The sequence below is a fragment of the Protopterus annectens genome, chromosome 6.part0 (assembly GCF_019279795.1).
Source record: "Protopterus annectens isolate FY-2018-M chromosome 6.part0, PAN1.0, whole genome shotgun sequence".
NCBI lineage: Eukaryota > Metazoa > Chordata > Ceratodontiformes > Protopteridae > Protopterus > Protopterus annectens.
In genome coordinates, this window is record NC_056737.1 from 554,336,810 (window position 1) to 554,480,988 (window position 144,179).

Genomic DNA, 144,179 nt, shown 5'->3' on the forward strand with positions numbered 1-144,179 from the left:
TAAGCATATTGCATATGAAGATCATTACTTTATCTGCAATGTTCAAAATAAACATAAGGAACAAGCAAACATAACCGTTCAAACAAATATAAGAAAAATTATTAGTTGCAATGCTGAAATATTAATACCTTGTATCACTAAGGATTCAGTCATTAGCCCAAATATGGCCTTCAATCCAGGGGATAGTCACTAAGTAGATGCATATATTCATGCATAGATACTAAGCAACTGGTCCAAAGAACCATGGCAGCTTAAGATACGCAGTTTTGAATGTGAGAGAGTGGCAGGGATGAATTTCAAAACTCAGATTTATTCATTATTGTTATTTTTGCACATAGTTATTGAGTTACTTTGTTTGACATGGAGGAATAGCTTATGCCTTAGGTAGAAGACTGCCTAGGAGAGATACTGATTCTGCCTATAACTTCTGTTTATGTTTCAGTGTAGATATAGGACCTGAGAACAGGTATTTGTGGCACTATCAACACTTTAGTATAAGAGATGAAGAAGGGTAGGTTTATTTTCTGAATTGTAAGTCAGGCAGAGGTAACAACACAGAATTTTGTAAATCAGAGTAGAGGGAAAGGGAACGAGTTGCTCTATGTAGCTTAGGAAGCTTATACTCACAGTGTACGTTATAAGAAAATATTAAGTTTTTGTCTAATAGATTAATATGTTTTGATTCATACATTCAAAAGAGAGAAGTATATTAAGATATGGGTTTGACATGCAGGTAGTAAAGACAGACAACTACTTTGTTTGACCTAGTGGATATTTCTCTATTAGCTGGGCAAGATAGAAGGATTTCCTCATGATAGTTGTTACATGGTGATCAAAGGGAGCACACTCTCTATATCTGTTTTCAGGTTTTGAGTGACAGTACCTAGTTTGAGTGGGGTCTCACTTATGTAATAGGTGCAGAGTTGCTCCTGTTTCCTGGAAGATACAATACTGCATTACTTTCTGGCTCCATGCAATAATGAGGAATTGACATTTTTTTAAGGTACGGGTGTCACTGAGTGAATTGCTGATAGCTCTGAGTTTGCAGTCATCAGCAAATGTTTTCAACAATGCATTTACGGTGACAGCTCTGACATCTGTGAATTTAACACAAAGGGGTAGTGACACCAGAAACACAACCCTGAAAGATGCCCTTGGTGCTGAGTCTTGTAGAGGCCTTTGACTGCATGGGGTCTTTCTGCAAGTCAATTAACTATTCTATGAGCTAACTAGGGGTTTATAGTCAACTGAGACAGTTTTTTTGTCATAATTAAGTGTAAGGGACAGAATTGAAGGCATTGATCAGATACAGATTTGCTAGTACGTCTGTAACTTTCACAGACAAATCCACCAGGGTAAGTAGGTAGCATTTACACAACACTAAAGGGTTTTGGATCCAAGGTTTGTAAGTACTAATATCCTTATTTAGACATTCAAAAAGTACATGTTCCATTATTTTATAAATGATACTGGTTAGGCTAATTGGTCATTAGTTCCTAGAGTCATTAGCAATGCATGCAGTATGGAAAGGAACCAGAGCAGAAATTCTACAGGCATCTGGTACATACTCTGGGTAGAGAATAAAGTCAAACATGTCCATGAGGAGGTCTGTGTGGCAGTATTTCATACAAACAATCAAACAACATAGTACTTTGTCCAGAATGATAGAGTTAGAATTATTTCTGTTAGGGCTTCTAAATCTTATGCAGAGGTACTCAAAGGTGGTGGTGCTAAGTGGATGGTGTCATCATGTGGAAACTGAAGGTGAAGGTGAAGGTGAAGTACCCAACGCACTATACCAGCATGTAACCCATAAGAACGAGTGCAAAGCAAACTCCAGAAGCAAACCCACATGGTGGAACCATAATATCAGCAAGCTTTATAATAAAAGGAAGAGAATTTTCATAAAAATTAGGAAGAATAATTCTCAGAATGTTAAGAGTCCTTGTCACTGAAATAAACAAACAACTCAGAAGCTTAATGAAATCCACCAAAGCCACATTTGAGGCTAAAATAGCTACCCATGCCAAAGGCAATCACAAGGCATTATGATGTTTGACAGGATTGTAATTTCAAATGCACAACATAGCAATGCGAGGAGCTAATTGTGAATGACGTTACCTATATTGATGATGAAGATATAGTGAACCTACTGGCCGATAAATTTAGCTCTAATTTTAGCCCTGTCTCTCCTCTATCTGTCCCTCAAGATGCACCTGAAACTGGCTCACCTCTAGCTATCACACAAGGTCAGGACCAGAAATGGCTATCAAAAACTAAAATGACTGTATCAATGGGTCCTGACAATATATATATATATATATATATATATATATATATATATATATATATATATATATGCATCTTAAATAGTATGATGGATTATTTAGTCACATCGCTAACAACATGGTTCATTCTCAGTCCCCATACAAGTTTTGTACCAAGTGAATGGAAACAGCTGCAGTCATTCCCTTACTTTAGGGTGGACCTTCTACAGACCCATAAGTCTGACCAGCCTCATATGCAAAGCAATAGAAAGATTTATCATGGAACTAATAAATCAGGACATAGGGAACCTCCCTAAACTGGGCCCATCTCAAGTTTGAATTCATCAATGGCAGGTAATGCTTACTCAGCCTGGTGGATTTTTTGAAAAGGTCACAAGAGCAATGGATCAATACAAAATGGTGCACACCACATACCTTGACCTGGCCAAAGCTTTTGGTACAATTTTCCAATCGGGCATAGTTGAAAAGCTAAATAAACCAAGATGAAACCCCTATGACACCTGCTGGATTGACAACTGGCTCACAGATAGGATGCAGGAAATCAGAATAGGGGACATTACCTCTACAAATAGACCAGTCAACAGTGGAGTCCACAACGTTCACTACTGTTTGGCATATTTTTTTCTGAAGTAAAAGCCAATATCAAAAGCCTCTGGCTGATGAAATCTGCAGATGATTGCAAGCTAGGAGCAGTCATTGAATTTCCAGATGACTTAGTAATGATGCAGGAAGGTTTGCCCTAAATAAATAACTTATGCCAAAATCATGGACTAAAACTAAATGCCAAAAAATCCATTATTATATCCTTTGGGAAGACATCTACCCCAGGGAACTACCACAATGACAGTATACCTTTAAGAGGTGATTCAGTTTAGGTATTTGAGAACTTATGTGGACAGTGACCAATCTTTTTGCTAACATATGTCTATTGTTGTAAGAAAGGACTTCAATATTGTGTAGCTTATATGCAAAGGGATTGTGCCTAGCTCTAGGGATGTCATTGCCCTCCATTACTCAGTACTCATTAGGCCATTCATTGAATTTTATGCCCCCACTGGCATGTATCTATCCAAATACATGCAATAACTAGAACACCAATAGAGATACCTTACTAAAAAGGATACAAGGCCTAAGCATCATGCCTTATATGGACTGACTCAAAGCCCTGTCATGATACTCAGTATCCTATGAGAACTATGACGTGGCCTGTGTCTAGCATACAAGGCATCTTTTGATCCATTACTGATGGTTTTACTGTACATCAGCAAGTGCAAGCCAAATGGCATCAGAAATACTCAGTCTAGGGATCTACAGGTATATTTTACAGAGGATATGCTGTTCTGGAACAGACTCCCCATTCACATAGAAGAAAGTTCATCCCTGTCCATATTCAGGAGTAACTTGGATCTATGGATGGGAAACAAAAAATGTACCCAGGACTGCTCCTATACTAAGAATGGACATAGACAGCTTCTAAATGCTCTATCCCATGCATAGGTCCCTTAAAAGTATCTATGATCCTGGTTATTCTCATTAGGGTTGATATAATCATTGCTCATATCATAGGCAAGAGCAATACCTAATCAAGTGGGATAGGTTAATTTGAGCACTAAAAGGGAAACTGACTAAGCTTAAAATGGCCAGCAATGGCAGCTAGCCTTGTACTTATCTATGAATCTATAAGAGTATTGAAGTTTAAGATAAATTTGTAAGCTAGCATAATTGTGATTTCTGCAGAGTCAGCATGAGAGGTGCATTGGAGGAACACTTGGTAGAATTCTCAATACTGCTCCTATGGTTCCTAAATTGGTTAATATGCATTAGAGTTGTCCTTGTTATATTTTGCATTGTATAACTGATCATTCTTTTTAAATTAATTTATTCTTTAGAGGTCACTTTTTATGCAGGGTGATTTAAGTTTACTTTATGGCCAACACATTTTTCTCTTATTGTTGAGTTTACCATACTAGCTTGTTATTAAAACTAGCATTGTATGATAGATAGGGATATATGACCTATAGAGGAATGCAGGTGGGAGTAGCATTTAGTAGCAAAAGTGACAGCTTTAGTCACAGGGATTCCCTTTTTTGTGTTATTTATTTATTTATTTATTTATTTATTTATTTATTTATTTTTTGCTGGTTTGCTAATCCACATGACTGGTCCAATGCCATATACACACACAACTGACACATTCATTCCTCCAGCATAGTGATAGCCCTCCAACTTATTTATTCCCTGAAGGAGGTGAGACCTGGAGTTAGGTAGCAGGTCAGTGTACAGATCCACCGGATTGTTTTATCTCAACACTTCAGCAGCTTGTGACCTCAACTACCACTGTCCTTGGGGGTACACAAGCACTTCCTAGCATTCTTACCTTTCTCACCATGACTCATACTAGCTGCAGTGCAAGAACACCAGACCATACTTGCTTTTGACAATAGATTCCTGCACAGTTTTCAGCACTGCAGCAAGAAAAGCTTCCTCCTTCTCCCCCAAAGGATAGGAGAGTCATCAGCCACTCACTCCATCCTCTCCTTGCCCAGTCCCTACAGTACCCATGGAGTTAGGCAAACCCAGGTCATCTAAGGTCAAAGCTTTGTCTCTCTCAGAAAAATTGTGGCAGATTAGCCATGAGGCTTTCATTGTGTGGAGAGCACTTGAAACACATTAATAAACCATATAGTTATAGAGATTGGCCTTAAAGAAATCCATGAGGACAGTCAAATTTAGACATGTCTGGGTCTTGTTTTTTTAACAACTTATGTAGTTACAGTAGGTATGGCTTATATTGGAGTTATATTATCATAAACCAGACTAAGTAGATGTTTTAGGAAAGGTTATTATCTGTTCAAAGTAGTATGCACTGATGTCCAGGAATCATTATGCATACTTACTATTTGTGGTGTATGTGCACCAGTTCATGGATGGATAATCAATATAACCCACAAGAACTATGTTACATTCAACATTTTGAAAGTCTAGCTTAGTGAGTTCAATGTCTTCCTCTGTAGGGGACATGGCTGGGCTTTTGTAGTTGGGTGGGTATACTTACAGATACCCAGATTATAGTTCAAGGTTATCAGGTACAATAAAGCACAAAGTGAGACTCTGCAGATAAACGTAGATACTTTTTCTCTAAGAACACAGTCACCCACAGCAGAGCATCCAAATGAGTGGCAGGTCTTTAACCCAGGTAGATAGGAAGACTTGACACTGGATTTGAACCATCTTTCAGTTACTATACAAGTGTGGATGCCTTCAAGGGTCATGAGAGATTCAAATGCAAATAGTCTTTTGTTCTAGCTCCTATCATTTAGCAGTGTCACAATGATATCAATTGGACTACAGTGTCATTAGTAGGTGTAAGGGACTGACAACACCTACAAACAGTCTCTTTGGGTCAAATAATGTCTTGAACAGTATGCATAAGAGGTGCAGGCCATCCTTAATGAAGATAATTTGACTGTCCTACATCTCCTTCCAAGCTGACCCTCATTAAGCCCAGGTGGCATCAATTATGAGGTAATTATTGAGTTCAATTATGTTATGCTTGTACTGTGACATCAATTGTTGTGATAAAAAAGATACTTCTGTGACTGGCTTCTTTTCAGCTTTTGACACAAGAAGACCTCAGCCATATCCCTCTTTATATTACTGATGCTGGTACAATGAAGACCATTCTTCCTCTGATGTATAATGATCAGTTTAGTGACATTATGAACCCTGGCACCTGACAGACAACTGACTGTTACTATGTCTTGGCATGGTGTGATGAATGGAGTTTCAATATATCTAACTAATGAGTAATTTGTGAAAAGGACATTATAATGTATATGAATTAATTTAGGCAGCTTTAGAGACTTCTGTGTATCATTTTGGTAACACATGGCTGTGATGCAACATTAGTGAGTGTGATAGACAGGTTGCAATTATGTTACTGAGGTCTACATTTTCTGGGGAGTCTATAAGGCTTTAGAAGGGATATGCAGAGTGCTTCAGCATAAGTGTGGTGTTGTGCTGTAATGTGGCAGAGAGGTTTTGCGCCATGTTGGTCAGGATGAGTAGTGAGCACTGGGAACATTTCTACATATGAGCCATGCAAGGTTTCCATCAAGTTCAAATATGCGACTACACCTGTTGCATGTGGTTTCAATGTCTTGTTGTAATAATGAGTTTTCAGTGTGCACAAGGCTGTTCATAAACTGTCTCAGAGCAGATAAAGTTTAGTGGATAGAAATAGAAGATGTACAGTCAGACTGTGGTCCCATGGTGTTTGTTATGATGCAGTATGAAGCTCTAAATGATTGAATGGTAGTCAGCTGATAAGGTAAGATGTAGCAGATGTGGTCTGGGTATGTGGAGAAACCAATCAGAAGAATAAATGGACAGAGTGTTTAATGTCTGGCATGATACATGTTGTGCAGTAATGATAAATGGTCAATCAGTTATAAAGATGTAAGCACTGTACATGCTTGTCCATTGAAGATATTGAAGATAAATAAACATTCAGTTACAAAGTACTCAGCATAGTCAAAGTAAATGGGTAAACAATTGTAATGTTAGCAGTAACATTATAATGTTATCAGCATGGTAAGGTGAGGAATGACAGGTTACAAATGTGGGCACCACACACTGGGCAAGCATTGCATAATCAAGATATAAAATAGACAATTTTAACTGCGGTGGTGGTGCTGCGGTAGCATTGTCGCCTCATAGTAAGACATTGTCCTGTTTGATTCTTAGCTAGAGCGTCTTCTGTGTGGAGACATGCGTGAATGGGCGTACCTTCGTTGAAGGCTGTGCGTCAGAGCTGGCAACTCGGTACGTAAAAATCTACTGCCAATCATTAGCGGACCGGAGTTCCGCTGTGGCGACCCCTAACCGGGAAAAGCCAAAAGACACAACATTGTTGTTAGTACAATACAATACAAGATATAGGCACATGTGTCTGCATAAACTATTAGTAAATTCTGATCTCCTCTTAAGTTGTTGCTGGTTGTGATCTATGAGGCTCTATTTAACTACTAATTCCAGAGCTGATACATTGCTGTTTTGCTGTAGCTGCCATATATTCAGATCTTCAAATTCCTTTTAGATATGATGAAAGCACTGAAGAACCTACCTTTTTCACCAAGTCCAAATTGAAGAGTTTGGCAGCACTGATGTATTCAAGCTCAGCAGTCCAGAGCTTTAAAATCCATTCATCAGTTTGACTAGGCAATTCTAAATATGTAAAGATAATGGATAGTATATTTAAAAATCTTCTTATTCAAAGCAAATACTAGCGGCCTAATTTTGTTTGTCTGTGCTATAACAATCTTTTAACTGTTATTGCCAAATGCAAACCCATGTTGTGATTGGGACCTGTTATCCATGCTGCCGCACATCAGTCTTTTTTTTTTTTAAGAAGAGGAATTTAACAACCACACGTCAAGGTTTCTGAAGAGGTTTTATAGGTTTTGAATTTAACAAGTGATGTCCCCCTTTCTCATTAACATCATATAGTACCCCTATGTAGTATCACTGGTAAATAGGTGAATAAGAACGGCATAGTGTCATTTATCCCTAAATTCTTCTTTAAACAAAGATTGATCTCTTTCTGTTTTCAAGATCACCAGCTTCAGAGTCTGAAACTGTTTACTTAAATATGAATTTTTCGTTTGTAATTTTTGAGTGTCAGTTCATTTTCTACTGTAGGCCATTACAGTAACTACAGTTTAGCATGTGGTATAGAAAACAAGATGTGGATGTCCTGTTATGTTGTAGAAAGGCAGCACTAAAATCCCCAAACCCTTTCAGTATTTCTGCATTACAAGGCTGTGAATTGATTGGTTCTGATTTCTGCAGAGAAACAAACTGAAGAACACTTGACTACCAGTTCTATTCATAGAGTATCATAAGTGGAATTCTGTTTTGTGGCTGTAATTTCAAGTACTGTTCAATGAATGAGGGAGGAGCTGCAGGTTTGTCAAAATTCTGCTACCAAGATTGATTCCTGGACCTTTACTAAGATAGCAAAAGTAAAAAAAAAACATATGTACACAGTGAGGAAGGGTTATTCCCAAAAGGTTTTTGGATTCTTATTTGAACTTTTGATTAAACTTTGGTTTTACTAACTCTGCATTTCTGAGGGTTCCTATTAGATGAACGAAGACGCATTCTATCGAATGCATCTTGGTCGAACTTAAAACAACGAAAAGGTGAAATAGCGAAGCAGCTTTTAAGCGAATTCTTTCCCAGGGAAAGAATTCACTTGGCCGCTTCCGTTACTTTGCCGTTTTCGGCACTGTAGTGCGATCTTGGAGTTGGTATAATTAATAGGGGAGGTGTGGGGGATTCTTTATGTATTCTTTCAATTTTCTTTTTTTCTTTTTTCTTTTTTCTTTTTTTTTTTGAACAGCGATTTTTTTCCCTTGGAAAAAAATCACTGCTCTGAGCTTTTGAGATTGTAAGCTTTTACTTACATGGGGTCGATTATTCATCGTTCGCTTTTTTAAGCATTCAATGATATAATATTGACCCATTTCTGATACCTGGAGGTTTTTTTTACTTTTGTTACTTTGAACATTGTTCTCCAAGTACGGCAAGTACAGTTAACCTCTGTGCTGGTCCACTTTGCTTGAGTTTTGCATTTACTAAGATAAATATTCGGGGAAAAGGCATGCGTCAATTTGTAAAAAAAAAATGAAAAATGGAGATTCTTGGAAACTCCAAATATTTAATAACTACAAAAACTTAACAGTGTCAGTACAGTACAGCAAAGAAGCCTGCACATATCCCTACATTCACTGTTTCAGTATTCTTAACAGATGGGATTCCTTGCCATGGAAGCCCAAATGTCTAGCCAGTCTACCAAAGACTACTTGTTGCCTTTAAAATGTGCTGAATGTCATCCAAATGCTCCTTGCATAGCATAGGGCATAAAGGTGATGTTTAGGCCTATCATAATGAGAACTTTTTTGCTGCCAGTCTGAACGTATCTTTTTTCCTTTGGTCTGTTTACCTGCATCCATTTTCCACCAGTTGAATGCATTTATTGTTCTCCAGTGCCTACCTATGTCTGTATGCTGCTTCTACTGCAGTTGCAGATAAGTGCCCAGTTGGGGATTTTGCTTTTTTCTTATTTTTTTGCGCTGCTTGGGCTTGGGGTTAATGTCATCCAGGAAGGGTAAATCCCAGTGTGGGGGACAGATTTCCCATAAAAACCACCACAATAGGTGTCTTTTTTGTCTATGGGCTTCTCATGACAATACATCTTGTTCTATTTGTTAGGCGTTCATTCTGAAAACCCTACTCAGTAGATTTTCTTCCCTTCCCTTTTATCTTGAGAACCAGCATCTTAAGCTTCTCACTAAAGATACAGTAGAAGGAATCTCCTGCTCTGATGCTCAGCCATTAGGGAAGAAGAAGGTAAAAAACTTATGACCGGAATCTTCTACTGTCCAGTTTCTGCCTGGTGTTCCTCCCAAGATCGTTATAAACCCAGAGGCTCAGCCAGCTGTGTTGTCATATTTCTCTACTGCAACCATGTCAGAGGCCACTGAGGGTCCTGCTGGCAGCACATCTGAAGAGGTTTTGCAGGCGTCCATCTTGGATGTTCAGGGAGAACCGCAGTTGATTTTTCTTTCTGAGGGGAGTTCCTCATCTCTTGTTTAGGGAAGAAGTTCCTACTACAGTTCTCAACTACTGTCCTAGGGCTGAGCCTTCTCAGTTTTTTTGGAGGGGACTTTCCCTTAAAAAAGGAACAAAAAATTAAACATGTTTCTTTTGCTCCTAGGGATCCACAAAGTGAGTGACAAGCCTTCACTCAGGGGTTATTTACTGCTTTAATGTCCTTAAAGCCTCCTCAAAGGGTTTCAGTTCCTACTCCTCCATTGTCCTCTACTACCCTTAAAAGAAATAGAGAACAGGATTCCTCTGAAGATGAGTTGGATTTGGATAATGAATCCCTGACTTGTTCTACTCAGTTTCCTTCTCCTTTAGACTATGGGTCAAGAGGAGGAATAATCTAATAGTCCAGATGTTCCTTTTGAGGAAATTTCCTTTGGGGACACACTCTCCAGGATGATGTATTTTTTAAGTGGGATTGTGCTTGGGTCTCTGATATCCATAAGAGATACTATGAGTTGCTGCAGTTGGAATCCTCTAAACCTGTGGCTATTCCTCCTGTCTTGGCTTCTTTGCTGGATGCTTTTTCCAATGTCTCTCATGTGCCTGATTCTTCACCTCCTGCTCCCAAAAAGCCTGATGAGTTTTAAAGGGTAACTGAGGATTGTTCTTTCCTATATAAATGTCCAGCTTCTGACCCCTCTGTCATGTCTGCAGCTTCTGATAAACCATCTCAATTGCTTCCTTCACCCAAGTTATTGCCTTCTGACAAGGATAGCAGAACTATGGAAAGATTGGCTAAGAAGATTTACACTTTTTATGACCCTAGCATTTAGGGCTATTAATTATCAGACCCATATGTCTAGGTATGTGTTGGTTCTTCTTTCTCAAGGTTGTCAACTTATTTCTCATTTTCCAGACTCCGAGGGTAAAACTTCTGTTTTTCCTTATTAGAGACTTCATGTCCAGTTATACATCATTCTATTAAATGTAATCATCATGCAGCAGATCTTCTAGGGCTGCTGTTTTTGGTTCAGGGATGAGGAGGTATTTTTGGTTTAGGCTTCAACCTCTGCCTGGTGATATTATAGCTAAGTTGATAAATGGTCTTCTAGATTCTAAATATTTGTTTGGGGAAGCTGCTGCTGGTTTGTTTAAGTCCCTTCAGGATAAGGGTAAAATCTTACAGGAGCTTAAGCATGTGTTTGTTTCTCCTGTGTCTAAATTTCAGAGAAACTACTCCACTAAGCCTGCTTTTGTTCACAGGCATTCCCACCCTTCTACTAAAGGTAGGAAGAGGAGAGTAGCAAACGGGCTTCTCCTGCCAAGTCTACTCAGTTTTCAGGGAGTCTGAAGCTTTCCTTTCTGGATAAATTAGGTGCTATATGCATGTCCATTTCTTCCCAGCCACATCTCTCTTTCTCTTTGCCTTTCTCTTTCTCTTTCTGTTTGGCTTCAGATCACTTAGGATTCCTGGCTTCTGTCGATTAGTCATCACGGGTACTTCATGGTGTAGAAATCCCATCCTCCTTTTATGGGCATTCCTCAGCCTCCTTGAGAACAACTTCCATTTTTCTCAGAGGTTCTTCAAAATATCTTGACTCAGGGTACTACTGAAGAGGTGCCTGTGTCCCAAAGGGGGAAGGTGTTCTACTCAAGACTGTTTCGAGTGCCCAGAAAAGAGGGCACTTGGAGACCTATTCCAGACATCTCTTATCTAAACACTCTTCTAGTGCCTTGCTTTCAGATGTTCTTTCAGATTATGTTTCCTGTCTTGCTCCCTCAGGCCTATATGTTGTCTCTGGATCTCAAGGATGCTTATCTCCATATTCCAGTCCATCCTCTTTTCTGGAAGTTTTTTTTCATTTTTCTGTTGCTTCCTGGCATTTTCGGTTCTCTGCTTTGACCTTTGGCCTTTCTACTGCCAAAAGGTGTTCAGCAAATGACTTGTTCCTGTGATTGATTTTTGCAGGCTTTGTGGGATCCAAATATTTCCTTACTTAGATGACCTGTTGATTTGGGCATCCTCTCGACAGACCCTTTTACAAAATCTTCATTTTGCCATTTCCCTTCTTCAGAACCTGGGGTACACTGTAAATTTCAAAAAGTCTTCTCTGTCTCCTTTTCAGGATCATGTTTTTCTGGGTTGTAGAATTCAGACAGTGTCAATGCTTGTATCCCTGCCCCCTCCACAGGCCTTCACTCTCATATTTTGCTTTCAAAATTTTCTTCCTCTGGTCTCCATTACAACCAGGGAGTTTCTGAGAGCTCTGGATTTCATGGCATTCACCATTCCGATGCTCCCTCTGGCCAAACTTCACATGAGAAAGTGTCAGCGGTTTCTGAAGTCAGTGCGGCTCAAACATACGCATGATCTAGACTTTGTAGTTCTTCTTTCTTGTCTCAGACATGAACTTCCCTGATGGATTCAGCAGTTGTCTCTGAATCCAGGGATCCCTTTACATCCCCCTCTTCCCTATCAGGAATTGTTCACAAATGATTCAGACAAGGGATGGGGGGGGGGTGACATTTGACTCCCTAAAAGTACAGGGGTGTGGTCATCTCATCAGCAGAAGGAGCACATCAATGTCAAAAAGATGAGAATTGTTCTTCTGGGGTTTCAAGTCTTTCATCCACTTTTCTCTCCAGAGCCTCTCAAGGTGTTCACAGACAATACCAGGGTGATGTGATCTATCAACAGCTAGGGAGGAATGAGACCTTAACTTCTTTGCCATTTGGCATTTCTGGCATAGGATCTTGCTGTCAAGTATCAAGTGACTTTTTAAGCAGCTTATATCCCTTCTGGTCAGAAAATTGTGACAGACGTTCTTAGCAGGTCCTTGACTCAGTCCCATGAATGGATGTTTCACAGGGATGTGTTTCTGCACATTGTCCACAAGCATTGTACTCCTCAAGTGGATCTTTTTGTCTCCCCTCAGAACAGATAACTTCTTCTGCTATGTGCCACAGTCCCAGTCCTCTGGTGTAGAAGGTGGATGCCATTTCATTTTTTTGGAAGAGAATGTTTCTTTATGTGTTCATTCCTCTTCCTCTCATTCTGAAAGTCCTGTGCAAAATTCAACAGAATGCTCTCAAAATCTTGTTGGTGACTCCTTTTGGGCCATAACAGCACTGATTCCCTTTAATTCTGCATATAGCCAGTGGTAATCATCACAAGTTACCTCACAGGGTGGATCTGATGACACAAGAGAGGGAATCTCTCATCCATCCTACCTGTCCACGCTTCAGCTCACACTGTGGGTGTTAGGATTTTGATTCCTCACAGACACCTTTTTTCATGAGGGCGTGCAAAAAGTCCTGCAGGAGACCAGAAAACTTACTGCTAGGAAATCCTGCTTATCCAAATGGAAGAGGTTTTCTATTTGGTGTCTTTTGCAACCTGGACCCACTTACTGTGGATGTTTGTTTAGTTCTTTCTTATTTATGTTAGTTGCAACAATGCTGGTTTGGGCAAGTCCTACTTATTAGCTTTCTCTGCTTGTATGTCTTTTTCACCTCCTTTAGCTTCTAGATTTGAAGTTAAGCAATTTCTTAAAGGTGTCTAATATTAGACCTCCCAAGAAGTCTGTTCCACCTCCCTGGGATCTTAATTTTGTTTTGGAAAAGTTGATTCAGTCTCCTTTTGAAGGTGCCACTTCAGTTTCCTTGCTACATTGTTCCTGGAAGACTGTTCTTTTATTAGCTCTTACTTCTGCCAGATGAGTGTCTGAGTTGCAGACCCTTATGGCTTGTCCTCCTTTTTTGGTATTTTATGAGGACAGGGTGTCCTTGCACACTAACCCTTCTTTTATGAGCAAGGTGGTTAATGAGCTATTAATTAATCAATCTATTAATCTGCCTACTTTTTTCCCGTTTGCAATCTGACCATGAGAGGATGCTAGATACTTTGGACTTCCATAGGCAACTCAGGGTTCATTCAGATAATTAATTAATTAATTAATTAATTAATTAATTAATTACGTTTACATTTGTTGACCGGGATAGTTCGACAGGATATATGTCCATTTTCAGTGGAGGCCTGGGGAGAAAAGTTCCATAGATAAGACTAAGGTTATTAGAAAATCTGGTCAGTTATTTGTTTCTTTTCATCCTAGATATTTGGGACTTGCTATATCCAAGCAAACTATTTATTTTTGGATTTCTAAGGCTATTTCCTTTTGTTATACTTTTCATGGCAAGAACTTTCCTTCTTCAGTTCTACTAGAACTGTGGCTAATTTGGGTGCTGTTTTCAAGGGGTTTAATACTAATTATATTCTTGAAGCAGCTACCTGGGCTTCTGTGCATACCTTTACCAAACAATACAAGTTGGATGGTATCTATAGAACTAGGGCTGATTTTGCTAGTGCTGTTCTTCATGGCTTTTTAGGTGGCTTTTCTGTGCCTTCCCCCTCCCAAGTTTCATCTTGAGCTTTGGCACGCTCCCATCTGTTAAGAAAGATTCCTGCAGCAGTGAATCTAAGGAGATAGAGCAGTTGTATAAAATCTTACCATAATGGTAGGTGTCCTGTTGCAGTATTTACTCACTCCCTCTATCCCCCTAGTCTTTTGCCTTCCTGTATGTGCAGGTTATCTCTTGTGTTTCTTGGACCATGTTCCTACTGGGGCACTCAGTTCTGATTATGGTAGGCCTACATTATGCAAGGAGAATTTGGGTGATGTTCTGTGCACTGTTTAAAAGCGACAAGTAGTCTTTGGTAGATTGGATGGACATTCAGGCTTCCATTGCAGGGAATCCAATCTGTTAGGAATACTGCAGCAGTGATGCCAAGGACATATACTGTTATGATAAGATTTTACACAACTGTACTTTACCTTTAAAAGGCATTATACCTAACAGGCTTCAAAACTCTGAAACTTATTAATAAACGTACTTTAATATAAAACTGTGTTATGCCTTTCCAATTCTAGTCCAGCTAATGAGATTGTAGATGAAAGCAACCATGAGTAAGAAAAGAAGCAATTTAAGGTATTGTATGGGGAAAAAATCGGAAGAATGACTTAGCCAAAAATTGCCTTAAAGAAGCTTTCTAGGAATTATAGCTTTGTCCATGAAAGTCAGAATAGAAATGCATGAATTGTGAGTAAAGTAAAATGAATGATATTTTCAAGAACCCATAAAAATGTCAAGTAATAAAGTGCTATTGTGAAGTTACAGAGGTATGAATCCTATCTATTTTATGAGAAACAATAACACCACTGCTTCACAAAGTTAATAATCCAGTCATGCCACAGACTGCACTATTGTCACCACAGTGGGATTTGGAATCTTTGCCAGACATCTACTATCAAATTTGTGACTACAGCAGTGGGAGCTATTAATTTCCAAGTACTGCTAGAATACAGATATTACGATTTAGCACATACTGTCTGTGTAATATATATTTCAGTATCAGTGCATCAAACAAAGGAGAGAAATATGGCATGTTTAAATCTGAAACCAGTGTTCAGATCTGCAAATATCACAATCAGCAATCCAGTAATTCTAAATATTTAAATTTATGGCTTAAGTAAGATATACTATACAATGATTTAGGAAGTCTAAAGTGTCATGGCTGACCTTGAACATTTTAAACTACTCTGATTAAGAAAAGTAATTAAATGCATCTTTATAGCTCAGTAATGACTCATAAAAATGTTTTTATAGCAATGTTTATTACTTTTAAGAGCATTCCAGTGTTTTACTATTAAAGCCATCCCATGTAATTAACCCCATCTACACCTCGTAATGCAGATCGCCAAAAAATAATGAATGCAAAGGTATCCAAGAGGAGAATTATTTATATTTGCTGCAGGAGTTTATCAAGTCAGATACACAAATTTGTTTACAGTCTATTTTGATGATATTTAACATGATGTTGGAAGGCAAATTTAGAGTGCACATCATACATAAAAATTTTAGCCAAGTTTACCAGGCTTTATAAGTTCAAAGAATTAATTTGAATGTTTATGAGAACAAATCACACAGACAAAAAATAATTTGATCCCTTTAGCTCCTGAATATATTAAAAGTAATTACTTAAGATTTGTCTTTTTAAACAGAGGATTATAAAAAAACTATTTATTCCATATAACCTGGGGGAAAGAAAGCTAATAAACACTTGTTATAGTTCCTGAGAAAAAATATACTACAGCGCTTTAAATGCTACAGCAGGTAAAAAGCATATCTCTAACCCAATGTAATGCTCTGTTTACAAATATTATAAAGCAGGTAAAACTGACTATATTGAATTAATTAAAATACACTTCATTTTCCTTATATTTTTTGGAAATAAAAGGTAAGACAATTGCTAAGAAATGTGAGCAAATTAGAGAAAATTTGAAAGTCGAGTGTTGTCTGACATAATGTGACCTACTAGAAGATATGGAAAGATGTGAGGTTCCTTGTCATAAGTGCAAATGATAATCTTCTGAATTCTTCAGAAGTTGACATGAATTTCAATGAAGGCAAAGCCCCTCACAGCTCATTAATTTGACTTTGCTCCCTACATCCCTTTTGGCTAATACATTGAAATCAGCGGCCACAGCACTACATAGAAAATGGGGACTTCCTTTATAGCAAACACCTGCAAGAGATGTACAGATGAACTACTACAAAAGCACCCATACAAGTACATAGACCCAGTATGGAAAATAGCAGCATTAATGGCATTACAGAATCTATACCAGCATTAAATTATTACACAGTACGCAGTTCATCCATACAGCTTTGTTATATATCTTTAAGAGTTATCATTTCTGAAAAACAGTGCTAGAAATCACGTATATAAAGCATGATTATTTCAAGAAAACATACGTTTTTGCCTTTCTAGACCAAATTGCTTTAACAGATGCTTGGAAATGTTGCCATTCGTAAATGAAATGCCTGTGCAGTGCTTTTTGATTTAACATCGCATATCTGATATGACCCACTCTTGGCCATCCTTCTTCCTTGATATCTCTGTTCTGTGGAAAGGTAGCAACCCTATGTTTAACCTCCCCTCCTGCAATTTGTTTCTAAACTCGCCTTATACCAGTACTATCCTGAATGAATCTCTTGCCAATGGGTATGTGCATATATACGTGTGTGTGTGTGTCTGTGTGTATGCACACATGTGTGTCTGTGAGGGTGAGATAGGATGCAGTGCTGTCATATTACCGCACATGTTGCTCTATCTAAAATCTTCTGCACTGAATAAAACCATCTGTACTTTGTGCTATCAGAATTCGTGAAGAATATATAGCAACATTTATTTACTATATAACAATGACAGCAATCAAAATCTCTTTAGGTCTTTGTTGAATATGCTTGCTTTCATCCTAGCCACCATTTTATATGCTTGGTTAAGGCTTCTTAGAAAGGCATTACAGCTAGGGTTAACACCTTTTCAAATGCCCAAAGTGGGACATTTTTGGTACAAATGTCAGATTTTGCAGGCCAAAACATACCCCCGGCCACTACAAAGAACAGAACTTCACTTTTTTGCCTAGATAAAAGCTTATTCTTGTAATGTTTTCATTGCTTATTCTGTTTCTTATAACATTTAGGTGGTTCAGATACAGAATAACTGTTTTATGCAACTATTACATAAAATATAGGAAATAATTTTGTCCTAAAATCTCAGGACATTTGCCATTTTTACAATTTTTTGGCAGGACACAACTGCCCAAAGAGGGACTGTCCCTTGCAAAGTGGGACAGGTGGTAACCCTAATTATAGCTGTTGTAGCAAACATAACAAGTCCTAGATATCATCCTAGCATCACTGTGATTTGGAAACAGCAAGGAGTTACATCCAGCTGCCAAAGCTTATTAAATGGCTATAACCTGTCAGAGACAGCACCTGCACATATGTCTACAGAGCACAATAATAAAAGGAAATGGGTATTTGTCATCAGGAGTAAAAATAAGTAACTAAACTGTTGGGATTTCATTTAGAAGGCAAGTCCTCAGTTGTCACAGCTGTTGTTCATATAAAAGAATACATCTGCTAAGGAGTCAGATGATACATGATCTGAAAGATACAGAAATACCGAACTGATAAATTTTCATTTTTTTCCTAATAAAATTTACCAGCAGCTCCACATAAACATATCAACCATAATTAAATGAACAGGATGGGATTAGGAATAGTAGAAGGTAAACACGCAGAATGAAAATATTGCTATATTTGCCATATTCTACTATTATATATATTCCTTAGCTATTAGGTATGCATATGTGATGTATTGATCAAGATATGGTATTGAATATTCCAAAGATATGTACTGTAAATTTTTGATAACATTTTAGATGACTATTTAATGTGAATGTGAGCCCCACTGATTGTCTCTGTATAATTGATCAACACACACACAATGTTGGACCTGACCGAAAAGATTGCTAACATCCTGTCATGCCAGCTAGACTACAAGAAAACCAAGAAAATGAGCATTGTGTTTTTTTTCACTTTCTCCCTTGTCTATGTGTTTGAGCAACCCTGTACTTGTTATATGTATATTTTGGGGAGTGGAGGCATGCCTATTTATAGAGTCACACCTTCTGCAAAAAAATGTCTTTTATGTTTTGTATCCCGTTTTCACTAGTGACCTTGCTAGATAAATTTAGATATTTGGTGGTGGAAGAGTTTCATGTTAATTAAATGAGCTGTAATTATTCGAGCATTTAATATAGCTCATAACAGAAAACAAGTTTATGTAGTAGAACAATACTGTGAATACTTTTCAAACTTTAGTTTAATATCATGTGTATTCAACTGCTTTATGCATAAGGTATTGAGGAGCATATCTCTTTATTATCCATCATTTGGGGAAAGCCACAAATTTTCCCCAAACCTTTACTCTTCCCCTCCTAGAACGGAAATTATTTTGGGAACTTTTAAGTTACTAGTACCAGTGTTTAAAAAGTGCCTCTGAGGCCTTTTCACTTTTATTTTTTGAATTGTTTCTATCTCTGGAGGCAAAAAGTGATAGGTATGCTGAAGATTGTGTCGACATTAATCAGTGGTTAAGATTCTAACTCAAAGAGTCAGAGGTCAACCGTGAAAATGTATACTTCACTGAATATAAAATTTAAATCAGAGCGTTGAAAGGTTATTTGTAATGGATAACTCGTTTAATACTTTTCCTGAAAACTGCCTCTCAGCACAGATTTTCAGCATTTCTACCTGTGATGCCTGAGTGTTTGCACCCCATACCAACAAAACATCATGGTTTCCCCATGACAAACAGAATTGTAGTTAAGTCATCTGGTGGCCTGTGCCATTCCTGTAAACTGTACAAAAAAATAAATAAATAAAAATAAAATGGTAGCAAGCTGCCTGTTTCAAATATCAGAAGCAGGTTGCTACAGTTAAATCACCGCATCATAACACACTGATTACCTCATCCGTGACCACAAATGCAATGTCAACAATAGCTGCACTCATTTACCATCAGCACTTGCTGAATCTGTTCCTTAACACCTTGCACCTGGGGCAGCTACTCACTTTGTCTCACCCTAATTATGGTTCTATTACCAGGATATAAGAGTGTACATGTGGAGTTGCTGAATATGCAATAAATAAGAGAAAGACACTGCAGCTATGATACTGCCTCTCTGTGTTGGCATAGAATATTTATTTATTCTGTATTTGTTAACCAGGGTACAGTACTTCAATGTGGATCTTTTTCAGAGTCAGCTGAGCAGTATGGTTTGGATATGAATCACACATTATACAATTGGTGGCTATGGGAATCAAACTCTAAAACACTGGAAGTAGCTCATCAATAGTTAGTGGCCTTATTCCTCTGAGCTAACAGCAAGACCATCTGCACATTGGTCCCTTTAAAATTCACCTTAACCCTGAGCTAAACATAACACTGGAAATAACTTTAGAACAGTCCACATATATACATTATTTCTTTACTGGTATTCCATACCTGGAGTATTTTGTATGACTACAGTTTTACTTAAAGCAGAGGTGTAGCAAAGTGGGCAGGTGCTCCCGAATCTAGCTCTTGTGCAGATGTCTGTGTGTGGTACTGCAGTAGTGGGATTAAGAAACAAATGCTTATAATTTATTTGTGGTCATGGATGAAGCGCAGATGTGTCATGTTTTAAAGGTAGCAATTTGTTTACAGTAAGCAGCCTGCTACAGTTTCAAAGTTGTACAGGCTTTTTTTCATGCTCAACTTAGAGTGGGGGGGGGCAGGTTCATAGGTTAGTACTAGGCTAACTGCTCAAACCCTGCACCTTGTGTTTGTAAGGCAAACACCTTAACCATTAGGCCACCCTCCCAACCCTAAAACATAGTTATAGATTGTGAATGTATGGAATGTGATACTCTTAGATTAGTACTAAGCTAACTGTTCTTTATGAGTCATTTTAAGCCTAGCCAATTATCCCTTGTAAGAGTCAAGCTCTGCACCTTATGTTTATAAGGGAAACACCTAAACCATTAGGCCACCCTCCTAACATTGCAAGCTACAGAACTGCATGGGGTACCAGAAAACATACACAATGATTCAGACTTAGAAGCAGAAGTTCAGGTATGTCTCTTCACAGTGTGCATCCCAGTTCTCACAGTCTTTGTTTTCTTGTTATGGTACTGCTGGTTATGCAACTTCTGGTTGTTTTCTTCTGTGAGCTTTGACTTAATCAGATTTGTCTATAAAGATGTATAAAATTCCTTGCTATATATATTTGCAACTTTCCCATGAACATCACAGGATCTTGGCTTAGCCAATTACATCATCTTCAGGTTCCAGACGTTGCATGACTTTTCTTAATCTGTTTCCAGGAAATCTGCTAATTTTCTACAGATCAGGCTATACTTGTATTTCTAGCTGTACAGATTCTTTCCATTTTTGTCCATTAGTGATTCAGCTAGGGAAACATTGAGCTGAAGTCCCCCCATGTACCACCGTACTCATGTGCTAACCCTAATGAGTCTATATCACTTTGTCGAAGTTTCGTTTCCTTGAACTTTATTCATTGACCCTAATACAGTGAACATTCACTTTAACAAACAACTTAACCAGGAAACGGAACGAGTTGGCCATCATAAGAAATTTTCCCTTTACCACACTGCTGTGTGATGTCGGAGTAGGTATATATAGTTGGGGGGTGTTAACTAATCAGAAAATAAAATTGTATTCTTCTATTTGTTTTAACTGATCGAAGAAATTAGGGAAATTGCATTTTGACGAAGGTACATTCAGCTGCTATATTTTTTTTAGATTAAATGTGTCTCAGCAATTTGCTTTTCAAATCTTTATTAATGTACTCATGCATATAGATGGATAGTTAAATAGTAATCTCAAAAACAAAACAGTAGCGGCAGGACATATGTAAAACAAAGAGGTGTATTCAAATTTCACAAATAAAAATATTAGCCTACTTTACCTTTTCATAAAAGCGTTTAATCCACACACCCATTCTAGGAGACAGACTGCATGGCAACCAACAAGAAAAGTTACAGCTGGCAGATCTCACCTAACCTCAAGAGAAAAAGTCCAAGGCCACTTCCAGGCCCTACTTTCTCCTTTAAAAAGGTAAGTTCACATGATAAAATCCACAGGTTTCATTCCCCTCATTAACCCTGACTAGATTCTTTCTCATTTCAAAACTTCCAGGCCTTGTCTTGATATTATTCCTCAATGAGAAATTAATGTCCTGAATTTTGCTCCTGTAATTTTTCTAACTGGTATAATGTTGTTACTGAACTCCACACATTCTGAAAATAATTTTTTCATAATAAACATGCTACAACTCCCCCAGCACAAATTCTGGGCTTTGGAATAATAATTATGAGTTTCCCACAAAGATTTTTGCTGTGGAGACTGGTTCTGGATTTCACAGTAAACTGAAAGAGTTGAACAGATAGTACTTATCTGCATAACTTTGCATTACCATCACCACTTAAAAGGAACATGTTCCCTTAATCAGTGTAATGTATTTACCTAGCAAATAGTATTTATAGATGTAGAAAGCGTACTTTATTACCAGACTCTGCCTTTCAGTGGGTATCTTCTTTCTGCATTTCATCGAATCTACACATATAACACACAAGCTGATAAGCACATTAAATGCCTTACTATAGAACTGTCCCCAAAATTTGTATGTCTGGTAATCTTTTTCTCAAATTTAGAAGCCAAAAGCACAAGGTGACATCAAAGGATATTTTCTGAGGTCATAAATGCTCTGCCTTCCTCTAAAGACCACTGTTCTTTGGCAGGAGTTTTCCCTCTTCTTTTTTATGGTGAAGGACAAGCAATAGACAGAAACTTTCTGCAATAGCTAACTGGTCCAAGGAATGGCTTCACCTGTCTCATAGAAGAAATTATAGGCCAGTTTTGCATGGCCTCTGTCTTTTTAAGTTTTTTCACCACCTTCTTCCTATAGTAGAATCTTTGTAATTGGCTTTTACTGTGACCAGTATTTTTTTTCTTAGCATTCACATTCAAGTGTGCCTGCTGTGTGAATTCTGACATGGTATTCAGTTGAGTGAGATATCCAGTTGTCTGAATGAATGAGCATCTCATGCAGGTATACCAAATAACAACAAGGGTGAGGTTCCAGTGTTTAACCTCTGAAAGCAAGCAGGAGTCCCGTCATAATCAAATGTTAATTCTGTATACTGGAAAAGATCAAAACTGGAAATTTCATTGGCAGAGGTAAAGTGGTACTTGCCAGTTCCTTTCACCATGTGCAATGTTGTCAAGAATCTATCATTGGCCAAGCTTTCTATTAACCAATCAAATCTGGGCATGGTAACATTTTTATATTTTGAAATGCTTCCACTACTGAGGTGCTCCAGTCACTCTCTGATGCTTCAATCTTGTCTTGACAATCTGCTGAAGTCTGACTTTTATTCCAGGTATTGATTCCATGTCATGTTATGTTCTATCAGTTTAGTCCTCCCAGGTATGTCTGAAAATACTCCTTTATTTTTTTTTAATTTTTGTACTCTTTTCTATTCCCTTCTTCTCCACTCTTAATAGACTCTTGATACATTCCTACTTTACCTACTTTCTAGTCTCACCTGGTTTTAATTTCTTAACATTCTAATGTACTTTATTCATATTCTTACACTAACCTTTATCTATCTCAGAATTTATGACTGAAATTTACTATCTAGTTCTCCTGCCAGAAAAAGTATATGGCTTTTACAACCTATTAGTTATTCTGTCATATATTTTTCATGCATCATTATGTAACATGCATATTAGGAACTCTCTTCTATCTTGTATATAATGTAATGTCAACTTTGCTTACCTTATATTTTGCTTATTTTCTTTTAATGTTTTCACATGTTGTAGTACTTTGCTATTGTCTTAATATTTGTAACCATTGTTCAATTTTTTTAATTCTGTTTAATGTGTACTGTGGAGCTTTTCTCCCCAGGCCTCCGCTGAAAATGAACTCATAGCCAGTCAGACTATCCGGGTAAACATATGTCAAACAAATAAATAAATAAACTCCACTATTTATGCTTCGTTAGAGACTCCCTGGTATCTACTATAGGAATATCATCTTACAGACTCCACAAAATGCTTTCCTTGCTTCCATGATTTCAATACATTAGTTTTGAAAATGTTCTGTACTTTTGCCTGTCACAATTGTTTAATTCTACAATCTACTGAATTCCCTCTTCCCATAATCTCAAACAACCCTTGCCATTTGGCTACAGTTTTGCTAGCCACTAATAACTGGTCTGTCCTGTGTTAATTCTTTTCAACTTCAGGTTGGGGGTTGTCATAATGGTTAAGGTGTTTATATCACAATTACAAGGTACAAAGTCTGATTTTTAGTTTTGAATGAAATTGACTTGGCTTAAAATGGCCCACAAGGGCAGCTAGCCTTCTACTTAATTATAAACCTTATTAAAAATCTGCTGCTGCATTTCCTGAGATGTCCATGTACTCCTTTACCATTGGCCTAACAGCTTTAACTTGTCCTGTAAACTAATAAATTAATTTATCAAACATTTAAATGGATCTTTTCTATTTCTGTTTCCATTTCCCAAGTTTCAGCGACAGTGTCAAGCCCTCATTTCAAATGCTTGCTATACAATGCCAATAACTACAGCACAGTGAGCTTTGTGTATAGTGTTACTGGACATTTGGTAACACGGTCAGCTATGACTAAAATAATGCTCCTCTGTCAGAGTTTATCAGTGACCTCATAATATCCATTACACTGCATACAAATGGTACTTCCATGACAGATACTCAGTTCAAGGGAGTTCTATATTCTCAAGAGGGTTCAGTTTTCTGAGCAACCTAGATTAGAAACACAGAAGACTTCTATCTATTTCACTAAGCCTGGTCAGAAAAGTCTGGCTATTAGCCTTGCATTAATTATGTACAATTCTGGTGGCCTACAAACATGTGACTATGGGCTAATTTCAATACAAGTGTCCAATAATATTTTGACACAAGTAACTGATGCAGAATTTGTTTGTACTTTCCTCCACACCTATTTGTTCATATTCTCTACTTATCACCACTTCCTCATTTTCATCTGGCTATCCTACCCTTTCTACCACTTTACATAACCCCTTCCTATCACCTCCTCCCTATTTATACTAATCTATATTAATTTCTCTCCCACTTTATAGTTACAATTAAACTGAACATGTTACTTGTTACTACTGTGAACTGCCAAGAGGATGATCTCCAGAACTGGATATAGTGTTTTCCTTTGCTTTTTCTCATTTGTTCACTTTGTAACATATTTTTGGTATATCTCTATAACTTACAATATTTCTGATTATTTTTGAAATGTATAATTTTCATATGTTTATTGTGCAATTTCTTTGTTTGTTTTTTATTTTCTCTGTTAAATGAAGTTTTCTCTCCAGGCCTCTATTGAAAATGGGGTGTTGTGACCCAGTCGGACTTTCCAGGTAAACAAATGTCAATAAGTAAATAAAATACCCTTTCATTCAATACCCTACATGAGGTAACTTTTAACTGAAAATGCAGGTAAGAATTTATGGAGACATCTTATTCACTGTATTTCCTTACAACCTTAATTATGTTCTCTCTTGCCTAAGTGTCATCTTCCCACTATGGCTTTTTTAAAGATTACACGTTTTACTTTGACATTGAAGGTAAAACTTCCTTAAAAACACTGGCACTGCATTTTCTTCCTTGTCTTTTCCTGCAAAATTTATTTCTAAGCAAAAATCACCATGAGATTTATTTTCTTCTACTACTAACATGGGTCTATGTTAAATGTTCAAACATCCAAAATGTTGAACATTACATGGTCGAGACCAAATGTTCGACATTTGGATGTTTGAACATAAAAAAAAGAAAACACAGAAAAAAACACTTTAACAGTGTAGGCAGGGGGGCAAGCCCATCTGTACCCCCCACATCCCCCCCTACTTAAATATACCAACTCCAAGACCACACTTCAGTGCAGAAAAGGGAAATTCTCCCTATCTGCACCATACAGTGCCATTGAAAGTCTATCTTCGAGCACTCAAAATTTTGAACATTTGGTCTCGACCATGTAACATTCAAAATTTTGAGCGTTCACAGATTGGCAGGTACCCACTAACACAGGTGCCTTAGAGGAGGTAGATGCTATCATTCATTTTCTTTAACTTCCCTATGTTGACTTCCCCGTCAAAGGGTATCTCAGAATAAATCTTACCATCACCTTTACTGTTTTCTTGGTTCACAGATTGTTGCTTCATATAATCCTCTCGCACTTGCATATTCTGATTTATAGTAGCAGAAATAGGCTCTGAGTTCTTCATTTTCCTGTTTGTGTCACTTCCCTTACAATTTGTTCAGTGCCTCTCTCTCTCTTTTTTTTGGTTGCACCAGTTTCTATTCTAATCTTTTGTGTAAGTCTCTGTGTTAACTTCTGTAGTGTACTGATTTTTCTTCAGTTCATTCATAGATATTCCATACAATTTTTCATTTGGGTTCACAGATGTATACTAAGCTGTTGACAACAAGGACCTGGTCATTTAAGCCTAGCAATGCTTCCCAAATGAATCCAACCAGTTTTGGTGCCCAAGACATTATTTTATGGAGTATATTTTAAGAGGCATATAACAGCTAGGCCATGATTAAACATTTACAGGTCACCTCTGTTCATTAGAGTCATATGTGCCAGACTATGGTGAAATTCTAATTTCCCATCCACTGGTCCAGGTTACGCTTGAAGAGGGTAAGGAATGAACTCTACTTCAGAAAGAAAGAAATATTGTCACAGAGAAGGAGAGTTCTCTAATATACATACCTGTTCATCTAACATGCACTATTTATATCAAAAGCAATGTTTAAGTTGGTGGATTGAGTGATTCTGTTGCTATTTGTTTTGCAGATATGCAAAAGATCCATCAGAGTGGGATTTAAGCATGTCCTATATGCTAGGTATAGAGTGCCCCTCAGTTGTTTGTAGGAGACAGAATATAATAATAGGGCTTTGAGGCAGTCTGCATAAGACATGTTGTTTACACTTTGTATTCTTTTTGTGAGGAACCTCTGCAGAAATTTCACTTACTGTATGTTGCTGGTCAGGTACATATTTAAAAGGGCGCTGTACTCAATGATGGGTTTGATAAGGGACAACTAAAGTGAAACAATGGCTTCCTTGGACCTAGATGCCATACCCTTGCTTATCAGCAAGGCAACATAGAATGATTCCCTTACTACCTTAGACACATATTGCTTAAAAGCTAGGTTACTATCACATGCATCCCCAAATCCGTAACTACTGAGTAAACTCCTAAAGATATTTTATCAATGAGATAACTCCCTGAGTAGCCAACTTTCCAAAGGGTACTATTAACCATTTCTCAAATTGACATTTGAACTATGGCTCTGGCACCAATTATTAGTCTAGCTTATCTTCCAGGAGGATATCTGTGTCTTGGGGGATTCTGTGATTGTTCCTAGTTTGCAATCATCAGCAAATGTGGTCAGCCAGGGGTCATTGGTATTTGCCTTGCTTTTGAGAAATAGATGCCAAAAAAAAGGAATAGATGGAGCACAGAGCCGCAAGGGACTACGCTACTGGCAATCTTCTTTGTAGAGGTGAAACCCCCTATGCTAACTTACTGGGTCCTTTCTGAGTGCTTTCTGGCTTTATACCTAGTTTCATAAGTTTGACTACAATGCTGAAGTGGGGTACAGCATCAAATACCTCAACCAGGTCAAGAAAGACAGAATGCACTGTTTTTCCCTCATCCATTAACTTGTGACCTTGGTGGAGAAGTTCACCAGGCTGAGTAGGCATGATCGGCCATTGAAAAAAACATACCTAATTGGATCCAGTGTTTGAAGGTTTCTTGTGTCACTTTAATATGATAATTTTGCTTCCTCTGTCATTTGTGCATGCTTTGCATAACAATCAGAATCTCTTTCTTTGTTGAATTAAAACCTATTTCTGGCTGCTTTTGTGTTTTCTATACTAACTCTGTTCTCTTAGTTTTGATTGTGAATATCTGTGTAAGGTTCTCTCCCTTGTTCTTTCCTATCACCCCATTTTATACTGCCCTGGAATATCAGCGTGCCACATTTAGTACTTAGATATACTCTCCTCCCACATTTCCATAGTGTTTTAACATTGGGGAAAGTCTTTTCCTAATACTACAAATACGATAAGTCAGGAAATTCTGTTACTTGCACCACAGGGCTTATATCAGTGCTGACTAAAAGTTCTTTCCTAAATTTATCATAGCCAATAGAATCAGTCTCACTCATGTCCACATACATTTTCTTTGCCTTTTCTATCAGCTTGGATGGCAAAATTATTACTATTTATTTTTTGTGGTTCTTACTTGGGGAGTTATTTAACCAGTCTGGCACCCAAAGCCCCACCATCTTATCTCCTAACTCACCCCTTGAGTCACAGCAAACAAACAGACCATAAATTGTAGTAAACTAAGCCTCAAGTATAGTAACTCAGAAAACAAAAAATAAAACTCAGGCTTAGAAACACAGATAGTAATGTTTTAAATGTACAAGTCCACAGTCCGGTTCCAATAAAGGCTGTCCCTCCTATATAAACCCCCTGTTCAGAGAATAATCAATAGCAGAAAAACCTGTGCAGCAACCACAATTTATTGAAATAAAACAAAACCAAGAACAAAAAAATTACTGGGATTAAGCGCTTTCATCTCAGGAGACTTCACCAGATTCTGATTGTGTTTTTGGTGGAATTCTGCCTTTTTGTGAGGTTCATAGGTTCATAGATTAGTACTAAGCTAACTGCCCTTGTGAGCCATTTTAAGCCTAGCCAATTATCCCTTGTGAGACTCAAACCCTGAACCTTGTGTTTGTAAGGCAAACACCTTAACCATTAGGTCACCCTCCTAACCCATTAGGCCACCCTCCCAACCCTCAACGTTTTAAATGTGCAAATACAGAACATTTTATACATGTAGCCAGATAAACAATATTAGATGTATGGCACATAGCAAAGCAACTAAAAACATATTACCTATTAATTCTAGGGTATATAAACATGTTGTCTGTAACTATATATTTACAACATTCACAGCTGTGACAAGGAAATGTACCATGTCTACTGCTTATTAACCTTTTCTCTTTATTAAAAAAATCCATCCCCTTATAGCACAGTCTATTCTTCAAATTGGCACTACTTCTATATGCAAAACTAGGTTTCTCCCCAATTACCTGCTTTACCTCTGCCATAGCCTCTAATATATTTACGTTCTTAGAAATAATGCTCTTAACACCAGCTGTACTTCTATTAAAAGAAGTTACATATCTAAGATATCTACCATTTATTGGTCTGTTACAAGATTTAATGGAGGGTGAGATATTACTAAAAAATGGTCTTGCATATGTATCTCTATGGAGCATAATCTTATCCATAGTCTGTTTCAAATGATCCGTTTTATAACTCCTCTCCTTAAATTTTTGTGCCATCTCACTCATTTGTGCAATGCAGTTCTCCTCAGCTGTATTCAGTCTGCTAGCTTGTAGCAGCTGACTCTTAACTTACCCTGAAATACATTAGGTGCATGCATACTACGTCTATGTCTGTATCTATAACCCTGGGATTTTTTCTTGTGAATGCAGGTATCAATATTGTCTGCTGTTTTCATTAATTTTCCATGTAAAATATTAATTTCTTCATTTGTGAAGCTAAGATTGAAAATTAAAAAATCTGTGGTAGTCTCAAGGTATCTAAAAAAACTGATAAAGTTCTTGATCATCACCCACACAAATTAAAAAAATATGTCATCCACAAAGCACTTAAAAATAAAATGTTACTATTAAATTTTGGATGGTCTCAATAAATAATCTCATTCTCCCAATGACTCAAGACAATATTAGTGTAACTGTTCGATACCACTGTCCCCATAGGTGTACCAGTGCGCTGTAAGAATATCTGCTACTCGGATATGGCTGATGCCAATTATGCATCCTATGAGTATCCAAAGAGCTTGGATAATCTTTCCATCTTCCATTTTTTTTTTCATTAAGTGCCCTACCAACTCCTTGCCCCACTTTCCACTCTCCTCTTTGGACCATGCCTCCCCTATGGGAGCATCATCAATGAATGCCCTCCATCCCGTGATGGGCTCAGCCATCCATCCCTGCCACTCCATCAATTATCCAAGTTACTAATCCAACACCAAGGTATACTGGGCCATATTTAAGGCATTATCCCTCCATGCCACTGGAGTAGTCATAATCTGGATGATAAGATTCTTGAGTAGCTTGCTTGATTCCATTTATCCCTCCATGCCACTGGAGTAGTCACAATCCAGATGATAAGATTATTGAGTAGTTTGCTTGACTCCATTTTCCGTGTCAGCATTGTATTCAAATGTCTGTAAATATGATTCCATGTCTTTCTGCCTTTCAAGATTTAAAGAGATGACACAGAATTGGGGTTGGCAACTATTATAAATAGTATAATAAGCTCTTGATTTAGCTGTAGCAGTTTATGGTTAGTGTCCACCTTGGACTCCACAATTTTTCCTTCTAACACCTTCATGATTGAAAACACCAGTTAATAATGAAATGAATGTAACAGTCATAGTAAATCAGGGAATTTGTACCCCAAAATATGGTTGCACTTGGCAGCAGAGATACCTTGAGGAACTGTAGGTTGGCAAGTCCCTGGCCAAACAGCCAACCTTCTTTATCAGTATATGTTACAAAATGATGACAAAGGTTTATTCAGAATCCACAAACCCACTTCACTTTGCAGTTTCAAATATGTAACAAAGAGAACCCTCATAACAGTATTCAGATCATATAGCACTTGCAAGATACAGGCTACCTAGCAACCAAAAAGAAAGTTCATTTTGAGGCCACATGGATAATTCAAGGCTGCAGACAACTCCCAGGTACTAGTCTCAGTTGTAAAACAAGTATAATCCATGGGCTGCTCTCTCTGGGTTAGCTTTAAGTATGCCCTCTCACATTCCAGAATTCTAGCTTTTTCAGTTAGATTATCCTCTGAGGCTTCAGTGCAAAATTAACTTCCTAGATTCAACTAAAGTTTCTCTCTTTTATATCACAATAACTGGCTATAAAGACAGTAATTTAGATAATTGCTATAACAATGCTCCCATAATCCATACATTCTGCCAATATTTTTAAAGGCAAATATACTTTTTTTTTCAAAATCAACATGTTTTTTATATATAAATATATATATATATATATATATATATATATATATATATATATATATTTATATATATATCTTGCACTTTGTCAGAATACAATGAGCATATTTTTAGCAACAAAAACTTAATGTTGGTGCATCTCACTGGAAGATCCCTATATGAGGTAAGGAGACTGCAGGATTCATTAATTTCACTTACATTGCTAATAAAGATCAATGCAATCATCTTTCAAAGTGATTTTTAAAATGAGTTGAAAGCATTGTAAGGTAATTTGTCTATTTCCCTCATTGTTGTATAATCTGATAAGGAATACCCTTATACTTTCTGGGGTTTGGGGGAAATGCAATCATTCATTAAAGTTGCCCCCTAAATACTTTCTGTGATGTGTAATGTACTTTTACTGATGGGGGAAAAAGAGAGAGGTGGTTTGGAACACATATTTTGGAATGCAGTTAGTTGGAACATTTATAAAAAATTCAAACAAAATACAGATTTTATTCAGCAGTGGTTTATAAAGATTTTAAAAATACTGTACAGAATACTTTGTAAGAAATGTTTGGGGAGAAAATGGTTACAACCAAGGAAATGCTTCTTCTGAGCTACAAAATATGATCAGGATGGCTTTATTATGGTTACTGCTATTAGATGCAAAGAATAAGTTACTGCACAATAGATATCAAAATCTAATTGCAAATGAAGCACTGAATACTGCAAATGAGATTACAGAACTGTAACTTGGGATCTTCAGAAAGTGAAGAGAACAAATTACACTGAGATATTCGGAATCTGTGGGAGTAATACATGCAGAACTGTGTTGAGAAAGAGGGTAGAAAATGTAGCTACTGCAGGAATTCAACAATATTTGTAATGCTGTGTAAATGAAAAATGTTTAAAAGAATTACAGCAAGAAAATAAAAGAAATGCCAGAATGGGCTGTTTTCTTTTGTATTACTATATATGTACAAATATTACTTTTTATTTTTATATGAAATTTATAGTTTGCATCTTTATGCAAATAGCATTCATTTCATAACAACTAAGCAATGCTTCTCAACCCTTTCTAAGGTCAACAACTAAATTATCACGTCTAAGTTTTCTTGGAGCCACAACTGAGGTATCTTTATATGTAATGCATTAAATGGGTTCACGGGGCAAGAGAATGTGCTCTGGGCCATCAAAGAGCTGAAGCCTTTGTTAAAACTTCACATCATCAGCCTAATCCTTCTTGAAGGTATGAATTGATAAACTGAGTTTAACTGAGAGGTGGGCCTTCTCCTCAAGGTATGAGAGTCTTTGAGACATGAAATTGTCATGCTTTACAATATGGCTGATAATTTTTACAATGTTCAGGTTACATCTTTGCAAAGGCAATCAAATGGTAAGAGATCCTTAAATGTTTATGTATTAGCACAAGTCACATCTAAGAAAGAGATAAGAGAAAAAAAGTGAATTGCTCTTAGTCTTTCACAATAAAGCAAGCCTTGAAAAGCTCTGCTTCTGTTGGTGGATAATGTTCTTTATTTTTATCTTCACCAGCTGTGCCAGATTTGTCTAAGTACTTCACAGAACATGGCAAAGTATGCTATAACTGATATCATACGAGATATATAAAGGTATGTTGCTTCCATTGGATTGCTCTTAACCTTAAGCTGGACACAAGGGGGTCTATATTGTATCATCGAATGCTTAAAAAAGTGAACAATGAATAATCAACCCCATATAAATGAAAGCTTACAATCTCAAAAGCTCACAACACTGATTTTTTTTCCAAGGGGAAAAAATTGTTGTTCCAAAAAAAATTGAAATAATACGTAAAGTGGGGGGCTTCACCCCCGCACCCCCCTACTTAAATATACCAACTCCGAGATCACACTACAGTGCTGAAAATGGCAAAGTAACTGAAGCGGCTAAGCAAATTATTTCCCTGGAAAAGAATTTGCTTAAAAGCCACTTCACTATTTTGCCTTTTTGTGTTTTAAGTTCGACCAAGACGCATTCGATAGAATGTGTCTTCGGTCATCTAATAGGAACCGGATACAGGGCTAACCTTATGCATTTTGGACAATAGCAGATATAGGGATATCAAATAAAAGACACTATCTACAATGTCTCTGAGTATTTTTTTTAATATTAGAATTTTTTAGTTGCTACTCATCAATAGGGTACAACGCTGGTGTGAAGGTCACCAATTACATTAATGCTGTGTTTTTGACACTGAAAGCAAGGTTATCTTGACTACAAAATTCATGTGTAGTTTAAAATAGTGCTTTTAAGGGAAGATATGTCAAGAAGGTAAAATACAAAGCTCCCAAGTCTGCAGTTATTTACATATTTGGTGAAACAGACGTTGAAGACAGGGTTGATATATTTTCCTTGAATTTGGCAAGTACTTTGAAAACTTCTGGTTTGACTCAAACTATTTATAACCATTAAATAAGCTCAGTTGTGCCCACCTCATCATTCATCTCTTTCAACTTTCTGGTTTAAATGCCTGTGTTTGCGCTTTTCCCACCTTTTCTATAACTAGTCTAGTCCAGATACAGATTTGCTGTATCCAGGACTGGATGTAAGCTTCTGAGCCCCCAAGCCTTTCTCTAGTGGAAGGAAGTCTTCTAGCTTACCAGTGAGAGTGGTAAGCACTAGGTAGCCTATCTACTACAAGAGGAGTGGGTTCTGGCCCAGAAATTGTAGTGTATTGGCCATTTGGGCAGTTCTTCCATCTCTCACAACTTTCTGGTTTAAAAGCCCGCATTTGTGCTTGTTTCGTGCCTTTCCTGTAACTAGTCTGGCCCAGATACAGATTTGCTTTATCCAGGACTGTTTGTAAGCTTTTGAGCATTGCTAAAGTCTGCTCTTCAATTTTTTTCGCTTACATCTACTAGTTTTCTCCTCTCTTGCACGTTTACTAGCTTATTAGTCTAGCACTTTGCCAGACTTCTTATAGCAATTATTGTAGCACACAAAAGTGCTACCAGCACTAAACGTTCTACAAAGAAGGAGATGTAGTACTTATCATTAATGCCTACCTCTCCAGGCATGTCTAAAGGTCAGTTCCCTGTGCTTTCTCCTATTAACCTGGTGAACCTGGGCATCCTGAGGCAATGTAGCAACTGCCTCATGTACAACGATAACCCTCTCCTCTTACCTCCCAACACACAGACTTGCAAGAGATGCACTTATATATCCAAATTGGAAGCCACAGACTCTCCAGCCAAGACCAGAATAGCTGGTCAAGAGGAGAAGGTCAACACTTGCACCACACCACATGGAATACATAGCCCTCCTGAACACACACCAGCACTGCTTTCACATAAAAACACAAACCACACACCCACCTTCGTGGAGGCTCTGAATAAAAATCTACCAAACAGCAGAGAACTCCAAGGCAGAAATGCACTCGACCACAAAAACACAACACTAATCACGAGACACATAACTCTCCTAAACAGTGTGCCACTCAACCAAACCCCTAAGGCAAAACAGCATGCCCAACACACTAGTCATAGGTGACTAAATAGTGAGGCACACTGACATCCCACTCACTAGGTTCAATAAGGAATACGTAATAGCTGCCTGTCAGGTGCCAGTATCCACCACATAATGCATGTACTCGGGTCCCTCAATAACAGGTACAAATATGACTCAGTCATTGTACATGTGGGTTTGAATGACCTGAGACATACCTCCCTGGACTACATGAAAAGAGACATGGAGCAGCTCTCAGCTTATGTAGCCCAGGCAGGTATGATCCTAGCTCTGAGCTGCATCCTACCATCACCCCGAATGATACCAGAGTACAAGCAGAAAATTATTGATTTCAACAATTGGCTAAGTTTCTGGTGTCATTCTAAGGGGATCCAGTATCTGCCTGTCTGGAATGACATGATTGACAGACCTCAATGCTTTGCCAGAGATGGTCTGCATCTGTCAACCCTGGGCTTCTGGATACTGGCTAAGGCTCTTGCCACCCATATAGTGCCTTTTTTTAGGCGGTGTTACAAAGACCAAATTATCACTGTAACAGCTACAAACAAATGCTATCTGAGGGTTATGCTGCTCAATGCTAGAAGTATAAATCTGAAAATGCACTTGCTCGAAGCACTCCTTAAAATGGAGAACATTGACATTTGTACTGTAACAGAGACCTGGTTCAAAGCAGCAAAAGCACCCCTACATAAGCAGGCTATAACTCTTTCCACATCTTTCGGCCCCAGAACATAGACTGAAGCTCCAAAGGGGGTCGTGTTTCCATATTCATAAAGGATGCCCACACCTCCAGACTGGTAGCCCAACATAATGCATCAGAGATACTTCAGGTGCAGCTAACATTGGATAAGACAGCGAGTCAGGTCATAGCCTGCTATAGATCCCAAAATATGTCCCAGGACTCACACTCCACATTCCTAAGCACCCTGGAGAATAGTAGGGTCCAATCTAGCACTCTCATACAAGGCAACTTCAACTACCCCTACATTAACTGGGAAAACTACTCATGTACCAATACACTTGCCCAATGTTTCCTGGAGTTCATTAATTTCAATGCCCTGGACCAGCTCGTTCTTACTTCCACTAGAGGTAGCAACATCCTTGATCTGGTCATTACTAACATGGGCAACCGTTGCTCTACACCAATAGTCAGCTATTCCCTGGTTAGATCTGACCACAAACTAATCATCTTGGAAGTTCACATCCCTCCACCCTCCTGCAAAGGTAACCACCATGAAAAACTTCTCCAAAGCTAACTTTGGGCTCCTAAAAACAGACGTGGCTAACTTCACAGCACCCATGCAAATGAAGAATAGTTGCATGACTGCCGAATCATACACCAATGCACTGGATGAACATGTACACAAATGCATGGATCTCACCATACCCAACAGAACCAGGATGCCCTCCTCCAAAAAAAGGAAGCCAATCTGGCAGTCCCCTGCCATAAATAAACTCTACAACAGAAGGAGGAAACTGTTGCAGAATAAGGTAAAGTCCCAAAACTGGAAAAACTCCCTTATCAGTCTCAACAAAAAGTTGAGATCCCTCATCAAACCCTCTAAAGTTAGCTATGAAAACAGAACTGGAGTAGATAGTAAAGACAACTACAAGGCCTTTTATATTTATGTAAAGAATCTCCACGGCAATACCCAGATTTGCTCTGAGCTACTGCACAATGGTACCTCCTATACTGAGCCAACAGATATTGCCAATATACTGGGCTGACAGATTCAGTGCCAACTTTACCCCTCTACACCCCCCCCCAAGGACTAAAGAAATCCCGATCCCTCCACACCACACACTCCAGAGACCTCAACCTCATTAACACAATCAACAGAACATAGTGGAGGGACAGGTTCATAGGTTCATAGGTAGGTACTAGGCTATCAGCCCAAGGGCCTAAGTAAGCCTAGCAAACAAGGTTCCCTGGCTTATGCCACCCAAAAAAGTTAATTTCCTGTGCCCCTGTCAAGCAGAGCCACAGAAGTGATCCCCGGGGTGTATTTCCTATTTTCCATCCAATCATCAAGATTTTTCTTGAAGAGTGCTAATGAGGAACTTTGCTTGACATAGATGGGTAGCTTGTTCCAGAGTATAGGAAGACTCTGGGACAGGAATCTATCCCTCGAGCATGTCCTGTTTATTGTGCTGACAAGGTTTAAGTCCCTAGGGGGTGCAGCTCGGAGGGACTGGGATTTCTTTAGGTGTAGCATGTCCAACAGCTCTGGGTTTAACATAGCTTTATATGTTAGGCAGAGATCTCCTCAGAGTAGGCAATATGCTACAGAGTAAAGCTGGAGTTTTTTGAGATGGTCAATGTAGGGCATCTGTTTGAGGCCAGTAATCCTCTTTGTGAGGTACTTCTGTGGCCTTTCCAGCTGCTGCAGATGTCTTGTGAGATACATTCCAAAAGGGGGCATTGTACTCTATAATGGGTCTAATGAGTGCCGAGTAGAGGGGAACAATGACCTCTTTTTTCCTGGATGAGAGCCTTTTTGTGTGAAGTGTGCCACATAGAAGGATTTCCTGACTACTGTGGCGATGTGATTATTAAAGAAGAGACTAATGTCCACCTGGGTCCCAAGATCTCTTATCACACATTCAGCATTAAGAAGACTGTCGTTTATGTGGTAGTTCATGGGTGCAGAGTTTTTACCAAAGGGGATGACAATGCACTTTTTGGCATTGAGCTTGAGGCCATGCCTCTGACATCAGGCATCTGTCTCAGTGAGGTCCTACTATAGGATGTCCAGATCATTTGGGGAGTAGACTACGGCTCCTAATTTGCAGTCATCTGCAAACTTAGTTAGCCAGATGCCTACTGTGTTAGCTTGTACTTCAGAGAAATAGATACCAAACAGGAGAGGTCCCAGGACTGAACCCTGTGGTACTCCACTTGTCACTGGTTTGAAGTCAGATTTGGAGTATGCAACTTTTACAATGTGGGTTCTGTCAGTGAGCCAGTTGGCAGCCCATCTTGTTGTGTGGGGATTTATACCTAGTCTAGTGAGTTTAGCTATAATTCTAGAATTGGGGATGGTGTTGAAAGCCTTGGCAAGTTCAAGATAAGCTGTGTGAACCACCCTACCCTCATCTACAGCTTTGGTGACTTCCTCAAAGAAGTCAATCAGGTTCACAAGGCATGATCTGCCTTTCACAAATCTGAACTGGGTGGGGTCCAGAGTTTGGAGGTTACCAGTGTCTTTGTTTATGAGTTCCATGATGATAAATTCCACGGCCTTGCAGACCAGGCTTGTCAGGTTAATAGGGTGATAGTTCTCGGGATCAGTGGTGGCTCCCCCTTTGTGGAGTGGGATAACTGTTGCTGTGTGCCATTCAGTGGGCACAAAGCCTGATGTGAGATTATGATTGAACATGGTGGAGAGCCCGTTAGTTATGAAGTTCATGTAAAACACAGCCTGTGATGTTGTCCAGTCCCATGGATGATGTGTTTTTGGTTTTAGAAAGTGCAGCTTTTACCCGCATAGATGTAATTACAGGGACTCTGCATTCTTCCTGTATAGATATGGGTCCTTTAGGGGGTGAGAGGGGGGTAAAGTTAGCACTGAACCTATCTGCCTGGATGTTGGCAATATCATTGGGTTCTGTAATTTTCATGCTGTGGTGCTGGTACTCAGAGCAGGTCTGGGTGCTGCCATTGAGATTCTTGACATAGCCATAGAATGCTTTGTGGTTGCCCTTAGAATCAGTGACAAGTTTGTTTGCGTAGCTTGATTTGGAGGATCTTATAAGGGATCTCAGCTTCTTAATAAGGCTAACCAGAGACTGCCCATGCTATGGAACAGACTTCCCATACATGTCAAGTAGAGCACCTTGCTGACCCTCTTCAAGAGAAATCTTGATGAGTGGATGAGAAACAGAAAATTCATAAAACCAAGAACCAAAAACAGAGAAAGCTAATCCACAGAAACGAACCAAAACCAAGAATGAAGACTCACACTGTCACCACCACGAAAGTAGTACACAAATGTTTATTAAGTGCTTTTTCAGGTTGTATCTACTGACTTCATCAGAATACGTAGCAACCAGTGGAACCCATTTAAATACAAATTCATCATTAAACATTTATATTTTATTGAGTGTATTCTCATCATTCCACGTTATGCACCCCATACATATCCTTCATCTTCCCTGCATTACCATATTCTACCACACTTATCATTCCAACTACTTCAGCTAATTACTACTCATATAAATACATATATATATATATATATATATATATATATATATATATATATATATATATATATATATATATATATGGGTCCCCTTCAAAATTTTGAAGCTTAAAACTTCGAAATTCGTATGATTGAAACCATATGATCGAAGTTTTAAAACTTCCAAATTCTGAATGGAGATTGGCATACAGCGCGGAACGGGAGATTTTCCTTTTTCTCAGTGTAGTGCGATCTTGGAGTTGGTATATCTAAGTAGCGGGGGTGTGGCGAGTGCATGGGGGCTTACCCCCCTGAAAAAACATGTTTTGGGGGGGGTTCAGAATTTCAAGATTCCAAGATCTCAAGGTTCTGAGTTCGATATTCTGAATCTCGGGATTTTGGTATTTCGAAATTCTGAAGTGAACCCATATATATATATATATATATATATATATATATATATATATATATATATTTATATATACCTTACTTTCAAAATTTTGAATCCTGTTATGCAAACTTTGATTGTCAAAAGTCAGTTTATCAAAGTTTCATAACTGCAATGTGAAAATGTCTAACTCATAATAGTGAATGCTAGTGTGCATTCACTGTTGTGAGATCGACATACTGATTGGAGATCCCACTACGGTTGGGATAGGGAACTTTGTCCTTTTCCTTCCTGTACTGTGATCCTGGATTTGCAATATCTAAGTATAAGCGGGTGTGGGGGGGGTGCAGCCCCCATATGGGAGTGCAGGTAGACTTACCCCCCTGCAAATTGTGTGTTGAACATCACAGGATGTTAGATAAGTTCGAAAAATGTCTACAATTCGATTTTGACATTTTTTTTTTATTTCGTTGTTTTGATTAGTCACTATTGTTAATTTCAATAATGTTTTTTGAATAAGTAATTATTCCCAAAAATGTTTTGGAAATTCTGATAGTAAACCATATATAGAACTCCTGCACCTGTCTAAACTTTTACCATTCTTACTCTTTGAGGTGATATCAAGGCTAACCAAGGTACGGTTCGACTCTCCTTTTTCCTAATTAATGCACAAAGTATTAGAAAGATAACTGACCCATAGGCTAGATTTAGTTTCTGTCAGAGAATCATGGGTTAAGGCTTACAGTCCCTCATTACATCATTTTTTTCTGGCTACACTATTTTTTTTTATTCCAGATCAGGCACAAGACAGGAGGAGAAATCTCCTTCTGTTCATGTCACACTTAAATGTCCAGTTATTTTGTCAAGGAAATACTAAAAAAATTAATAAACTAACTGGCTATTTGAATCCATTCCCTGCCACAAGAATACCTTACTATATCACCACATCCCTCCCCACCTACCAACCTAAATAACATACTAAAAGAAATAACTTCTTTCACAAAAAAATATAAAAGGAATCTCATAATACTTGGAGACATTGATCTCAACACGTCAGTCCCATTTCCAATCATCTGAATACTCCTCTAATACAATTCAGCCTTACCCAGATCATATCTCAACCTACTAAACATAACCTCAGTTTGTCTCACCACTCTCGCCATGATCTCATATTAACTATCAAACCTTCTCTTATCTCAAACATCACCATCCATCTACCATCTTTTAGTGACCACTGCTCTATTAGTTTTCATATGAATCATTCATATGTAAACATTCCCCCAGAGCTCATATCTTTCTGTAATAAATCACATGATAACATTAACAAACTTAAATCCACCCGCTCCTTAATTTACTGGTCACCAGTTTTAGCTCATCTGACCATAACACTGCTGAAGAACTATACACCTCTATACTGACTTCCCTGAAAAACTCCTTGTTCCCAATAATCCAAAGACTATACAAACCTAATACTAATGACTGTAATTTACCTGTAAGATTAAATTTCTTCTAAAACATAGGGATAAAACATGACATTCTTGGAAAGCACTTCCTAGTACTATAAACAGAAGGCATCACATCCAGCTATGCAACCTTGACAAGTTTGTCATAAAAGTCACTTGATGAAATCATACCAAACCGCACTAATAAAATCATGCAAAAACTTCTGGAAAGCAGTCAGTCTTCTTACAGGATATAAGGGCCTTTTCCTCAATGAATTCTACATCCACTAAACTTTCTGCCTCTGATTTTCTTTATTATTTTACCAAACTTACCAGCCCTTTCTCTAGCCAGTCCCATACTGCATCTGACACTCCCACCTTCCTCTTCGTACAACCCTTCATTCGACTTTAGACCTATCATATGCAAGAACATCTATCCTCTGCTTCAACAGATTATAGGTTCATAGGTTCATAGGTTGATACTAGACTTTCTGCCCTAGGGCATTTATAAGCCTAGCCAGAATGTGTTTGGCTTTCTCCACCCTTTTAGATTAGTTGACTGTGCCTCTGTATAGTAGGTCACAGACGTTATCCCTTTTAAGGTTAGTTTACTGTGCCTCTGTCAAGCAGGGACAAAGAAGAGATCCCAGGGGTAAACTTACGATCTCCCATCCACTCGTCAAGATTTCTCTTGAAGAGGGTCAGTGAGAGGATCTGCCTAACATGGGTTGGGATTTTGTTCCAGAGTGAGGGGAGCCTCTGGGATATGAATCTGTCCCTCCAGCATGTCCTATTAATTTCTATGCTGAGGTTTAAGTCCCTGGAGCATGTAGCTCTAAGGGATTTGGATTTCCTGAGGTGGAGCATGTCCATTAATTCTGGGTTGGACATGGCTTTATACGTCAGGCATAGTTCGCCTCTGAGTAGGCGGTAAGCAACTGAGTAGAGCTGGAGTTTCTTTAGCTGAACTGCATGGGGCATCTGTTTGAGTCCCTTGATCCTCTTGGTGAGGTACTTCTGGGGTCTTTCCAGTTGCTGCAGGTGTTGGGTAAGGTACATCCCAAATGGGGCATTGTATTAAATTATGGGCCTGATGAGTGATGAGTTGAGAGGCACAATGACATCTCTTGATCTAGATGTGAACTCTTTCGTGATAAGGTGGGCTATATAGAAGGTCTTTCTAACCACTTTAGCAATGTGATTGTCAAAGGAGAGATTATTATCTACTTGGGTCCCCAAATCCCTAATTACTTCTTCCGTACTTAATGGATTACCACCTATGTGGTAATTTGTGGGCACATTGTTTTTCCCAAAGGGGATGACTATGCACTTTTTGGCATTTAGCTTCAGGCCATGGCTCTGGCACTAGTTATCTGTCTCTGTGAGACCCTTTTGGAGGATGCTTGTGTCAGCTGGAGAGTCGATTATGGCACCCAGTTTGCAGTCATCTGCGAACTTGGTCAGCCATAGTCCTCCCGTGTTAGCCTGTACCTTAGAGAAATATATACGGAACAAGAGAGGTCCCAGGACTGAGCCTTGTGGGACGCCACTTGTAACTGGTTTAGAGTCTGACATGGCACCTGCAAATTTGACCATGTGGGTTCTATCCCTGAGCCAGTTTGCAACCCATCTTGTGACATAGGGGTTGGTATTTAGGCTGGCGAGCTTATTTATGATGCCCGAGTGGGGTATTGTGTCAAAGGCTTTTGCGAGGTCCAGGTAGGCTGTGTGGACTACCTTCCCTTCATTTATGGCCTTGGTAACTGTTTCAAAGAAGTCAACCAGGTTTAAGAGGCAAGATCTGCCCTTAACAAAGACAAATTGGGTAGGATCCAGTGTCTGGACTTTCCCAATGTCTTTGTTTATGAGTTCCATGATGATGCACTCTATAGTTTTGCAGACCAGACTAGTCAGGCTTATAGGGCGATAGTTTCCAGGGTCCGTTGTGGCATGACCTTTGTGGAGCTGGACCACTTTTGCTGTATGCCATTCCTTGGGTACATATCCTGTAGTAAGGCTGAGATTAAACAGTGACTTTATGTGAGGGTTCAGTTCTTCTTGGAGCTTGTGTAGGACATAGCTCGGGACACTGTCCAGTCCCATTGATGCTGTGTTTTTTGCATTGGAGAGGGCAGCTCTCACCTGTGCATCTGTGACATCAGGGAGGCTACATTCTGTTGGGATAGACATTTGCTCTTTTGGGGGGAAGGGGGGAGACATTTGCACTGAACCTGTCTGCCAGGATGTTGGCAATGCCTGTGGGTTCAGTGTATTTATTGTCATTTTGCACTAACTCAGAGCAAATCTGGGAGTTTCCACCCAGAATCCTGACATAACTAAAGAAGGCCTTGTGATTATCTTTAGCGTCTTGTGCAATTTTTCTTTCGAAGCTGGCCTTAGATTATTTTATGAGTTATCGTAGTTTCTTGCTAGTACTGATCAGAGATGCCTTCCCTTTTTGGGATTTTGTTCTATCATGTAGTAGCTTCCTCCTTCTGTTGTATAACTTATTTATGGCCGGGGTCCACCAGACAGGTCTCCTGCCTTTGGAGGAGTAAGTCCTGGTTTTATTTAGGATAGCACAATCCATGCATTCCTGTAGGTGTCCATAGAATGCATTTGTAAAGGATTCTGCGGTTTGAGCAGTATTTTCCATTGGCCCGGGGGCTTTGAAGGATTCCACCTTGGTTTTGAGCAGTGTGAAGTTTGCTTTTGAGAAATTATTCACCGTGGTTTCCTTGGCTGGGGGTGGGGACAGGATATGGATGTCCAGTGAGATTAATTTATGGTCTGGTCTTACCAATGAGGGGTATACCTCTGGTGTGGAAAATAGAGTCCCCATGTTGGTGATGACCAGGTCCAATATGTTTTCCCCTCTTGTGGGAGTGGTGACCAGTTGTTCCATAGCATTTGAGTTTATAAATTCTAGGAACCATTGGGCGAGGGTGTTGGGCTTGAGTAGTTTTCCCAGTCAATGTTTGGGTAGTTGAAGTCACCCAATATTATGGTGTTTGGAGAGACCTTCATATTCTCCAGTGTTCTCAGGAAAGCTGTGTGGGGTTCCTGAGTTTGGGAGTGTGGTCTGTAGCAGGCCTCAAACTGAAAAGCAGTTTTGCCCACTATTAGTTGCACATGGATGGTCTCTGATTGTTCGTGCAGTGCCACTAACCTGGAGGTGTGGGTATCTTTGATGAATATGGATACTCCCCCTCCTTTTGTGGTATGGTCCAAGTTTTGCGGCCAAAAAACATGGTGTGAGGTATAACCTGGTAGTGCTGTGGTGGTCTCGGGAGCCTTAAACCAGGTTTCTGTTGCTTCACAGATATCAATATTCTCCATACTGAGGAGAGCCTTGAGTGCATGCATCTTGAGGTTTAGACTTCTGGCATTGAGCAGCATTACCCTTAGTTTTTTTTTCCTTGTGTTGTCTATGGAGGTGGGTTTGTCTTTTGAGCCTTGCCTAAAAAAGGCACTATGGGGGTGGCAAGAGCCTTAGCCAGTATTTGAAAGCCCAGGGGTGACAGGTGCAAGCCGTCCCAGGCTGACAGACACTGGATCCCCTTTGAATGACACCAATACTTTAGCCAATTGTTAAAATTGATCATTTTGTCTTTATACTGTGGCATCATTCTTGGTGAGGGCAAGATGCTACTCAAGGTCAGGGTCATACCGGCCTGGGCTACATGATCAGAGAGCTCCTCTATGTCTCTTTTCATGTAGTCCAGGGAGGTATATCTCAAGTCATTCACACCAGCATGGACAATGACGGAGTCGTATTTGTACTTGCTTTGGAGTGACCTGAGTGCTTGTGTTATGTGGCAGATCCTGGCACCCAACAGGCAGCTTACAGTGACCTTCTCCTTGTTCAGTCTGTTGAGTGGGACGTCAATGTGTCTGACAAAAGAGTCACCTATTACAAGTGTATTAGGTGTGTTGTTTAGCCTTAAGGGCTATGACTGTGTGGCACACTGACTTTGTGAACTATGTGATATGCGGGTATTGCTGTGGGTTATTGGTTGCTTGGATGTCTGCTCTGGAGGTCTCTGCTGCTTTGGCAGATTTTTATTTAGAGCCTCCGAGTATGTTTTTGTGTGTTTATGTGTTTGGTTTACTGATGTGATAAGTCTATGTGAGACAGGAATTGTGGTGTGTGTGGTTACCTTCTCCTCCTGACTGACTGTGCCAGTACTGGGTTGAGAAATCTCAGCCTCCAGTTTGGCTATACATTTCTCACATATATTTGAGCTTGTTGGGAGGAGGAGAGGGTGGTCTGTGTACATAAGGCAGTTGTAGCATTGCCTCAAGATTCCCAGATTCACCAGCTGGACTGGAGAGTAAACCCGAAACTGACTTTTGGACATGCCAGAATAGTATAAGGAACTGCTTTTGCTCAGAAAGGACCAATAGGAAGCCAAGTACTTATAAGGAGTATAAAAGGGTGTAGTGCTTTAGTTTATTAGTGTTTACTTATAAGATTAGTTATAAGAGCAAACGCAGGTCTTTAGAAGATAATAGAGTGCTTACATTGAGATTTAGAACATAGGAAAAAGTGAAGAGCAGACTTTGTGGAGTCGGAAATACTTTAAACCTGTTTAAGCGGCGCTGCCCGATGCTGCACTATGCGCAAAATCGCACAAAACCGCGCTAAAGCGGGTTTTAAAGCAGGGGACTTGAAAGAGCTAGGAATTATAGCAAAATGGCCAATAAACAACTAGTTTCTAGGCTGAGACCACTCCTCCAGGAACAAATAGGCTGCCCAAAGCTCCCCACTCTCACTGGTGAACAGAGAAGCTTCCTCCTATCCAAGTAAGGATATGGGCAACACAGGAACTTGTACTAAAGCCCAGAATACAGCAAAACCTAAATTCAGGACTTTTCTAGCTCAGAAAAGGTGGGAAACAAGTATATATATATATATATATATATATATATATATGTATATATGTTTTGGGTTTTTTTTTCTTTTTTTTAACATAGTAACAGATAGCCGGAAAACACAGTAAATGCTTTGCACAGGCTAGCGAACTTGAGTGGGTAGCCTCAACAGTTAAATTAAACAATAAAAGCAACTTTAAAGTGCAGGTAAGCAAAAATGCAATAACAAGCTTATTGAAGTAGTACAGCAGTTACAACTCACTTTTCGGTGAGAATATGCAGTCACTAATATAAAGGCAGTAAAGAATATTTAAGTCAGGTAGCAGTCACTTTTTTTTGTCACTCTGCTGCTAGCACCACTCTGCAGGACCACGAGGAGCTTTGCTGAGTCAGATAATCCCCTGGTACTGACAACAATCACACATGGTTTATTTATCGCTATAGTGACATCATAACCCCATTGAAACACATCTATAACCTGTGTAGTACTCTGGAATAATGCCACTGTAAAACTTCTCCCTAAGAAACCCTGTCCCTCCAATCTATCAGACTTCCACCCCATTCTATTCTCCCTACCTTATGAACGATTCTGGAAAAATACTGTGTTTGAAACTCACTTAATATATCAACAAATACCACCTTCTCTCTCAAAATCAGCACATCCAAAACTATGTGGGCACTCAGCAACAACAGCGGCAACAATCTTCTTGGAATTTACAAAGGTCTAATTACTGGACCATTTCTTATTGATCTCACCAGATTGCTTTAATCTCCATTAATTTTCTTGAAGTAGGTATTGATGGTGACACAGAGCCCTGGTTCAAAATCTCTCTCTCTCTCTCTAACTACCACTTCTTAGTTAATTTTGGCTCATCAAACTTTGCATCAGCCCCCCTGCAGAAAGGTGTTCCCAAAGGATCTATTCTGGCATTGCTCCTCTTTTTATCCACATTCACAAACTTTGTTTTCATTTTCCCCATCTTCCTTTCTCGCTTTATGCTGATGGTGTGTTCTTATTCCCCTGCAACCAATCTGTATCTTCTCTTGAAATTAAGCACCAGTCTGATTTTCATGCCCTTAGTCTATGGGCCAATGATAAACAATTACTGCTTAACTCCTCTAAAACAAAAGCAATTTTTTTTTGCACTACAGAAAAGCTCACTTTTATCCACAGGCCTCTAAAATGCATTGACCATCTTAATAACTACTGAGAATGCCACTTCATTCAAATACCTAGACTATGCACATAAGAAAATTACCTCTCTCCTATTCTGGGTTAATAGAATCTTCCCTTTTCTATCTAGACCCTGTAGAAATGCCATAGGTAAAGGTATCTTATACCTAGACTATGCGCACAAGAAAATTACCTCTCTCCTATTCTGGGTTAATAGAATCTTCCCTTTTCTATCCAGACCCTGAAGAAATGCCATAAGTAAAGGTATCTTATACCTAGACTATGCACACAAGAAAATTACTTCTCTCCTATTCTAGGCTAATAGAACCTTCCCTTTTCTATACAGACCCTGTAGAAATGCCATAGGTAAAGGTATCTTATACCTAGACTATGCACACAAGAAAACTACCTCTCTCCTATTCTGGGCTAATAGAATCTTCCCTTTTCTATCCAGACCCTGTAGAAATGCCATAGGTAAAGGTATCTTATACTTAGACTATGTGCACAAGAAAATTGCCTCTCTCCTATTCTGGGCTAATAGAATCTTCCCTTTTCTATCCAGACCCTGTAGAAATGCCATAGGTAAAAGTAATTTACTGGTTCAGCTAGAATATTGTCTCTTGCTAGTTGCTGCAACTTCTAAAATAAATACATCCACCATTCAGTCTATTTCAAATGTCATTTACATATTCATCACTCTCTCCCTAATAAATGAATGCCGTTGCAACGCCAATGAAAAAGCTAACTGCCTACCTGGGAAACAATGTGTTGACTTTCTACTTGCCTATTAACTATTTAATTTATTAAGAATGATACTTTACCTCCATTAGCTCACACACTATTCAGAGATGCAGAAATATTCATCCTTACACTCCCTAACCATTCATGCTCTGCAATCCCTCGCAAATTAGCTTTGCTGCACACACCATGCTATATCAGTCTTTTTTCCCAAACTAATGGAATCTCTCCCTTATTTTCTTAAAGAGCATCCCCCCCCCCACTTTCAATTAAAAAATAAATAAATAAATATATCAAGACTCTAGGAAAATGCAACTACTATATCTCTGGTCATATAGTTTAACCACTTAATGTTCCACTTCTGTCTACATACATTGCTCTGACTGTGTTTTGTATTGCGATTTTTTCAGTATATCAGATGATGCCACTCTATATTTAACAAAGTATATACTGTGTTTTTCAGTTATTGTGCATAGAGTGCTATTTATCTATTTCCTTTATACACTTAAGCCAACTATGATATTCACTTTGTATAGATTGCATTTTGGCATTCTGTCCGCATGTATTGTCAAGCATCTGTTGTGGTTTCCCCATTCTGAGACTGAAATAGGACAGATGGGATTAGTGTTCTACCCTGCTTAGCAAATTTAGAGCAAAATAAATGCAATTTGATATGTGAGAAAAAAAGATTCCAAAAAAAATGTGTAGTCTTAGGGCAGAGTCTTTTGGGGGCTACACTACAGACATAAGTTGGTGATGATAGGAGTCCTTCTATTCTTATGTGTGTTGTGTAGACCAGGTAATCAAAAGATGTTCACAATCTGGTCCTAAGCCTTTGTTATTTTTGAGTGCACTGCATAAATGCAACCTCTGCAGTATGTCAATCATACCTCCAACAGTATACATCACAATTACTCTTAAAATTCACGTTATTCATACTATAACTCATCATGTAGGAAATATCTTTTAGCCACCTTGGAGTATAGATTACTGCAGTATGAATATATATAACATTGGCCTTAGAATTATCCTGCTATTATCTAAACATATAGTTGTATCACATAGTAGGAAAAAGTAAACATATAACTTTATTTCAGCAAGTCAGACGTAAATACATATTTATAATTATGACACAGTAAAAAAAATCACTATAGGCTTCATATGTCACCTTGGTAACACAGTTGATTCTATAAGCAGAACAAAGATTTCATATATGCTTGCTTGAAAGTTATCACCTTGGTCCTGTGCAGCATAAAACTGGAGCCATGTAGATGCAAGCCCAGTAAATCAGAAGTAGCACAGCACTTTAAATAATACATGCCATTTCCTGGATGCAGATTGCTGCAGTCATAATTAGTACCTATCTGGAAATTATTCTTGTTTCATTTTGTTTCCTCGATTTGAGACATCAGCTCCTTAATAGATTTAGGGAACATGAATGGCCAAATTGAGATTTTTGACCTTCTTCATTACCCAAATTCACTGTAATTTTGGACTAGTTTTTAATGGTCTTCCTACTGAAAGTGTAAGATGCCTCTCTATGAAACCACCATTTCTAAAACATAAAGTGTAACTTCTGTGAAAATGCAGTGAATCTCAGAAAGTTTAATAACATTGTTTACATATTTTTGCAAGGCAGCAAAGCTATCCTGCAATGCAAAATGTGAGGGAGTTACACACCCCTTCTACCTACATACAGAAATTCTGAGATCAGTGTACCACAGAGCACAGAAATATTTTGACATACACAACCACTGACAGCGTATATTTTCCTACGTTGCCATTTACATTAGCACTCTTCTGTGGATTGCAGTTATGGTCAAGGAATTTAAACAGCCACTGTTCCTAATATCATCAACTTCTATTTTCCATTGCCATAAAAAATATTTTCTAGACATATCGGAGAACTGCATTCTGATATGCTAAATGAAGAGTAACTTTGAAAGTAATAATGATTTAATTCTTCTATGACTACAGAGCAGGTAACTTGTTTCTAGTACACCTACATCTATGTACTTGCTTAACTAATTGACTACTTTGAAATTTGTGATAGTCATCTGCTAATTGCATGATGCCCAGCAGATTAGTGAAATAGCTTAAATGCTGAAACACCCTGAGACAACTCTTGACAAAGCCCCCCCCCCTCCCCCCCATACTGGCAGCACTGATACAAAGCAAGCCTCATTAGTGGCGATGCTGGCAGACATGTTACAGAATTAACATCATACTTAAACAATTAACTTTGATTTTGCATTTTATAATGAAATTAATGAAAAAAAAACATAACAATAGTAGTACAGTAATCAGTCACCTCTAAACAAGTCAGCATTCATATCACTTCATCAGTTTTAAAAAATAGCATAACTTAATGTTAAAAAAGAGTACCTAAGAAGTGAGAATTGAGCCAGTGGACCCTGAGTAGAAATAAAACAACAACAAAAAATGGCCACATCTGAATCTCTCTTGCTTTTTGAGACCAATGCTTTGTAGCACAAGAAAAATGGCACAAAGTAGAATCAATGACAGGTGGAAAAAGCATTTATAAATATTTTCCCAACGTTTTAGTATACCATTCAAATCCTTTGTTTTCTCTTTGACAGGTTGCATTGTGGCTTCTTAAGCTATGTCAGAGTTGTTTTATATTATACTATGGGGACTTTGTTTTGAAAAATTATATTGGTATTTGTATTGGTATAAGGTGGTATTACTCAGATGGGGAATGAGTCATTACTCCCTCAAGATGAGAAGTAGAATATATGACTGCTCTAGTTTCTGTAGAATTATACATTTTCAGCAATAAACAGCTCTGCTTATGACTTAGTGAATCAGCAGGCAGAAAGCACTGAAGACATAATAGTGCTGGCTGAGATATTAAATTCTAGAAATGATTTATTTCAGCCTTGCTGGTAAGGTAAAGCCACATGACAACATCATTCCTCAAGGAGAAAATAGACTTCAAGTAAACATTCCTTCTGAAAAACTGGACAAATATTATCAAAAAATGTAGCTCACTCACTGCAAAAAATGCAAGTAATTTATTATGTCCTCATGGAGAGAGGAGTAATTCAAAAGTCCCAAAGGTGCAGTGATGTTTTATTACAGTTTAGCAAAGCACATGAAAATATAGAATTTTATCAGATATAAACAATGCAGACTAACCTTTTAAAATGGCAATTTAGCAAATGTCAAAACAGACATATTTTGGGAAAATAAAAGCTTATATTATGTGCATGTGTCTATAAATACGTTATGCTCCTTATAGCATTTTGTAAGTACATCTCAGCTATAGCAATATAGCTGTTTTCTTTAAATGCAAATAGAAGATTTAAAAGTGCCCATGCAGAATTAAATACTGCAGGTCAATCAGAAATACTTGAGGCATTTTATTTTCTTCTTCCAGACTATCATCTCACACAATCATATGTAGCTAACATGAGAAATGAAGAACATTTCTGCTGCTGACAGAGTAAAACAAGTTTTCAACACTAATACTGTTGACTTCCAAGCCACTTACAGACTGCACTTGAAGACAGCTACATGGTGTACTATGAAGAAATATTTTACTTAGGTATCTCTCAAAGAAACTTTAGCAGTAGAGCTCTCAAGAGTTTGTAGCATCAGAAAACAATTACCTGAAAAGGTAATATAAGAAATTTGCAAAATGTGTTTTATGCAGTGGACATTAAGAAACGTTGATGTCTGCAACTGGAGAAAAAATACAAAATAGGTTAAAAGTTTAGAAATAAATATTAGACAATAAGTTTGTATAACATTATAAGCACAGCAAATAAGCCATACTGAAAAAGTTCCATATGACCTATATGGCATATATCAGTATGAAAACACTTACTGATTGAAGTCTAGTATGACTTTTTTTTCACATAGGTTTCAAAGATGTATAGACATATACATATACACATATTTATACGTGTCTGCACGTGTGTGTATGTGCAATTGTGGATATATTTGCTTCTGCGTCTGTATGCTTCATGTACTATTAAACAATTACTAGTGGACATGCATATTAGTTCTTTCTGTTCTTCATTTAAATAATGTCTGATATGAGAATGCTGATATGAGAATGGTGGTCCATGCCAAAGCTAATCATTTTCAGTGGACCAACTGTGAAATCAAACATATAAAATACATATAAAAACAGTCTGCGGATTAAATTCCACACAGCTAGTTATAACAAGGTGGCCAAGCAAGAGAAACAGTCTCAAACAGATCAAAGACTTCAACACAAAGGAGACCAGAATGTATGGTGACTATTTTGAGTGATATAGTAGAGGCTCATGTCGGGTGGTTACGGTGGTGCAGCGGTTAGCGTTGCTGCCTCACAGCAATAGGTTCTCTGGTTTGATTCTCGGCTGGGGTACCTTTGGTGCAGAGTCTGCATGTCCTCCCTGTGGTTGTGTGGGTTTCCTCTGGGTGCTCCGGTTTCCTCCCAGAGACATGCAGTAGGTGGATTGGACACTTTAAATTAGCCCTAGGTATGAGTGTGTGCTTTCTGTGGAAGGTTGGGTGCCGGGCTGGCAACCCAACACTGTAAAACTCCATTGCCAATCATGAACCAACAAATAATCTGCTGTGGCAATCCCTAGCTGGAAGAAGTAGAGGTTCATGATCATGTCAACAGTGGATCACAAAGGATAATGCAACTAGCTTTTTGCTTTCTGTACCACAAGCAAATGTATGGAAGAACAGTGAGTGAAAATCTAAAGTTGCTTCCAAGACAGTAACGCTGTTTAATTGTAATATATTCTTGAACTTTTTTGAAAATATTTTTTTAAATAGATAATTATGCAAAGTACACTTTGAATGCAATATCTTCCTTTTCTGCTGGTGCAGACAAAGTGAAGTTGTTTAACACACAGGAAGCAAATGGCCAAGGGGCATAATAAGAAATGGGTGATTGCCTTCTACAAGTGCATGCAATCCTTGTATATATGAATGCAAGAAATTCATACGTTTTTTATGCAGCACATCATCAGCCTTGCATTGATAAGCACATGACCTCAGTGGTTAAGGCTTAGACTAGAAAAATCTTGTCCACTTGTTCTGACTTTATTCTATAATCATTTCTGATTCAAATTTGTACTTTAACAGTCAAACAGTCACGTAACTGAATAGAGTAATGATGGTCATTATTTTGAAAGTTATTTTGGCCAGCTTATGAATATAAGCAAGCCATTTAAGCAGACAGTACTCTCAGGTAACTCCTAAAAGAAGCGCATCTGCTTAGTGAGCTTGCATTGTTAATACATAATATAAATAATTAAGTAGTGTAACACAGCTCATGCTGAGTATAAAGGCTAAGGGTAGTTATTTTACTAACAAGTCTTTCTGAGCAGACTTGTAGCATAACAATGAATATTAGACAGCCTGGTTCTTCATTTCCTAGAGTTCAGTTCACATGCCACATCACTTGTTCGCCTTAACTCTATCCTCAGTTTCACTGTCTCTAATCCACTGTTAACCTTCAATTGCTGATACACTTTCAGTTTTGGAGGTCAAAACATACTTAAAACTGTATAATAAGTTTAACTTCCAATAAAGCATTCATGCTTCAGAAGTTGTGATTTGCACCTCACTTTTACCTTTATCATCTCTCCCATGCAGGAAACTCTTACCTTTCTGATTACCCTACACACCTTTCCAATACAGAATGCATCATGGACGGTTGTTTTCCCATTCTCCTACCAGGCCAGGCATTAGCTGATATCTGAACTATAGTCAATAATTGCATTCATCCTCACTCCCATTCATTTCTCAGTCAGCAAGAAAAAATAAAGTTGTTCCACATTTTACTATTATTGGTCTACCTGTATTTTTCCCTATTATCACTAGACATGGCCGCTAGTGGCTGTGTTATATTCTTTTGAACTATCTGTCATTGTTATTTCTTTTCCTCCTCCAAGCAGCTTTTTCCTTGCCTCTGCATTCACACATCACACTTTTCATAGCTAAACTGCTTCTGGTATTCAGTTCTTGGTCTATTCTCTGTCTCTTTTGACCTTGCCAACTCATTTCTCTCCCCTTAATATTTGCATTGGATTGCAACTTTTTGAGTTCCATCTGCTTTCTCTCCCGTTATTCCCTTTCAGCATTGCACCACAAATGTGCTTATTAGTCAGTGTTTGACCAGCTTTATGTTCCTCTGCTAATGTATGTCTCCTTCCTGGATAAACTTGTACCATTTCTTTGTGCAGGTTTCTTCACTGATGACTACAAGTCCTGTATCCGCACATTCTCTCTCCAGCCTCTGCTCCACATCATGTGTAAAACTTCCTTTCATCTGCTGACCATCACTTTTGCACCACTGTCCCTGCTCATTTTAATGTCAAATTTCTAAGCTTTACTACAGCTACTAACATTCCAGAAATTTTCTTGTAAGCACTCATATTGCATACTTAAATAATGGACAGTACAGTGGTGCGAGGGTTGCGTTGTTGCCTCACAGCAAGATGTTCTCCAGTTCAATTCATGGCTCAAGTGCCTTCTGTATAGAGTCTGCATGTCCTCCTTGCATTTGTGAGGGTTTGCTCTGGCTTTCTGCCACATTATCATAGGAAGTTACTAGGCTATTGGTCCTGATGTCCTTACAAGCCAACCAAGAATTTAGCCCATGTTCCAACAAGTCAGCACCCTATGCCACTGTCCAGCAGGGACATAGGTGGAACTCCAGGGATGTAAAACAAGTTTTATAGAGAATTGGAAAATAAGGTAAAAGAAATTGAATGTCCACCAAAAAAAGACGAAGTAGATACATTTTGGAGCACTATCTATGAAAATCCTGTGGAACATAACAAAGATGCTAAATGGATAGAAGAATTAAAGGAAAGAATACGAAGTTTAAATGTATAGGATATGAAATGGGATGAAGAAATAGCCAGACAGATTGAAACAAAGTTAAGAAAAACCTCTAACTGGAAAACTCCAGGCCCAGATGCAGTACCTAAATTTGGTTAAAAATATTAACATCTTTGCACGAGGATTTAACCATGAGTAAGAACTATTTATATGCGCACCCCGAACAGATGCCACACTGGCTAATAACAGGCAAAACAATGCTCTTACTTAAGAGTGAACCTGCAAGCTAACCTAAAAATTATAGATGAATAACTTGCTTTCCGATGACATGCAAACTATACATGGGAATTGACGCCGACAAAGTTTATAGTCATTTCAAAGAAATCTCAATTATGGCAGTAGAACAAAAGGGCAATAAAAGAAAGTCAAATGGAACAAAGGATCATTTGTTGCTAAATAAAGTTATAGTGAAGAACTGTAAAAAGGGGAAGAATCTAAGTATGGCATGCACTGATTACAAAAAAAAAAAAAAAATTGATGGTATCCCACAATCATGGATAAAAGAGTGCTTAAAATTGCATAAGATACACCTTACACTGATTGACTACATTACAGTAACCATGAAACAATGGCAGACCACTCTGCAATTAAGCCATGATAAAGGGCAGATTATTATCCCAGGGATAAAATTTCAAAGGGGATATTCACTGTTGCTATTCTGCTTTACCATTAATCCATTAAGCTGCTTACTTAACAGCTTTGGTCATGGCTATAATTTGGCTCCTAGAAAACAACAAAGTCTAATGATTTTTCATCTTCTCTTTGTTGATGATTTAAAACTGTATAGCTCATCAGATGAGAAACTTAAAACACAGCTGCAGGTTGTCAAAACTTATGATATTAGAATGTCATTTGTTCTTGATAAATGTACAAAACACCTTTAAAGCAGGAAAACTGCAGCAACAGGAAAACATCAGTTTGGGACAAGAATGTGATATAAAACAAGTTGAGCATTCTGGGAGTGTATAAATACTAGGGAACTGATGAAGCATCTGCAATAAAAATGAACAAATGTGAATAAAACTCAGTAAGGAATACTTTAGAAGACTTAAATTAATCCCAAGAACAGCACTTGACGTCTAGGAACAAGATCCAAGCTATAAATCAATTTGCTCTTCCTGTCCTAATGTACAGTTTTGGAGTGATTGACTGGCCCCAAAAAGTGTTAGATAGATTAGATATTAAAACAAGAAGGATGCTTTATGCTCACCAAATGATTTATAAAAATCAGTGTGTACCAAGATTATATATTCCCTGTTCCAAAGGAGGGATGGGCCTCCTTGAAACTGAGTACATGTATAGATCTGCAATTGTGGGACTCCACATATATCTACTGACCTCACAAGAGCCAACTGTAGTGAAAATTTTGAAACATGAGGAGAATAAATCAAAGATGACTTCTCTACTTAATTTAGCAGAAGCATATCGATGTTAAGCAGGAATGGAAATCAAACCAGAAGAAGATAAAAAAAACAGGCAGCAGCTGAATGTGTCAAAAAACAAATGAAAGAATATAAGGTGAAGGACCAGATGAGAAGGCAAAAAATGTGGAAAGAACATAAATATAGTTGCGAGTATAGAAAACCTCATAAAGATCCTCATGTTGATCAAGAACGAATGCAAGAATAGTTACAGATAGGAGAATTCAAACCAAGAAATGAAAGGTTAATATTGGCAGCCCAAGATAGTGGGTTACATACACACTGGTTTACAAAGTCAATTGAACATGTGGGAGAAACTGTCAAATATAGGTTTTGTAAAACTGAATTGGAAGCAGTCACACACCTTGTTGCTGGTTGAGACACACTGATGGCAGAAAGACTGTATACTGAAAATCATAATCATGTGGCAAGACTGTTGCACTGGGGATTGTGCAAACATTATGGTACTGAAACAGCTGAAAAACACTCAAATATGAGCCACAAACCATCATAGAAAACGATGAAGTTTATATCACATGGGATCACCCATTACCAACAGTTCAAAAGACAGATGCTAGAAAACCGGATATAGTGGTCCAAGAAAAGAAGACAAAAGTGGCATTGATCATTGAAATTGCCACACCCAGTGACTATAGTGTCTTGCATATAGAGAGACACAAAGTTAAAAACTACCAGGATCTGCAGGCAGAAACGAAAGCAATGTGGAAGAAAGATATCCAGATAATTCCAATAGTAGTAGAAGCAACAGGTCTTATAAAAAATAATTTAAAATCATATTTAGATATGTTACCAATCCATATAACCCCATACGAACTGCAGAAGGAGACATTACTGGGCACATTGTGGGTGCTGTGAAGAGCACTTTTGGCTGACATCAAAGATTGAAACAATACTAATTTCATGAACTTTAATCATACTTTGACTTAGGAATGGGGTCCATTCCCATCATGGTATTAGAAACCCAAAAGATTTGGAGAAATCAGAAAGAGTGTATTTTCTGTTCCTCATCCAGTTATCCACGTTGCATTTAAAAAGGTTTAATGAGGTACTCTGCTTTACATGGAGAGGGAGTCTATTCCACAAAAGGGGGAGTCTATGGGACACAAATCTGTCCTGCTAACAAATCCTATTGATGTTGCAGACCAGGTTGAGGTCTCACAGGCAGGTTACTTTAGTGGAGCTTGACTTGCAGATATGCAGCAGTCCCATCCGGACGGGGTCTGAGATTGCTTTGTATGCCAAACAGAGGTCACCTCTGAGGAGCCTGTAGGAGACTCAGTAGAGGGACAGGGCTTATAGCCTATCTGTGTAGGGTAGATGTTTGAGGCCCTGGATTCTCCAGGTGAGGAATCTCTGTGGTCTCTCCAGCTGCTGCATGTGATTTGTGAGGTACATAACAAAAGGGGCACTGTATTCAATAATTGGTCTTATAAGGGAAGAATACAGGGACATTATGGCCACCTTGTCCCTGGATGAGATACCCTTACTAATGAGGTAGGCCATGTAGAAAGATTTCCATACAACAGAGACAATATGGTGGTCAAAAGTCAGCTTGCTACCAACCTGGGTTCCCAATTCCCTCACAACTGATTGTGTGCTTAGTGCCTTATTATCAATGTGATCATTTGTGGGATGTCATTCTCCCCAAAAGGTATGACGACACATTTTTTAGCATTCAGTTTGATGTCATGTTTCTGGCACCAGTCATTTGTCTGGGTGAGACCCTCTTGGAGGATGTCCACGTCAACAGAATAATTGATGACAGCACCCAGCTTGCAATCATCTGCAAATGTGGTCAGCCATAGCCCACTAGATTTGGCCTGTACTTCTGAGGAAGTATATCCCAAACAGCAGGGCTCCAAGACTGACTCCTGTGGTACACCACTTGTTACGGGTCTACTACCTGAGGAGGCTTCCCTTATTTTGAAAGACACGTGTTTGGAGCATTTCTCCCTGGGCTTCCACTGAGAATTAAACTTTCCCAGGAAAGAAATGTTAAATAAAGAAAATAATATATTTTTTCTTGATATTTGCTCATGGAGACTCCAGTTTTATTCTAATAACTTCTAATTACATGTTTCATTTCTAAAATAGTATCTTAAATACTGAAAAAAGCAAGAGGAAAGCCTCCAAAGGAAACATGACATCCTAGTAATGTGTATTATAGCATAAATAAATTCAGATGCTTGCAATTTCTATTTTTTGCATTCAAAATTTTTCATATGTAGACATTTGGCGTACCCTATATACTTGGTCTTTTTTCTACACAAAAACATGCAGAAGCACTCGGATAAGAAATGTGCCCAAAAACAGGACCGATCCAGTAAAAACTTTCACTTTGGAGATTTTTGAATTTGCAAAGCCCACACTGGCTAAGGCCAGCCCAGATAACATATGTTCAATGAGGAAAAACTTTAAAAAATGCTGTAAAGGGAAAATACTATGAAATGCTCTTCTGATAGATGCAACTGGAGTCACTGAAGAAATCCAGTCTGGTTCCTAGCACATTTTGCAAGCATCAACTCAGTATGAAGAACAATAACCCCAGATCCTGAGAATGCAGAGGAAAGCCGTTCATTTTTTTCCTGGAAGAGCAGAATTACTAGACAAACAAATGGAAAAAAGTTATGAATAGTATTTCACCTTTCCTACTTGTTTGTCACAAAACTACTGGTAAGAGACAAGTAAATTGGAAGCTGTCCTAAAATTATAGGAATGTAGTAGGTAAGGACTCTACAAATGCTGCTAAAATGATGGGTCACAAAATGCTATACAATCACAAATTCCTATTTGGCCAGTCACTACATTGATAATGTTGCTTGTGCACATGCTATTAATGGTGTGTGAAGATAGAAGGTAAAGATAATATAAAATAACTGTGTGTATAAAATAATACACTGAAGCTGAAAGAAATTGACAAATATCAACAGACTGAGTTACATATTTTTTGATGTCAAAGGGAAAATGCAGATGTAAGACTGAAAAATAATAACTAGTGCTCAATAACTTAGTAGCAAAACTCTAAAATTGAAGTTAGAGCTGGATATTTCTAACTGAGACTTCTTAAGCTTCCAAAAGTTTTTTTTAGATCTTTCTAAGATTTCAAATATCTCTGAGGTGGCAACTATCACAGCAACTGCTGTGTATCACTTTGTCCCTTTTAGAGTTGGACAGAACCATCCTGTGATCATGCATACAGCATTCCAAGAATTTGGTTTTCTAAACTGTTCTAAAACTTTATGGCTTTCTATATCAACAATTTCCTATAACAATGTCACAAGATGTGCTGCTTCCTTTTCTCAAAACAAGGAAATATTTTGCATCCTTTCATAAAGTCTTGTGCAAACAGAGTTATAACTAAACTTAAATGTCTACCAACTCTCCTTGTGTTCTAGCAAAGTTTCACATTTTATTTGAAAACACAGAAGAGGCTGAAGAAAAACTGAGCCATGAACCTACTCTTCTATCCTCACATCACTATGAAAATTGGATTTGAAGTGCATGTTTGTTTTTTTAATTATGGGTATATCTTTTGTTTTAAAATGTTCTTTCGGAAAGCAGGATTATAGAAGGAACCCTTTTAGATGCAGAAATGCTTAGTAAATGATGATTTTTTATTTTTTTCTCTGACTCTTCAAGAAGACTAGATATTATAAAAATAACATCCATTACTGTGAGTTGGTTAAGCAACCTAATTGCAACAAAATAATATTTACATATCTAACAGCACAAGATCTTCATATAATCTGCTTTCAGGAAGTTCACTTGGAATGATGCAAACATTACTTTCTGTAAAATTGTAAAATTCCTGAAGAGGTTTATGTAAAGCATTTGTCCAAATGTCAAATGTTTCAATTATTTCTTATATGTTTGTTTTTTAAGTGCAGACTTAACAAAAGGATGGCAAAGATGGTCTTGCTGCTAAACAAATGTACATTTATTTCCTTTACAATAGGACATGTACATGCTCCATTTCAAAGCTATACTAATTTTCTAATTTGCTCACTGAATTTTAAGGGAGATAATGTTATTTTAGCTGGGGACTTTGATATCCATATGAATAAAGTCACAAATACAAGGAATCAGGAATTGAGGAAAAATACCAGATTATCTTATTCTTAATATCTGTTTGATCCATAGAAAACAAAATGTCAGTAGGAAAAGGGTACACTCATATGGACTTAGAAATAGATTTGATTTCTTTAATCAGTTCTCCTCTACTTTGCAAGATTGTTCTAGGTTAAAATTATACTCTAAGTCACCTTCAGATCATGTGTTCACCATTTTTCATCATGACTGAATTAGAGAAACACTAACAAAAAAAACAAATATTTTTTGAATTATATCATATTGAAATTGAGGAATACTATAATATGTTTTAGGATTTAAGTCACATCAGATTATATCATTATCGTGTCAACAGGATGCATTTAAATATTTTATTTTGGAATTATAGGTAGAAGATATAATAGATAAGTCAGAGAAGTTTGCTATAATAGCAACTTATGGTGACTGATAAATTGCTCACAGATTACAAATTTAGTAATATTCAGATATCAAAGAATTGCCAAAAGTATTTCAAATATATTGCCCGAATAATATATATATGTTGAAGACTACAAAAGGAAATATTTTAGTTTTGAATAATATGGGTACTTTTGAAATAGTATCTGGGAAAAATATTAGTTTACTAATAGTGGGGGGGTATTTGACAAAAACATTATTCAAGCTTTTGGTAATTATTATGATCATGTTTATGGCTACCCTTATGAAAATGTAAGTAAGAAAGAGCCATTCTTTCTATAGCTGCTTGACTTATAAGAGATATTTACCTAAGTTTACTACTCTGTAAAATTGAAATTATTTGAAATTTTATCATCTCATAATGGGAAGGCTCTTGGTAATGATACAATCCCATCTGAGATGTAGAGAAATGTTTAAGAACTCATTCAATCCAAAATTTCTGATCACTCCCTTCAATCACAAAAAGGTTTTCTCTGTTTAATCATATTCTAATACTGAAACCTAAGAATACTGCACATATGATAGTAATTGCCCTGTAGCTGTTTTAAGTATGCATTAGAAAATTTGCGCAAAGTGTGATATTCACTAAAAACTGCAACCATGATCAGACATAAGGATGAATCTAAACAGGTTAGGTTATGAGAAAAGTATATGCAGCAAATCATATTCTACAAATATATATTTTTTCTGTTCCGTAGACAGCTTCAAGCCATTTGATAGGGTGATTGAGGAATGTGTTAATCCAGAAAAGAGCATGTCTGCTGAATAAATTCCACAATGTAATTAACACTCTAGTTAAAAATACATATTTGTTCTTATGTATAGGCAGGGCTTCTTTGACTAAACAGAGTCAAAAAAGGATGTATGGTAGGGTCACTCCCTTTCTTCAACCCTGTGTTTTATATATCTTTCAGTCCTATTTTGTACGCAGTTTGGGAAACTGGAAGAATTACTGCACTGAAAATTAAAGATTTTACCATTATGTTTTATCTATCAAGATGGCCTGGTGTTTCTGTTTATAGTTCTGTTGTCAATTCTTACTTTTTATGTTTATTCATCAATTTAGTAGACTTATTGGCTATAGATGGAGCCCAGATAATTCAAAATCCATTGTTTTGAGGGCTACACATGCAAGCTCATATATGTGGGCAGTCTAATATTTCTGTGTGGGATTACATTACCATGATGGAAAAGTCTCAAGTGGATACTATGTGAAGTATTATGAAATCCAAGTCTGAAAGTGGTTTATAGCAAATGTTTCCATTACTTTGAGAGTACATTCTTGCAATTAAAGTGTTATCATTCTTGGACATTTTCTATAAAAAGTCCTGTATTGCCTCCTTTTTATACATGGTATAGTAGTGGTAGAAAGGTATGGTATAAATTTAAGGAGGGATAGAGATGTTATGGTTTTCTAGGAAATATCAAAGCTCCCGCACACTGGAGGGGGGTATGACTGATCCACTATGTCTTTATTGTGGTAGTTTGCATTTTGACTTATTCGTGGGGTTTTGTTTTATGTGTTGTGGTCAACTCCTTCTCAATATAATGAGTATCATAAAAATGTAAAATATTTTTCTTTTGAGATATTAATACATCAGAAAAAGAAAATACAAACACTAAAATGTGTGGAAAGTACACTTAGACAAACTCAAACCATATTCGACTTCAGCTGATGACATTTCAAACTAGTACCTTAAAACAGCAGTCAATAGCATTACCTATCCAATCTCAATCCTTATAAATAGGCCAGTCTAGGTATTCCACATTCCATCTTTCTGGAAACAATTACACATTATCCTTCTTCAAACAGGATGAAAATTACAGACATCACTAAGTTCAGACCTAGTGCAGTCTTATCCCCTCTCTAAAATTCTTGAAACATATATTCAAAAACAAATGCTAAACTATCTGCTGCAGGAAGAACACCTAACTCCCAGACAACATGGTTTCCGTCTTGCCCATACTACTAAGACTGCACTTCTAACCATTATAAATACCGCCAATAAAGACAGAAGTAATGGCAAAACTAGTCTTCTCTATTTCTAGACTTGTCTAAATCCTTTGACACAGTTTGTCACAGAGAACGTCTATTTGAAATTTCTTCACTAGGTTTATCTCAGCCCACTCTTATATGGTACAAAATCTATCTGTTCCAATATGCATCAATGAGTAAAATGGCACTCCACCCTTTCTCCATACCTCGCAGTCACCAAAGGTGTACAACAAGGCTGCATCCTTGGACCCTCTTCTTTAACATTTTCAGCAACATTCTCCATTTAGCCACACAACAGGCCTTGCTATTTAAATACACAGATAACTTCACAATCTTCTACACATCAGGCAAGGGGCACATCTCTAAAAAGTATGCAGGAAGCTTCAACAGCCACTGAAACATTGTTTTGTTACTAACAAAATGTTCAACCCAAAAAACAAAATACTCTTTTTCCCCAAATCCCACTCTCATGGAAAAACAAAATTTAAAATCTACTATCTTAATAAAGAGACCATTGAAGTCACTTCTCATAGCAAATTATTATGGATGATAGTAGATGAGAAACTCCTCCATATATAAAACTACATAAAAAGTAACCAAAAACTGGATGGGGATGCTTTACAGAGACAAAAACATGCAACTACAACTACACTTGCCACTATTTACCTTCTCTACTCACAATGATATGGAGCTCCCATCATTAATAACTGACTGTTATCGCAAAAAGCAAAGCTTGAACAATTCCATAAATAAGTGGGAAAATCTGTACTAAATACTCCTTTTGGAACGCACCTCTTCAAACAGTAAAAAGATTAAACAGATTTGAATTACCCCATCAACTAACATATACATAGTTTCTTACCACCTATAAAACTATCCAGCATCCATCTACTTGTCCATCCAAAAATATCATTTTATACAACTATGTTCTCACTCTGTCATTATGATCCAATGACTAAAACCACCTGTGTGTGTGTGTGTGTGTGCTTGTGTGTGTCTGTGTGTGTGCGTGTGTGTGTGTGTGTGTCTGTGTGTGTGTGTGTGTGTGTGTGTCTGTGTGTGTGTGTGTGTGTGTGTGTGTGTGTGCGTGTGTGTGTGTGTGTGTGTGTGTGTGTGTGTGTGTGTGTGTGTGTGTGTGTGTGTGTGTGTGTGTGTGTGTGTGTGTGTGTGTGTGTGTGTGTGTGTGTGTGTGTGTGTGTGTGTGTGTGTGTGTGTGTGTGTGTGTGTGTGTGTGTGTGTGTGTGTGTGTGTGTGTGTGTGTGTGTGTGTCTCTCTCTCTCTCGCTCTGTCTCTCTCTGCACATCTATCAGATCTGACGGGCATGGTCAAACTTTCCCAGTAATTAAATGTCAGTAAGTAAGTAAATAAATCAATACATTTCGACACTATTGTTGCAGGACCTCAGACATAACAGACACTTACAAAGGGCAGTGGTTATACATCTCAAAAGAGCAAAAAATGCATGAGGTTTGGTTTTACTTATACAATATTCACCCGTCCTTGTGTCTTCTAGCAATCCCAATATTTACTCTGCCATCTGCCTGCTTCATAAGTTGCTATAGTGAATCATATTCTCCATATATCTATACTATGATATTATACTCATTGTGTCATTTTTTGGGGAGGAATGTCATTGACATCCATGGCATATATAACAGCCCTTTAATGTTGCTGTGATGCCCCACCCTTAGTACATAGCCACATAATACTCCCTCCTGTCTCAAGAACTCACATTTAGTCTTAGCAAAATATTTAGACAGTGCTGTTATCCTTCTTTATCCTGTTTTGATTCTCTAGGTTCTACTACATACACCAGAGAGTACATTATATCCATAAACTGTCCACTGTCATCCAAATTCCTACACTACATTTTGTGTTCTGCTGACATCATCATATTGCCTTCCAATGCCTCCTCAGAATACTCACTTACTAGCTGTGTTACATTGTCTCACTCCATCAGAATTCCAGTATGCATCGTATACATGTGCATATGCCACAGTAGTTTTGTAACCATAAGAAAGGTGCATTGATATGTGCTGCTGTCGGTTATGCTTGCAGTCCTTTACAGTATGTACACATACACTCATAAAGGAGCCCCAAAGCTGGCATAAGTATAGTTGTTTTTGTCTGGGTGGCACAATATCTTCTTCATTGCACATTTTGAAGTAGCGCCCATGAAAATACATCAGGAAATCAATATCTTCTTCATTGCACATTTTGAAGTAGCGTCCATGAAAATACATCAGGAAATCTGCTGAACAAATAAAGATGGAAGCAGTTCTTATTTCTGCAAAGTAGGATATTCATCATAACCAGAAATACCTCATGGAAACTAGAGGAAATAGATACATTTTGTATCTATGAAGAGCATGTAGAACATAACAAAGATGCTAAATGAATAGAAGAAGTTAAAGAAAGACTAAGAAGTTTAAAGGTACAGGATATGAAATGGGATGAAGTAATGGTCAGAGAGATTGAAACAAAATTACAAAAAGCCTCTAATTGGAAAATCCCAGGCCCAGATGCAATACCTAACTTCTGGTTAAAAGTATTAACATCTTTACACAAAGATTTAGCCATGAGTAAGAACTATTTATATGTGCAGCCTGAACAGACACCAACCTTGCTAACAATTGGAAAAACAACACTACTAAACAGCGAACCTGCCAAGCTATCCTAAAAATTATAGACCGATAGCTTACCTTCTGACGAAGTATAAACTATACATGGGAATTGAGGCTGACAGGGTTTATATTCATTTAGAAGAAAACTCAGTTATGGCAGTAGAACAAAAGGGAAATAAAAGAAAGTCATATGGAACAAAGCATCATTTGTTGTTAAATAAAGTCATACTGGAAAACTGGAAAACTGGAAAAAGGGGAAGAATTTATGTAGGCATGGATTGACTATAAAAAGCATTTGATAGTATCCCATAGTCATGGATAAAAGACTGCTTAAAAATAAATAAGATACACCCTACACTGATCAACTACATTACAGTGACCATGAAACAGTGGTAGACCACTTTGCAATTAAGCCATGATAAAGAACAAATTATTATCCTAGGGATAAAAATTCAAAGGGGGATATTCCAGGGTGACTCTATGTCATGTTGCTGTTCTGCCTTGCAATTAACCCATTAAGCTCTCTACTAAAAAGCTTAGGCCATGGCTACAATTTGGCTCCTAGAAAACAAGGTGTAAAGACTTCTCATCTTCTCTTCGTTATGACTTAAAACTGTATAGCCCATCAGATGAGGGACTGAAAGCACAGCTGCAGGTTGTTAAAACGTTTTCATATGATATAAGAATGTCATTTGGTCTTGATGAGTGTACAAAGGCAACCTTTAAAGCAGGAAAACTACAGCACCAGGAAACATCAGTTTGGGACAAGAATGTGATATAAAAGAACTGTTGCAAGAGGGAGTGTATAAATATTTGGGAATTGATGAAGGATCAACAATAAAACATGAACAAATGCAAACAAAACTTAGTAAGAAATACTTTAGAAGACAAATCAATTCTGAAAAAGCGTTGACAACTAGTAATAAAATCCAAGCTATAAACCAATTTGATCTTCTTGTCCTAACATACAGTTTTGGAGTGATTGACTGGCCCCAAAATGTGTTGGATAGATTAGATAGGAACACAAGAAGGATGCTTCATGCTCATCAAATGATTTATAAAAATCTGTGTATACCAAGATTATATATTCCCCATAACAAAGGAGGGATGGGCCTCCTTGAAATTGATTACATGTATAAATCTTCAATTGTGGCACTCCGCACATACCTGCTGACTTCACAAGACCCAAATGTAGTGAAAGTTTTGAAACATGAAGAGAATAAATCTAAGATGACTTTTCTGCTTAATTTAGCAGAAGCATATCGGCATCAAGCAAGAATGGAAATCAAACCAGAAGTAGATAAAAATCAGTCAGCAACTGAATGTGCCAAAAAACAAAAGAAAGAGTATAAGGTGAAGGACCAGATGAGAAGGCAAGAAATGAGGAAAAAGCATAAATATAGTTGCAAGTATAGAAACCATCTGGAAAAACCTCATGTTGATCAGGAACAAATGCAGGAATGGTTAAGGAGAGGTGAATTCAAACCAAGAGATCATCATCATCATCTTCTTTCAGCTGTTCCTGTTAGGGGTTGCCACAGCAAATCACCTGTTTCCATTTCTTCCTGTCCTCTGCATCTTGCTCTGTCACACCAACCACCTGCATGTCCTCTCTCACCACATCCATAAACCTTATCTTAGGCCTTCCTCTTTTCCTGTTACCTGGTAGCTTCATCCTTAGCATCCTTTTCCCAATATACCCAGCATCACTCCTCAGCACATGTCCAAACCAGCATAATCTTGCCTCTCTGGCTTTGTCTCCGAACCTTCCAACCTGGGATGATCCTCTAATATAATTATTCCTAATCCTGTCCACCCTCATCACACTCAGTGCAAATCTTAACATATTTAACTCTGCCACATCCAGCTCAAACTCCTGCCTTTTTGTCAATGCCACTGTCTCCAGCCCAGATAACATAGCTGGTCTCACTACCCTCCTGTAGACCTTCCCATTCACTCTTACAGGTACTCGTCTGTCACAAATCACTCCTGACACTCTTCTCCACCCACTCCATCCTACCTGTACTCTCTTCTTCACCTTTCTTCCACACTCACTGTTACTCTGAACTATTGACCCCAAGTATTTAAATTCATTCACCTTCGCCACCTCTACTCCTTGCATCTTCACCATTCCTCTATCCTCCCTCTCATTCACACACATATATTCTGTCTTAGTCCTGCTAACCTTCATTCCTCTTCTCTCTAGAGCATATCTCCATCTTTCCATTGTCTCCTCCACCTGTTCCCTACTCTCACTAGAGATCACAATGTCATCTGCAAACATCATAGTCCACGAGGACTCCGGTCTGATCTCGTCTGTAAACCTGTCCATCACCATTGCAAATAAGAAAGGGCTCAGAGCTGATCCTTGATGTAACCCCACCGCCACCTTAAATGCATCCATCACTCCCACCGCAGACCTCACCACTGTCACACTACCCTTGTACATATCCTGTACCACTCTTACATACTTCCCTGACATCCTGACTTCCTCATAAAATACCACAACTCCTCTCTAGGCACCCTGTCATATGCTTTCTCTAAGTCTACAAAAACACAATGCAACTCCTTCTGACATTCTCTGTACTTCTCCATCAACACTCTCAGAGCAAACATCGCATCTGTAGTGCTCTTTCCCGGCATGAAACCATACTGCTGATCACTAATCATCACGTCCCTTCTTAACCTAGCTTCCACTACTCTTTCCCATAACTTCATGCTGTGACTGATCAGTTTAATCCCTCTGTAGTTACTACAGCTCTGCACATCACCCTTATTCTTAAAATTCGGTACTAAAACACTTTTTCCTCCATTCCACAGGCATCCTCTCACTTTCCAAGATTTCATTAAACAATCTGGTTAAAAACTACATTGCCATTTCACCTAAACACTTCCATGCTTCCACAGGTATGTCATCTGGGCCAACAGCCTTTCCATTCTTCATTCTCTTCATAGCTATCCTTACTTCCTCCTTGCTAATCCATTGTACTTCATGATTCACTATCCCTACATCATCCAACCTTCTCTCCCTCTCATTCTCTTCATTCATCAACCCCTCAAAGTACTCTTTCCATCTCTTCAACACACTCTCCTCGCTTGTGAGCATGTTTCCATCATTATCCTTTATCATCTTTACCTGCTGCACATCTTTCCTAGCTCGGTCCCTCTGTCTAGCCAATTGGTACAGGTCCTTTTCTCCCTCCTTAGTGTCCAACCTTTCAAACAACTCTTCATATGCCTTATCCTTAGCCTTCGCCACCTCTCACTTTGCCATGCACCTCATCTCCTTATACTCCTGTCTACTTTTTCTTCATCTCTCTGACAATCCCACTTCTTCTTTGCCAACCTCTTTGTCTGTATAATTCAAATCAAGAGATGAAAGGTTAATATTGGCAGCCCAAGATAGTGGGCTACTAACAGGGTCTATATTAGATAACTGAAAGAGCAAGTCAGTGAACGCTCACATGAGCAAAAACGCTGTGAATCAAAAGGGTGATTGTGGGGTTGGGGTACAGTGAAGAGTGGGATATTTGCCCTTTCCTAAACACCTCTTCTCCACGTCAAGAAAAACACCAACAACATAAACACCTCCGCTAGCATGTACCATAAAGGGTCTCCTCCTTTGTATGTATCGTGACACAACAAAACGAATATTCCTCAGATAAAAAACAAATTTATTTGACAAACAGCAACCAAGCACAGTAGGATTCCTCACTGTAGTGCAACCTCGGAGTTGGAATATATAGTTAGCAGGGGGTGTGGGGGGTGCAGCCCCCACAATAAGGAGCTTGATTCCTGGCGTTTTCACTCATGTGAGTATACTCTGACTTGCTCTTTCGGTTACTAATTTAGACCCTACAAACATGCTGGTTTACAAAGTCTATTGAACATGTGGGAGAAACAGACAAATGTAAGTTTTGTAAAACCAAATTGGAAACAGTCACACACATTGTTGCTGGTTGTGACATACTAATGGCAGAAGGACTGTGTAATGAAAGGCATAATAATGTGGCAAGACTGTTGCACTGGGGACTGCGCAAACATTATGGTATTGAAGTGGCTAAAAAATACTGGAAATTTGAGCCACAAAGCATCATAGAAAATGATGAGGTTTACATCACATGGGACCCTCCATTACCAACAGTTCAAAAGATAGATACTAGAAAACTAAATATAGCGGTCCATGAAAAGAAGACAAAAGTAGCATTGATCATTGGAATCATCACACCCAGTGACTGCAGTATCTTGCATACAGAGAGATACAAAGATATAAAATATCCAGTCGACTGGAAACAGACTGCCTGCCTTGCTTGGATTACTTTTGAATACTTAGTAATGCTGTACAATTATATATTTTCTATTATTACTTTTTGTTTTGTTTTGTTTTGACTTAAGACGAGTTTACGTTCACTACTTCTACTACTATTGTCTGATCTGATTATATACAGTGATTAACTAGAAATATATGGACTGAAAATCTTCCACACAGAGAAGTTTCTTACACTGTTTTATAAAAAATAATAAACAATCATATTTAGATATGTTACCACTAAATGTAACTTCATATGAATTGCCGGAGGAGTCATTACTGTATAAATTGCAGGTGCTCCAAAGAGCACTTCTGGCTGACAGCAAAGATTGAAACTATATAAATTTCATGTACTTTAATCGTACTTTGACTTAGGAATGGGTTCCATTCCCGACATGGTATTAGAAACCCAAAAGATTTGGAGAAATTAAAAAGGGAGAAACCACTAATGACAAGGCCATACAAATAATATCCAGAGTGAATGCTGTAAAATATAAGGATAGACTTTTAGATCATAACATTATTTAATAGTATATGAAAAAGCCATTGACAAGAGGACAAAAAATAGGTATCATGTTTCCATACAAATGCCTTGCAATATATCTCAGCAGGTTGTCATTATGATCAGGTATTTCTAACACTACAGAAAGTCTGTATTAGTGGCCTTCTCACCTCTCATGTAGAATGCAGTAACCAAAGCCAAACCATGGGTGACAGAGGAGTATAGCACAGTACAGGTATGCAAAGTTTCTCTTTGGGCATGAGATACAAGATAGCCAAATGTATAAATGATTAGGACAATTTTGATTTGTTAAATTGCATTCTTTGTTTTTAGTCTCTTCATTCTAGGAGGTGCAGGGCTGTTTAACATATTTAGGAAAGTTGCATTGCATTTATTTACAACAATATTTAAGGAGAGGATTTTTAGGATGGTCCAGTTAATAGACAATAGGGTAGTAATGAATATTTCTGGGTTAAACATGGGTAGATTGCATGTTATTTTACAAAAATGCTGTTTAAGTGGATGTGTGAGATGTCTGGTTGTATAGACTGGGAGATGATCACTGAGAGTCTGACATTGTACCTATTGTGATGAATATGCTAGGGTCTGGTAACAGTATCCAGTCTTATAAGGAATTTGTTGTCTTGCTATAATATGTGGGGCTATTAAATAGTTATGTGAAAATGTACAAGTTCATGCTGGATTTATAGGAGTTAAGAGGTCATGTCCAACCAATTGATATTGGCATTCCTTAGTAGTATTTTTTCTTGTGGATTTGTTATGGATAACCAGTTTAGGATATCTTCCAATGAAGCTGTATTGTCAGCAGGAGAAATGTAAAGGACAGTAATGCGTACTTGTTTATATTTGTTTATTTTCAGAAAAGTAATAAGAAGCTCTGCTGAATTAAATGTTCGTACTGGTTTGTTGTAGGGGGAAAGAGGTAACTGTGAAATATTAAATCAATACTACTACTTTTCCTCTTTAGACGGTCATGGTGGATGATGATATACCTGGGGGGAGTGCACAAGATGTTTGCTGACTTCCACAAAGTCAGCCTTTGACATTGTTTGAGCTATTAGTGCTTTGAGAATAGGAGGGAGTCACACATTGCACTTCTGAGTTTTTAGGTATGTTCCATCAAATCACACATGGACAGTTGTAAAGGGCACCTTCATTGATTCCTCTGGAATCAAGAGCAGAAAAGGGACACATCCTTAAAAGCTCAGCAGTAGAACAGGGATCCAAACATTAGTAATCAGCAGTAGAACACAATTCCAGACATAAAGAACAGAACAGGGATCCAACAGTGTTTCTTGCAAACATTCATATTTGCATATTCCACATGGGGAAGCATAGAATCAGTAGGGGTCAGCCACCTTTTGTTAGCTTGCACAAGTTCCTCGTTCCAAGCAGTATCCAGCCTGGTGTGTGGCTGCAGTTAGCCTATGCTACACATTTATAAATGGACAATTAGAGAGTCAATTAGAAAGATGCATTAAACATCTTTTATGGTACCCATTTGTAAAGTTTTAAAATGCAGACTCAAATGTCAACAGCTAAATAATGAATTCTCTATAACAAATCTGATATCACTAATCTAAGCCATTAAAGACAGTGATCTAGTATCCTATTCTTATGATCAAGACTTTTCTTGACTCTGATCCAGTGATCATGTATTAATCTGTGTATTCTTTCACTGGAAAGACTCCCTAAACATAGTCAACTGTGGCACAAGTAACGTTAGGTTTTTCATATTTATGGAAGGTATAAACAGCAGATAACAGTTAGATGAGCTTTGAATAAAAAAAAAGAGTTATGAACAAAAGCAATTACTGTATAAGGCTTTCACTCATCCTAAAATACCTTTTCATCACTATACAAGCAACTTTAGAAAAATGTGAATGAGAGTATCTAATTTTGATTGCACATGTGCCATGGTAATGCAGTACATTATGTATTTGCATGCCAAATTAGCAAAGCAGACTACTGTTGTCTGATGTTCTTCCCTGTGTCTTCTTAGTTTATGGTAATAAAAAAACCTGCATGTGCTGTGTGACAATACCATGTAAATGATTCATTTTCAGTATGTTCCCTTTGTGCATAGACTTTCTTGGTCATCCCAGAGAAGTGAGCTGTCATGATTTATGTTCTCTACAAGTCCTCATAAATGACATCATGAATATACTAATTCATAACTAGTAACCACACAACCCAAAGGCTGAAACCAGAAAACGAAAACCAATGTTGAGAGCGTTGTTCCAAATGCAATAAAGGCTGTCCTTATACCCACGTATCACTCTGTATAGGTAATACAAACATCGATCTCACACGGATAAGTTGAAGAATTTATTAACAAAAAAGAACTCAAAGCACGTGAAATAATGTACTTAAACACATAGGTTCAAATAAAGAAAAGTAACTGATTTAGCGCTTTGATCTCCTACACCAGAGACTTCCTCAGAATCCAGTTACCATTTACAATTCTTGCTTTATATATCACACGTAATTTTAAAATCATTAATTACTAATTATTAATAAAACATATTATCTGTTTGATTGCTTGTGATTATAAATTAAAGGGCTAGACTTCAATAGTGAATTTGTGCAACACTGCAAAGACATTTTGAATAAAATTTGATAAATAAGCCGACCTGCATACAAAAAATATATATATATATATTCAGTTGTTCTCGAAGGCACATTGTAAATAAGTACATACTGACTTGTTAAACCAAGGAAAAAAAACCCCAAAAATTAATAATTAATTGAATCAACGAATAAACGAAATAAATGCATATGTCTATCCCAATGTGTATATATGTATAGACATAAAATATATACAAATATAACAAATATATACATATATATATAAAAATATATATATAAAAAATTGTATATATATAAAAAAATGATAATAAATTAAATTAAATAATGAATTAAATAGATATTAAAATTTTTAAAAATATATATATATATATATATATATATATATATATATATATAGTGTGTAATTGTACTTCAATTAAAAATCAATTAAAAATAATAACCGTATGATTTGTATAAAAAGATGTTACCTCGGCGGAGTCTATTCTTATCAGTATATTCATAAAAACAAGTGTTAAAAAGTAATTCACCAAATATTGGTAATAAATATTTTTGACATGATACTAATAATTTTATTTAGAAAATGTTAAAAACTTGTTGAAAATTGTTGAAAACTATAAAAACTGATAAAAAATTGTTATGTTAATATCAGAATAATAAACTTTATATATATAAATTATGTATATACATAAATAAATAAATAAATAAATAAATAAATAAGTAAATAAAATGTGTTACAACCCTAAAAACATGGTTAAACCCTTTAGAAAAAAAAACATATTAACTGGTTTTGTTCAAAGGTTGTTAGTTTTGCAGTTTTTCTTGTGTCTGATCGTTTTACCTTTTCTTTGGGTCTGCCGCCAATATTTTTAATGCTGGAGTTATAGATATATGATCGTTTAATCCTTTTCCACTGCATGCGTCTAATCTCAACTGCCAGATCATTTTCCTGTACTCTAGCTTAGTCTCCCAATCACCTCCTCTATCCATGGGTTCAATTTCCTCTAGCACCCAAAATTTAAAATCTGCCTGTTTACATACCATTGCATGCCTATATAATGCATTATTATCATTATGTTTGCTAATGTCCCTTGTATGCTCATATATTCTGTTCCTAAGATGGCGTTCAGTTTTGCCTATATAGTAACTCCGGCATACTTTACAGAATATTAAATATACTACTCCTTTAGAGTAACAACTATTATACCTTTTGGCTTTTAAAGTTATATCCAAACTAGGTATTCTGATTTCTTTTAATCCGGCAATAAATGTGGATTGTGCACACCTACCACATTTAAAAGTGCCATGTCTCTTGTTGGCCCCACTAACCCTGGTAGTTCTCTGTTCAATAATGTTCTTAATATTCTTGTTCCTTTTAAAACTGTATTTGATGTCACTTTGAAATACATCAGTTTTCGTTGCTATATTCCTGAACATCTCCCAAGTGTCATCAATACTTTTTCTCAACCATTTTACGCCTTGATGGTATGTTATCGTCAAATAGGGTGTACCACTTACTACAACTGAATTAGGAGTATTAGAACTACTCTTATCACTATTAATGACTGTAGGCTCCACACACCCTTCTTTAATTAGCAGAGCATTATATTTGTTGCCTCTTTCTGATATTACATATTATTTTATAGGGCTAATGAAATCCATAGGATAGCCTCTTTCGTAAAACATTTTTTCTACATTATCAATTTCTTTTAAAAATTCTGTGTCGTCTGAGATCATCCTAGCCATCCTAATCATTTGTCCTTTTACTATGTTTTTTCTTGAGTTGGTAAGGATGATCACTATTGAAATGTAGGTAGGCATTAGAATGATGTTCCTTTCTAAATACATTAGACCTATAGCATTTACTCTGATTGTCCTTAGTTAATTTTATATCAAGGAAATGTATTTCCTCTGCACCTATTTTGTGTGTAAAATACAAGAAGGTAGTTGTCTGGTTTATATACTGTATAAAGTCTTGAATGTACTCATATGGACCAGACCATAAAACAAATATATCGCCCAGGAAATGAAAATAATTACTAATGTATTGGCTGTATGTAGAATTGAACACATATTTCTCTTCCCAAAATAACATAACAATGTTAGCGTACATAGGGGCACAGGCTGAGCCCATGGCAACTCCTTCTTTCTGATGGTAATAATCTCCCTCAAAATACACATAGTTGTACTTTAATGTCAGTTCCATACATTCCAAAACTGTTCTAAACTCAGCTCCTGTTACTAGTTTCAATTCTACAAGTATTTTTTCAAACCATTCTAACCCAATGGCTTGGGGTATAACTGAAAACAATTCTTTAACGTCTATAGTAATAAACAGCATGTTATCTGAATAAGTACTCACACCTATTTTTCTCAAAAAATCCCATGAATCTATCAAAATGTGATCATATTTGGTATTGAATCCTTTTAACATAGTGTCCACATAAATTGCCAAAGGCTGAGTTTTTGATCCCTGAGATGACACTATGGGTCGCATGGGTGGATTTTGTAGGGATTTATGTATTTTGGGTATACCAAAAATACCCGGAATGACAGGTTTTGGTACTTTTAAAAATTTGTACAGTTCCATAGCAATCATTCCTGTGAACAAATTGTCTTCCAGAATGAGATCTATCTTCCTTTATGAAATATTGATCTCATTCTTTGTTACTAAACCATATTGTTCTTCCTTATCCAAAATATCCTTCATTTTCTTAATGTAATCCCATCTATCCATAATAACCACCCCTCCCCCTTTGTCAGGTTTCATAATACGAATTTTGTTGTTGCTACTCAGGTCTCTTAATAGTTTTTGTTCAGCGTTAGTTAAATTACTTTTAGTTTTTTTGTTAGTATTATTGTTCTTGTATCCATTTTGTATCCTGTTGATGACACATTTTTCAAAATTTAAAATTTCGTATTGTAATGGAGGATTGTAAGTACTATGTCTTGCTAAAGAATTCTCTCTATCATGGCCTACACTGTCCTTAAATATGTGTTTGAAATTTAGTTTTCAAGTAAACAACTTGATATCTAGTATAGTGCTTTCCACTCTGGGTTTATGGACAGGTACAAAAGTAAACCCTTTAGTAAATAAACTAAAAAAATCTTGGTTAATCATTGTTTCAGTGTAATTGAATATATTAAAATTGTTAAAAGTATGTATAGTGACATCCACTTGTTCCTGTGCATCCAAAAATGATACAGGACTATAGTCGCTTATTATATCTTGGCACAAAACCGTGTCAAGGTCACCTATCTGTATACTCTCCCTGTATGCATTACCTGTGCATATGTTTTATTAGTAATTAGTAATTAATGATTTTAAAATTACATGTGATATATAAAGCAAGAATTGTAAATGGTAACTGGATTCTGAGGAAGTCTCTGGTGTAGGAGATGAAAGCGCTAAATCAGTTACTTTTCTTTATTTGAACCTATGTGTTTAAGTACATTATTTCACGTGCTTTGAGTTCTTTTTTGTTAATAAATTCTTTTTTGTTAATAAATTCTTCAACTTATCCGTGTGAGATCAATGTTTGTATTACCTATACAGAGTGATACGTGGGTATAACGACAGCCTTTATTGTATTTGGAACAATGCTCTCAATATACTAATTCAGTTACTTACAGACAACTTTTACAATAGTACATTTGTTCGATTGGTCAACATTAAAAGTTACAATCCCAGCTATTTACAGACTACAATTTCTCAGTTGTGTACTCATACATCAGGCAGTTTACATAGCCTTCAGCTTTAATTACTAGTCAAGTCTGAAGAGGGTATAGTAGCCATTGGGTGGGTTTGGGATATATTTGGAGTTTAACAGTTAGGCATAGGTTGTGATGTAGAGATTTAGGGTTTAGGGATAAGGAGAGAGGGTATACAAATTGGGTTAGGGAGCTACTGTGGAATTTAGGATTAGGATCAGAGATTTGGGAGGTGGAATTAGAGTTAGCAAGCAGCAGGGAGGTTTAAATTTATGCAGCAATGTCTTTCATTATGTTCAGATAAAAGCTAGAGGTATTATGGATACGGTTATGAAGCAATGTTCTTTTTAGGACAGAAAAGGAAGTTTTAAGACTATGGAGCAATATGGATTTTTAGGTTTAGGAAATGTATTGGGGATAGTTTAGAGTGTAGGGTTTGCAATTAAGGTTGGTAAAGGGCTTTGGGAGCAGGTGAGGATTTTCAGGTTAGAATTTGGGTTCTGGATAGGCTATGTTCACAGTGAACGGTTAACTGTAGGTCGAGCAGTTGCTGTTTTGAGCAAGTGGTAGTTCACAGATTGACCATGAGCTTATTCTAAATGGTCAAATGGCAATTTTGTGAGTGTCCTCTTTCTGACGAACAGGGTGAGTGGATACCTTCTCCCACATTCTACCATATATAACACAAAATCTGTGACAGTCCTGAGATTGCTGAGCTTTTATGTATCCTGATAGGAATAGGTATGGTAGGCCAATAATGAAAGCGCTGGGTATGCTCATTACTTAAAGGATTTGGATACAAAATTTTCTTTAAAAGAAAGCTCAGCTCAGGGGTTAAACTAAAGCATTTAATCATGTACCATTTACAAAACATGGTAAATAAAATTGGCTGATTTTAAATATTATAATAAGCAACATTTTCTACAAATGAATATAAATTTAAGCAGATTGAAGCACGTTATAGCATTGGGATGGCACAATGCAATGATATTAGGTGTCTTAACATGGATTTATGTTATACTAAATAGTGACTAGTTTTATTCTGTTTGCAGAATTTGGTGGATTGTGAACTTTGATATCTGGCAAACTATAATAATTTAATAACTAATAACAAGTTTAATAAAGGCAACTGCATATGTTTATAGTTTAGGATACTCAATGATGTAAGATGTTTTTGGGGATATGGCAAGAAATTTGATTCTGCAAATAAAACCCACGAAAAAAGACAGAATCCTAGTCCTTTGTGCTGTGAGGAAAACTCTTAACTGTTGAGCAGCCATACTGACATAATGAAATAAGATATATTTTATAGACAAGGGTAAGGCAAATATAAGGCTGCTTCTGTGCTGCTTCTTTTGATGTATACTTTCAAGTTGGAAGATTTAGCTCCACTTTTGAATGATTTGATATGTAGTTACTTCAGTATTTATGAAATGTGGAATTACAGAAACTTAAATAATATTTTATTCTATAAACTGAGATTTGTTTGTTGTACATACAATGACTATAACAAGCATGGAAATTTGGGTGTTATAATAGTGTGAAGGAAAATTGAAGGTCTTCAGCATTTGTCCTATGTGGATCATCTGAAATCACTGATAATTCTGATTATACAGACTACTCATTGGCAATCTCTGCCTTGTATACAAGGCAATTTCTGGACCCTGCTTTATTGACAATGTTGCATATCTGTAAATCAAATGGGACATGGGTTACTCACTCTAAAGACCTTAACCTAGAATGTGACATTAATAGAACCTGCTGGAGGGACAGATTTGTCTCCCAGAGGTTATAACACCTTTGGAACAAACTCCCACTTCATGTCAAACAGAGCATCTCATTGACCCTCTTCAAACTATTGGATGGGTAACCATAAGTTCACCCCGGGGGTTCCACTTGTGTCCCTCTTGGACAGGGGCAATAGGTGCTAATTGTGGAAATAAGGGTACAACTTGGCTAGGCTTGTAAGGGCCCTAGGGCCATTACCATAGTAATTTCCTATGATCCTATGATCCAATATTTATATTTAAGTGAGAAAAATACATGTTCCCATGAATGTCATGCTGGACTTTTTTAGGTTATTTGATAACTGGTCTTAATGTTCCTATCTAAGAGAGCTTGGTTGATGAAGGGTGTGCGTGAGTGAGTATGTGTGTGTGTGTGCATGTATGTCTGTGTCTGTGTGTAACTAGATAGAGAGAGTAGTGCCTTTCAGTTGACTGAGAACTCAAAATACTTAAACGCAAAATGTTGAAAACTCAAAATATTGAAAGGGGAAATTTGCCCATTCCCCACTGTTATGTGATCCTGGAGTTGGTATATATATATATATACTTAGCAGTGGTTAAGGAGGTCATAACCTCGCACACAGGTGGCACATTGGGGGCTTCTCCGCCACATTATAAATGTTTTGATATTTTGAGTTGTCGATATTAAGAAATACACCCACCTATGAGTGTGTGTGTGTGTGTGTGTGTGTGTGTGTGTGTGTGTGTGTGTGTGTCTGTGTGTGTGTGAAAACACTAACTACTAATCTGTCATGCTTCAGGATTATGTTTTTGATGAAGTGTCAGTATATTAAAATGTAACAAATCAAGGGCTTGTAGTCTAATAATAGATGTGGGAACTGTACAGTACAGACGTGTGTGTGTGTCAATAAAGGAAGAAAGAAAAATCTATTAACAAAGTAACTTAAGAAAAAGAAGGTTAAACTTATTCTGAAGCAGCAATGTAAGGGTTGAGATAATATGACTGGACTTATAAATGTAAAAGATCTTTGAGCGTATTTAGCATGTTTTCCCATTCCAAACTCTGGGTAAGTGCAGAAGTAGGTTGCATATCTATAACATGTTCTTTAAAGTATAGATTTTCAGTCACTTCTCTTAGTTTAGAGTGACTGATTTGGTACTTCAGGCAGAATATGGACAATAGCAGATGGATAGCCTTCAAAAAGAACCTGTAGTTGAGCTATTTTATTTTGCTGAGAATTTACAACTAGTGCTATCTAGGTTAGAGTAGGTATGAGAATTGGGTAATAAAGGCATAAAGTGTAATGTAGACATATTCCAGAATTTGGGTAAGATTTATGGGACTCACATTACTTCCATCCTTTTTACATGAGGGTTAAAAATACCTGAATTCATTATATCTAGCATGAATCAAATAAAGGGAACGTGAAAAGGATTTTGTGAAGCACAGCAGTAAAACATGATGATGTTTACATGCCAGACTGCAAGATGACTATTTTGTGGTAAAAGATATTAAAATATAAAAGAAGGAATTGGAATGATTTTGATGGCTTGATAGATTACACTAAAATATAAGCTTTAAGATGGCGTTCTTTAGAAAGAAAGAACTTCCACATAACCTAGGAAAAGGAACATCTGCGTCCATCAGGCTTGCCCAGTTACTTTACTCCTAACAAATTAATGTAGGAATAATCGATGTAAATGTGTGCTGCTATTGACATTAATAGCTCGGTCACGATTTCATGAAATAATGACTCTATAAGAGGAACAGCAGGATGGTGTATTTGTTCAGTTTTACTGTGTTTCAATGGGGGACTTTCAGGCAAGTATCACCCAAGTCCTGGAAGGATTTTTTATACATTGTAACTAGTACAGATTCCATTTTCCAGATAAACACGTGTTAAATTAAGAACAGAACTGTCTGATTTCAGGGACATTATTATATTCGATTTATATGTAATGCAATTGATTTATGAAGGTATAAATGTTTTTTATAATATTGAAAAGTAAGTATCGCTAAAAGTGGAAAGGTTTAAGACTTGTCAAAAAGGTATGGTCTGTCTAACGGACTTCCATAAAATAGTTGTGTAAGGCTAGAAGTTTTCTAATGGCTGAGAAAAAGAAAATATTATTGTACCTTTACTGTATCTAGGTGAATTTAGACAATATAATGGTTGATTCTCATATTCTTAAATTTAATGTAGAAAAGTAGTTTTGATATTGACTTCTTCCATTTGCAAATTAAAATTATATTATATAGAGTGTTAAATTTGTCTTGTGGATGAATATGCTTTGTGTTTTAATTTAGTATGAAGGCTTTCATTGAGTTCATGTAAATCTAGAATAACATTAGAACTGTAATCTACTTCTTCAAGATTCTCTCATAAGTTCTTAAGTATACCATCATAAGATCTTCAGTTTAGTGAAAATAGCTTCCATAATGAAGGTGAGAGTAATTGTGGTTTTAAAAGAATAAGGATGGTGCCAGGGTCAATGATGAAATTTGTTTAAAAAATAGAAAATTATTGAAGAGATTATATGAGATATGATGAACTACAGGTTTTATGAGTTTTGTTAATTTAGAGTACGTTACAGTAATAAGTACAGTGAGAGCTAAAAGAGGCATGCTGTATTACAATATCAGTCAAATAATGTATTTTTTAGCAGAAAATTTAATACATTTTAAGCAGCACACAACTTATGGGCATTGTGCCTACTAGGATCACTAGGGGCTATTATGTACTTGAAAACTTCACTGCTAATAGCATGGCATTTAGTAGAATTACAATACAAAAATGAATTTTGCAGATATGTGCCCCAGAGCTTGATAGGTATACACATTTATTTATATGCTCATTTGTATTTTTTTTAACTGACTAAGATGGCTCAACTAATAAGTAAGACAACTACAAATCATGTCACGTAAATAAGTAAGAGAACTACAAATCATGTCACATAAATAAGTAAGACAACTACAAATCATGTCATGTAAATAAGTAAGACAACTACAAATCATTTCACCCAGAATCCTGGCAAGGAACAAAAATAAAACAGGTGAAGCAATAAAACGAATAAAAACTAAAAGTCATATAATACTGACAAACCCAGTCTAATGCATCAGCAAAAGGAAGTAGTTATCATCTGTATCTCTTAATGTGTACACAACTATAAACAATGACGTTTCACAAATTCAGCACATGTGCAATATATGCAGAGTTTTAAATAAGTAATCAACAAAATGGAAATAACATACAGATTACAACGTAAAGAATTTGATCAGTTACACTAATGAATTTAAGGAAAAAAAAAAGAAACTGAATAAATAGTAAAGAATGAAAATGGATCATGCTACTTGCTTATATGAGGGCCACTGGAATATCAAAATTAACTATATCTATATATCTATATCTATATCTATATACATATATATATATATATATATATATATATATATATATATATATATATAGCCTCTCTCTCTCTTTATATATATATATATATATATATATATATATATATATATATATATACATACATACATGTATAATAACTATATATACACTCGTTTGGGTCTAGTTGAAGTGTGATTACACTGAGTCTGCTGCAATTTTTCATGCAGGTAACTGAAGTAAGGTGCAGCGGTTCTGTATTTAAATCATGTGCCCTTTTACTTTGCTGATGTGTACAGCTGGCTTCCTTTTGGAGAGGCTCCATTTATGAAGCTTATTCCACTTGACTCTTGATAATCTTTGAGTGAAATTATTTTAAGGTGGTTAGTGAGTGTAGGGTCAATTGTTTTTGTGACTGCTTAAACTTTTATGTCTGGGATGGGTGTTCCCCAATTGCTCCTATTCTAGCTGCTCATGATGCTGGGGGATGGGATTGTCTCACTGTGCATGCAAGTGGCTTAACCTTCTCCTATGGAGAAACAATATGGCACTATGTATATAATATAAAAAAATTAAGAATAGACAAGAAAGGAGTTTGCAAAAAGATCTCAGTCTCGAACTGACAGGGCTTCACACTTTGAAATCTTCATTGAGTCTGGTTAACAGGATGATTTTCTGTGCAGTTTTATTTTGTAGCATAAATATCTCTGCAGATGAAATCAGGTCCCAGGATCAGATCATTCAATAATAGAGACATCTTTCTTGCACTGCATTACCAAAGTGGCAATTCCTGTACAGAAATGTTTATAAATATTGAGTAATAATATTTAAATAATGCCAATTATAGGCTATATGGCACTCACTTGCTATATAGTTTTATATATTTGGCTAATGCTATAGGTGCTGTGCATGTCTAGCAATGATATTTCATAGTGATTTTCATCAAAGGCTTTAAGGATCGTTTGCCATAATGCTAGTACAGCATTCAATGGCAGTATGGGTATTAGTATAGTTAGAAAAAGCAATCTAAAAATAGGATTAATATGGAAAGTTAACGTAGAGTAGCTTAACAAGAGATTTATTCAATTCCACCCCACTTCCCTGGTGGTAGGATATCAAACTGGCAAACATTTTAAGTGGAACATAGAAATAAGAAAAAAACATATAATTAGTTCAAGAAACGTCTACCAGTGTAAAACAACCCCCCCACCCCCATCCTCTGCAATCCCATTCAGTCAGGAAATATCTATAATTAGAAAATGGGTTATAGAATCACTTTGAATTTTATACTAAATAATGGATAAACATATTACTTGCAGAGGTGAATAATAATAATATTGGTATTCTTTGACAGGCAAAGTTATTATAAAGTTTTTGAGTTTGAATCTCCATGCATTCAGATCACTTTGTAGAATGGGGTGTCAGCTCTCCAGTCTCTATTGGATGATTCCTTTAATGGTATCCAGTGACACTTTCAGCTAGGTGTTGATAGAGTAAGCTATTTTATTCAAAATGTTGGTGATATATTAAAAGAAAACAGATGAAAGATTAATATTGAATAATACTAGCACATTTTTCTTTTATAGCAGGGGCAGCAGTTCTGCTGGCGTTTAAATCTTTATGGGCTAGGTTAACTTCAGAAGCCAAAGAAGTAATTAACGAGCTGGAAGCTGAGGGAAACCAGGCCATGTCATCAGGACCCAAAAGAGGGTGGAGCACTCAGAAGCTTTGCACTCTCCAGTGACAGAACTCTCTGCCAGTAAGTACAGAAGCAGAACACAGAAGAATATGGACAGTACCGTGGACCCCAAAGCCCAAGCAAGCACTGCTATGCCAATGGATATTTCAGAAGAGACAGGTAATGAAGTGGTTGTGCAGGAGGTTTTAGGGAAGGAGAATGTTTACCATGTCAGACCCAAGATGTATGTCTAGAGAAATTTCTGTTATCTCTGTTAAAAGGTAGAAAGGGTAAGCTATTCAATTTAGTTTTGTATCGCTGGTGGGGCAAAGAGATCAGAATTTCTCAAATGTTCCATAGTCATTTGACACCACTCCCAGCAAATCAGGTCATACCCCAGTGTTGAACGAAAGGAAGGAAGTGGGAAACACTGGAAATTGTAAGGATTCTAAAATAAGAAGTCAACAATTTATGTTGCCAGTGTCTACAGAATTCAGTACTTCAAGGTTTAGACAGATAAGGGCCAGTAGTCCTGGGGTACACATCACTGCTCACATAACCAAAATAATAAAAGATTATACATGGATATATATATATATATATATATATATATATATATATATATATATATATATATATATATATAGATATAGATATATATATATATATATATATATATATATATATATATATATACACACACACACACACACACACACACACACACACACACATACATATATATATATATATATATATATATATATATATACACACACACACACACACACACACACATATATATATATAAATACACACATATATATATATATATATATATATATATATATATATATATATATATATATACATATATATATATATATATATATATATATATATATATATATATGTATAGATGTATTTGACTTGGCAGGCACTGATGGGATTCAACACATGCTTGAGGCTGAGAAATCCGATCAAAGGATCATCTAACAAACTGATTTAGAGGAACTGGCCTCCTGGGTAACAGGGTTTACAATTTTTAATAGCAGTGATTGTCCAAAATGACCCTCAACAGACTTTACCATTACTGACTTGTTTTATGACCATCAGAGAGGAACATCATGGTTGTGGGGTTGCAGCTTGACTCTGTCACAATCAGTGCTTTTAGTAAACTAAAAGCTGCTAAGTCCACATTATGGTGGCTGTCCTGATATGTGGCTATTCCATTTTCATTTTTTTGGATGAAAACACTAAACATTTTTAATAAAAAGCAGTTGGGGGATTACTATGGGCACTGCTATCTTGTTTTTGTTAGTAGTTTGTGTTGCTGTCCTGCTTGTTGTGTTTCCAGAGGGTACCTGTGTCAGTGTTCAGATTTTTCCTATTTGCTATATATTAGATACTTTTGCACAGAGCTGCTCACTGCACAGTGTCAGTCAACATTACCCAGCACAGATGCAAATGCTTAGACAGTAAAATTTACATTAAAATCTTGCAGTTTGGACTTTGACGGTAACTCAGTCAGTTATTGTGTAGAGGTAAGCTTAGAGCAGTCAATCAGTTCATCAAACAGCAGTAATGCCATATCCTAGCACCACCTAATATTCCATGCCATTCACCCTAAGCTCCAATTCAGGAAACCTCTTTAAAACTCAGTCCCTAAACTATAACAGTGCACCCTAATACAGGGACGGATAGCAGTGATATGTAATTTCCTAATGTCTCTGTGGCCACCTTAGTAGGCATGGGCATCCTGAAGCAATGAAGCAATTGTCTCATGTTCTCTGGCAACCATTTAATTCTTAAAGAAACTAACACAGTATGCAAGAGATGTACATGCACAACTTCCTTGGAGGCAAAAATCTCTCTTGCAAACAAGGTTGTCAGGAACACACAGACACTCTACATCCTTCATGTGTAATGTTCACCATACACATACACCTTCTTATGTTGAGGTACTTAAAAGAAACTTTTCAAACCTCAAGGACCTCCAAAGCTGTCAAGCAACAAAGCTGGTCCTTAGCAATTTCTAAAGCACACACCAAGACAACACCAAACATCACACATACTCGTACACCAAATGGTCCCCAAGATAGAAACCCATAAGGCACGCAACACTTTTCATAATATGCTCTTTATAGTGAATTTCATTGTACGATACATAGACACCCCACAGACTGGACAAGGGAAAGGTAATGATTAGTTTCTTCTCTGGAGCCTAAATATAAAATATCACACATGCATCGAAGTCACTGCACCACAGATATCAATATAATTTTGTCATAGTTCATGCGAGTTCAAATGACCTGAAACATACCTCACCGGACTATATGAAAAGAGACATTTTGCATCTCTCTGAATATGTGCTTCAGGCAAGTGTATACCTTGCATTGAGCAGCATTCTACCTTCACCAACGATGAAACCACAGTATGAACAAAAAATGTTTTATTTTTAACAGTTGGCTTTGTTTCTGGCGTCATTCCAGGAGTGTGCAATATCTGTCAGATGGGGATGGCATGGTTAACAGACCACATTTCTTTGCCAAGGATTGTCTGCACCTGTTCCCCCTGAGATTTTGGATACTGGCTAAAACTTTATCCACACCCTTAGAACCTTTTTTAGAAAGCAGCAAAATGATAAACCTACCAAAATAGCAACAAAAACCCATTGCAGACCTAAGGTGCTACTATTGATGCTAGGAACCTCAACAAACTACACTTCTCACAAGCTCCTTCACTCTGGATAATATAGTCATCAGTTGCTACTGAGACATGATTTAAAGCCACAGAAAATACTCTTGCAAAGCTACAGTGCCTTCTACACATTTAGAAAAACAGCAGCACAAAGAGGGAATGAAACTGGAATTATTTTGATCTAATTAACAACAAATATACCTCCAGGCCAGTTATACAGGCAGATGCCCTGCAGTTCATCCATGTGCAAGGGTTCCTATCAGTTTGTCAAAACATCAGCAGTTCGAACACCATATGTTCGAACAGTGAAGTTTGAAAACTGATTATCGCGAAGCCGCGGAACACCAAATTCTTTCCCAGGGAAAGAATTTGGTTGGCCATTTCTGCAGCTTCGCGATTTTCAGCACTGTGGTGGAAAGTTACGAGTCGGGTTCAGGTAAATGTGCGATAGTGACAGACTTTAGGATTAGGGCAGGATAGGTGAGTTAGGGTTAGGGCACAGGTTAGGTGAGTGTGCTATAGTGATGGACCTTAGGGTTAGGGTTTAGGTTAAGGTAAGTGGATAGATAGTAGTGTATGTACAGTTTAGTGTAGGGTTAGATGTAGGATTTTAAGTGTATGTGTGTGGATTGCTGTTTTTTTGGTGTGCTTGCATTGTGTGTGTGTTTCTTGGAACAGCGACTTTTTTCCCTGGGAAAAAAATTGCTGTTCTAAGCCTTCGATGGTTTTGCACTTCGAGGTTAGAAGTTTGAACATATGGTGTTAGAACTTCTGCCATTTTATCGAAGTGATATAGACCCATGTGCAACATACCATATATAAACTCTCTTACCCTATATTAACTACTTATAGTTCACCATCTATGGTCCAAGAATCTCATAATTCATACCTGTACAAACCAGATGCTCTTACTATGCAACCAAATTCCGTATTCCTGAGAGATTTGAACTACTCCTCTATAGAGTGGGAAACATACACTGCCTCAAACTCAGCAACACAGTGTTTTCTGGGCTTTATTATGACAAACACTCTGGACCAGACAGTGAGCTCTCCAACCAGAGGTTCAAACATACTGGACCTAATAATCATCGACATGGGAGAGCACTGCACCCCTCATGTCACATCCTCACTCATGAGATTGGGTCATAAAGCTGTCCCCTTGTAAAAAAATCACATCAGAAAGCTCAACTAAATCTGTAAATGCTATTATTCTAAAGCAAACTGCATCCTGTTAAGTGACAGTTTGTCAACATTCAATGCCACCCCCCCACTCCCAAAACCCAAGATGCAGAATTATTCACAGAAACCCTTTAAAAACACATAAATAGTTCCATAGATGTTGCTATACCTATCAAAAGTACAACCACAAAAAATACCGAAAACAAACCTCACTGTTGCAATCCATACCTCAAACGTTTATAATAACAAAAGGAAAAAGTAATGGTCAAAATCAGAAAGAGCAACTCTAAGAAAAACAATCACTCACTGATTAAACTAAATAAGAAATTAGGAGAACTAATTAAGTCAAACAAAGCCAGCTGTGAGGTCACAGTAGCCTCTAAGGTGCAAGATAATCATAGAGACTTTTTCAGCTATGCCTGAAACCTTAAAGGTAAAGCAGTGTGTCGAACTGGTGGCAAATGGCACCGCCTTCACTGACCAGGGGAACATAGTGAATCTGCTGCCTGACAAATGCAGCTATAATCTCCCCCGCACTACCCCTGTGAAATCTTTTCCATCATATTCCTCCCCACCTATCTTCAGGGAGCATGTCTTGGCAGTGCTCACTAAGCCAAAACCACTGCCTCTGTGGACCACTACAGTATCTTGGGTTGCTTCCAAAATAGTTTAAAACACGTTTTATCAGGACCACTTGAGGCACTGTTTACCTACAGCCGCAAAACAGGTTACATACTAAGAGACAGGGGACTGCAATTTTTATCCCTCTTCATAAGGCTGGTCCATCAACAGACCCTGAAAATATAGACCCTTCTGTCTGACAAGCCTAAAATGCAAAGTCATGGAATTATTACAGAAATGATCAGCAAGGACACGGGTGACCCACAGATATTGCACCCATCCTAGTTTGGCTTTATCAAAGGTAGACATATTCAACAGGGTCACCAAGGCAATCGATGAGGGAAAACAGTGCATATCAGCTAGCCGGACCTGGTTAAGGTGTTTGACAGAATTTAGGAGCTGTTGACACACTTACTGAACTAGGTGCAAATCCCACTTTAACACACTGGATGGCCAGCCGTCTCACACATAGGAGCCAAGAAGTCAATACTGGTGAGACCACCTCTACCAAGAGACTGGTCATCAGGTGAGTTGCTCAAGGCATCAAGCTGGGTCCACTACTGTATGGCAACTACCCTGTGAAAGTAATGGTATATGTTTATGTTGAATTGTGTTAGACATCTAATATGATTTATGCTTTATTATTGGAAGTTACTATGCCATGCTAGCATTTTGTCTGCACCAAGTTGTTTGTTCACTAATGTTATTCATGTAATTGTGTTGTGTGTAGACAGCTCATACTGGTGTCTAATTATTTCTATAAAGTTGTGCTGTTACTGGTGGACAGAATCACATTAGACAACCTCGACAGAGTGCTGCTCGCTATATTTTTATCTGTGACTGCATAACTGTCTGAGGTTTCTTCTAACAGATGTTTTTCCAATTGGCTCAGTATCTGCATATATTAATAGTTGGTTCAAGACATTTTTCCTGCATACAGTAGCTATTTGCTCAGTGTGTTTTTTATAATCTTTATAATATATCTTTACCATCTCAAAGTGCTTCCTCCCCTCTGTACTCTTCTTTTCTAGACCTAACACCACTCTTAAGTATTCAACTGCGGTACCACCTTTATCATTCTTATAAGAAAAGCACAGTCCGGGTCTGAACTGTCTGCAAACAGCTAAAGTTAACTTTGAGTATGTGTCTAACTGTTTGAGCCAATATTCATTTTCCCCTGGAGAGCACACTGCTTTAGCTTGTAAGCAGCCCCCCCACCACACACACACACACTCATCTTCCACTTTCTCTCTTATTCCCTTCTGTTAGCAAATAGTATCCATAACTGATCAATACTGTGTGTTTGTTAATTTAAACTGAGACCACAGTAGCCTACTGTTACAAGGTTATCCTGTTTTTACACCTGAGAAATGGTTAAGAAATTACCTACAGTTTCAGAGCAGTCCTTGGTCAGTTGTGATTGTTTCTTAAACAGATACTTGTCTTTGCTTTGGCTCATTAGCAGCAGTACAAAGAACTGCCTGCTCACACCCTTGTTCTCCCCTCCCCCTTCCCTGTTTATTACCTTAAGACAATCCCAAAGTTAATAAATATTACCTGTGGCAGGCACCATTTTTAAAACTACAACCACCCTTGTCACTATCATATGTTCATTTATCAGTTAACTCTGTTACCTGATTGTTTCCAGCCCCCTCATAAGAGCAACTAACAGGGTCTCTACCCACTTTGCTCTCCACCCTGCCCCCTATTCCCTCTCGCCCACAGTGGCCCCACCTTTATTACACTGACAAACCCCTCCCATCTTTCCAATAGCCAACCACAGCACTAACCCAGCACTACCTCCTCTATCTTCCCACTACTATCACACCTCCTCAACTAACATGTACAAGCATCCTTACCTATGCTCACTGCATGCACTCTCCTTGCATATCTTACATCCTACCAAAGCTCCATCATTCCCCCACTCAACCACTACCACTGTACTACTACTCACACCACCACTCATGTCTCACCCTCCCTCAGCTCCCTTCCCACCAACTCAAGAACCTTCCCTATTCACCCCCCACATATTCTACCAACTATATAACTCAAACATAAAGCATCCCTACAACTTAACATGGTAACCCTCCCACCATACCTATTACCCACAGAGCACAATCATAAAGTTTCCTTTATAAACAAACACATTCAAAAACTGAGAAAACTAATAACCTCTTACATATCAAAACTAGCCCTAAGTGGAGACATCCACCCCAACCCTGGCCCTACCATCTCAAACCCCAATCCTCATAATCAGACTAGAAACCACAACTTCTCCCATATTACAGCCAATAGAAAGCCAAGTGACTTCCTTTTACTAAGCCTAAATATTAGAAGTATATCCAACAAAGTCCATGAACTCCATGCCATCATAGACTTGTACTACCCAGATATAGTCATCCTGACTGAAACCTGGCTAAAATCTCACATTGCCAGTGAGCAAATACTTCCTACAGGTTATGGCATTCTAAGAGTAGACCGGCTAAACAAGAAAGGAGGCGGTATAGCTATAATATTTAAACAGCATCTAAACATCCAGATCTTAAAATCATCAGCTCCACAAATAGGTAATGAAGAAATAATATATACCAACCTCAAAATAAACCAAAACAAAACCATCAACATAATTGGATGCTACTTCCCACCTGGCCAAAACATCCCTCCATTAGAAAACCTCCTCAGCTGGTCTACCCATCATCCCCCCCAAGAAACTATCATTTTAGGTGATTTCAATATTGACTGGCAATCCTGTTCTGGCAACCATTCAACCCATCACGTAAACCTTCATGGCTTCACCCAACTAGTCCAGTCACCAACCAGGATAAATAAAAACTCCAGCAAGCACACTACCCTGGATTGGATACTAGTCAGTAAGAGCCCCCAGTCATATATAACAGGCTGCTTATCAGATAGCCTCAGTGATCACTCCCCAACATTCCTACTCAAAACATTCCTACTCAAAAATACCTATACCAAGCTAAACCTGTCATCTACCGTCAGATATATAAAAAACTAAACTTTAACCCACTCACATTCATCTCATCCCTCAAAGAATGTAACTGGCATCCTCTAAAGTACCTCAGTCTTGATGACGCAGTTGAATTTTTTAATACTACCTTCCTGAGCATCCTTACCATGCCCCCATAAGACTTTCCAGAATCAAAGCACAACGCTCCCCATGGCTACAGAAAACCACTAAGTCAGAAATGAAAAACAGGGATAAAGTCTGGGAGCACTGGCGCAAAACCAAAACCCCCTCAACTAGACAGAAATTCCTAGAACTACGCAATAGAGTCAAAAAGCTAATAAAACAGGACAAATTCCAATACTACCAGTCTGCCCTAGCCTCCTCCCAACACAGCCCCTAACAATTCTGGTCCTCCATAAACTCCATCCTCCACCCAGGTAAAGTCAGTACCCCTCATCCTAACATCCCTCACTCCTCAGAAAATATTGCTACCTCATTCAACACACACTTCACACAAACCATACTATCACTAGCTAAACAACACAACCCCCCTCCCCTCCAACCCACACCTTCAACTAGTAATCTCCCCACTGCCTTCACTTTTTCTCCTTTACCTACCTCCAACATAAAAAAACTCTTAACTAAACTTAAGCCCACCAAATTAGCAGCAGACAACCTCCCAAGTGAATACCTACAAATCGCAGCTGATGCTCTGGCCTACCCAGTATCCATCTTGATTAACTGATCTCTGTCAAAAAGTTATGTTCCCACACTGTGGAAAGTATCACATATAATTCCCCTCCACAAAGGCGGACCCTCCACAGAACTAACCAATTGCCGCCCCATAGCTATTCTCTCTCCACTCTCCAAAATACTAGAGAGATGCATACACTTTCAGGTCTCAGGCTACCTCCTTACTAACAACCTCCTTTCCAATACTCAGCATGGCTTCCAACCAAACCATAGCACCACCACTGCCTTACTCTCCTTTACTAACACTATCCTTCAGCATAAAAACAATGGCTATCACTCCTCTGCAACTTTCCTAGACCTATCTAAAGCATTTGACATGGTCCCACACAAAGAACTTATCTCAATCCTCAATAACCTATCCTTCTCACAATCAGTCACCAACTGAAGGTGGGGAAGGTGTTTGCTTAGTTTATAGTAGTGTTCTCGGCTGGGCTGGTCTGCTGTCTGTGTAATTGGCTGATTCTGATACATTTCTCCTGCCAGCTAAGCTAGTTCTCCTTGATTACCTTCCTACTGCTGTTTCCCTTCCAATTGCCTCCCTGTTTAAGCCCGTGTGCTCAAATGTGCACAGAAAAAAAAATCATGGAGAAATGTATTCACCACCAACTAATGAATCACTTAACTAAACATAACATACTATCTCATTGCCAACATGGTTTCAGACCTTTTCATAGTACTACCACTGCTCTCCTTTCCTTCACTGACTTCATTAACAAAAACCGCAACAATAATACCCTTTCCTCAGCACTTTTCATCGACCTATCAAAAGCTTTTGACATGGTCAATCACCCTTTCCTCCTAAAAATCCTGGAATCACTTGCTATTGGACCAAATGCTATCCAATGGTTCACCTCCTATCTTTCTAACAGGAAACAAGCTGTCCTCTGGGAAAGTAAACTCTCCTCTCTTCTCCCAATCTCACTCGGTGTACCACAAGGCTCAATTCTTGGACCCCTTCTTTTTCCCTATTCATAAATGACTTACAAGTAGCTATTCCCCAAGCTACGTGCATACAATATGCAGATGACTCCACACTCATTTGCTCTGCTAAAACAATCCCAGAGCTTCAAACTATTACTCAAAAGGTATTCCATACTGTTGAAACATGGTTCTTAAAACGCTGCCTACTTCTTAATGCCAAAAAAACAAAACTCCTCCTTTTCAAACCCACTACCAGATCCCCCCCTTTGGACTTCTCTATCTCTTCTATTAACAACACTCTCATATCACCTGACTCTACTACCAAACTGCTAGGTGTGACTATTGACAACAATCTTACCTTTGATTATCACATAAACAACACTATTAAAACTGTACATAGGAAACTGGGCTCCCTCTATTGAATTAAAACTTTCTTATCCCCAACAGCCAAAGCTACCTTGGCACACTCTCATCTCATTCCCACTCTTCTCTATGCCTCACCAATCTATACTAACCTGAAGAAATCTAATCTTTCTAAATTGACCACCACATACAATAGTATAGCGAGATTTGTTACTGGTAATCAATTTAGAACTCACCACAGCCTGAACCTACAACAACTTCACTAGCTTGAATTACAAAACATGTTGCTTCTCTCCCAACTTCCCATCATCCAAAGAACTTTTTATCAGCCAAACAACACTCCTTCATTTTCTAATCTCTTCACCCCTTATTCTAACCTGAACTCACTTCGCTCCTCCAGCAAACTCCTAGTTACTGCTACCAAATCCAATAACCTTGCAGGAGACTCCCTCTTCTCTAACTCCATTGGTAAACACTGGAACTTACTGCCCACTGAACTGACTTCTGTTTTATCTCCAGTCCTTTTTAAACAAAAACTTAGACTTTACCTTACAAAACACTGGCTATGTCCCTGCCTTAACCCAGACTGAAACCTGGTATTCGATTATTCCTAGTTCCCCTTTATCTCTGTAACTTCTGCTACCCTCTATTTTACTTCCTCACTACTCTATCATTTACCCCTCCTTTATTCCTTCTTCTTCCTGTTTATATTACTCAGTTTACTGAGGGTTCAGATAAATATCTATTCTACTTCCATACTGTCTTTAAATGTCCTTCTCTCTTTCTTATGATGTTTACTATGCTAAATAAGCTATGCTTGTGTTTTGCTTACAAGAACAATGAGTACATTATTGTACAAATGTTAATTCTGAATACAATAAGTTTGATTTTTTTAATATTTTCCTGATACAATATATTTTTTTTATGTTTCTCTTTATTGCATCTTATGTAATTAGTTACTATGTCTTTGTGGAGCTTTTCTCCCCGGGCCTCTGCTGAAAATGGAAATAGTTCCAGTTGGACTAGCCCGGTTAACAAATGTAAAATAAATAAAATAAATAAAATAAAATAAATTTCTATTTCCTGGTTTAACTTCCTTTTTCTTTGTGTAAAACCTGGTGCACAGCGTGCACACCCACTTACACTTTGTAAAGAGTGCTAGGCAGGTTTAGACACACCCCCCCTAGCTTAGCTGTGCTAAGCTAGGAGCAATCCTGATCCACAGGTCTCCAATCCACCTACAGTATGCCTGACACACACCCTCATGATGTCACCTATATCCTAGTCTTGCACCCAGCTATTTATACTCTTACACTCTTAGGACCTGCCTCACACCCTGGGGAAATCTGGGATTCACTATCTTTCCCCTCATTTGCATAGGATTGCCTGCTAATGCATAGTTACATGTCCCACACTGAGCCTCCCCCCTTAGCAACCATTACTCACTGGCTAGGTTGTCCTATGCCTGCCATTGACTTGCATGGCAGAATACTGCTTTTAGTTAGAATGCTTATTTTAGGTTTGTTTTATTATTTTCCCCCTGATCCCATTTGCTTACCGTTGCCCTATGCTTAAACAAGTAAGAGCGGCAAAAAAAAAATAAAAGTTGTTTTTTTATTTTTTACACATTTTGCAATGCCAATGGCCTTCTACTTGGCCATTGGCATGCTTCATCAATGATATGCAGCTTTTTATTTGGAGCTGTCATAACTCCGTTTTGTAGTTTGCAGAAATGTACTCAGTTACTAACCGAGTACATTTCTGCACACTGCACTCATCCTGCACGGACAGCTGCTGGCTTTCTGGATCGCATATTACCGTTATTTGCATGGTTTTCACCTGCAAATGAGGGTAATTTCTATACAGGAGCTCAGTCCATGCAGGATTAGTCTAAGAGCTCATGTGCACGTCCTGGGAGCTCATTCCTGGATCGCACGTCGGCCATATTGCCGAAAATAGCTCTTAGACTAATCCTGCACGCTATAAACGGATTTGTAAATCCAGGTGCATATCTTAAGGTGAGTGAATTAAATTTCAATCCACAGTTAAAAATAGAAGTCAAAGGCACACTACAAGAGTCAAAGCAGCTGATAAGGGAAGGCAGCTTTCAAATGGACACCATAACTCCCCAAGTGTTGCATTATAAATGGAGGAAACCTCTCACAATGTTATCTCATTTTATTGAACATATTTTAACAAGGAAAACTAAATTAAATATTATGTGTTCACATAATATTTTAAATTTTCTGAAAAATTAAAGTATACATTGAATCAAAAGGCTCGTGATGTATGAAAAAATGCTATGATAGCTCATCCCAGAATGGTCCTGATCAGGAATGTCAGAGAATGAAAGAACATTATATCAGTAATTTTATCAACATTTCAAAATCACCCCATTGCCAACACATACAATTCTAAAGATGGCCCATTCTTTTAATGAATATTTTTCAGAGTTGTTTCATATCATTTATATTACATTTCAAATTATACCAAAAACAAAATGCATGTTATGCATAAGGATGTAGATAAAATGTTATGGCATCATAAATTAGCATACTTTCTTTTTTTCTATAGGCTTAAAATGCCACTCTTGTGAGGGTTTCAAGTTATTCAAATTTACTTTTATGTGCAGCACTGTATTGTAAATTTCATATATTTCCTCTTAATAGATGAGTGGACTCTGTCTTTTGTTACCGTACTACACAGAAAAACAGAACACAGATATCCATCCTTAAATATTACCTTATATGATTGGCTCATAATAATGTGCAGAATTATTCATATGTGCATAATGTCAGTCATCAAAACTACTCAGGTTGTATTTCAGACCAAACATTATTTTATTCAGACCAAACATTACTTTTTTTTTTATTTTATTTTGTTTAATGGGATAGTACACTGACCACTTGTAGGCATGGCCAGTGTATAATATAACATAATGATCAACTCATAGTTTTCAATAAGTATCCTAACTATAGAAGAGATTGTGAGCTAAATGTTAAGTTAATAAAGATTTTCAACCTGAGGATCTCCATCTCAAAAACTACTTCTTCTTCTTCTTCTTTTGGCTTTTCCCGGTTAGGGGTCGCCACAGTGAATCACCTGTTTCCATTTCTTCCTGTCCTGTGCATCTTGCTCTGTCACACCAACCACCTGCATGTCCTCTCTAACCACATCCATAAACCTTATCTTAGGCCTTCCTCTTACCTGGCAGATTCATCCTTAGCATCCTTTTCCCAATATACGCAGCATCCCTCCTCAGCACATGTCCAAACCAACATAATCTCACCTCTCTAGCTTTGTCTCCAAACTGTCCAACCTGGGCTGACCCTCTAATATACTTATTCCTAATCCTGTCTATCCTCGTCACACCCAGTGCAAATCTTAACATCTTTAACTCTGCCACATCCAACTCTGACTCCTGCCTTTTTGTCAATGCCACTGTCTCCAACCCATATAACATAGCTGGTCTCACTACCCTCTTGTAGACCTTCCCTTTCACTCTTACTGGTACCCATCTATCACAAATCACTCCTGACACTCTTCTCCACCCACTCCATCCTGCCTGTACTCTCTTCTTCACTTCTCTTCCACACTCACCATTACTCTGAAATGTTGATCCCAAGTATTTAAACTCATCCACCTTTGCCAACTCTACTCCTTGCATCCTCACCATTCCTCTACCCCCCCTTTCATTCACACACATATATTCTGTCTTAGTCTGGCTGACCTTCATTCCTCTCCTCTCTAGAGCATATCTCCACCTCTCCAGGGTCTCCTCAACCTGTTTGTTACTCTCACTATATATCACAATGTCATCTGCAAACATCATAGTCCACGGGGACTCTTGTCTGATCTCGTCTGTCAACCTGTCCATCACCAGTACAAATAAGAAAGGGCTCAGAGCTGATCCTTGATGTAATCCCACCTCCACCTTAAACGCATCTGTCACTCCCACTGCAGATCTCACTGTTGTCACACTACCGTTGTACATATCCTGTACCACTCTTACATACTTCTCTTCCACTCCCGACTTCCTCATACAATACCACAACTACTCTCTAGGCACCCTGTCATATGCTTTCTCTAAGTCCACAAAGACACAATGCAACTCCTTCTGACCTTATCTGTACTTCTCCATCAACATTCTCAGAGCAAACATCACATCTGTAGTGCTCTTTCCTGGCATGAAACCATATTGCTGATCACTAATCATCACCTCCCTTCTTAGCCTAGCTTCCACTACTCTTTATCATAATTTCATACTGTGACTGATCAATTTTATTCCTCTGTAGGTACTACAGCTCTGCACATCACCCTTATTCTTAAAAAATCGGTACCAAAACACTTTTTCTCCACTCCTCAGGCATCCTCTCACTTTCCAAGTATTCATTAAACAATTTGGTAAAAAATTCCACTGCCATTTCTCCTAAACACCTCCATGCTTCCACAGGTATGTCATCTGGACCAACAGCCTTTCCATTCTTCATCCTCTTCATAGCTATCCTTCCATTGCATTTCCTGATTCATTATCCCCACATCATCCAGCCTTCTCTCTCTCTCTCATTCTCTTCATTCATCAGCCCCTCAAACTACTCCTTCCATCTGTTCAACACATTCTCCTCGCTAGTGAGTATGTTTCCCTCATTATACTTTATCATGCTTACCTGATGCACATCTTCCCTTGCTCGGTCCCTCTGTCTAGCCCAATCAGTACAGGTCCTTTTCTCCCTCCTTAGTGTCCACCCTTTCATACAACTCTCTATACACCTTATCCTTAGCCTTTGCCACCTCTCTCTTTGCCATGCACCTCATCTCCTTATACTCCTGTCTACTTTCATCTCTCTGACAATCCCACTTCTTCTTCGCCAACCTCTTTCTCCATATACTCTCGTGCACTTCCTCATTCCACCACCAGGTCTCCTTGTCCTCCTTCCTCTGTCCAGATGTCACACCAAGCACCTTTCTAGCAGTCTCCCTTCCTAGCTCTGCTGTAGTTACCCAGCTATTCAGTAACACTTCACTGCCACCCAGTGCCTGTCTTAACTCTTCCCTGAACTCCACCTCACAATCACCCTTTTTCAATTTCCACCATTTGATCCTTGGTGCTGCCCTTTCACTTCTCTTCCTCTTCTTGAGCACCAATGTCATTCTACAGACCAGCATTCTATGCTGCCTTACTACACTTTCCCCCATCACCACTTTAAAGTCTCCAATCTCCTTCAAACTGGCCCTCCTGCATAGAATATAATCATCTGTGTGCATTTCCCTCTTCTCTTGTATGTCACCCTATGCTCCTCCCTGTTGTTAAAATACGTATTCACCACGGCCATGTCCATCCTTTTTGCAAAATCCACTACCATCTGACCTTCTGCATTCATTTCCTTAACACCATACCTACCCATCACTTCCTCATCCCCTCTGTTCCCATCACCAACATGCCCATTGAAATCTGCTCCAATCACCACTCTCTCACCCTTGGGTACAGTCATCACCACTTCATCCAACTCACTTCAAAATTTTTTCTTTCTCATCCATCGCACACACAACTTGCGGAGCATATGCACTAACAACATTCATCATTACAACAGCAATTTCCAGCTTCATAAACATCACTCTATCCGACACTCTTTTCAACTCCAAAACACTCTTGGTATACTGTTCCTTCAGGATAAACCCTACCCCATTTCTCCTCCCATCCACACCATGATAGAACAATTTGAACCCACCTCCAATACAGCTGGCCTTACTTCCCTTCCACCTGGTCTCTTGTATACACAATATATCAACCTTCCTTCTGTCCATCATATCAGCTAGCTCTCTCCCTATACCAGTCATGTTGCCAACATTCAAAGTTCCTACCCTCACTACCACACTCCTAACCTTTCTCCTCTCTTCCTGCCTTCGGGCATGCCTTCCCCCTCTTCTTCTCCTTCTCCTCCTTCGGCCAACAGTAGCCCAATTTCTGCCATCACCCTGTCGGCTAACAGTACTGGTGGCGGTCGACCGATCTGGTATGCAAATCTGTATTGGTTTCCGCATATCTCATTTGGCAGATGTTTTAAGCCGAATGCCCTTCCTGACGCAACCCTCCCTAGTTATCCGGGCTTGGGAACGGCACAAAGAAATGCACTGACTTGTGCATCCCCAGTGGCTGGGTTATCTCCATCTCAAAAACAATAATCAGTTAATTATTCAGCAATCTCTTGCTATAATTGGTTTGCTAAACATGAATGCCCCAGTCAGTGGTACTTCTCATATTGGCTTGGATTACTGCTTTCATTATGTGAAATCATATTTAATTAGGCCCAACAAGTCAGGAAAACCACTTCCTGTTCATACAGTTTTCATCCTCTGTCTTTTCTTTATAAAAACTAGCTATAGAAATGTTAACATTTAAAGTCTGAGCAAAACTGAGCTGCTTGTTAATGGCTTGAGATGCTGTGTTGGTGATTAATGAAGAAAAGTACATATTACAGTTTTTTTTTCAGAAGTTCTTTCTTCATAGAATGGAAAATATCCAAGTTACAGTGGCTAGCTACAAAATAAAATGATTACTATGAAGTGCAGGTGAAAGTAAACTGCAAAAAGGAGGTGTAGAACACATGCATGGTTATTATATATATTCTCATTGTGCAGACAATTTCCAGTGCACACTGTCCTCTCAGACTTTAATAGGGAGCTTCTAAAAGATCCTGTCTCTGTGAACCTGAAAAATGTTTTCATTCTTCTAATGACAGACAGTTTATATAACATATATATCCAGTTCAGGTTGTTCCCCTCCAACTGTTTAACCTGCTTTTAAATTACATATAAATATTATTTATCTGTTGACATTTGTTGACCGGGAAAGTCCACTGGGTCAGAAACCCATTTTCAGTGGAGGCCTGGGGAGAAAAGCTTCACAAGCATTACAAAGCTGACAAGTTTTAACCTAAGTTTAACAAATGTTACAGATATAAGAGGCAAAACATATTACAATTCAACACTTCATGGGGTTTTCATTTGTATGCATTAGGAGTCATTTAGATATAAAAAAAAGTTACATGTGTAGAACAGTATGATCATTAAAACAGTACCATCTGTAGTGAGAGTAAAGAAAAAATGCATAGTAGATATACAAAAGGAATTGTAAGACTGGTTATTTTAAGTTGCACTATACTAATATTTAGTTAACGGGCTGTCTTAAGGTGGTTTGTTTGTGTGGCAGGTGCAGGATGGATTATTTATTTAATGTGATTTTAGAGCTATCTTAAATGTTTTTGAGTGGTCAATTTGGGTTACTTCAGATGGCAAGTTGTTCCATAATTTGGTGATGCTATGGGAGTATGGACATTGTCCAGCTCTTTTGCTGGGTTTTTTATGGTTAGCATGTATTTGCAAGAGGATCTTAATGTTCTGGTAGGAGCATATGTTTGTAGGACTGAGTTGAGTGTTGGGCAGTTATTGGGTTTGAAGATTAGTTTGTGGGCTAAGGTTATTTGGGTATATTGGAGATGGTGGGAAAACTCTAGCCATTTCAGCTCAGTGATAGTTTAGCAATGATGAGAACGGTAAGATTTTCTGGAGGCAAATTTAGCGATTTTATAGTAGCAAGAATGCATTTTATTACTAAGGATTGTGTGAAGGTTAGTAAAAGTGGCACTACCATATAGAAAGGAGGGGATGAGTAATGTACTGGCAAGTTTTGTTTTGGTGTAATTATCCAGGTAAAGCTTGTGGTGATATAGTTTGCCTAATTTAAGTGAGTTTTCTTTATTGCATTGAGGATATGTGGTTCATAAGTGACTTTGTTGTCTATTGTTATCCCTAGCAGTTTGGCTGTTTTCACTATTTCGATTTCTGTATCATCCTTAGCAAGGATTTTGAAGTCAATATCAGGTGATTTTGTAGAGAAAAGTACAAGTTTAGTTTTTGGGGGGTTTAACATAAGTTGTGCATTAATAAGCCATGATTCGGTAGAAGTAAAGGCCTTTTGTGTAACTGTGAGGAGATTTGTGAAATTGTTGGAGATGGATATTAGCATAGAATCACTGACATATTGGATGAGGTTTTAGATGTGGGGGGCTTTGTGAAGATCACTGATAAATGTATTAAACAGTAGTGGTCCTAAAATGGATCATTGTGGTACCCCTATCTTATTAGCTTGATAATCAGATTGTACATTATGACACTTTACTGATTGTTCCTTATTGTGTAGGTAAGAGGTAAACCACTTAAGGGATTTTGGGGAGCAACCTAATTTTGATATTTGATTTAGTAGCTTAGTATGTGATACTGTGTTGAAAGCCTTAGATAGGTCGGGTAAGATTATTGAAGTTGGATGACCATCTATGACTTTGTTAACAGTGTCAGAGAATTAGAGTAGGGCAGTAATAGTGCTATACCCTGGATGGAACCCATGTTGGGTAGGGGATAGAAGAGCATTATCAAAGAGGTGTTTAAGTAGTTGTGTCTGAATACATTTTTCTAGGATTTTTGATAGTGAAGAAAGTATACAGATAGGGCAATATTTAGAGAGGTCATGGGAGTTTCCACTTTTGTGTAGTGGAGTAATAATGTTTTTTTTTCCATAAATGGTGAACATAGGATTCTGAGATAGAGCGATTTATGTGTATGTTAACTGGTTATGCAATTGCACTAGCTGCTAGTTGCAGATATTCTGGTGGAAGGTTATCTGCAGAAAGTGATCAAGATTTGAGTTTGTTTAGGAGCTTCAAGATCAGAGAGGTGGGTACAGGTTGGACTGTAAAGGTGTAGGCTGATGGAGTATTAGTATCATTATCTACAGGGGAGGGGGTATTTTTGGTAAGTAGCGAGTAAGTGGTATATTGGTGGTTTGAGTTTGGGTCAGGTGGAGAGCCTTTGAGTAGCTTTTGAATGGTGGAGATGAAATGGGTGCTGAAGTCATGGCAAATATGTTGTGGAGTCCTTTCTGGTGCAGGGGACAGATTTCATAAGGTGCCTGGTTGAGTGGAGACAGACCTCCAAAACTTTTTAAGATTATTATATGAGGTAGATAGTTTAGAGGAAAAGTAATCCTTTTTATCCTGTATCACTAACTTTTTTGTTTTGTTATGGAGTTGTTTGTAGTTGAGTTCATTCTGTTTTGTTCTATCTTTCAGCCATACTTTCCAGGCTTTGTCTCTAAGAAAGAGACTTTATTTGGTATGTTTTGTTAAACAGATGGCATGATTAAACTTGTTTGATTAGTATGCTTTGGAGCTAAGCTGTTGAGAGTATCTAAAAAGAGTTTGTTGAAATAGTCAACACCCTCGACCAAGGGGCGTGTTTTTAGTGGGTTCCAGTTTTGGGATTTTAAAATGCCTATAGATCTATTTTGGTCAAAGTGGGCAAGATTCCTGGAGGTTCTATACAAGTGTGTTTTGATTGTTTGAGGGTGAGTCCTATAGGTATATGCTGGTAGGTGGTCACTTAGAGTGTTTGTTAGGGTGCCTGCATTTGGATAATTCTGAGGGTGGGATACTAGTATCCAATCTAAGGTTGATTCAGATTCTGTTGATAGACCATGGGTAGGAGTAGTGATGAGTTGTGTGAAACTGTGTAGGTTTATACTCTTTGCTTGCGAGGGGGAGACTAAGTTAAACCAATTAATGTTAGTGTCTCCTAGGATTATAGTTTCATGTGATATATTCTGATTTACCCAGGATAAAAAGTCTTCGCGTATGTGGATATTCTGGCCTGGGGAAATGTAAACTACCGCAATGCATATATGTTTGTTGTTATTTATGTGAAGGGATGTAAGTAAGAATTCTAGGTTTCTGAAAGTGGGAACACGTTTTGGGTGGGTAGTTATTTGTAGTGAGTTTTGATAGATTAATGCTACACTGCCACCCTTTTTATGAAGTCTATCAGAATGAATAATGTTATATCCTGGAGGGAGAATTTCAGTATCAGCAATATGTGGTTTTAGCCTTGTCTCAGTTACTGCAACAATGTTTGGGATGTGGGTAGTTAGCCAGGCATGAAATTAATAGGTTCATAGGTGTGTACTAGACTAATAGCCCTGGAGCCTTTACAAGCCTAGCCCACAGAAGTGCCCTGGCATCGTGCCACCCGACATTATTACCCAGTGGCTCTATCAAGTAGAGCCACTGGAGTGAACCCTAGGGTGAACTTTCTATTTCCCATTCACTCATCAAGATTTCTCTTGAAGAGGGCCAGTGAGGTGCTCTGCTTGACATGTATAGGAAGTCTATTCCAGAGCATTGGCAGTCTCTGGGTTGTGAACCTGTCCCTCCAGTGTGTTCTGTTGATTGTGGTAATGAGGTTGAGGTCTCTGGAGCATGTGGTGCAGAAAAACTGGGATTTCTTTAGATGTAGCATTTCTAATAGAGCTGGGTCAGACATGGCTTTGTAAGTCAAGCAGAGATAGCCTCCTAGAAGACGGTATGAGACAGAGAATAGCTGGAGGTTTTTTGAGTCTGTCCATGTAGGGCATGTGTTGAAGGCCTAGGATCCTCTTCATGATGTACTTTTGTGGCCTTTCCTGGTATTACATGCATCTAGTGAGGTACATGTCAAATGGGGCATTATACTCGATGATTGGCCAAATGAGGGAAAAGTAGAGAGAGATGATGACTTGTTTCTTCCTGGATGCAAAACCCTTGGTAACGAGATATGTGACATAGAAGGACTTTCTGACCACAGTGGCAATGTGGTGTTCGAAGGAGTGGTTGCTGTCAACCTGTGTTCCCAAATCTCTTATAACACTTTCAGTGTTTAGTGGGCTCCCATCAATGTGGTAATTAGTGAGAACTACGTTTTTCCCAAAGGGAATGACAGTGCATGTTTTGGCATTAAGCTTAAGGCCATGGTTTTGACACCAGCCATTGGTCTCAGTGTGGCCTTTCTGTAGGATGTCTACATCACTTGGGGAGTTAATAATGGCTTGCAGTTTGCAATTGTCTGCGAACATGGTCAGCCAGAGTCCCTCTGTATTGGCCTGAACTTCTGAGAAGTAGATGCCAAACAGGGGAGGACCCAGGACCAAACCCTGTGGGACTCCACTTGTGACTGGTTGGCAGTCTGACTTGGAGTCTGCTACTTTCACAATGTGGGTTATATCTGTGAGCCAGTTTGCAACCCACCTAGTGATACAGGGGTTAGTTTGGTGAGTTTCTCAATAATTCCTTAGTGGGGAATGTTATCAAAGGCCTTGGCCAGATCAAGGTTGGCTGTATGAACTGTCTTGCCCTCCTCCACAGCTCTGGTGACTGACTCAAAAAAGTCAACCAGGTTGAGCAGGCATGGTCTACCTTTCACAAAACCAAATTGCATGTGATCTAGAGTTTGGAGATTCCCTATATCCTTGTTAATTATGTCCATGATGTGCTTCATAGCCTTACATATCAGTCTTTTCAGGCTAATTGGGTGATAATTCCTTAGAGTCTTTAGTCGCTCACCCCTTTATGGAGAGGGATGACTGTAGCAGTGTGCCATTTGGTAGGGACAAAGCCTGAGGTGAGGCTGTGAGTGAACAGGGCACACAGATGTGGTGCAAGCTCACTTTGTAGTTCATGTAGAACACATCCAGGGACATTGTTGGGTCCCATGGAGGCTGTATTCTTGGCATTGGACAATGCAGCTTTAACCTGTGCTGCAGTGATGCTGAGTGCCTGGCATTCCTCCGGTATTCTGATTGGTCCTTTTGGGGGGGAGGGGTAAAGTTGGCACTGAATCTGTTGGCGAGTATGTTGGCAATATCTGCTGGCTCAGTATAGGAGGTACCATTGTGCAGTAACTTAGAGCAATCCTTGGCATAGCAGTGGAGATTCTTGATATAACTATTGAAGGCTTTATGGTTCTTTTTAGTGTCTGCTGCAATTCTGCCTTCATAGCTGGCTTTAGAGGTTTTGATGAGGGATCTCAACTTTTTGTTGAGATTAATAAGGGAATGTTTCCACTCTTGGCACTTTCTGTTGCAGAGTTTATTAATGGCAAGGGACCACCTGATTGGCTTCCTTTTTTTTTTTGGAGGAGAGCGTCTAGGTTCTGTTGAGAATGGCTAGTTCCATGCATTTATGTAAGTGTTCGTACAGTGCATCAATGCATGATTAGGCAGTAATGCATCTATTTTCCATTGGTATGGGTTCCGTGAAGTTAGCCAGCTCTGTTTTAGGAACCCAAAGTCAGCTTTGGAGAAGTTTTTCATGATGGTTACCTTTGCGGGGGTGTGGGTGAGATGTGGAATGGGTAATGTGTGGGGAATGGAATGGATGTGGAATAGGAAATGTGGATGAGTAATTTTATTGCAAATACTGCATTTGTTTATTGTTATTAGGTGAAGTGTTTGGTCAGTTGGGTTAGTGGTGGCTGTAGAAGGCTAGATTGGACCTAGATTTGGATGGATTTCTCCACATTGTGTTAGTGAGTGAAAAAGATAAATAATAGTGTGAATTTGCTGCCTATGTGGGAGGGGTTTATGGGGTTGCAACATACATAATTTAAATTTTGGGGCAGGCGATAGTAGTTAGTCTTGCTGAAGTAATGGTACAAGATACAAGTAGAGAGGGAAAGATATTTGAGTGACTAAGTTTGTTTAGATTTAAAGGAATGGTTTGTTTGCAGGATGTATGTGATGAGGGGAATATGGCAGCATATGCGGAGGTGGTTTATATTAATAGGTTTAGAAGTATAATATGGGTCATAATGGAAATAATGCATGATAAATGATGAGTTGTATTGATTTGAGAGGCCATAATGAAAGAGAATGTGTGTGGGTGTAGAAGATTGGGTGGGTCTTTTTGTTTGCTAAAGGTGGAGGGAGTTTATTGAATGATAAAGGAAAGGGATTGGCTGAGGAGAGAATAAATCTATTGAATGCAGGGGTGTGTGGGAATGGGGGAAGGGTAGGGGAGCGATGTGAGCCCAGAGCGCAGTGGAGGGTGAATGGAGTTGGGATGAGCCAGACATCGAAAGTTGAAAAACAACTAATTGAACTACAAAAAAAATATCTCCAATGTTTAGTAAAAATTCAGGTGAGAAAGGCATAAATATCTCACATGCACTTTATGTTTTGTGATGAGTTTGGGCTATTAGTTTATACTAGAAGGAAAGAGATCCATGCCTATGAGAGCAAATGCTTCAACAAATTCAAATAAAGGTTAATTGGCACAAAGAGTACTGTGAGGCTTATACCAACACAAAAGTATTTATTAATCCACAATACACAAAAAGTTCTGGTCCAACACACATATGCCCAATAAAATGATTAACTTTATCATTGTGTTTTTCATTCACAATAGAACTAGACTTTTATATGTGTGAATTTATAGAGCAGTAACATAGTTAAATCATTTTAATTGATAGTGATGTTTTATTGGTTAATTCATTTATAATAATTATATCAAAGGAATGGTGGGAGTGATTGTTTAAACTAATCTGATGAAGTTCTATTGTGAACGAAAAATGCTGTGATAAAGTTAAGCATTTTATTGGGATTATGTGTGTTGGATTGGAACTTTTCATGTATTGTGGATTAATAAATATTTTTGTGTTGGCCCAAGCCTCGCAGTACTCTTTGTGCCTATTAACTTTGGTTTGATTTTAGACCAGAAGGTCCATAACTTGAAGTCTGTAAACTTATGTAGTTAAAGAGATGGACTAGTTGAATACAGAAATATATGGATATGGGTCTAGGACATTTCACTGAATGCACATTTCACTGAAAGTCAAACTAGTGTGCACTTTTTACTGAAAACTCAATTCACTGAAACACATTTTACCGAAAGTTATATATGGCCTTTTCCCCACTGTAGTGCGACCCTGGAGTTAGTATATATAGTAAGGGGGGAGGAGTGGGGAGCACCACTCCACACATGGGGGGTGTGGGGGGGCTATATTTTAAAAATTTTGAGCTATATACATGGATACTTGCATTTACAATATATTATTCTTTTCTGAACATAATATATACTTAAAATATGTGGGGGGCTACGCAAACCCCCACACCACCCAATCTGGGGGGCAGTATCCCCCACACCCCTTCTTACTATATATACTAATTCCAAGGTCACACTACAGTGGGGAAAAGGTCATATATAAATTTCAGTGAAATGTGTTTCAGTGAATTGAGTTTTCATTGAATTGTGCTTTCAGTGATTTGTGTTCAGTCATTTGAGTTTCAGTGAAATGTACATTCAGTGAAATGTCCTAGACCCATGGATATATACTAGGGAGAGATACTTATCAACACGGTAAGGGTAAGGAGAGATCTTAACAGGCCAGGCAATAAGGGAAAGCATGGCAACAAAGCAGTGCAAGTACTGGGGTAAACACTACAAATGAGGATAGCACATAATTACAGAGTATAAGGGGAAGCATAGTGGTTAAAGTAGGGGAGACATATATATATATTGAGAAAGAGAGTTGTACGGAGACTACTCTGCAGCAAGCTTCCTGGAGTGAAAATGGCTATCTATATAAAAGAAGGTTTAAAGACCTGGACATACATTGTTATATTAACAAACTTGGTGTTGCAGTTGGAGAAGGTCATCCAAAAATGCTGAAGGAAGCCCAATCGCTGTTTGTACAGTTCAAACCGCTGAAGGCATAACTTGGGCGGGATAGTTAATGTCCTCTAGGTGCAGGGTGTACTAAAGGAGAATGGAGAAAACAATGTAAAATATTAACAAATGTAACTTAAAGGTGGGAACAACGAATGCAAATATAAAATACATCCACATACGCTTTGTGTTTGAAATAAGACATTCACCAACTCGGTTATGAGACAAAATTCTTTGTTTGATCTACAATTCATCAGTATGCAGTACTAGACTAAATATGCAGGTACTGTTTCACATCCATGATGTCCCACCCCATGCAGTCACCTTAAATGTAATGACAGACTACAGTAAAACACAGTAATAGTGTATAATTGTAACTGTGTCATTCTATATGGGAAAAACAGGTTTAAATTATTTCCAGCAGAATGACATGATAACACAAAAAAAATAGCTACAACATTCCATCAGATATCTTAAGGGCAATACAACCTAGAACAACAGTTGTCTATCATTTTAAGCTTATAGTCACTATGTAATGATTAACAATTACTTATACATTTTATCATTTAGGTTAAATATAACAACTCTTACTGCTTTTATCCTTTTCACATTTGGTTACATTAAAGAATTATAAAGGACCTCTTCTTTTCTCATTACTTATCAGCTCACTTCCACTTGACTTTCATTACATCAACATAATTATTTATGCAGAGAACCTTTTTGTATTTGGGGCCTCTAACAGTCAAACTACTCTTGAAATTTCCTTCAGGAGGACTTCAACACCATTGGGTATTGGTTACTAGATCAGAAACTCACTGCATGTGCATCTAAATATAAAACTACGATGTGTTGGTCCCTGCAAAGTCCTGGCTGTTGCTCTACTTTAAACATTTCAAATTAACTTAGCAATTCATTTGAGCCCTTTGATAATTGCAATTATCACTGTGTAGCTACCAAACCCTGCCTAACATTCAGTTCACAGAATATGACCAATATGAATGAACAGTTATACACATTACAAACCTACCTTTTTTCATAATGATGAACATCTTAATGAAAAAAAATATTCTATTAGTAGTCAGGTACATCCGGTACAGACCCTAAATAAAGTTGACAGACTTGCAAATATAGCCAATAACAGAAAAATTATGATAGTTTACTATTCTGTATTAATATTCTCAGGTTCATTATGAGGGAATTTTACCTATTTTCTACAAGTATAGATAAATGTATTTGTGCTTCTAAATTTTTTGTCCTGTTATTGTTGTACTAAGTGGTTCATATTCTCTGTGATGATTCAAATTTTACTCCATCATCATGTAACATCCATGATTCACACTAGACAATCTAAACAAAATAGGGAAGGATTTTTACAAGCTAACTTCAGCCATGTGAAATGTCTTACTGACAAATATAATATAAAGACTCCAACGTAGTCTCATTCAAAATGTCAATATAATTTCTTAAAACAATACAAATGCTTCAAATAACTTTATTACCAGCACTCCCCTCTATCATTGCAGACTACTGTTGGAACATCCTGGTATTAGTCATCAACCTACATACTTCTATAATTATATCAATACTCATATATACTGTGTATGTAAAACACTTTTACTAAGTCTAAAATCTTTCTTTTAGTGTTGTAACTTGTTGCACATATTCTCTTTGTACACATTAGTAAATTGCTTCTGTTGAATGTGTTAAATATCTTTCCCAGTATTATAATTTGTTAAAAGTTATATATTATACTGCATGCCTATTACCTTGTGCATGGCCGAAAATTCTTACTCTAGACCAGCCCTCAATGATGCAGCTAACAAATGTGGAAATAAATAAAATAAAATAAATGTTTATCATAAACAAGTATTACCTTAGTATTTGTCCCGAAAATTAGCCATCACTGGTCTTTTATTGAGATATCATCACTAGTAATAAAGATGGCCACGGTGGTGCAGTGGTTAGCATTGTCACCTCACTGCTAGAGGTTCTCTTGTTCAATTTTCGGCTGGAGTGCCTTCTGTGTGGAGTCTGCATGTTCTCCTATTGGTCAAGTGACATTTAAAGACATGCAGGTAAGCGTGTGCATGAATGGATGTACCTTCTTTGAAGGTTGGGTGTCAGGCTAGCAACACGGCACCATAAAAATCCACTGCCAATCATTAGTGGACCGGAGTTCCGCTGTGGCGAACCCTAACTGGGAAAAGCCGAAAGACTTTATCATCACGAGTAATAAAGCTACAAGTTGACTTAGTTACTTAATTAACTGATAAAGAAAACATTGCTCATCATGGATTGAATACAATATGCTCATTTTAAGAACTATTCCATTTGTTTTAAATTAATACATTACCATTTTACCAACATTTCATACAATTTTCTCAGGTCACAGCAATGTCTGCAATTCATTGCCTTCTACTTCTTTGGACTGTTTTGTCTTAGCATTTATGTTTTCCAACTTTGAACTTCTTTCTCTGTTTAGTCCATAATTTCTATTTTTCACAGATGAGTACTCTGACAGAATGATCACCTTATGCGGAAATTGTTGCCTGTAATTAAAATTTAAACAAATTGTCTTTGCCATTTATTTTATTGTTATTAATAAGGATTAATGTATTATTTTGTAATTACAATAATGTTTTATATTATTTTTACTTTTTATAAGAATGCTATTGTCATAAGAATGATCTTTAATAAGAATGATAAGATAACCCCAAACGTTAGGTCACATACAATGTTCAAAGAGCTGAGAACCCAGAGCTGGGAGACCAGCATAAAAGTAAATATTCACTGCACAGAAATGGAAAGAATAACTAAGAAAAGTGTTATTATGTAAGTAAAGACTGCAAGCAAGTTTTCAGTCAGCTTTGTTATATAGCAGTTTACCCCATTATTCTTCAAAGTACTTATTATAACACAACAGGAAAGAGTATCTAAAGCTTTACTTAAATCTAAAGACACTGTTCCTACTGATAATCCCTTATCCATTGATATGCTAACAGGTTCATAAAAATCTATTATGCTACTAATAGTAGTGCTACCTTTGCAGACAAATGTGATAATTTAAGAATTAGTTTTAATATAAATTATTAGGCTGTGGCAACAAATGCAACAAAAATCTTTCTAAATGTTTAATTAAATGGGCATCAACCTTATCAGCCTGTAGTTTTGAGGCAGTGGCCTGATAACCTTCTTAAAATGGGAGGTATAAAGAAGCCCCACATGGATTTGGTACAAAATTATTTATAAGCATATTGCTAAGCATTCTGTTTAAAAGTATTAATCAATGAGGTTTTCACCTCAGTTAATAAAGTGTCAGGTGACCCTTTAATATCTTAGCAGCATCTTTTCTGAAATTATAAAGAGAAAGCCTCACCATTTCCTCAGTAATTGATGGACAATGGTCGAATATTAATTTATGATCTAAATAATCTTGATCTTGGCCAACTAAAGCATTTGAATAACTAGTGAATAATCTGTTCAACTTATTTCCTATAATTGTTTGATTAGAATTTAAATTTCTGTTAATCACCAAACTCTTAATATTATGTTTAGTATTATTTTGATTGTTCATATGTATGTATAATATAGTTTATTTTTGCATTAATTTTGAGTCAGATTAATCTCAAAATTAGCTTTAACTTCCTTTAACATATTTTTAAAATCTGTTGAAATCTATCTTAACTTAAATTTATTTCTACTTGCTGAATTAATCCTTAATTGGACTAATCAGTTTTTCTTATTATTTAACTTTATCAGCTTATTACTCCACCAAAATGGAAACCTAAGTTTTGAAAAAAATCACTCGTACACTCTACCTTAGCCTTCCTTACTGCAGATGTTAATTAAGATTCCAAAATACTGTAATCAGAGTCTAAATCATCTTTATATTTTGTGCAATTACTATGAAGATGTTTGTTACTTAGTTCCTCATAATTAATCTCATTATTCCTTAGTAACTGGAACTCCTCATGATGTTTAATACTAAACTTAATAGACAAATGATCTACAAGTGCTAAATGCTGGAGATGAAGCCAAGAGTAACGTCTTAAAACACAACCAAAAGCAGCAGCTCTAGAAGGTGCATCAGCTGCATCAGAGCTACATTAATAGAGTTGCAGCCTACTTGAGAACTGTAGCCAAGTAAATAAAGGCGTGAGGTCTTCCCTTCAAAATCAGAAAGGTCAGAGATAACCTGGGAAGCCTGAGAAAAAAGGACTAAAATATACCTGGCTATATGCGTCTGGTGATTCATAGCCTAAAAGACCAAGGCGGCAGCAGTATATAATTTCTTGTCCAGCCATTCCATGGCCATACTGTCCTTGTCTGAAGGAAGTTTAGAGGATTTGTAAGAAGAGACAGGTACCACAAAGGAGTCAGCAGAAGGGCATTTGTAGAGATACTTACAGTCATCAGGCACCTCCTAAAACCTGTTTGGTTTCTTAAAGGCTGGGCCTACAGAAGCAGCAGAAAAGGTATCTAAAAGGGCACCCAAGACAAGAGGTGCAGCAGAGGACTTAGAGGACTCCATCTGCAAGAGCTCATAATACCTCTTCTGAATGTAAGAAACAGGAGAGCAATCCTATTTAAAGTAGTCTGTCATACGAAAAATAGTATCCCCAAAACAGAGTCTGAGCTAATAGAGTCTTCCTCTTCAGAGTCTTAATCCAAAGAAAAAGGGATCTGAGAGGAATATGCCAAAGACTCTTTTCAAGAGTCCATGCCCTCATCAGTGGAATTCTGCTTTCTGAACCTCTTGGGTGAGGTAAAGGATCAAGGGGGAACAGGTACTGAAACTCTATGGGGAGGCTTCAGTGCCATCAGTGCATTAAATAATCCCTGGGCAAATCCTGCCATTTGCGTTGGGGATTTTTAGGGGGAGGGAAATATGCTTTTTTTGTTTTTTGGTTTTTTTTTTTCATTTGAAGGACATCTGCCTTAAACACCCCTGGAGGTTCAGACCCTTCCCTGCATTCAATTAACGAAGTAGAATTATCATCCTGAGCAAGTATCTGTGGAGTCCTACTCAGAACTTCTGAAATGATCAGCCAAGGTTCCTCCTGGACATTCAGGACAGACATCTACAGGGTCTCTAAGGAAGTGCAAGAGTTCAGATCCAGGCCGGCCATCAATATGGATGTGGAAGAGGAATTCAATGTAACAACTGGATATATCTCTGGGCCTTCACCAGCCTTGAGATAGACGTCCAGGAGAGGTAGGACATCAGCCAAATCAGACCTCACACTTTTGTCATTTTTCTTGGAAGGCAGCTGACTTTCGGGACAGTAGGATTCCACCATTGCACCCTGTGCCAACGATTTAAAACATTTGTTCTCCATGTAAATGGACAAGGAGGAGGGCTGACTATTTGGGACCTTAGGGACAAATGTTTGGCAGACAGAACACTGTGTATGGTTGTGAAAAGCACCAAATCAAAAGAGACATTGCTCATTATTATCCTTATGAGGAATCTGCCTCGCAAACTGATATTTTCCCCCACTGGATGACATGTAAACCCACAAAACTGAAAAAGAAAGAAAGAATAATAAGAAACCCCAACAGGGTACTTATCTGAAACATGGGTCAGTTACCAGCACAGAAGAAGGGGTATTCAGACCAACATTCAATGATGGCATTTGAAATGGCAGCAAAGAAGTTTTGAGTTACGGATGTCCATACATCACCTTTCTGCCCTACACCTTGAGCAGGGAGGATACGCATGACGCAAGACATCTGTAAATCTTAAGGCTTTGGTATACTGGCTTGACATTGGTCTACCCATGACAGGGAATCCTTTTTTGTGAAGAATACTGCAACAGTGATATGGAAGGACACCAATTCTTACGTTGTCTCCAATAATGCCATTATTTCCAAAATAGACTTTTTTCTTGTGATTCAGGAGCATATTTCTTATATCATTCATACCACAAGGTATAACCTATGATCCATAGTTCTTACCATTAACTATTCTACTGACAGCTGAGGCACATTCACCAAGTTTTAAACCAGTCATATCAGTGGTATGTCTCCTAACTGACTTAAACATAGAATGTAACACTAGACTGTCCTCTAGACAAGTATATTTTTATCCATATGTCATCTTACCTTCTATTTTCTCTTGCGTGTCATTCACAGAATTTATATATTCCTCCTGTTGAATCCCCTCAGTGATTTTAACAATGTCATCTTCAATTGACAAGGCATTTCTTAAGGTTGTGTTACAAAGTTGTTTCTTCCTGTATACACATTTAACCCCAAATATTCCTATATCACTTTCAACTCTGGAGTGACAGTTTTTATGCCTTTATTCGGGGTAAACTTGTCAAAATTTAACTCCGTAAGGGATAACATAGTCTTTGATGCTTTCAATACTACATCAGTCTTTTCTTTCTTTCGTCCACAGCATATAATCCTGTTTTCAATTGTCAGCTTGGTTTGAAGTAAAATGGCATCCCCACTGCCCTTTCTATCCTTTTCATTTCCCATTGTACATTATTGTTTATAATAATGTCTGATTACAAAGTAGTGGGTAATTCATTTACTAGAAATTGCTCTGCTCCTTCCTAACTTACTTCACTAACTAAATCAGTTTCTAAACTAGCTAGTGAGCCTTACTCTGTCATAGTATTAACAGAATCATTTAATTTCTTACCACTCTTTTCATCCCTTTTAGTTCAAGTCCCTATCTTCATTTTCCTGCTATTTTAAAATGACTTGGTGATGTTCCTTGTAGGTTTCTATGCTCCTTCACTACTTACTTTCCATCTTAAGGTCAATTTTAGTATCATTAACAAATTTACTAGGAGATGCTTTCTTTAACAGCAAAGATAGCTCTTCCCCTTCTTCTGTTGAAACTTCCATTACTACCTAAAGTTTTCCCTTCATAATTTTATTCAGTTCTACATTTTTGCAATTGAGACATTTTCATAAATATCAGTCTTAATAACCTGTTTGGACATTTTCGGCCTGATTATTATTTGCTATATTGTATTGTAAACCATGAATTATACCTTCTGTAAACATTTTAGAAACACATTAGAAGTATTTTAAATGATGCAACAGCACTTTCAGCTGAACACAGGGAAAAATAAACCACCAGACATTTTTTTCTGGGGGAACTGTAGACACAAACAATCTTTGTGGTTATTCTGGAAGAAAGAACAGACCACCAGGCATTTTTTTCTGGGGGAACTGTAGACACAAACAGTCTTTGCAGTGATTCTGGGAGAAAGAACAGACCTAATATAGGGTCTATATTATAAGCGCGAACACTTAGGTTGTCGAATACAGCATGATCGACACCTATTAAGCGAACGTAGAATTCACTGAAACCTCAAAATGTGGAAATACAGATTACTGAATTGTTTTATTTGGCCAACACCATTCCACGCAGTGATGAAAATAAAACATACTTCCCACTACACCGCTCGATACATACTACCCACCCAAACAAAATAAATAAACCACATACATACAGTAACCTAAACCCTACACTAAACCTTACATACATTACTATTTATGCATGTACTTTAACCCGCACCCTAACCCTAAGGTCTGTAACTATCGCACACTTACCTTAATAAGCTATACTCAAACAAAATAAATAATCCATACACAACACTTAACAAAACCCTACTTCTAACCCTTACATAAATTACTATCCATGCACTTACCTTAACCCGCACCCTAACCCTAAGGTCCGTAATTATTGCACACTTACCTTACGGAGCTATACCACAGAAGGCCAACTATGCCGAATCGAGATTTCGAATTTCGTGGTTTCTGGCATTCGGTGTACTCACGGTTCCCTTAATAGGTGCCGATCATGCTGTATTCAACAACCTAAGCATTTGCACTTACAATATAGATACCTAATATAGGTCTGCAGAGTAAAGAGCTGTTCAGAGTAAAGACAAAAGCTTCTCTGACTGTTGTCCCACTGAGAGGTAAGAACTTTGGTGTTTCTAGAGGAAATACCAGAACTAGCATCCTAGAGCTCAGTAAAGTCAAGAATGAATCCAGTAAGCATTTTGTTCTGGGCTGCAGAGTATCAGGATAGCTGAGTGGTACAAGTTTGTTAAATACAGTGTCCTTACAAATAGGATGTTATGAAAAGAGCCAGATGGTGCCCATCAGGATCAGTAAATAGATGAGATGCATATAGACAAGGGATACACAAGAGGTTATGGGCAGAAATGAAAGAGGACAGGCAGGAGGAAACAGCAGAGTGAAGATTGTCAGATGAGCTCTGTAAAGGAGAGAACAGGAAGCTATCAAATAGGTGCACTGGACCTGTCAAATTGGAATGTGAGAAACGTTGAGGAGGGGAATCCACTGAAGAAGAGAGATCAAGTAAGAGTTGAGATAGAAAATGATGAAGGACAACAGGGAGCTGTCAAGCAGCAGAATACTAGAAGAATGAGGGAACCGGGTCATCTTTCAAGAAACTGTTCCATATATAGAGAGATATACTTCCATCTGTAAGCATGAATGGCATCAATAAAGAAAAACAATTTGTTTACTATGTAATATTCCTGGGGCTTTCTCTTAGATGTGCAGGGGAAAAAAATTATATAATAGTTCACAACTGGAATTGTTCTGAAAATGGCGTCCGGGATTATCTTTAGTTCTGAGTAATAAGCTTATTGACCTAGGAGATTTTTAAGACTACTGCAAGTGAATGGTGGAATTTTATCTCAAGATTTTAACTATAATATAAAAATATATACGTATTATTTTTGCAATTCTGAGGAAGTTTTGCATTAAGGCAAAAACACTTAATAAAAGACTGTTGATCTTCAAGTTCTTAGTAGTTCAATTTTGATTTTAGCTTTTAATTTTACTGCCATGGATGTTATACTGTTTTTTCTTGGTCTTAGAATGCTAAAATTTAATCAGAATATATATAAAAAGCAAAAATATATAAGGACTTCTTGACACATACTATTTCTTTAATCCATGTCACCAAATGCACCTAGAATTTATTTTGTTTGTGTTCTCCACAAGATTCCAACAACACTGTTCTCATTATACCCTAAACACATTTATTTTGATTTTTACTAACAATCCAGTTATTTTGTGCACTACATCTTATTTCATTTTATGACTCTTATTCTGACTTATTAACTTATCACTGTTTGGTCTTCCTGTCTCACTTCCTTTTCATTTATCCTACACCTATGACTATCTCAAATTTCTTCCACCACCCACTGACAACAACGATGCACAATATGTTATATAGCATAATAACTGTATTTTTATGCATTGCATAATTTATTTTTATTTGCTAGGTGATATCTTCTTCAGTTACTTTAATTGTTTTTTTTCATTGCTGTTATACTCTGTGCAAGTACATTAGACTGCAACTTCATAGATTCCCTCTGAAATAGGCTTTGCCAATAGGTTTAACATGGTCAGCAAAATGTAAGTAAAATATTTTATTTTATTTTTATTTTAAAATTTTAAGTGGAGAATGAACTAGTGCATCTTTAGTCTTGGCATGGGCCAATAATGCACATACAATGTAGAGACAGTATTAATATACACATTCTAATCATCAAACAGAGTTATATACAGAAGTTGCAAATTTCTAACAAGATGCTCACACAGAGAGCTTTATATGGTGACATACATATATTTCATGTAATCACAAGTTATTGAAAAAAGTTATTCAATCACATTTATCTGATGATATTCCTTAATATATTTTACAAGTTATAACTTTGATAATAATAAACCCTCATTTCTTATTTTGACTACATTATTATACTCTGGACATTCATACCCCTCTATTCCTTACATTACAGAGAAGGTAACAGGATAACCTAACTCTCTTTTTTATAGAAAATACTTCTCTCCTTACCTATCTTCTACCAGCTTTCAGAATCCATCATCTCTAAATCTGCTATTGCCCTGCAACATTTTGTTTCCATGTTCAGGGCTACTTCCCCACTACCTGAGATCTATAAAATACAGATTCCTGTACTTAATTTTACTACTCTTACCTTGTCCTCTGTCCTTCTCCTCAAACTGTGCCATCTTTTGTTCTACCATGATTCAGTAATATGTCTCAACATCTCCCAATACTTCCTCTTTGCCCTTCACCTTTATTTAAAATATAGACTGACTTAGCTGCATTTCATCTCAAACCAAAATTTAGTGCAAAAATCCTCTCAAAAAAAAAAAAAAACAAGTATGCGTAATTCACCAATATATAAAAATCCTTCTACTGGGGGAGATATACACTGTAATCTTGCCCCACCTATCACAATGAACACATAGATGATTCTCTCCCACAGTCATCTCTAACCGAACAACAGTCAATCCTCAAACTTGGTGATCTAATGTTTGCTGCAATTAATATTAAAAGCATGAGAAATAAACTTGAACTACATCCCAGGATTACCCAGCATAAGCATGATGTTCTCGCTGTTACTAAAACTTGGCTGAAACCCAGCATAAACAACTCTGAAGTTATACCTCCTGGCTGGAATATCATACATAATGAAAGGTGGCGGAATTGCTTTAATGTTTCCCACCACTTACCACATTTCCCCTTTCAGCAAACTAATTACAAAATTCAGATCAGCAGAGCTTCTCATTCCTTTCATCAAAATAAATAATTATAAAAAATATGTATTACTGTCCTTTACATCCCTCCTGGTAACGATACAGTTATTCTGTAAGATATCCTGCTTTGAATATCATAACATTTCACAAGAAAAAATACTACTAGGTGATGTGAATGTCAGTTGTGTGGACATAACCTCTAACGCCCGTTCAATCTAACATGAACTTATATGCTTTCCCACAGCTTATTACTAGCCCTACATATTATAGCAAGACATCAAATTCCCTATTACAGTTGATCCTAGTATCACACCCTAGTTAATACACCACCACCGGTACAATGTCAACTGTCTCAGTGATCATCTCCATATTTATATAGCCAGACATCTCACACATCCAGTTAAACAGCATATTTATAAAACAACATACAACCTTTCCAAGTTTAACCAAGAAATGTCCCTTACTACACTGTCATTTATTAACTTGAACTTCTTAAAAATCATCTAGTTAGATGATGCTGTAAGTAAACTCAATACGACTCATCTAAATATCCCAAAGAGCCTTGCACCTCCTAGAAGTAAGAGACTGAAAACAATGCAGTTTGGCTATCCAAAAGGAGTAGAATGCCAATGCAGGATACAGAAAAGGCATGAAAAAAGGGCAAAAATATGAAACACCTCAGTAGCTTGAAAGCAATAAAATATTTCGCAATCATACTAAGAAGAAGATAACTGAAGACAAAAAACTATACTAAAATAATTTTCAAAATAATACTAAACACAGCCCTAAAAATGTTTCGGCATCCATTAAAGAAATCTTACATCCTGGCCAAAAATTCAACCCAAACCCCTCTCCCTATAACTCACCACTCAAAACTGTAATATAGTTCAACTCTTATTTTATAGATAGTACAGCATCTCTAGCCAATGATTCCTCAATCACCACATCCAATTTTGCCTTCAAACATGTACCCACATCCTGTATAAAACTTCTCTTAAACAAACTTAAACTGTGTTCTTCTTCAACTGATGATCTTCTAAACGAGCACCAAAAATAGCAGCCAGTAGGATTGCCTATCCCGTCTTAGTCCTTATTAATAGTCAAATCCAGGAATCCTGTGTTTCCTCTCTCTAGAAGAAGTCACACATTATCCCTCTACACAAAGGAGGAAATTCAGCAGACATTGATAGATTAGCAATCTTATGTTACCTCACAAAAATACTTAAAAAATGTATTCAAAAACAATTGCTAGACTATATTCTGCAAGAACTCCTATCTCCTGCACAACATGGCTTCCTTCCTTCCCATAGTACTAGCACTGCCCTTATAACTTATATAGATGCTGTCAGAAAAGCTACAGATAACTGCAAACTAGCCTCGTCCTTATTTCTAGACTAGTCTAAATCCCCCGACAGAGTTTGTCACATCAAACTTCTACTTCAGATGTCCTCACTAGGTCTCTCTCAACCCACCATTCTGTGGTTCAGAAACTATCTGTCCAATAGGTACCAGTCAGTAAAATGGCACTACATGCTCTCTCCTTACTTCCCAGTCACCACTAGTATACTACAAGGCCCTATCCTTAGTCCTGTCCTCTAACATTTTCACCAACACCCTCTTTATATCCACACAACAGGCCACCATAATACAGAATACAGTACAGAGATGAGCCCACTCTCATTTGCACATCAGACAACATGGTACACCTCCTGAAATTACTCAGGAACTTTAACAGCCACTGAAACATGACTTCATAACTCACAACTTATGCTCAATCCAAAAAAATCAAAATACTATTTTTCCCCAAATCACTCTGTCATGAAAAGCCAAACTGAAAGTCCTCTCTCTTGATAATGCAAACATGATAAAACTCAGTAAAAAGAAAGTAAAACTACAGCAGAACCACAGCGAGTAGATGAAAACAAAACCATAAATGTTCAAGTTGTAAACTTTAATAAAAAATGATGAGCTCTTTCGCAAAACCACGTTTGCTTCTTCAGATCACACTCAATAACTAAAACACTATGGACTAAATACAAACATAATACTCCCCTTATCCGTCGCAACAAATAAACACACAGGCAATTAGCATTGCTAATTAACTAATTACCTAGTGCTGGTGTAATGCAAAGACTAAACATAGTAAAACTATCTGCAATTTATCAGTACTCTATAACTAAGTATATACAGACATACACCATTAATTCAAAACACAAAATTAATAAGGGATCCCTAATATTTAAAACTTGTTTAAAACACTAATCATTTCTTCAGCCATCTGGATTTTAAAACTGGGCATATAGAGACACAGTCATTCAAACCATAATCATGGTGTGCTCTCAGTCTCAGTATCCATCGCAACTCTGCCTGTTCTGTGGCATTAATCAAGTCCCCCTTTCTAACACTTGGGGGGGGACAACTTCTAACACCAAGAACATAAAAAATATGTTTCTCTCCTCTCTCAGTCATGTGTTTGACAATAACACTGCAAGTAAAACCCCTGCATGCACAATACAAATGATCTCTCATTGTCTCCCTTAAACACCTGTTTGTTTTACCTACATAAAAACAGTTGCAACTTGCGCATAGGGCAACATATATTAAATTCTTGGTATTACAATCAGCTTGTACCCTGACTTTATATGTTCTTCCAGTGTGCAGATGTATAAATGTTTTTGATTCATTGATATAACGACAAAAGGAACAGGTCCTGATCATCAGCAGAATAGGTAAGTGAAAATGGCAACCCTTTATACTGTTGGTCCTTCTTTCGATTACATGTATGGGGTAATGAAAAGTAAAGTTTCCCTATGCTGTTCCTATCCCTTTTAACATCACCATGCACTGATGTTATATCCACTTCCTTATAACCTCTTGCTAATAACTCCTTCCTAACTAAATGTAGCCTCTCTTCCAATTCATTGTCCCGAGTAGTAAGCCTACTATTCCTTAATGTTTAACTCTTCAAAATATTTCTAAAGACATGCTTAGGATGCATGCTTTCACAATGTAAATAAATTGGACAATAACAGTCCTTTTAGTACAACCTGGTAAAAAGAGTACCAGTAATATCCCTATTAATCTGGACATCCAGAAAATCTAAGCTTGCATTTGAAAATGTGAACATAAATTCCAAGAAGTTACACCTGATATTCAAACAATTCACAAAGGCTCTCAATTCTGCCTCAGTTCCTTGCCACAGCAGGAAGAGGTCATCAACAAATCTACAGTAGGAGGATACCAAATCCCCTCCAACCTGAGAACCCAAAAAATATCGCTCCTCCAACAAGTCATGACCAAATTGGCATAGCGATTGGCACATGATGCGCCCATAGCTACGCCAGACATCTGTCTATGATAAATGTCATCATAAACGAATATATTGTATTCAAGTACTAATTCCAATAGATAGCATATATAATCTATCTGGAGATAGCATATAAAGTCTATCTGGTCTATTCCTAGTGTGGTTTAATCATGCAAAACACTTCTAACCATTTCAATGCACTCCAAATGGGGTACAGCTGTAAACAATGATTCCACATTTAAAGTCACCATAAATTCAGTCTTTAGCAATGTTTCACCCTGTGTACAGATAAAAAGATCTTGCAAAAAGTGCTTTCTATCTCTAAGGACTGTATTACATTTATTAAGAATGGGTCTGAGCTGTTTTTCCACATAGATAGACAAGGGTTCCATCAACCATCCCCCTCCCACCACAATCAGTCTGAAGGGGGGGTGATAATGGATCCTTATGTACCTTAGGCATCCCATTCAGACTGGGCATTACAGGATTTTTGATTACAAAATATTGAAAAAGTTCCTTAGACAAAAGGCCCATGTTTAAACATCCTGTCAAATTATTCGGCAATTCTTGCAAACATTCAATGTCAAATAAACTCACTGGAGCATATGTTTTTTCATCATGTAACATAGCGTTCATGGTATCAAAATAGTAGGCATTGTCCATAATAATCACTGATCCACCCTTATCTGCTGGTTTAATTGCTATATTAGTGTCTTGTAAGGACAACAGGGCCTGTCTTTTTTCAAATGTTAAGTTGTTATATCTCTGCTTCCCACTTTCCAATAACTTAAACAACTCATCTTCACATAGGTTCATAGGTAAGTACTAGGCTATCTGTCTGAGGTCATCTGTAAACCTAGCCAGAATGTGTTGGCTTTCGCCACCCCCTTAAATTAGTTCCCTGTGCCTCTGTCCAGCAGAGCCATTAGTTCCCTGTGCCTCTGTCCAGCAGAGCCACTGCAGTGATCCCCAGCGTAAATTTTCTGTTTCCCATCCACTTGTCAAGATTTCTCTTGAAGAGTGTTAGTGAGGGGTTCTGCCTAATGTAGATTAGAATCCTGTCCAAATCATGGGGAGTCTCTGGGACAGGAATCTATCCAACCAGCACATCCTATTTATTGTTGTGGTGAGGTTTAGATCCCTAGAGCATGTGGCTCTCGGGGATTTGTTTTTTTTTTTTTTTTTTAGGTGGAGCATGTCCATCAGTTCTGGGTTGGAGATGGCCTTGTATGTCAGGCAGAGATCACCTCTGAGTAAGTGGTATGCAACCAAGTACACCTAGAGTTTCTTCAGTCAGGTTGCTTAGGGCATCTATTTGAGGCCAGTAATCCTCTTGGTGAGGTACTTCTGTGGTCTTTCCAGCTGTTGCAGGTGTCTTGAAAGGTACATCCCAAATGGGGCATTGTACTCTATGATGGGTCTGATGAGAGATGAGTGGAGGGGCACAGTAACCTCTTTTGTTCTAGATGCAAAGTCTTTTGTGATTAGATGGGCCACATAGAAGGATTTTCTAGCCACCTTGGCAATATGATTATCAAAGGAGAGATTACTATCTACTTGGGTCCCCAGATACCTTATTACATTTTCTGTGTTTAGGGGACTACCACGTATGTGGTAGTTCGCGGATACTTTTTTTTTTCCAAAGGGGATGACTATGCACTTTTTGGCATTTAGCTTGAGTCCAGGATTTTGTCACCAGGTATCCGTCTTAGTGAGACCCTTCTGGAGGATGTCTGTATCAGCTGGAGAGTCAATTATGGCCCCCAGTTTGCAGTCGTCTGCGAACTTGGTCTGCCATAGTCCTCCTGTGCTTGCCTGTATCGCTAAGAAGTATATACCGTACAGGAGGGGTTCCAGGACTGAGCCCTGGGGGATGCCACTTGTAACCGGTTTAGAGTTGGTCCTAGAGCCTGCAACTCTCACCATGTGGGTTCTATCCATGAACCAATTGGCAACCCATCTCATGACGTAGGGGTTTATGTTCAGGCTGGTGAGCTTGTCTATAATACCAGAATGGAGGATGGTGTTGAAAGGCTTTGCAAGGTCTAGATAGGCTGTGTGAACCTCCTTTCCCTCATCTAAAGCCTTGGTAACTGTCACAAAGAAGTCCACCAGGTTTAGGAGGCATGATCTGCCCTTAACAAAGCCAAACTGGGTAGGGTCCAATGTTTGGAGGTTCCCAGTGTCTCTGTTAATGAGTTCCATGATGATGCACTCCATAGCCTTGCAGACCAAGCTAGTCAGGCTTATAGGGAGATAGTTCCTGGGGTCTGTTGTGGCTCCACCTTTGTGGAGCGGGATGACTGTTGCTGTGTGCCACTCTATGGGTACGTAGCCTGTAGAGAGGCTGAGTTTGAACAGTGTGTTTAGGTGAGGGGTTAGTTCATTTTGGAGTTCATGTAAGACACAGCCTGGGACACCGTCTGGTCCCATTGAAGCTGTGTTTTTGGCTTTGGACAGGGCTGTTTTAACCTGTGTGTCAGTGATTGCTGGGGCTCTACATTCTTCTGGTATGCTTATGAGCCCTTTAGGGGGTGAGAGGGGGGTGAAGTTTGCACTAAATCTGTCTGCCAGAATGTTGGCAATATCAGTCGGTTCGGTGTATTTTGTGCCATTCTGCACTAACTCAGAGCAGATCTGAGAGTTTCCACTTAGGTTCTTGACATAGCTAAAGAATGCTTTGTGGTTGTTTGGAGTCCATGGCAATTCTTCTTTTGATGCTAGCCTTGGATGATTTTATGAGGGATCGTAGTTTCTTGCTGATACTGATCATGGATGTCTTTCCTTCTTGGGATTTTACTCTTTTCTGTACTAGTTTCCTCCTTCTGTTGTATAGCTTGTTTATGGCAGTGGTCCACCAGACTGGTTTCCTTTTCTTGGAGGAGTGAGTCTTTGTTTTGCTTGGGATTGCACGATCCATGCATTCTTGTAGGTGTTCATAGAGTGCCTTTGTAAGGGATTCAGCAGTTTGGACAGCATTGTCCTTTAGCATGGGGACTGTGAACCTTTCCACCTTGGTCTTAATTAACGTGAAGTTTGGTTTTGAAAAGTTTTTCATGGTGGTTTCCTTCATTGGGGGTGGGGGCAGAATGTGGATATCCAGAGTGATTAGTCTATTTTCTGATCTAACCAGTGAGGGGTTGACCTCTGGTGTAGAACACTGGTCGCCCATGTTGGTGATGACCAGATCCACTATGTTGTCACCTCTGGTGGGGGGTTTTGACTAGCTGATCCAGGGCATTCGAGTTTATAAATTCTAGGAAGAATTGGACAAGGGAGTTGCCATAACATAGCCTAGTAAATACATCTAAAACAGGGTGGCTCTGTGGTATATACTGGCTAGGTTTCCTAAACACAACAACATTATTTATTTCATTGCTACTATCTCCAAACACCAATTTGAGTGCAACATTTCTCATAAACATTCATAAATCCAGCATAACTTCAAAAGCATCAGCTCCTTGAGCTGGTATAAATAAAAGTCCTCTATTTGAAACACTGACCTCGGCTTCTGTTAACTGTTTAGAAGAAATGTTCCATACCAAGTTCCTATAGCCTGAGTCCACATTTTTTTGAGCATCTGCATATTCCCTTCCTTTGATGGCTGTTTTCGTTTCATTCTGCCTCGTGGCTCCTGTAATTCAATGGAGCTCTTCCATCTCTTGTGAAAGGGTAGGGGAAGCTGAAAAAAATGACGGCTCCATATTGGAAGGTGTGGTCTTCCTTTGTGCCACCAGTTCTTGCTCATGTTCTACAGGAGTACTATAAACAGATGTATTCCCCTGTGGAATAAGCAATCCCTTACTAGGATCAGATGTAACTGTTGAGATTGATGTTCGTCTCTTCCTGTTCAAAATGGGAGGTACTGTAGTTGTTCCACATGCATTAAGCTGACCAGCCTCCTTATCTATTAGTTCACCATTCTCAAGGGAGTTTTGTTGTTGCTGATTATTATTAGTGGCATATATAGTACGGCATTACCTTGGCCACATAAAAGCATGGCTATTGGCAAAATCATTAATGTCTCTCTGCAGTTTCTATCTTTTCTGGATAAGCAGTTTATATTCATACAGGGAGACTTGATCTATAATCTCCACTATGCAAAGCTCTCAACGATTTCTGCTAGATATTTTGCAAATATCCAGCTGTTGATTAATAATTTATCTCAGTAAGCTCACTCTCTAAAGGCATGAAAAAAATCAAGCATCAGTTTCATGCAAGCAGAGCTTGTATTTAAGTTAATTTGCTGCCATTTTATCAATAAACCAGGATAGGTTTCCCCATATGTAGTCATAGTAAACACTTACAACCCCCTAGGGATTACCTTAAAGGTAGTGCATGCCTCTAGTTGTAAACCTTGACATTGCAACTGTTTTAAATAGAAAAAAATCATTCTCCAAGGTCCATAGTTTGTTAGTCAAAAGAGCTGCATCTTCTTCCATGACATACACCTCACCTTCCTGGTTCAGGTGATGTTCTAAAAGTAATGGGTTACTATCTATCTCAAGAAAATTTTGAAGTCTGTTGGTATCCAAACAATTCTTTTCATTACGAGGGACATAGTCCAATACAACTGAGACACCCTCAGCCATGCTCGCAGAGGAAAACCAATTACTATCAACAGCCAAAAAAAAAGAAGGTGCATCAATAGACAGCTTGGTTCTAAAATAATATCAGTAAAAAGAAAGCAAAACTGCAGCAGAAACACAGCAAGTAGATAAAAACAAAACCATAAACATTCAAGTTGTAAACTATAATAAAAAGTTATGAGCGCTTTTGCAAAAGCACATTTGCTTCTTCAGATCACACTCAATAACTAAAACACTATGGACTAAATACAAACATTATACTCCCCTTATCCATCCCAACCAAAAAACACACAGGCATTTAGAGTTGCTTAGTAACTAATTACCTAGTACTGGTGTAATGCAAAAACTAAGCATAGTAAAACTACCTGCAATTTATCTGTGCTCTATAACTAAGTATATACAGGCATACACAATTAATTTTTAAACTGCATACATTTTTGTTTTGTTTTTGAAGACTGTAAAGTTATTTGTCCTTAAATATTACTAATAAAGTAATAAGGTAATTAATAAGGTACTTTTCCGTTATCGGGGCAACAGGAATAATGAGCAGTTGCAATGATCCTTAAAGTAATGTAAACAAATGTATTTATTATTTATTTAAATTAAAAGCATCTGTCAGTATTGAGTTGGCAGCTGTATAGTGTGTGTGTGTGTGTTTGTGTAGTCATGGGGCATCCTTTAACTGCCGTAATCATTACAGCAGACAGTTTTGACTGAAGCGAAAGCATGAGGTTTTCTATCGCTTATCATAAGTGATTCAAACTGGGTGCCATTTCATTGCATAGCTGTCAAATGTTACGACAATTTCTCACTCTCTCTCAGCTACATCCGTGTGGTTTTTGTTCTGGGCTGCCATTCATCTGTCATATTTCTTAATAGAGTCTTTATGCAGATGTATTACATTAAGGAGTAGGACGCTGTCCGGTATGTGGAGACATGGCTGTAAAACATACAGGACTGAAAAGAGTTCCATATTTGTTTTGTGCAGTGTAGATGGAATATTCAGAATCCTACGTATCGGTCATAAGTTGTGAATGTCTACATTTTCGCAGAACTTCCTGATTTCTGCTCATAACGTTTGGTGTACTTGTCATGAAATGTTTGTCTTTGTGTCAGATGAGTGAGTGTTGAACTCGGAAAATCAATGTAACGTGTGAATGTCACACTTTACACTGTTTGCAGAATGCATGCTAATGCAAAATCTGTGATCAACTTACTTGGTTTATAAGAACCATATTTTACATTTGTTCCTCTGTATGGGCTTTTCTCCCCTTGTTATTTACGGTTTTGTCCAGATGTGTGGAGGTAAGAGGTTGAGAGGTACAGCTCCTGTATGACTGTTTTGCGGTGAACGTATGTTTGTGTGGCAGTTAACCTTTCATGCATGACAAGAAACAGAGCAGCTGTAGCTTAAAACCTGGAGACATTTTTTTTTGAGGGCATTGAGAGGTGGGTATTTGCAATTAACAGAAACAAGAGTGGTATATACATCACCACCAGCAGTGTGATCATTGTGATCACATGCTAACATTGCAACCGCTCATTACACCTGTTGCCCCGATAACAGAAAAGTACCAAATATTTTGTAATAATTTGGAACTTTCCTCCCTGGGCCACCACTGAAAATTGGCTTCTGCACAGTTGGACATTCCCAGTAATCAAATGTCAATAAATAAATACAATATGAAAAAATTGCGATTTTTTTGATCACTGGTAGGATTTTTCCTAAATTTTTATAAGTAATGTAATTTGCTTCCTTACAGTGTGCTAGATTGTGTGAGCTAGTAGGGCACTTCCAATGTTGTTTTCCTTTCTTCAACTGTACTGTCACCGTGGATTTTTTTATACAAGTTACTGAAAGTGTGAGGGTGCAAAGGAGACTTCCTTCCTGAAAAAAAAGTCTGTTTTTTTTTTTTTTGAGATTTGCTAGTTTAGAGAAGTTGATGAAATACTAGGACCCTGAAAGTGATTGATCTTTTCTATACATGTTCACTTCTTCCACATGTGTTTATGTATCATCATTTCTTGTTAAATCAGATTATAATTCAGTCACCTTTTCCTTTAACACAGGCAGTACTTTCCCTATAAATAACTCTTGTGTTTAGGGACTTCACAAAAGCAATCCATCAGTTACTTGATGTCCTAAATAAATTCTGCTGTAATCCTCTGAAGGACTCTCACTTAAATAGCTGTATTGATAATGCACTCCCTATCCGCACAAAATATACTGAGAAATTTAAAAGCAAACACTTTGGTGGAATAACTGTATAAAAAGTATATAACAAGAGAAATAAACTGCTTAATACTTATAAGAGGTCTTATTATACCGACCTTAAGGGTACACTAAAGCAAACAGCTTAGGAGAACAAATAGGACATTCAAAGTTGCTTATGGACCTAAAATAGCCACTAAAAGCAAAAGTAACTACAAATCCTTCTTTATCTATTCAAAGATGTGAAACACACAACAACGTTTGGAGCTAGTCTATAATAATACTATACTCTGACACAAAAAGAAATAGCTACTATCCTAGATAACAAATTTACTGTACATTTTAATCCAGCCACAGCAATAGCAATTCCATAGATTCTACAATCCCAGCCACACTCTTTAATTTCTAATGACAAATTCTTGCAGCGGTCTCAAAACTTAAGAATACTTCATCCATGGGTCCTGATAACATAATAGCTTGCCTGATTATTAAAGGCAAATACAGCCTTTCTGAACACCTCTGTAGCATAAGCCTTTACACCAGTTATATTGCAGAGGCCTGGAAAACAACCACTGTAATGCCATTACACAAGGGTGGCCTAACCACACATCTGGGTAGTTGTAGACCTATTAGTCTCTCTAACCTCATATGTAAAGCTATGGAGTGCATCATTTCACACCTTATTAATCTAGACATTGAAAATCTCTTCTCCCTGCACCCTCATCACTTCAGCTTTATCAAATGAAGGTCCTGCCTGTTTCACCTTTTTAACTCATTCCCTCCAGTATAGCTCTGTTGAGTATGTACCTTTAACTCCCAGTGGGTGTGGCTTGAGCCTTTAAAAAAATGAAGCGATCACCTTACAGGTCTAACAAATACTAATTGACAGAGATCAAATATTAATACTATTGTGTTTGTCATCATGTATGCTCCAAGATGAAATATTCTGATACCTTGTATGTAGCATGGTTTTGGAATAATTAATACAAATATGAACAAGCAACATCTGATGCTTACAGGTGCAGTAGGAGATAACTGCAATACTGCCTGGATGCACACTCGGCTGCAATGAGTTAAAGTCTTTGAAAAAGTAAAAGAGTAATGGATGGTGGTAATGCAGTAGATACAGCATATCTATATTGTGCCAAGGAATTTGACACTATTCCACATGTAGGCATTACTGAAATACTTGCAAATCTTATCATACAACCTTATATTGTGTGGTGGATAGCTAAGTGGTTGTCTGACAGAACCCATGTGATTAGAGTTGCAGGTGCCATTTCTGACAGCAAAAAACTTACTAGTGGTCTAACACATGGCTCAGTTTTAGGCCCTCTCCTATTTGGAGTTTATTTCTTAGACCCTCAGGCCAGCACTCCTGGCCTATTGTTAATTATGTTTGTAGTTGACTGTAAACTGGGTGTTGTTATTCCATCTTTTGTAAACTGGGTGTTGTTATTCCATCCTTAACTGACTCACAATTGCAAAAAAAATAGCATAGTTCAATTTAATAAACAAATCAGATGAATTTACTATTTGTGTGATGCACCCTCAAATCAGATACAGTTGTAATTGAGTTAGATATGCTTGTTTATAATTCCTTATCATTTGGCCAGCACACCTGGGCAGTAGTTCAGAAAGTCTTTCATCTGACGCAGCTCATTACCAAATGCCCTGTACTAGATGTAAAGAAGTTTTAATCCTCCTTTACTTGTATTGTATCAGACTGATTAATATATATAATGTACATTTTGCTATACATTTTTCTAAATGTATCACGCAACTTGAGAGTCCTCAGACACTCATAACTGAAAAGATCAGTGGCCTCAAAAATCTTAGTTATCAGGAGAGGGTGTTAATGTTTTATATGTACTAGGTCTCTTACGGGCTTCTCAGTAGAGATCTGGGCCTAGTCTTTCAAAAGTCCCAGCCTTATTTGACCTTCTAGTCTTGCTAGGAACTAATGGTGCCTGTAATACTTCATTAAATGAGCTAAACTTTCAGCAGAAGATAAATAAGGCACACTGGCATGATACAGTCATATCCCAACATATTCCTCAGTTCTGGAACAAACTTCCCTCCATGTCAAGCAGAATTGCACCCTTGACACTTTCAAAGTCAATATCGATAATTGGATATGCAGCTCAATTCTCCCCCTGTCTATCTTGTCTTGGATTCCTTGAAGCTATTAAGTTTTGAATAGGGTTTTCTGGACAGTCTTTTAATGGTCTGCAGACTAATTGAATAGTGTTTGCCTATGAACCTTTATGTTTCATACTGGCCTTCATTTTAAAACAAGAATGGCCCTGGAATCTGACTTGATAATTGGATATGCAGCTCAATTCTCCCCCTGTCTATCTTGTCTTGGATTCTTTGAAGCTATTACCTTTTGAATAGGGTTTTTTGGCTAGCCTTTTAATGGTCTGCAGACTGGTTGCATAGTGTTTGCCTATGAACCTTTATATTTCATACTAGCCTTCATTTTAAAACAAGAATGACACTGGAATCTGACTTGACCTGCACCTTTATCATGAGTTCTCATTGTGGATAGAGGAGAAAAGTAGAAATAACCACAGGACTCATCTCTTTAAAATACTTAAGTATATTACAGTCTTGTGTGCCTAAATCAATAGGTAATGACATATACTGCCCTATTTTACATGCTATCTATTATATTGTAATATGCATTGTACAATCATTTTCACAGCACTATATATGTTTATAAAGCATATCTTTGTGATTTTTCCAGAGTTTGAGTTTGCAAATCTAGTCCTCTGAAGAAAGGCGCATCAACTTTTTTTTCTTAATGTTCACCCCCATTAAAATTCTCCAAAATTTAGCTGCCAGGATATTAACCTGGAAATGAACACTGTGTATTGATCAAATTAATTAAGCAAAGATGATCAATGACACCAGTTATATTACAGTTTTCCACTAAAATACAATCTGAGAAAAATGATGCCCTACATCTATCGCTTATTAAAATTCCTTCAGGTGCTGCTCTTAGTCTAACTGAGAATTAGGCAATACAATACGAGGAAAGTCCCCATTTGTCCTCATTTCCTATAATTATATATATATATATATATATATATATATATATATATATAGATATATATATATATATATATATATATATATATATATATAGATATATATATAAAATAATTTCCTCTAATAGAAATTATTGTGCCTTACCATTTCTCTACTGGACAGAAGATGACAAATGTCAATATTTTATTTGTGTCCTTTTTACTCTGTACTATACCAGATGTACTATGCTGATATTTGAATCTATATGTCACTCATTTTAAACTAAGCTTAATTTTTTTCTTTTGGAAACTATTGTTTATATATCTATGTATTATGTTACTTTAGTTACATAATTAAGTGTCTATGTTTTTTGTGGAGCTTTTCTCCACGGGTCTACACTGAAAAAGGGCTCCTTCCTAGCTGGACTAACCCAGTCAACAAATGTAAAATAAAATAAATAAAAATAAATAAATCAATAAATTAGTCAACATTTGATAAAAAAAATAGCTTGACAGATAAGGAAATTCCATTTACTTCATGAATTTTAGTTTTTGTCTCTTTAAATCTGATTATTTTACTTGTTGCCTTTGCAACATAATGTGGTCTTCTCTGGGCATATTGTTACAGTCACCTTGTTACAATGACAAGGCCATCCACCTCATTTATAATGTGGCTCAACATTATAAAAGCTGACCATCACAAAATTTGACATTTTTCTGCACCCACTTATTCAATGAATGTGCTGGCTAAAATGAAACATGCATTATTTGCTGACTGATATGCCACTCTATGCCCTTCAGTTCATTCAGAATGATCACTCAGTGTTCAAAATACTAATTAATGTCCACAATTCTAGAATCAAAGGTCAGCTTTAATGAATAGTGCAAAATAAATAAATAAATAAAATAAACTCAGTATTTCTTAAGAAGTGCCAAGCTGTTCACTATAAGACTAACATTATATATATGTGTTACAGTTTTATTATTAGATTTGGGTCTCAGAATGGATAACAGTCACAATGGACAACAGATGAATCATTGAATATATATCTCTAAGCATTTTCCTCCAGAGTTACAGACAAAGCAAATGCAGTTTAGCAAGAAGCCCCAAATTTTGGGAACTTTTTAAATGCTGATACTATTATCTTAGAACTTCTCAAAATAATTTCTAGTTTTAGGAGGAAAGGCTGAGAACAAATTTGTGGTGTCACTTCAAAATCCTGACCTTTGAAAGGTATGATTGAGCATATGCAAAGTTATATGCATATGGATCTTTGTAGGCACCAATACTACGATATGCATGAAGTTACAGCATGTGCCTAAGATAAAATTACATTTCTGAAAAGTAACAAACTAAACAAAGAAGACTTTTTATGAGAAGTACTCATTTCTGTTACCACACATTTACAGTTTTATCACACAATGGATTTGCTTTTTTTCCCTTTTGTGGGCATTGACCATGTGTTCAAAATAATTAAAAGGTAATAATGTATAAGCAGTAAGAAAATATGTTACAAATACAAACTTTTTCACAGGAAAGTATATCTCAGTTGTATTAACTCTGGAAAATCAATATATATTAGTGGGTTTTATGTTCAGGATGCACAAATTTAATACAATATGCATTATTCATTTTGCATTTGTTAATGTAACCTAGACAGTTCTCTTCAATAATCTTTTAGAATGTAATCCCCAGAAAACCCTTCTAGATATTTCTTTATTTGCTTTAGGTTTATACTGCAGCCTGTTATCTTTAAATTATTTCATTTCTGTTATAAAAGTTTTAATAGAATCTAAATTATAACTAAGGAACACTATTGGGGCAATCTGAAATGCAGACTGTAGCAGAGAGAAGAAATTCATCGGCCATGTGCTCATCTTGATAACATTGACTCAGCTTCGATATAATGATTGACATTTCATACACCCTGGTGATAAGGACTGCAAAAGAAGGTTGCTTATTTCCTGCAAAGTAAAACTTTGCAGGAATTAAATGATTACTGGCTTATTGTATAATATCAGCTACTAAAAGTTTTATAATATTCCTTGCAGTGACACTCTCTATCCTCTTAATCTATACTAAATTATTCACATATATTCTGATCAGCTTTAAGGTCTGCTAAGGGAACTGTAATTCTTAAGTGCTGAGGAAAAGTACCGGTATTGTTTTGACTGCTTAAGAAATATGTTTGAATGCCATTTGCTAATTTAAAGGTTACATGACTGTCTGAGCCAGACAACAGCTCTTTCGTGCCAAACTTCATTTTTTGTTATATTGTGAACAAAGCTCCAAACAATATTGCAGAAATTGATATGCATTAGTTTAGCAGAGCAATCTTGCTACTGGAACTAGGTGGTACCATTGCAATGTGCTTGACTTCTGCTATGTTCCTAAGCTAAATTACCAGGTTTTACCTTTATGTAATGAAAAGCTTCCCCATTTCATGACACCTGCTGCCAGTGTGAACAGTAATAAATATTACATATCCAGTTGTAGTAGCATTTATTTTTTTATTTTTGTTACCCTTAGGCCATTCATATTTTCTGGTTCTGTTTAGTTATTTCAGTGGTGCTATATAAAGTTTAATAAAAGTATGATTGTATTTACTGTACTATATCCAGTTACTTCTTTTTTCCATTAGATCTGCCCTTGCTATCTGATGAGGGAATTATGTGGAGAAACAGTTTTGCAGATTTCAGTACATAATGTGACATATAATGAAGCAGAGTTAGTCAGCCCTTCAGTCATCCAATAAGACAACAAAATAATATCTAAATGAGGTTTTGTGCAAGTTAAAGAAACAAAAGTAAAATGAAGCAGGACATTGTCTGGCATACAGTACGGTGACACTGGTGTAACACCATAATGAATAAATGTCTACAAGGTATGTTAACTTTTTGGAAGAAAGCTACCTAGTAAATTGTGTCAGTGACAGCCCTACAGTAAAATGTGTTTGTGTATTTTATACACTGAATACATTACTGCTAAAAAAAGTTTTGGAATAATGTGCGGATCTGTGAAAACAAAGATATAACAAAGGATAAGAAGAAGATATGAATATAAGTACAATGATGAAGATTAAAATGTCATCATCACATTCATCTTTATCTTCAATGTACCAACATTTCATCAGTCACCTTCTTTACCATAATTTAATTCACAGCATTTTATTATATCTTCATCATTTTGTCAGCATTTGTCACATCATCATCTTCTTCATCAGCATTGCATCTTCATTGTCATATTCACTATGTCTTCATCATCTTCATGTTCATCATATTTTCATCATCATCATTTTCATTTTATTTTTTCTTTAAAAATGCACAGATTAGTCCAAAAATTAATTGACACATTAAACCATTCAATATGCAGCACATGCAATCATACTTCTCAACTGTCCAGATTTTCACAGAATGTCTAGATCTATGACTCATATTTTTAATCTTTTCATCAAAAAATCTGTGGCTTTCTGGCAATGCCCTGAGGATTGAAGTCACTAAATAATTATAAACATTTACGTTTCAAACCTTATAGCCTTCACAAAAATATACATTAACACAAAACTTATTATTCCAGCAACTTTCTGAGATTATAATAGCAATATTTAAAATCAGTCATTATTTTTGGTCCTTTGTCCCCCCAAGTATTTTAGGCTTTGGCAAATTTCTTGGGTTAAGAGGTTGAGCGGTATGCATGCAAACAATTTCTGTAGGGCTATCATTAAGGTGATTTTCCTAACCATTATATTCTTCAACTGGTAGTCAAATATTCATTTCATTGCTGTATCTGTGTATTGCACAATTGCACAGCTTTCCAATTGCTGTGCACCTTAACAGAAATTCTATCCTGTTTAATTTTGTTTGTGTTATCATTTACTTGAATGTTATAGCATTTAGTTAATTATTAAATTATTGCCTAATTCAGTATATAAGTGATTGTGTTCCATTATCACTTTGTATTCAAATCTGCAAGAGAGAGTATAGAAAACATGCCTAGCCACTGTCAAATGTTTCTCCTTACAATTTCAATCAGCTGACACGGAATCAGGTTATAAACGAGCAGCTGTTCAGCAAACAGTAATACATAGATACATTTATTAAACAAAATATGAAGGTCCATTGAAGTAACAAAAGTAAAATCTGCATATTTTAGAATCAGATCCATATATTATATAATAGCACCAAACTTAAAGTAAAAAAAAAGCATTAATATATTTTGCATGTTGTATTTAAGATCACCCATGTTTCTTTGTGTTTGTTTGTGTCTTTCGGCTTTTCCTGCTTAGGGGTCGCCACAGCAGAACTCCGGTCCACTAGTGATTGGTAGTGGATTTTTACATACTGGGTTACCAGCCCTGACGCACAACCTTCAACAAAGGCACGCCCCATTCACATATGACTCTACACAGAAGACGCTCTAGCTGAGAATTGAACGGGACAACGTCTTGCTATGAGGCGACAACGCTACTTAGTAATATTTTTAAATAAGTACATAGGGTATTTTAGGCTAATGACCCTAAATGGCCTTTTTAAGCCCAGCTGTGCATCACATATATTATAGCAATAACCCACGCCTGGGTGTGGGTAATGCTGGATTTACCCACAGTTGGTGTGGTTTGGTCATGAGGGCGAAGCTCGAGTGGCCAAACAAAGCCAACCATGGGTAAATCCAGCATTACCCCACACCCAGAAGTGGGTTATTGCTATTATACAATGACATTATTTAAGAAAAAAAGTAAATACTTTTCTTAAATAATGGCATTGTATAATGCCTCCTTGCTGCCCTTCCGCAGCTGTCTGGTATTTTGCGGCAGTTCTGATGTACTGCGCATGCGTATGCCTACGCAGTACATCAGAGCTGTGGGCAAATGCAATGGAGAAAGCAAGATCTCCATTGCTTTTTACAAACTGTTTTGCTATGTTAAATGGGTTTAACATAGTGAGACAGCTTTAAAATAAGCAACGGAGATTCTCTGTTGCTTTTTTAAAGTTGTCTCGCTATGTTAAACCCATTTAACATAGCGAGACAGTTTTGAAAAAAGCAACGGAGAAAGCAAGATCTCCGTTGCTTTTTACAAACTGTTTTGAAACAAGTCCACAAGGCCAGAAATAAGTCAAAGGTAGAGAACAGTCATAAATGATTTATTTATTAAAAGAGGTAAAACAGAGCATTACAAGGGCACAGAATGTATTGTTAAGCAAACAAATAGCACAAACATTTATTAAGCAAATGTGAAGCAAAAAAGAGCTCATTAATCAAATGAAATGTTTGAAACTGAGTTAATTGATAAAATGAGCATCAGAAAAATATATAAAGTGTTCAGAATTATCTGAGAATTGTAAAACAGGCATGGTTAAAGTAAAATGAGCATGTTTAAATTGAAACAAGCATGTTTAAAGTTAAAACGAGCACAAGAAAGTGTAATGGGCATGAAAAGAGATTAAATGAGCAAAACTAATGCAACAAAAGGGCATAAAGGTCACATTAAGAGATTCAACGAGCAAAATGACTATAATAGAAAGGGTAGAAAAGGGCACATTGTGTATAAGTAAAGCAGAGGCGACTGCATGTATTTTGTCAAATTACTGTGTTTTGGCATGAATTGCTACTTCGCATTGATTGAAGCCTTCAATAATATAACTAGAGTTTTTTGAAGTATTTCAAAGTGTGTAAAAGTGTTTACAGTGTGTGCTTACTACTGTGCATTTATTTTGAAGAGTTTGATGTGAACAAAGTGCAACTATTTCGTGAAGTGCAGTCAAGTGAAGCCATTTCAAAAAGTTTCTTGTGTCCGGGTCTGTCTGTTCATAGAGTGCCACCAATACAGACTTTCTCTTGCACTATATATAGTTGTTTGGCAAAGTGCAGCCATTTTGGGGAAGTTACAGTGTGCTGTGTACTGTTTATAAGCAAAGTGCAGTTATTTTGAGGTGCTTCTCACTTTCAGCTTCTTCTGCCAGTACATTCGCAAAGTGCAACTACTTCAAGACAGTCCATCTGCAAATTGCCATTACTTCGAAACAGCTTATTTGCAAAGTGCAATTATTTTGAAAATTTATTCAAAAGGTGCAATTGTTTTGAGCCATTCATTCATAAACTGCCATTACTTTGAGATAGTGTATTCACAAAGTATAGTTACTTCGAAATGTTTCTTGCCTCAGCTTCTATAGCCCAGTTTATTCGCATTGTACAGTTGCTCAAAATGTTTTCTTAAAATGATGATAAATAACTTTAGCAGTAAAATGATGATAAATGGCTTTGCCATTAAAGTGATTACAAGAGTATTAATAATGCTGCTGCGAGAAAGATTTTGCTTCACAGCAGTGATTTAAGCCACTGAGATTTGTCAGATTTATGAAGTTACAGAAAGGCACACAAATATGCTTACTAGTGATAAGAGCATTGTTTCAGTATGCTCCAGAGCTAATGTAGACAGCATGCAACATGTGACAGGAAAAGTAGGCCTAAGCACATGGCAGCAGCTTCTGCGAGACTTCCACATAAAATCCATAGTCTTCTAGCACATTCCAAGACCAGTTCAGTTAAAGGAGCATGCTCAGTGCAGAACCAAGGGTACCTAGTGCAAAACAGACATTGCTCAGTACAGCATAAAAGTGAATCAACAAAACCTAAATCAAGCTTTATTGTAAACTGTCACAATTGTGGTGCCAACCATGAATCCAGAAGAGAAAAGTGCACAACATTTCACCAGCAATGTCACAAGTGTAAGAAATGGAACCATTTTCAAAGATTTTGTAAATCAAGTAAGCCTCACATAGTTACAAAGAAGGGTCACTTTAAAAAGCAAGTTAATCAAACAGATCTGCAACAGTCTGTTTTCTGTGTAGATGGTGTGTCAGTAATTAGTGAAAAGAATGATGCGGTAGATTTATTGGCAATAAATGAAGTGTTTTGTACTGTCCGGATCAATGGTAAATCCAGTGAGCTTAAAGTAGACACTGGTTCAAAGTGTAATGTCATGTCTGAAGGCACTTTTACAAGGGTCAGAACTGGTTAACAACTAAATGGGACTAGTTGTGTGAAACTTATTGCTTATGGAGGAGAAGAAATTCAAACCAAAGGCTCAGTAGTGCTTTCATGTTATATGTCCAAGAACTGTTATAGCCTATTGTTCTATGTGGTTCGAAGACCTGTGCAGTCATTATTGGGTCACAGAGACAGTTTGAAAATTAATCTTCTTTCTTTTATCAAACAAGTTCATCAGATAAGCAAATGTCCTAGTTCCAGCATCATTAACACTATTTTTTCACAGTATGCTGATGTTTGTGATGACAAGCTGAGCAAACTTCCTGTTGAGTATTCCATGAAATTGGACCCAGAAATCAATCCAGTTGTCAGACCAGCATGAAAAGTTCTGGTATCTATGCAGCATAAAGTCCAAAGTTCAGTTGGACAAAATGGTTCAACAAGGTACAATTTGTTCAGTTACAGAACCTACCCAATGGGTGTCATCTATGGTAGCACCTCATAAGAAAGGCTCAGATGAAATCAGAATATGTATTGACCCAAGAGATTTGAACAAAGCATTGGAGAGACTGCATCATCCCATATGTACAGTTGAAGAGGTTGCAGCCTTGATACTGAATGCCACTGTTATTTCTGTCTTAGGTGCAAAGAGTTCATTTTGGCAAGTGATGGTTGATTGGAAATCTTCATTACCGACTGCATTCAGTACCCCCATTTGGAAGATATCGATTCCTTGGGATACCATTTGGAATAAATTCTGCAAGTGAAGTCTTTCAGCGTGGAATGGAGCAAATCTTTTCAGGTTATACTTATGCCATAATAGTAGATGATATATTGGTCAGAGGCAATAGTGAGGCAGAGCATGACAGCAATCTTAAGTGACTTCTAGACAGAGCATGTGAAATGAATTTAAAGCTCAATCCTCTGAAGTGCAAATTCAGACTACCAGAAGTTACATATGCAGGTCATTTGTTTGCAAATATTGGCTTGAGACCAGACCTGTCCAAGCAGGCAGCCATTCTTGAAATGCCAGCAGCAGATAATGTATAAGCTCTACAACATTTTCTTGGTATGGTCAGTTACTTAGGTAAGTTTATAACAGACTTCAGTGAGTTGACAGCGCCTTTGAGAGAGATCACATGTAAAAATGTTACTTGGTCATGGCTAAACCAGCATCAGAGGGCATTTGAAGTTCTTAAGCAGAAAATTGCTACTCCATCAACATTAAGATACTATGATGTCAACAAACAAGCAACTCCTCCCTGCGATCCTTCAAAATTTTGTTTAGGTGCAGTTATACTTCAAGGAGACAGGCCAGTAGCCTATACATCTAGAACACTTACTCAGACTGAGATGCTATATGCTAAAATTGAGAAACAACTTTTGGCAATAGTATTTGCATGTTCCAAGTTTCATGATTATATCTATGGTATAGAAATCCAGATTGAAACTGATCATCAACCTTCGGTTACTATTTTAAAAAAGCCTATGCATTCAGCTCCAGTGATATTACAAAGAATGATGCTTAAATTGCATAGGTACAACTTCAAAATGGTCTATAGGAAAGGCAGACTTCTTTATCTGGCCGATACTTATTCAGATCACCCAGAAATACTACAGAACAGCTTGACACAGACAATTTTGACTTTGATGTTATGGAAGTGTGTAATTTTTCTTCCACAAGACTTGAAGAGCTAAGATATCAAACAATGACTGATCCAGTTTTGCAAAAGCTCAATCACTATATCTGTGTTGGATGGCCGTCAAAGCAATCTAGTGTACCACCAGAAGTGCAATCTTACTTTCCTTACAGAGATGAGTTGCTGATGGAAGATGGCATTATTCTCCAGGATCCTACAATTGTTGTTCCTGCTTCCTTACAACAAGAATATATCCAGATTTTGCATCGTGGTCAACCGGGTTCTGAATCTACTAAGAGAAGGTGAGAGGAATTGTATTTTGGACATCTCTAGTGAAAGACATTGACAGAATACTTTCTTCCTGTTCAGTATATAATAGTACTAATGCACATTTGCAAAGAGAGACACTTTAGCTAAGTCAAATTCCTGATCTACCTTGGTCAATTGTAGCTACTGGCATATTCCAGTGGAACAATCAACATCATTTAGTACTGATAGACTCTTATTCAAATTGGTTTGAGATCAATCTACTACCTAATCTAACATCTACTACAGTCATTACTAAGTTAAAATGCCATTCCTCAGTCCATGGCAGTCCACAGAAATTAATCTCTGACAATGGTACACAATTCATCAGTTCAATTCTTTCAGAGATTTCTCAGAGAATGGGACTTCATACATATTACTAGTAGTCCAGAGTATCCGCAATCAAATGCATTTGCTGAATGTGCAGTATAGAGTGCAAGTCAATTACTTGAGAAGTCAAAGCGTGATAATACCAATTTTTTTTTTATTTACTCAATCTCAGAAACATACCGTGTGACGATATACTTGGCTCATCTGCTCAGAGACATCTGTCTAGACAAACCAGAACAACACTGCCTATCAGTTCTAGTTTATTGAGGCCTAAAGCTAAGAACAACCAAGCAATCAAAGTCCAGTTATCAAGAAAGTGTTCTTTTCAAAAGCGCAGCTATGACAAGTCGAGCAGATTTCTTCATCCATTGGAAAAAGGACAGACAGTGAGGATACAAATGGCAAAAGGTTTTGACATGATTGGTCAAGTAACGAGTATTTGTGCAGAGCCAAGATCCTATTTTGTTAAATCTGAGGGTGTGGAGTACAGGAGAAATCACAGACATCCCCTTCCTGTAGCAGAACCAATATCGGCATTGTACCTGTGATAAAGACTCAGAGCAATCCAGATGATATTCCTGTTCCAGAATGTGTCTTGATTCCTGATACTGTTGCGGCCGATGAGTCCAGTGTTTCTAAGACTGAACAGTCATCAGAGACAATCCCACTTGCTAAACTAGATCCCAGACTTTATGTTACACGATATGGTCGAATTTCAAAGCCTAGTGTGAAATATACAGAAACTTGGACATAGTTGTATATATGTATCTAGCTTTGTATAATTGCATGATGAAAATCATTTCTGTGTTAATTGCATATTCATTAATATCAGTGATAATGCCAAACTCATTTTCTCAAAGAAGGAGGATGTAGAATAACAGGTGTGCTGTACATTTAAGAAGCATTTCCAAGATCTGTGTGTACATCTAAATACCAAACATGTGTTAGCTTAAGTGCCATTTTGAAGGTGCAGCCAGAGTGTTAACATCTATGTACATAAAGTTACTTAACCTCACTTATGATATGTTTCTATACAATAAAGCTGCTTGAACAAGAACCCACACTTCTCGCCTGTTTTATCTTGACCTGACGAGTGACAACTATTATGTATTGTTTTGGCACTGCATTTTGGACCATAACACTGGCACCAGTTATTAGTCTGTATCAGACCATCTTGAAGGATGTTTGTGTCTTTGGGGTATTCCATGACTGCACTTAGTTTGCAGTCATCTGTAAACTTGGTCAGCCAGAAGCCTTTGACATTTGCTTTGACATCAAAGAAGTAGATGCCAAAAAGGATAGGCCCCTATCCTGACTTCTTGTTTCATATCTGTGAGACAGCTCATTATCCAGTGTGTGACACAGGGGTTTATCCACAATTTTCTGAGCTTGTCTATAATGCTTTGTTGAGGTCAAGGTAGGCAGAATTCACCACTGTGCCCTCATCCATTGCTTTGCTGACCTTCTCTCAAAAAATGCCAACAGGTTGAATAGGCATGACCTGCCCTTAATGAAACTAAATTGGGCTGGAATAAACATCTGAAGGTTTTCTATGTCATTATTTATCATGTCCATGATTATTTTTTCCATGGCCTTACATATGAGAGCAGTCAGGTTTATGAGTCAGTATAGGGGATAACGGGTGTAGACATCCATTCACCTGGCACAAAGCCATTTTGGAGGCTACAACTGAATATGTATTCTAGTGGACCCAATAAGTCATGTTTCATGCTATTAAGGAGGCATTCTGGAATATTATCATATCCAAGTGATGTAGTATTTTTGGCTTTACATAATGCAATGAGGAACTCTTCCCTAGTGATAGATGGGGGAGCTATGTTTGGGGGTATGTCTTAAGATGTGTCTGGAGGAAAAAGGTTAAAACTGGAGCTGAATTTTCAGCCAGTAGATTTGATATATCCTACTGCTCGATATAGGTGTTTCCGTTTACAAATAGTTTGGCACACTGCAGTATATTGCCTTTGAGCTTTCAGACATAGCTGAAGAATGCGTTGTGACTCTACTTATCCTGGGAGTCTAACTTTACCTCATATTTGACTTTGGTAGACTTAGTCCCCTAAGTTGTTCATTACATTTAACGAGGGAGTTATTACCTTGCTGGCCATTGCATTTCTTATTTTTGACCATGTTTTCTTCCTGTTATGCAACCCATTGATGTTGGGATCCACCGAAGTAGCTTGTGTTTTTAGTTTATCCTGTGCTTATTTCGGGTAGGTAATACTGTATACATGATTGATGAGGGTGATTGTAAATGACCCCAATAGGTGGTTATGTTACCTGGATTTGCGGGAACTTGAAATTTTGCCACAGTGTCACTTAAAAGGAAGACATTTGCCTTAGAATAATTCATAAAGATTACAGGTTTACCTGGTATCCCAGGTTTTATTTTTATTTTGAAGGAGACAGCTTTATGGTCCAAACTGACCAGTATGTGTGTTACACCAGGGGAGTCCAACATTATTCCATGTTGATAAGTACTAGTTTAGGGATGTTGTCACCTGTAGTGGGTGTATGGACTAGAAATTATTCATTTCTAAAGTTAGACTGGCTCAAGCACTTTATCTCCGACTCTGAGATTCTGCCCCCAGGATTTCATTTTCTCAAAAATGACCGACTAAATAAAAAAGGTGGAGGCACTGCCCTAGTCTACTCCAACCTTCTTACCTTAATTCCCCTCCAAATTCCAATTCCAGAACACTGAACTAACTGCTGGAATTCTAAAACTAAATAAACAGAAAAATATCTGCATCATTGCCCTATATATCTCACCTGGTAACAATATCTCTACACTCGAAAATATTCTCCTATGGGCCTCTACTGAAATTAACTATGAAACTTATATCCTTGGTGATGTGAATATTGACTGGAATAAAATCAATTGCCCCTTTCCCTCCCTATCCATTAACCTCTATAACTTCACTCAGATAATCCTCTCCATCACTCGACCTAACAAAATAAACCCTCCCGGATCCACTATAGATTGGATCCTAGTCTCAGATCCAAATAAAATAACCAATTCTGGCACAATTGCTGATACATTTAGCAACCGCCTCCCAGCCTTCATGCATCGCTCAACTAGTTCCTCCCCACACCAGCATCAGTACATTCAAACTCGTAACCTCAGTAGCTTCAACCCAACTACTTTTTCAAATACTTTCAAGCAAATGAACTGGTAAATTCTAAACATCCTTCCTCTTAATAAGGCTATAGAATACTTCAACTCTGTCTTCCTTGATACTTTAAACTCACTAGCCCCACTAAGAAACAAAAGGATAAAAACTAAAACTGCTCTTTGGCTATCCAAACAGACAAAACAGATTATGCACCACAGAGACAAATGATGGAAGCTTTACCAAAACAATAAACTGGACAATACCTTGCTCCAATATAAACAGCTCCGCAACCATGCAAAACGACTAATCACCAAAGACAAAAAATCCTACTATATTAAACTTCAGTCCAATAACAATAAAAAACCCCAAACATTCTGGAACTCAGTAAACTCACTCCTCAATCCAGGCTCCAAGAATAATCCCTGTCCTGACCCAAGCAAATCTGATCTTGAACTAGGCTCTGAATTTAACTCATTTTTCATAGACACTATTACTACCCTCATCAAGACATTTCCCAATAATAACCCAACTGCTCTACACTCTCCCCTTCTAACTCACCTCATCTGTTTGAACTCAAACCCATCTCCACTTACTTTATAAAAAAACTTTGTCCAAACTTAAACCTTGCTCTAACGCTCCCGACAATATTCCCTCTTCCTTCCTAAAATGTCCTGCTGATGGCATTGCACTCCCAATCAGCATCATTATCAACCAATCCATAAAAGAATCATATGTCCCCAAACTCTGGCACTCAGCTTATATTCTTCCTCTTCATAAAGGAGGCAAAAATACCAGCATCTCAAACTTTCATCCCATTGCTTTGCTCTCACCAATCTCCAGAATCCTTGAAAAATGCATCCACCTCCAACTTATGCCTTTCCTGACCCAAAACGATTTTCTCACTCCTACCCAGCATGGCTTCCGTCCAGGCCATAGCACAATAACCGCTCTACTCTCTTTCCTAGAAACTGTCAATCAAGCCCGAGATTCAGGCCACTTAGTTTCTACTGTTTTACTCGATCTGTCTGTTTCCCACAAGCACCTTCTCTGTCATCTCTCAAACCTTAATCTCTCACATAATGCTTGATCCTGGTTCTCCAGCTATCTATCAGACAGATCACAGGCAGTCAAATGGAAGAACTCCATCTCTTCCTTCCTACCTACCCCAACTGGCGAACCACAGGGATCCATCCTTGGGCCAATGCTTTTTAACATCTTCATCAATAACTTTCATACTGCTATTCCTGATGCTAAAATCATTCAATACACAGAAGATTCAGCCTTAGTCTGCTCTGCCTCAAACCTCTCTGAATTGCTGACTAAAACCCAAACTGCCTTCTCAACAACTGAAAACTGGATGCGCCAAAACCACCTCTCTCTCTCAATGCAAATAAATAAAAGATTCTACTATTCCCTCCCACAAAGACCCTCTCCTATGATAAAAACAACTTCAAAGTCTATAGTCAAACCAACTCACTTATAGAAGTAGTCCCCTCTGCCAAACTATGTGGCATTACTGTAGATCTGTAGATGAACACCTCAAGTTTGATATTCATATTCAACAAAATATTAAGAAAACCCACCAAAAGCTAGGTATGCTGCATAGGAATAATCATTTTCTCTCCAACTCTACCAGGCAAACTCTGACCTCGACTTATCTTCTTCCTTCCTTATTATACGGAGCCCCTCTCCTAACCAACCTGTCCTCCTCTGTCACCTCTAAACTAAAAAACTGCTACAACAAAATCTCTAAATTTGCCTCTAAATCTAAAAATACCACCATCACTGCCTAACCCTACAATCCCTGAATTGGCTTGAACTCCCAAACTAC